We start from the raw sequence: 115,672 nt of genomic DNA, 5'->3' as shown, positions 1-115,672 counted from the left end.
TCTTATTTTAAACTCGACGGTTTCAGAATTTAGAAACTAAAATAGTTTCTTTTATGATGTAATACAGATAGCGCGAAGAGATAAATGATTTCAGATAAGAATAATTATGAAAATACCTTCAGAAATATGGAGGATATTTATAATGAAAGATACGATGATATCTTAGAATTTTTAATATCAGAAGATGATGAAAAATATTGTCCGCAGGGGTTTAGAGTCAGGAACAAGGTATTTGTTAAGGACTTCAGTAGATACTGAATCATTTGGATTCTTTAAATACAGGTTTAGTCTTTGTGATTTGTCCACAGCCTCCTTCATACTTTGCTCAATCTGTTTTTTAGTTCCAAACTTTTTTTTTTGAACTTTGCCAACACACTATTCTTTATCATCAAACTTTTTACTATTAAGATCGTTTACAGTTTTTGCTGCTTCATCAGCATTTTTCAAAATTTCGAGAACTAGTTCGCAGTTTAGGTGTTTTTCAGAAACTTCACATTCGCAGTATGTAAGTCCAGAAGATAGACGTTATATGTACACATTTAACTGTTGGTGTAGACATGCCGTGAGATTTCAAATTACTGATTGCTAATTCCCGATGATTCGTATGGCAATTTGATAATGCTAAAAACGAACATATATTTCATAGCATTATTCCTCAATAAAGACAAGCTTTTAGTTGCAATTTTTCTATTTAAAAGTGATATTCGTTTAAATAATAAAATGTGAAGACAAAAGACAGATTCGACGAATTGAAGACGCAAACGACCAAAAAGCTCAAAAGTACAAAATACAATCAAAGAGGTTCCAATTATTGATAAGAAACGTCTCGAAATTACAAGAGTACAAGATTCAAAACGCAAAGTACAAGATATTAAATTGTACGCAAGGACGTTCGAAAATCCGGAACCGGGACATGAGTCAACTCTCAACGCTCGACGCAACGGACTAAAAATTACAAGTCAACTATGCACATAAATATAATATAATATTTAAATAATTCTTATAATTATTTATATATTATATAATATATTATAAACCGTCGGCAAGAAAGGCTCCAAACTTGTGTGAGCTGTAAAAGCAAACTCCGCGAGTTGCGGAGTTTGCAGTGCAAAAACTACGCGAGTCGCGGAGCCCCTAATTTTGAAACTGCCTATAAAGTTCGCGCATTCTGATCGTAAAAATCATCCAATATATCCATCCATCTATCTAAACGTATATATTTATATTTATATTTTAATTTTAATTTTAATTTTAATTTTAATTTTAATCCTAATAATAAGGGTATGTTAGCGAATGTTGTAAGGGTGTAAGTCGAAATTCTGTCCGTGTAACGCTACGCTATTTTTAATCATTGTAAGTTATGTTCAACCTTTTTAATTTAATGTCTCGTAGCTAAGTTATTATTATGCTTATTTAAAACGAAGTAATCATGATGTTGGGCTAATTACTAAAATTGGGTAATTAGGCTTTGTACCATAATTGGGGTTTGGACAAAAGAACGACACTTGTGGAAATTAGACTATGGGCTATTAATGGGCTTTATATTTGTTTAACTAAATGATAGTTTGTTAATGTTAATATAAAGATTTACAATTGGGCGTCCCTATAAATTACCATATACACTCGATCGGACACGATGGGCGGGGTATTTATATGTACGAATAATCGTTCATTTAACCGGACACGGGAATGGATTAATAGCCACTAGAATAATTAAAACAGGGGTGAAATTATGTACAAGGACACTTGGTATAATTGATAACAAAATATTAAAACCTTGGGTTACACTCAGTCGACATCCTGGTGTAATTATTAAACAAAGTATTAAAATCTTGTTACAGTTTAAGTCCCCAATTAGTTGGAATATTTAACTTCGGGTATAAGGATAATTTGACGAGGACACTCGTACTTTATATTTATGACTGATGGACTGTTATGGACAAAAACCAGACGGACATATTAAATAATCCAGGACAAAGGACAATTAACCCATGGGCATAAAACTAAAATCAACACGTCAAACATCATGATTACGGAAGTTTAAATAAGCATAATTCTTTTATTTCATATTTAATTTCCTTTATTTTATATTTAATTGCACTTCTAATTATCGTATTTTTATTGTTATTGTATTTAATTGCACTTTTAATTATCGTACTTTTTAATTATCGCAAGTTTAGTTTATCGCACTTTTATTATTCGCAATTTCATTATCGTTATTTACTTTACGCTTTAATTTAAGTCTTGTATTTATTTATTATTTTACATTTGGTTTTAACTGCGACTAAAGTTTTAAAATCGACAAACCGGTCATTAAACGGTAAAAACCCCCCCTTTATAATAATAATATTACTTATATATATATATTTGTATTCTTATAAAAGTAAACTAATATAGCGTTAAGCTTTGTTTAAAGATTTTCCCTGTGGAACGAACCGGACTTACTAAAAACTACACTACTGCACGATTAGGTACACTGCCTATAAGTGTTGTAGCAAGGTTTAAGTATATCCATTCTCTAAATAAATAAATATCTTGCGTAAAATTGTATCGTATTTAATAGTATTTCCTGCTGAAATTTAAAGCTATTTTATATACACTCTGCTCAAACATCAAGTATTTTTGGCGCCGCTGCCGGGGAGCTCTTAAACGCCAAGCGCAACGCTAATATAAAGAGAGAAAAAAAAGATTCTTTAGTTTACTTTTATTAAAATTCGTTTTTATAAAAATACGTTTTAAATATTCGAAAATATTAAAAGAAAAACAAAAATATAAATATTTTTAGGAGTTTGATAAATATTTAAGTTTTATAAAGTTTCTTTAGTTTGTAAAAATATAAGTTTTATTTAATTTATTTTATAAATATATTTTATAAATATAAAACCGAAAATATATATATATATATATATATATATATATATATAAATCTAGCTTTAAGATTTTTATTTATAAAATTATAAAGTAGTTCTATTTTTATTCTAGTTTTTAAAATATAAGTTTTTATTATATAAAAATTTTAGATTATAAAACAGAAAATATAAAAAAAAAAAAAAAAAAAACTCGTCAAATTTAAAACTATACCAGAGTTGAATTTTGGAACCCCGCGACTCGCGGGGTTTGCTGCTTGGAATACTGCAACTCGCGGAGCTACCCTGACACCGACAGAAACCCTAATCTGCATTTAATTACGGGTAATTATTAATTATTATTATTATTTAAACCCTAATTAGTTTATTATTAATATAATTTAGTTTTAATTAATTATAATTAGTTTTAATATATATAAAAATTAATACTTTTCATAAAAATAATATTTTTATAAAAATTGTACTTTTTACAACTTTTAGTTTATTTTTATATTTTGTCCCTTTTTATTCGTTTTTAGCGTAATATTTGTATTTTTCGCTCGTAATTAGTTTTAAGTCATAGTTTTTACCATAGTTATTTTTATTTCTAGATTTTTAGGGTTTGCCGTAGAATTTCTTAAGTGCTTTTTCTTTAGACTAAGATTTAGGTACTTTAGAATTTTGCGACGCCTTTTTAAGTTTTAGTTTCTTTTTAAGTTATTTCCATTTGGGATATAGTTTTTCCTGTAAGCTTTAATATTTTTAGATGACTTTTACCTATGTATCAATTATCATTCCAATTAGTAATCTCAATTTGCGATTATAATTTTAAGTTAGTTGTAGTAATAAGGTTAGGTTAGTCAAGTGTTTTTAAGTGTTATAAGTTTCTTTTATTTTTCCGTCACCTTTTATTTTTCAACCATTTTTCTTTTTCGACCTTTTTCAACGAGCTCTTTTTCTTTCTTATTTCTCGCTATTCTAGTTTTAGGACATAGATTTTTATTCTACTTCTTATATAATTTTCTTAAAATTACGAAAATTTATTTTAAGTGGTTAAATTGATAGACATCAAAATTTTCTGGTTCGTAGTAATAGTTGGATTTGTACGTGGACCGGGTTATTGGAGCCAAACAGTCCTCAATTATATTGAGACCAAACGAATCCTGCTCCTCTGCTGCATCTTTTGGCTATTCGAAACGTGGGCAAAATCAGAAAAGTCTATTGATTGGATAACTTATTATAATTTTTCTTTCCTTTTAAAAACTAATAGGATATTCAGTGAATGCACCGAGCAAGACGTTCACCACCTTTTGTACGTTCACCACCTGTAACTAGATCAAGACATTTAGCAAATATTACTGCCGTTGATTTTTCTTTAGAATCGTCATCCAGTCGACCAAGTACTCCAGTTCAAATTTCCGATAATCCATTTTTTGAACCCGACCTCACAATTGAGAATCCGGAGAATATTCAGGAACGATTCGTAGATCCTGAACCATTAAATTTTCCTCCGGAACCACCAATCATTCAAACAGAGATTGTTGAGGAACGAACCATTAAATCAGAATCCTCTAGTGATTCCGATTCAACAAATTCAATTATGGAGAATCTGGAACCTTTAAGTATGGAAGACCGAATGAGAGCTAAACGCACTGGCCAAGGTCACGCAATTACTCATCCAGACATTAATGTGCCAGATTATGAAATCAAAGGACAAATTCTACACATGGTGACTAATCAATGCCAATTTAGTGGTGCGCCGAAGGAAGATCCAAATGAACATTTACGTACCTTTAATAGGATCTGCACACTATTTAAAATCCGAGAAGTGGAGGATGAACAGATATATCTCATGTTATTTCCCTGGACTTTAAAGGGAGAAGCCAAAGATTGGTTGGAATCATTACCTGAAGGGGCGATTGATACATGGGATGTTTTAGTTGAAAAATTTCTTAAACAATTCTTTCCTGCATCTAAAGCCGTAAGACTTCAAGGAGAAATTGTTACGTTCACACAGAAGCCAAATGAAACTCTATATGAGGCGTGGACTAGATTTGGAAAGTTGTTAAGAGGATGTCCGCAACATGGTTTAGACACCTGTCAAATAGTACAAATATTCTACCAAGGATGCGACATCACTACAAGGAAAGACATAGATATAGCAGCTGGTGGTTCTATTATGAAAAAAACCGAAACTGATGCTTACAAAATTATTGATAACACTGCTTCCCACTCACATGAGTGGCACCAAGAAAAAGATATCGTTAGATCATCTAAAGCAGCTAGAGCCGATTCTAGCCATGACTTAGATTCCATTTCCGCAAAGATAGATGCTGTCGAGAGACGAATGGAAAAGATGACTAAGGATATTCACTCAATACGAATTAGTTGTGAGCAGTGTGGAGGACCACATTTGACAAAAGATTGTCTCAGTATTGAATTAACAATAGAACAAAGAGAGAATATTTCATACATAAACCAAAGGCCTGAAAATAATTATCAGAATAATTATCAACCGCCAAGACCTATTTACAATCAAAACCTGAATTATAACCGAAATATTCCATACAACAACCAACAAGGTCCTAGCAATCAACAAGTATCCAATAATAATTACAATCAGCAAAGACCTAATTTTCAAAACAAACCACCACAACAAACCGATGATAAAAAGCCGAATTTAGAAGATATGATGACGAAGCTAGTTGAAACTCAAACGCAGTTTTTCACATCTCAGAAACAAACTAATGAACAAAATGCTCAAGCATTTAGAAATCAACAAGCTTCTATTCAAAATCTGGAACAAGAAGTAAGTAACCTAGCAAGGTTAATAGGTGAAAGAAAACCGGGAAGTCTACCTAGTGATACAAATGCTAACCCCCGAAATGAAACAGCTAAAGCCATTACCACAAGAAGTGGTACAACACTTAAACCACCTGAAATACCTGTAACTTCTGATGAAGCTATTCCTACTCCACAAGAACCACAACCTGATCAAGATAAGGAAAAAGAACCGGTAGTTGAAAAGGTTAATGAAGATAACACAGCTAAGGATAAACTTTATGTTAAACCATACCAACCACCACTTCCTTACCCGAGTAAAATGAAGAAAGAGAAACTTGAAGCCGAGCAATCTAAATTCTTGGATATGTTTAAACAGATAAATGTAAATCTTCCTTTCATTGATGTGATTCAGGAATGCCTAGATATGCTAAATTCTTGAAAGATCTAATCTCAAATAGAAAGAAAATGGAAGAACTCTCGGCTATTACCATGAATGCTAATTGTTCAGCAGTGCTGTTGAATAAGATACCAGAAAAACTATCTGATCCAGGAAGTTTCACAATTCCATGTTTTCTGGGTAGTCTTAGTTCAATAGAAGCATTGGCAGACTTAGGTGCTAGTATAAATCTAATGCCATATTCACTATACGCTAAACTAGACCTTGGAGAATTGAAACCAACCAGAATAAGCATACAACTAGCCGATAGATCAATAAAATATCCTAGAGGGATAATGGAGAACATGCTAGTTAAAGTTGGTACTTTAGTATTTCCAGTAGATTTTGTTGTTTTGGACATGGAAGAAGATTCTCAAGTTCCTCTCATATTAGGAAGACCATTCTTAAACACGGCTAAAGCAATGATAGACGTGTTCGGTAAGAAATTGACCCTAAGTATAGAGGATGAGAGTGTTACCTTTTCAGTTGATAGAGCAATGCAACAACCACAATCTGCAGATGATACATGTTATTATATTCAAACTATAGATGCACATGCAGAATTATTAGAAGAATTTCCAGAATTACAAGGAACAGGAGAATGTTCTTTAGGAGAAGGTAATGAACCAATTGATGAAGCTGAAATGTTAGCTACACTTATAGCTAATGGATATGAACCAACAATAGAAGAAATTCAAATGCTAAAAGAAGAAGACAGATATCGATACAAATCATCGATAGAAGAACCTCCGAAATTAGAGTTAAAGCCACTTCCAAACCATTTGGAATACGCTTATTTACATGGTGAATCTGAATTACCTGTAATAATATCGTCTTCTCTTACTGAAAATGAGAAATCACAACACATTTCTGTGTTGAAAGCTCATAAACCAGCCATTGCATGGAAGATTCATGATATTAAAGGAATAAGTCCTTCGTATTGCACACATAAAATCCTTATGGAAGAAGGTCATAAAACGTATGTGCAACGCCAACGAAGACTAAATCCTAATATGCAAGATGTAGTTAAGAAAGAGATTATTAAACTGCTAGATGCAGGTTTAATTTATCCAATTTCTGATAGTCCATGGGTAAGCCCAGTTCAATGCGTGCCTAAGAAGGGTGGCATGACTGTCATTACAAATGAGAAAAATGAGCTTATTCCTACTAGGACTGTAACAGGATGGCGTGTGTGTATTGATTATAGAAAATTAAATGACGCCACCAGAAAAGATCACTTTCCCTTACCTTTCATAGATCAAATGTTGGAAAGATTAGCCGGAAATAGTTACTATTGTTTTCTAGATGGATTTTCCGGATATTTTCAAATTCCAATAGCACCCGAGGACCAAGAGAAAACCACATTCACGTGCCCTTATGGTACTTTTGCTTACAAACGCCATTTGGACTTTGTAACGCCCCTGCAACCTTTCAAAGGTGTATGATGGCGATTTTTCATGACATGATAGAAGAATGCATGGAAGTTTTCATGGATGACTTTTCAGTCTTCGGTGATACATTTGAAACATGTCTAGCTAATCTTGAACGAATGCTCATTAGATGCAAACAATCCAATCTAGTACTTAATTGGGAGAAATGCCATTTTATGGTTAAAGAAGGCATCGTTCTTGGTCATAAAATTTCAAAAGAAGGAATTGAAGTGGATAGAGCTAAAGTAGATGTAATTGCTAAACTTCCACATCCCACCAATGTTAGAGGAGTTAGGAGTTTTCTAGGGCATGCCGGTTTTTACCGACGTTTCATAAAAGATTTTTCTAAAATTGCCACTCCTATGAATAAACTCCTAGAAAAGGATGCTCCATTCATCTTTTCAGATGAGTGTATCAAATCTTTTAATATTCTTAAAGAGAAACTCACTAATGCACCGATCATGATAACACCAAATTGGAATCTACCATTTGAACTAATGTGCGATGCAAGTGATTTTGCAATGAGAGCCGTTTTAGGACAAAGGATTGAAAAATGATTTCAACCTATATATTATGCTAGTAAGACGTTACAAGGAGCACAAACGAACTATACAACTACTAAAAAAGAACTCCTTGCTATTGTCTTTGCTTTTGACAAATTTCGATCATATCTCGTTCTAGCAAAAACGGTGGTCTATACCGACCATTCTGCTCTTAGATACCTATTTTCAAAACAAGATGCTAAACCAAGATTAATCCGTTGGATCTTACTCTTACAAGAGTTTGATATTGAAATCCGAGATAAAAGAGGAGCAGAAAATCTCGCCGCTGATCATCTTTCTCGTCTTGAAAATCCCGAATTAGAAGTTCTAAATGAATCGGCCATACAAGACAACTTTCCTGATGAATATCTATTGAAGATAGATTATAAAAAAATTCTATGGTTTGCAGACTATGCAAACTACTTAGTTTGTGGATTCCTTGAAAAAGGATTATTGTACCAAAAACGAAAGAAATTCTTCAGTGATATAAAACACTATTTTTGGAAAGATCCACATCTGTTTAAAAGTTGTCCCGATGGAATAATACGCCGATGTGTATTTGGAGATGAAGCTAGTAAAATTTTAAACCATTGTCACACAGGACCAACAGGAGGGCATTATGGGCCTCAACTAACAGTAAGAAAAGTTTATGATGCTGGATTCTATTGGCCTACAATTTACAAAGACGCACACCTTCTTTGCAAATCCTGTGATGCTTGTCAAAGGGCCGGAAAAATAAGTCAACGTGATGAAATGCCACAAAATGTCATACAAGTATGTGAAGTATTTGACATTTGGGGTATTGACTTTATGGGTCCATTTCCAAAATCTCATAATAATCTATATATACTCGTAGCCATTGATTATGTATCTAAATGGGCGGAAGCACAAGCTCTCCCAACTAACAATGCACGAGTTGTAGTCAACTTTTTAAAACGTCTTTTTGCAAGATTTGGAACACCGAAAGCTTTAATAAGTGATCGGGGTACTCATTTCTGTAATAATCAACTTAAGAAAGTTCTTAAAAGATATGGAGTAACTCATAAAATCTCCACCGCATATCATCCACAAAGAAGTGGACAAGTTGAAAATACCAACCGAGCTTTAAAACGTATTTTAGAGAAAACCGTAGGATCAAATCCGAAGGAATGGTCCATTAAATTGGAGGATGCACTCTGGGCTTTTAGAACAGCCTACAAAACTCCAATTGGAACCACACCTTTTAGACTTGTTTATGGAAAAGCATGTCATCTTCCAGTAGAAATTGAACACAAAGCATTTTGGGCTTTGAAGACATGTAATCTTGATTTACATGAAGCCAGACGTCTACGATTAAGTCAACTAAACGAATTAGAAGAATTAAGACATGAAGCATACGAAAATTCGTTAATCTATAAGGAAAGAACAAAGAAATGGCATGATAAAAAAATCAGAAGTTCAAAAGAATTTAAAGAAGGAGACAGAGTTCTTCTTTTCAATTCACGATTCAAGCTATTTCCTGGAAAATTGAAATCAAGATGGTCTGGACCATTCATAGTTAAAAGAGTTTTTCCATACGGAACGATAGAATTAATAAATTCAAATGGGATTGAATTTAAAGTTAATGGTCACAGAGTTAAACACTACATAGATAGTCCGATGGAAGTCGACAACGAAGTTAATCACAATTTCGACACCACAGCTAACTAAGTGTGGGGAGAATCAAGTCTTTAAAGGATAATATGTATTTCTGTTAGAGTTAGATTGTCTGTTTTCGTGTAGTTCTCGAAAATGGAACCCGAATGGTCTTTCCCTAGCAGACCCTAAAGAACTAGTCTTCTCCCCCCATTCTGAATTTTTATTTTTTTAGGAAATGAAGACTGCCTGTGAACTAAACCATGATCTAATGCTACACACTTTGATCACTAAACGTAATAATGACACACTTCCGAGTGAAATAGTATCAGTAATCAGAGAAAGATTAGACGGAGTTAGAAAAGAATCCAGATGCGAAGATAATAAGTTACAATTTGGTAAAGGAAAATCAAAATCCGCAGCGAAAAGAAGAGCAAGACACCTAGAAAGATGTCACAAATGCAGAAAATGGTCACATGGAGGTAAATGTTCAAATAATCAAACCTATTCAAATACCGAATTTGTTACTTTATGCAGAGACGGACCGTTCGTATGTTTAGAAGAAAAGACACTGAATGCTCGAGGTTACGCCTAAGCTATGGAAAACCAATTAAACCGACTATCTTATGAATGGGATAGATCATATAACTAAGAAATCTATTTCACAGGTATGTTTGTACAGTTTTTATTTTTTTTTTTTTTTTTTAACCTTTTGATAATAAACGCTAATTTGTTCACTATAAAGTATTAAATTGGTATTGAATAAAATTAGGTTTGGCGACCGAAATTATTGATATCATTCAAAAATTTATTACATCACTGCGAAATTTAACGTTTATTCTTAAGGTATACATATCTTTAATCAATCAAGCCAAAATATTTCAAAAATTCGTCATGAGTTAAATTAGGTCTTGGAAGACGAAATTACTTTACCGAAAAGAGGGGCGCATATTTTTGACAATATTTGATTAATTAAAGTGGGATAAAAAGCCAAAAAGATTTTTATTTTTACCATATTTTTAAAATTAATATTTAAATCTTAAATTAATATTGTAAACTTTGTAAAAACAATATATTTAAAATTGTAAATATTTGAAAATTTTATATAAGTATGGTGTGAAGAATTGTTGTGTAGTATAGAATTAAATGATCGGGTAGCTAGTTTAACCTATCTATCTTTTATTAGATTTTTGTTAGGAGGTTCGATGCGCCACATGTCTTTACTAGACATGGCTCAGGCTTTACGTATATATACGCCTGAGGAGTTAGCATCTGCCGATTGTAGAGGGTTGATACTAAATGGTAGAAAGATAGGTGAAAATTTTGATACACATGGTGTATGGAGTCAAATGACAAGCCATCACCGATTCAAAGGGGGAAATTACTCTTATTTGGATATAGATAGAGCTAAATTAAGAGTGATTCATAGGTTTTTAGCTAATTCGATTACACAAAGAGGTAAGAACAAGGAAAAGGTAAATGAACAGGATTTATTTTACCATATGTGTATTCAAGACCCACAAAGCGCTGTAAGTATACCTTATTGTGTGGGTTATTATTTATCAGCTATGGTTAGGGGGATGAGACCGCATAGCATAATAGGAGGTGGTATTTTTATTACTTTGATTGCTGAATATCTCGGTGTGGATATAAGTCGGGGGGGATTATTAGTCGAAGAACCAGAACCCCACGATACAATAGGTTTAAATGTATACCATGGTGCGAAAGTTTTGAAGAGGCGAAATAACGTCGCAGTACAATACCATGGTAGACATCCACAGGTTGAGAGAAACCAACAGCAAGGTAATGTAGGAGGGGGAAATGAAATGCAAGAAATGCAAAGGTTTATAGCTTCACAGGAGTACGAAAATGCTAGACAGAGAGCATTTGAAGATTTGCAAGTTCATCAAAACCAAATCATAGCTCATTGTCAAAATAGAGGTAGAAACTATATTCCTACTCCAAAACCCATATTCCCTCCCTGGTCTATAGAGATGCAACCACCGTATCCTACGTATAACCCTGCCGAAGCATTTTATAGCACCTATGGTTATGCATGGAACCCCTATTGGTATCAGTATCATCCCTAGTCTACTTAGTTTTATTTATTTTATAATTTGTAATGTTGATACGTTTAATACTTATGTTAATATTGTAATAGTTTTTATAATTTTCTAACTTTTATTCTTAGATTTTAATAATTTTTGAATGTGGGGTAATATACTAAACTTCAAAAATATGTATATATGTTTGCAGTTTATCTTATGTACACAACAGGGTAAAACAACGCATTTTCAAAGACTGGCATTAAGTTCAGCAAAAGTAACTAATTTTGACGACAAGATGCAAAATAGATGTGAAATAACAACAAGACGGAATGAACAAATGATGTGCACCATTTATCATTCAGCAAACAAACGCCAATATATTTGGAAACTTTGGTAAAATTTAATCATTTTCACACAAATCACCCTCAATAATTTAAATTGTTACTGATTTCTTGCAAATGAGGGCATTGCAAGATCTTAAGTGTGGGAAGGGGTTAAATTCTTTCGGATTTTAAAATTTTTATCTTAAACACTGGGTTACCATTAAAAATACTAGTAAAGCAGTAGTTGTATTAGAATCTAGTGCTCTCTGATAATAAAGAACAGCCCTAGTCTTATATACTGACTACCCAATTCTAGTAAAAATTTTCAAAATTTTCAATTAAATGAACTCAAAATCATGTTTATACATATTTATGAACGATAAAACTAGGTTTTAACACCGAAATTATTGTAACCTCGGAAAGGACATAAATTGAGAAACAAACCAAAATATTAAAATTCATTTAAAATGGAATAGAGGACAATAAAAAGGAAAATAAAAGCCAAGTGTGAGAAAATTCTCCAAGTTATTCAAAACATATATCACATATTTTTGTACAAATAACTGAAAATACTTTTGCTTTGGACTAAACTAAAAAGTTTTACCTGATTTACTGTAAGAAAGATGGATCTACACGATGAATCAATTCCATCATTAAAAGGAAGTAAAGTCTTCCGAAAAAGACACGCGCTTCTTGATTTAGGTCAAGAAGTTGTCGTCCAGACCAGCTGTAGGTTGACGAAAAATCTAGAAAAGTCATCACTAAAATCAGCAGGAAATCCACGGACCTCAGCATTAAACAGGGTCGCCAAGTGGTCAGATTTATCCTAACCATGAGAAGGATTTATTTCGTAAAATGGGGGACACCATGCAAATTAGCTGGATAAGACTAATGAATCAGATCCCCAGAAAGGATAATCTCCTTAAAAGATCAAAAAATCAGCTTTTAAGCCTAATATTACTCAATCCTAGAGATTGACCTTAAAGATTGAGAATTCAAACTCATGGAATTCGATGATATCTAAACTCGAGCTTGAACGAGAAAATATTTTGATCAAAATTACAAACCGATTTGTTTTCTAAAAACCCATTTTCAATGCGTTCATTACCATTGAACGTAAAATCCTAGGAATTCACCTGGAATTCATTAGGTCACCTGAACCAAATCGGGTGTCAACCGTAAGAACGGTGGTTGCATAGCATGGTCAAGGACAGGACCTTGTGCCAGACTGAAAAATTATAAGGGTGAGCTTTACTATTGCTCCTACCAAGGATAGTAATTGCGTCCGACACGTTATAGACCATAATTAAAAGCATGTCAGGGGACATTGCCTTAACAGTTGCTTGTTCAACGCTTTCCTTTACAACCGGACGGTAGTTTACCGAAAGGTAATATACGGGACAAGTAAACTGGACGTGTTGCTTTTCAAATACAAGGTTAGCAAGTGGGTGACACAAAACCATAAGTTTTGAGCTAAAATTTTCAAATCTGAAACCCACCAAACCCACAAAAATATTTTGCAAACACCGGTGAAGGGTTATTCCGAAAAACTTATCTAGAGTAAAAACTAGATTTAATTTTCAAAAGATCAAATGTTTTCATAAAGATCCAATTTCCTTAATGGATCTAAATTTTTATAGTCATGTGGAACTGTAAACCATATCGTTACTACCATTGTTTATACCGCCGTATAGAAATCACTGATGTACAAAGTGTGAAGAATAAAGAAGTGATTCTAGTATTTCAAGACGATATTGCTTGAGGACAAGCAACGCTCAAGTGTGGGAATATTTGATAATGCTAAAAACGAACATATATTTCATAGCATTATTCCTCAAGAAAGACAAGCTTTTAGTTGCAATTGTTCTATTTAAAAGTGATATTCATTTAAATAATAAAAGGTGAAGACAAAAGACAGATTCGACGAATTGAAGACGCAAACGACTAAAAAGCTCAAAAGTACAAAATACAATCAAAGAGGTTCCAATTATTGATAAGAAACGTCTCGAAATTACAAGAGTACAAGATTCAAAAAGCAAAGTACAAGATATTAAATTGTACGCAAGGACGTTCAAAAATCCGGAACCGGGACATGAGTCAACTCTCAACGCTCGACGCAACGGACTAAAAATTACAAGTCAACTATGCACATAAATATAATATAATATTTAAATAATTCTTATAATTATTTATATATTATATAATATATTATAAACCGTCGGCAAGAAAGGCTCCAAACTTGTGTGAGCTGTAAAAGCAAACTCCGCGAGTTGCGGAGTTTGCAGTGCAAAAACTACGCGAGTCGCGGAGCCCCTAATTTTGAAACTGCCTATAAAGCTCGCGCATTCTGATCGTAAAAATCATCCAATATATCCATCCATCTATCTAAACGTATATATTTATATTTATATTTTAATTTTAATTTTAATTTTAATTTTAATCCTAATAATAAGGGTATGTTAGTGAATGTTGTAAGGGTGTAAGTCGAAATTCTGTTCGTGTAACGCTACGCTATTTTTAATCATTGTAAGTTATGTTCAACCTTTTTAATTTAATGTCTCGTAGCTAAGTTATTATTATGCTTATTTAAAACGAAGTAATCATGATGTTGGGCTTTGTACTATAATTGGGTAATTGGGCTTTGTACTATAATTGGGGTTTGGACAAAAGAACGACACTTGTGGAAATTAGACTATGGGCTATTAATGGGCTTTATATTTGTTTAACTAAATGATAGTTTATTAATGTTAATATAAAGATTTACAATTGGGCGTCCCTATAAATTACCATATACACTCGATCGAACACGATGGGCGGGGTATTTATATCTACGAATAATCGTTCATTTAACCGAACACGGGAATGGATTAATAGCCACTAGAATAATTAAAACAGGGGTGAAATTATGTACAAGGACACTTGGTATAATTGATAACAAAATATTAAAACCTTGGGTTACACTCAGTCGACATCCTGGTGTAATTATTAAACAAAGTATTAAAATCTTGTTACAGTTTAAGTCCCCAATTAGTTGGAATATTTAACTTCGGGTATAAGGATAATTTGACGAGGACACTCGCACTTTATATTTATGACTGATGGACTGTTATGGACAAAAACCAGACGGACATATTAAATAATCCAGGACAAAGGACAATTAACCCATGGGCATAAAACTAAAATCAACACGTCAAACATCATGATTACGGAAGTTTAAATAAGCATAATTCTTTTATTTCATATTTAATTTCCTTTATTTTATATTTAATTGCACTTCTAATTATCGTATTTTTATTGTTATTGTATTTAATTGCACTTTTAATTATCGTACTTTTTAATTATCGCAAGTTTAGTTTATCGCACTTTTATTATTCGCAATTTCATTATCGTTATTTACTTTACGCTTTAAATTAAGTCTTGTATTTATTTATTATTTTACATTTGGTTTTAACTGCGACTAAAGTTTTAAAATCGACAAACCGGTCATTAAACGGTAAAAACCCCCCTTTATAATAATAATATTACTTATATATATATTTGTATTCTTATAAAAGTAAACTAATATAGCGTTAAGCTTTGTTTAAAGATTTTCCCTGTGAAACGAACCGGACTTACTAAAAACTACACTACTGTACGATTAGGTACACTGCCTATAAGTGTTGTAGCAAGGTTTAAGTATATCCATTCTCTAAATAAATAAATATCTTGTGTAAAATTGTATCGTATTTAATAGTATTTCCTGCTGAAATTTAAAGCTATTTTATATACACTCTGCTCAAACATCACAATTCTTGTTACAAGATGCAGATGAGTAAATGATGGGGTTTTGATAAATATAAGGATTTTTCTGAAAATCCTAGATCATTACAGTTACTGATAAGTTTACTGCTAATGTGGTGGAATATAAACGGTTCCCCGGTAACGTTGGCGAAAGGGCGACGCACATATCAAGATTATAATAAGGCTGTTTCGACTGAAAAGTCGAAGTTGGCTTGCTGGAGCTGTGACAAAAATGTCTATTTTGAAACAGGATTGAAAAATTATTTTAGATAATAAATGCCAAAGGGTCTGACACGGGTATGTGTTAAACTATGACTTTGGTTTTGAGGGTTTTTCAGGTACATAACTGTGGGTAACATGTGGTTGGATCATCATCTCGAGTGTCTTCAGGAATTTCGAAGGGTTTGAACACAGATTGTAATCGTTAATATACATATGATGTTCTAACACAGTTTTGAAGTCAAAGTATAGCTTTGAAAGATGTAAGGATCTAAGAGTGATGATTTTGGTTACATCTTGAGTTGAATTCTGAGATTTCAAAATCAGAATATGTAATTAGATTTTTGAATGAGTATGGTTGTTTTAATTTCTATAAAAGAATGTATATTATTGTGAAAGTAGTGAGTATAATGGATGATCTGCTGAATCAGATTCGGAGAATGTAACATATTAATTGTGAATTTATATATCTCTCGGGTATTACCTACCCGTTAAAAAAAAATTCACAATTAATATTTTGTATAAAAGAATTTTATTACAGTCTTTATGGAAATATACATGTGTATATTTCTTCAGATGTAACATAGATTTAATGAGTTAATATTAAATTAAACTTATTTGATTTACAGTTGAAACTAGAATTGAGTAATCCCTAAAACTTTAGAAATTACATAAGTATTTCTTCAATGATATTGAAATTATGAATGAATACTTCGTTATTTGTTGATGCATGATGTTAGTTTTCGTGAAATTCTTGTGAACTTCGCAAGGTACGAATGATGTTATTTGAAAAGTTTCGAGTATATCGATGATGAAAGTGTAAAATCAAACATATATTTGAATAATACACTTGATTTATTATGAATTGGAATTTATTGAATTGAGACAGAGATTGTAGTTATCGATGGTTAAGTTGCGGACGAAGTACGTACATTATTGCATATTAGTAATATGAATTAACCGAGTAGTTAGGATTCACACATAATAGCTTAGTACGGAAAAATTTATTATGGTTTAAAAATTTATATATATAAGATATACATATAAATCCTTCAGTGGAAATGAGTTAATACTTCATAACTCGTTGTACCAACTCTTTCCCTCTGAAGAAATTATGTCATATCAACGAGTTACGAAGTATTAACTCATTCCCTCTGAAGAAATGAGTTAATACTTCATAACTCGTTGTATTAACTCATTCCCTCTGAAGAAATTGTCTCCAATTAACAACAAGTATGTCATATCAACGAGTTACGAAGTATTAACTCATTCCCTCTGAAGAATTTATGTGTATATTTTATATATACGAAATTTTCCCTGAGCTCTCACTTACTACTCGGTTAATTCATATTACTAATATGCTATGATGTACATCCTTCAATAACGATTCGACAATCGTTAACTATAATCTCTGTTTCAACTCAATAAATTCCCTTTCATAATAAACCAAGTGTATTATTCAAATATATGTTTGATTTTACACTTTCATTTGCGATGTACTCGAAACTTTCTAGAAAATATCATTCGTGTCTTGCGAAGTTCACAAGAATTCCATGAACACCAATATCATTCATCAAAGAAATATCAATAGATGAATAACGAAGTAGTAATTCATAATTTCATCCAAGTGAAAGAAATACTCCGCGAAGCTTATGTAATCTCTAATGTTTTAGTGATCATTTCTAGTTCCAGCTGAAAATCAAATGAGCTTAATATGATATTAACTCATTAAATCTATATTACATCTGAAGAAAATATACATACATATATATTTTCATAAAAACTGTAATAAAATTCTTTTGTACAAAATATTATTTGTGAAATTTTTTTTAACTGGTAGGTAATACCCAAGAGATATATAAATTCACAATTAATATGTTACATTATTTGAATCTGATTCCGCAATCATCAACTATACTCACTACTTTCACAACAATATACATTCTTCATAGAAATCAAAACAACTATTCTCATCCAAATTTGATTACATATTCTGATTTTGACAAATCAAAATCCAAGTCAAGATTTAACAGAAGACATCACTCTTAGATTTCTACATCTTTCAAAGACATACTTTGACTTCAAAACTGTGCTAGAACATCATTTCTATTCATAGAACTCAGAAAAATATTTGTATCATTCAAAATCCTAGAACATCATATACAAATTGTGTTCAAACCCTTCGAAATTCCTGAAGACACTTCAAATAATGAACAATTGAGATGATGATCCAACCACATATTACCCACAGTCTTGTACCTGAAAAACCCTCGAAACCAAAGTCATAGTTTAACACGTATCCATGTCAGACCCTTTGGCATTTATTAGCTAAAATAACTTTTCAATCCATTTTCAAAGTAGTCAGTTTTGTCACAGCTCCATCAAGTTAACCTCAACTTTTCAGTTGAAACAGTCTTATTATAACCTCGATATATACGTTGCCCTTTCGCCATCATTACCGGGGAGCCGTTTATGTTCCACACATTAGCAATAAACTTACCAACAACTTCACTGATCTTTGACTTTCTAAAAAATCATTATATTTATCGAAACCCCATCATTTACTCATCCGCATCTTGTAACAAGAATTGTCATGCCAATTACTGGGAATCAGCAATCAGTATTTTGAAATCTCGCAGCATGTCTACGCCAACAATTATATGTGTACATACAACGTCTATCTCCTAGACTTACATACTTCGAATGTGAAGTTTCTGAAAAACATCACAATCTACCATTTAGGTCTTCGAATTTTTGGAAAAGCTGAATGAAGCAGCAGAAACTGCAGACAACCGTAACAGTCAAAAGTTTGATGATAAAGAATAGTGTGATGGCAAAGCTCAGAAAAAGAGAAGGTTTGGAACTAGAAAACAGATTGAGCAAATCATGAACGAAGCTGTGGACAAATCACAATGACTAAACCTGCCTTCAAAGAATCCAAATGATTCAGTATCTGCTGAAGTCATTAACGAATACCTTGCTACTGACTCTAAACCTTTGCGGACAATATTTTTCCTCATCCTCTGATATTAGAAATTCTAATATATCATCGTATCTTTCATTATAAATATCCTCGATATTTTGAAGATATTTTCATAATTATTCTTATCTGAAATAATTTATCTTTTCACGCTATCAGTGTTACGTCATAAAAGAAACTGTTTTAGTTTATAAATTCTAAAAAATTCAAATTTAAAATATGAATGCTTTTGAAGTAGTGTTGGGAACTGAAGCATGAGTTAGTATAATATAATGGCACTTAATCAACATGATTATATTACAGTAAGTCATGTTGAGTTTCTAAATGGAACGTGATGATTCACAGATCATAACGTCATTATGTGCCATGTTACACGACTCTTGTATTCTACTTAACCTCTAAACATATCAAGAAAATATTTTTCTTGATGATTCGGTCTTTTCTGAGGTATTCTAGTAATTTGACAGATCAAGATCATGCCACTACAATTTCCTTCTTAGAACATTAACTAGGTTCATTCCGAAATTCATATCTACAAATTCTGGACCATTACATATGGTGCTTAATCGCAAGAAGAGAAAACAAAAAAATGAAGCTTCGAAATAGAAATGGGAGTATAAATCGCAGCAAATAGAAGGGAGCATTAACTGTGGATGATAATGATTATAGAAGACAGAAGTAGAGACTTCGAAATATAAAGGAGGGTATAAAGCCCAATGATAACTCAGAAATTATAAACCATATATATCGATGCATATAGCAATATAAAGACACGGGAGAACTAAAAACACTATAAACCAAGAGTATAATAGAAGTAAATAGATTCTTCTGGTGGCAGATGAAAGAGAAGAATGACAGATATAAAAGTTAGGAGTATATCAAGAATCATAACTGGATGGAGCATATTGACGAATGCTTTAATACTTTACAAAAACGTATTTGTTTCAATATGTGTTTAATATATTTATCGACGGAATTAAAAGGATTATATCAAATGATTGAATTATCAGATACATTGTAATATGATTATGGGTCTCTGTTGAGAGGTCCACTTTGATTTAGGAAACATTTTTTTTTAACGGTATTCGGAATAATTGGTAAAGTGATCTACGAGTAGGCAAAAAGTGTCAAGTAACGAAAGCTAGACAAACGTTAGTGGAGAATTGAATTTCATAATATTCGATTGATCTATTTTCAAACGTGCGAAAACATTTTTCGATACAATAGGAATTGATTATTAAAATGTTTTTTTTTGAATAACTTAATTTGAATATATACAATAAGTTATGATATTAACTATTGGAATTAGATATTTAAATAACTCACAACGAGTATTATATTGAATATATATGATTTTAAATTAGTTAAGTAAACGATAGTAACACTGTTTATTGATTCGACTGATAATTAAATATATTAATTAGAACATTTGAGAAATTAAAATAAACATTGGCGCATAAAGGAGTTTTATCAATTTAAGCTTTACAGTGTAAACGTGATGTGTTATAATAATTTCTATTATTTATGATTTTAAAATAAACTTTGAAATATAATTGATTTTGAAAAACTAAATATTATTAAATAAATATATGTACAAATTTATTTTAAAATGAAAATATATTTATTTTTTACAAAGTGATAAAATATAATATTAACTTAGTCATAAAACGTTTGATTTAAAATAATATATTTTGATAAACAATGAGATATTGATTTATAAAAGCAAATGACCACAACACTCAAATGTAAGGGTTATACCTTGAGTGATATAGTTTAATTATGTTTAAATCTAATTTATTAATAAAGGTACACGTCGCGAAACGTAAAGTGTTAGTTTTCTAAGCGTACGAAATAGCGTTCGAGAAACCGGAACTGAAACATAAGTCGAACGTCAACGTACAAGTCATCGGAACTAATTTTACAAGTCAACTATGCACGTGAATATAATATAATATATAATTAATTATATAATTTAAATATATTATATATATATATATATTATATAAACCGTCGGCAGCCTTGAAATCATTGGGAATGAGCTGGACAGAGAAGCTCCGCGATCGCGAAGCATATAGGCACAAAAACTCCGCGATCGTGGAGGTGTCAGTTTCAGGATTTGTATATAAAGCTCGATCGATTTCTGGTTCTGTGAAACACTTCGTCCATCTATCTTTCGCATATATCTCTCTATATATATTATAACTATTATTATTATTATTATTATTATTATTATTATTATTATTATTATTATTATTATTATTATTATTATTATTATTATTAAGATTAATATTATTATTAAGATTAATATTATTATTAATCTTATGGTTAGGAGTATTATTTTTAGTAGTATTATACATAAAATATTACGACGGAGTGCTGTCCGAGTGATTTCAAAATTGTTCTTCGAGCGGGGTAAAGCTAAGGAATTTATAGGTTATAGCTATGGAAGTTATGGGTATTGTTTGGGGGTATTACTCGTGAGTCAAACCTAGTGTTTATCATCTCCGTTGCGTCTACGTACCTTTCCTACAATATTGAATCTCAATATTGATACGTGAGCACTCATAACTTATCTTTTATATATTAATAGTGTATCCCTGATTAGTGCTCGAGTATATATGATTATGCATGCTTGTATGTTTAGTTTCGTCGTTAAATAGTTTATGATAAATCATGAATTTGATACATATGCGATTGAGATAAGGTATATGATATGCATGTCGTTGGAAAGCTGGCGAAAAATTAAGAACTTTTCATTTAGAACTCGTGTGATTTCGATTAACGGATTAAAAGATATGGTCAACTGAATTTTAGTATTAATATTAAAAATGATTATTATTACTATCGTCGTTATTATCATCGTTATAATTATTACCTAATAATAATAATAATAATAATAATAATAATAATAATAATAATAATAATAATAATAATAATAATAATAATAATTATTATTATTATTATTATTATTATTATTATTATTATTATTATTAATATTATTATTATTATTATTATTATTATTATTATTATAATATGTAGTACTATCATTAATATTATTATTATATTTATTATTATTATTATTATATTAGTATTATATAATTATTATGATTACTATCATTATTATGAATGCGATATAAAAGAGGACTAAAAGCTATTAAACAAATCGATTAAGGAATAAAGAGTATATATATCATGATGAAATAAAAATATTGTAATATATATTGGATTAGATAAAAATATCGTTTCCATTATTATTATTATTAAAAGTATCATTAATATTAAAACTATCATTTTTATCAAAATTATCATTTTTGAATAGAAATATCATTGCTATTATAAAATATCATTATTATTATTATCTTTTTAGTATTATTATCATTAAAAATTATTATTTTGAATAGAATTATTATTATTATTATTATTATTAAGGTTATTAATAAAAAGTATCGTTATTATTAAAATTATCATGTTTAGAATTATCATCATTAGTAAATATAAATATTATTATTATTATAAAATAATACAACTTTACTCATTATTATTAATATCAATGTTATTTTATTAAATAAATATGTGATACAAAGATATTTTTACCACACGTGATGTAATTACATTAATAATACATACCACTAGATTTTTATGATATTAAGTGAACTTTATAAATTTTATTATTTGAGATATATAAAAGTATATTTTTATAATATATAAATTTTAATATAAATTTTTATTTATTAATAAATGACTTGTATTATTTACTCTAATAAAGTCTAATAAATATATTTAAATATATAAAACAACTATGTTTAAATTATATAATAAACAAGTGTAGATTTTTGGATGTCGTTTTGGGTCAAGTTGACTTTTGCATATTGATCTCGAGCATTAGGATTGTGATACACTATGACTTGACCTAAATTGTTAGACAGTTATTGACCATTATATAAATAAATAAATAAATAAATATATATATATATATATATATACACACTTAATATAGGTTCGTAAATCCGAGGCTAACCTTGCACTTGTTCAGTGCCGCCATATGCATTATTGCTAAGAAATACAGTTTTGTGAGTTTCATTTGCTCCCTTTTTAAATGCTTTAGTAATATATATTTTTGAGACTGAGAATACATGCGCTGCTTTTATAAATGTTTTATGAAATAGACACAAGTAATCGAAACTACATTCTATGGTTGGATTATCGAATCGAATATCACCCTTTCTAGTCTGGTAATCTAAGAATTAGGGAATAGAAACCCTAATTGACGTGAATCCTAAAGATAGATCTATTTGGCCAAACAAACCCCATCCGGGTTACGGATCCTTTAGTACTTCGATTTTATCATATCCGATGAGAGTCCCGGAATGATGGGGATATTCTAGACGCGTTTTGTTAATGTCGATTACCAGGTGTTCACCATATGAATGATTTTTATCTCTATACAGTTTGTGCGAAATGCCTGATGATGTGCGTAGAGGTGTATACGAAATAGTTATATTTTTATTGCGAAATACTATTAAATACGATACAATTTTACGCAAGTTATTTATTTATTTATAGAGTAGATATACCTAAACCTTACTACAATACTTATAGGCAGTGTACCTAATCATACAGTAGTGTAGTTTTTAGTAAGTCCGGTTCGTTCCACAGGGATCTAGCCAAGTTTAACGCTATATTTTTAAAACTATATTTGTAAATATATATATATATATATAAGTAGTATTATTATTATAAAAGGAGGTTTTTACCATTTAATGACCGGTTTGTCGATTTTAAAACTTTAGTCGCAGTTAAAACCTAATATAAAATATTAAAAATAAAAATAACTTAATTTAAAGCGTAAAGTAAATAACGATAAATGAAATTGCGATAAATTAAAATGCGATAAATAAAATGACAATAAATAAAATTGCGATAATTAAAAAGTACGATAATTAAAAGTGCAATTAAATAAAATGACAGTAAATAAAAGTGCGATAAAATATGAAATAAAGGAATTATGCTTATTTAAACTTCCATAATCATGATGTTCGACGTGTTGATTTTAGTTTATTACCATGGGTTAATTGTCCTTTGTCCTGGATTATTCAATATGTCCATACGGTTTTGTCCATAATAGTCCATCAGTCATAAATATAAAGCGTGAGAGTCTTCGTCAAATTATCCTTATACCCGAAGTCAAATATTCCAACTAATTGGGGATTCGAACTGTAACAAGGTCTTAATACTTTGTTTAATGAATACACCAGGTTATCGAATGCATGTAATCCAAGGTTTTATTACTTTGTTAACAATTACACCAATTACCCTTGTATGTAATTCACCCCTGTTTCAACAAGTCTATTGATTATTAATCCATCCACGTGTCCGGTCAAATGAATAATTATTGGTATTTATAGATATCCCGCCCACCATACCCAGTCAAGCGTATGTGGTTATATATAAATACGTCAAATTATAAGTCTATATAATAAATTAACGAGGTATCATTTAGTTAATATAAAGCCCATTAATAGCCCATAGTCTAATTTCCACAAGTGTCGTTCTTTTGTCCAAACCCCAATTATGGTACAAAGCCCAATTATCCCGTATTTAATATTTTAGCCCAACATCACGATTACTTCGGCATTAAATAAGCATAATAATAACTTAGCTACGAGACATTAATTTAAAAAGGTTGAACATAACTTACAATGATTAATAATAGCGTAGCATTACACGGACAGAATTTCGACTTACACACTTACAACATTCGCTAACATACCCTTATTATTATTAATCTTAATCTTAAATTAAAATTAAAATTAAAATAATATATATATATATATATATACATACATATATATATATATATATATATATATATATATATATATATATATATATATATATATATATATATATATATATATATATATATATATATATATATATATATATGTGAGAGAGAGATTGAAAATATGTGTATACATTCGACTGAATTCGTTGCTTTTTATAGGATGTGGCCTGATACTGTTCACCATGCGATCGCATGGCATTTGTGCCTTCTAGCCATGCGATCGCATGTCCTTCTTTTACAGCTTACATGCTTTTGTTTGTTTATTTGCCGACAGTTTATATATATAATATAATATGTATATAATTTTAAGAATTATTTATATATTATATTATATTTATGTGCATAGTTGACTTGTAATTTTTAGTCCGTTGCGTCGAGCGTTGAGAGTTGACTCTGGTCTCGGTTCCGGATTTTCGAACGTCCTTGAGTACAATTTAATATCTTGTACTTTGCGTTTTGCGGCTCGTACTCTTATATCTTTTAGACGTTTCTCATCAATAATTTGAACCACTTTGATTGTACTTTGTACTTTTGAGCTTTTTGGTCGTTTGCGTCTTCAATTCATCGAATCTATCTTTTGTCTTCACCTTTTGTTATTTAAACGAATATCACATGTAAATAGAACAATTGCAACTAAAAGCTTGTCTTTCTTGAGGGATAATGTTATGAAATATATGTTCGTTTTTAGCATTATCAAATATTCCCACACTTGAGCGTTGATTGTCCTCAAGCAATATAGTCTTGAAATAAAAATACTAGAATCACTTCTTTATTCTTCACACTTTGTACATTAGTGATTTTGATTTGGCGGTATAAACAATGATAGTAACGTTGTGGTTTAAAGTCCCACATGACTATGAAAATTTAGATCCTTAAGGAAATTGGATCATTATGAAAACATTTGATCTTTTGAAAATTAAATCTAGCTTTTACCCTAGATAAGTTTTTCGGAATAAACCTTCACCGGTGTTTGCAAATTGTTTTTGTGGGTTTTAGATTTGAAAATTTTAGCTCAAAACTTGCGGTTTTGTGTCACCCACTTGCTAACCTTGTATTGGAAAAGCAACACGTCCAGTATACTTGTTCCGTATATTACCTTACGGTAAACTACCGTCCGGTTGTAAAGGAAAGCGTTGAACAAGCAACTGTTAAGGCAATGTCCCGTGACATGCTTTTAATTATGGTCTATATCGTGTCGGATGCAATTACTATCCTTTGTAGGAGCAATAGTAAAGATCACCCTATAGTTTTTCGGTCTGGCACAAGGTCCTGTCTTTGACCATGCTATGCAACCACCGTTCTTACGGTTGACACCCGATTTGGTTCAGGTGACCTAATGAATTTCAGGTGAATTCCTAGGATTTTACGTTCAATGGTAATGAACGCATTGAAAATGGGGTTTTCAGAAAACAAATCGGTTTGTAATTTGATCAAAATATTTTCTCGTTCAAGCTCGAGTTTAGATATCATCGAATTCCATGAGTTTGTAATTCTCAATCTTTAAGGTCAATCTCAAGGATTGAGTAATATCAGGCTTAAAAGCTGATTTTTTGATCTTTAAGGAGATTATCCTTTCTGGAGATCTGATTCATTAGTATTATAAGCTAATTTGCACGGTGCCCCCCATTGTACGAGATAGATCCTCTCATGGTTAGGATAAGTCTGACCACTTGGCGACCCTGTTTGATGCTGAGGTCCGTGAATTTCCAGCTGATTTTCGAGAAAACTTTTCAAGGTTTTTCGTAGACTCTACAACTGGTCTGGATGACAACTTCCTGACCTAAATCAAGAAGCACGTGTCTTTTACGGAAGACTTTACTTCTTTTTAAATTATAATAAACTGGGTAAAACTGATTAATATCGTCCAAAACAAAAGTATTTTCAATTATTTGTACAAAAATATGTGACATATGTTCCAAATAACTTGGTAAATTTTTCCCACACTTGGCCTTTATTTTATTTTCTTTGCCTTTTTATTTTCCTCTATTCTATTTTAAATGAATTCTAACATTTTGGGTTGTTTCTCAATTTATGTCCTTTACGAGGTAACAATAATTTCGGTGTTAACACCTAGTTTTATCGTTCATAAATTTGTATAAACATGATTTTGAGTTCATTTAATTGAAAATTTTGAAATTTTTTACTAGAATTGGGTAGTCAGTATATAAGACTAGGGTTGTTCTTTATTATCAGAGAGCACTAGATTCTAATACAACTACTGCGTTACTAGTATTTTTTAAGGTAACCAAGTGTATAAGTCAAAATTTTTTTTTAAAAATCCGAAAGAATTTAACCCCTTCCCACACTTAAGATCTTGCAATGCCCTCATTTGCAAGAAATCAGTAACAATTTAAATTATTTGCGGGTGATTAGCGTAGAAAAATGATTAAATTTTACCAAAGTTTCCAAACATATTGGTGTTTGTTTGCTGAATGATAAATGGTGCATATCATTTGTTCATTCCGTCTTGTTGTTACATCACATTTGTTTTTCGTTTTGTCGTCAAAATTAGTAGCTTTTGCTGAACTTAATGTCAGTCTTTGAAAATGCGCTTGTTTTACCCTGTTGTGTACATGAAATAAAATACATACAATACAAATATAAACATGCATGGTAATTTGAAATGGGACTTAAAATCCCACTTTTAAATCAAATATGAAATATTAGTACAACATAATAAAAATGTTAAAACTTACATAAAAGTATTACAATATTATATGTTTAAACATAAATAAATAAAAATAATAAAAGATAAAAATCACCAACGAGAACTATATCAATCTGGATAGGGGTTCCAGTTCATGTCGTCGGGTGGATTCCATGGTTGGTTATAGGTGTACTGATAGGCCTGGTTAGGGTCGTAGAGAGTAAATGGTAGTCGCATATCGGGCTGGTGTGGAGGATAGTAAGCAGGCCGGGTAGGTACGTAGTTATTTGGTACCTGAGGTGATAGCTGGCTCATGATCTGATGCTGATGATAGTGCCATCTATCATGCTGTCATTGCCTGAAATGCTCGTATACATTCTCGGCTTGCCACTGCTCGTACCGACTATGTCTATCCTGGTTTGTCATTTCTACCTCATCTATACGCTGGTAGACGTCAGTCATAGCCTCCCTAATGACATCCCTAATGTCATCCGGTTCCTCCATTTCCTCATCTGAACCTCTCTCTACCTGTGGATGATGACCATCATATGGTATTGCCTGATTGCGTCTACTTTTTAATACCTTAGCACCTTGATAGACCTTCAATCCTAAAGTATAAACCTGTTCCCTACACACCATCAGTGGACCCCCTTGGTCCCTATCTACACCCAAATACTCTCCAATGAGAATAAAAAAAATACCTCCTCCTATTATTCCCCCGTCCTGTATTCCTGCTACCATTTTGGACAGATAAAAACCAACACAGTAGGGGATATTAACAAAGCTTCTAGAGTTTCGAATATACTTAAGGTAAAATAAGTCGTGTAAGGTCATATTCTCCTTATTTTTACCTCTTTGTGTAATCGAATTAGCTAAAAATCTATGTATAATACGTAGCTCTGCTTTGTTAATATCTAAATAGGAGTGTCTTCCTCCCAGCGTAAAAACATTATAATCTGACATACGCCTGCAGACGGCGTCCGCGTCAAAATTCCTATCTACCCGCTCCCCATGATAAATCAAATTTGTACAATCGGGTAGTAGTAATTCACCAGGAGTGTAAATCTGTGAAGCCCTGGCCATGTCCAGCATGGACATCCTGTACATCCTACGACCAAGTAAAAATCTAAGAAAACTTCTATCATCTAACCTAACTACATCCGCATTAAGTGATATAGTACTCATAAGCTTAATACACCATTCCTTATATACAGGCTTACGAATGGTGAATAAACGTTCCCAATCGGGAAAAGAAGAGCTGTCATACCTTTGGATCAGATGCTGTCTAACTGAGTTAACTAGTTGGACCCTTTCCAAAGGCTCCCAATCGATTACCCTCGGCACTTCTACATTTTTCATTACCAGTTTGAATTTGTTACTTTGATACGTCGGATAATCTCTCCAGCTTCGATCAAATCTCAAATTAGGATGCAACTGTTCTTCATGAATCGTTGGGTGTTCTACTATCGGATGAATCGGAAAAATTACGTGATAATTAACATATTCTTGTTGCGGATCATAATATGGTACGTGTTGATCAGGTTGTTATTGTTGTTGTTCCTGTTGTTGTTCCTGTTGTTGCTCCTGTTCAGGTTCTGGTTCATATTGTGCCTCATATTGCATTTCTGGTTCAGGTTCTGGAGCAGGTTGCCTAGATGATGATGATGCACCATCAGTATCGGTATTTTTCTGCAAAACACATTAAACACAAAATTTGTGCATTTAAATATGCATTAGTGTTAGCAAAATAACAACTTGAAACAATTACAATAACATGTTTAATCAAAATTAAACTTATACAGATTTTTACAATTTTAACAATTCTACACTTTTTCAAATAAGCATTTATGAAAATGTTTACAAAGTTCATAAGCATTTAACTCAAATAACATGTTAAAATAACCATTACTAGCAATTAAACAAGTTTCAAATGGCATTTACATCAATTTAATCAAGTTCATGAATTTTAGACCTAAAAAGTCTACTTTAATTCTCAAAAATCATGTTTAGGATCAAAATTTGGATCATTTAGCTACCTAAACATGTTACAATACTTAATTTAGCAATAATTCATGACAAAAATCGGCCATAACCTGTTTATATCAAAAAGCCCCAAATTGCTCAAGAACACAAACCTAGATTTCTAAAAATTTTGAAGTTTTTGGCTTCAAATCATGTTAAATAGCATCAATCTAGGTTATACATGCATAATATACTAACAATTTAACTCTAATTACACTAGAAATTAATAAAATTAAATTAGATAAATTATTGGTAATTATCACAAAAACTAAGAAATTTAAGAGTTTAGGGGTGTAATTTTTACCTTCTTGCTAAAAAATCCGAACCTAGGCATGATTAGAGCGGATTTTTGTGAGAAATTTGGAGTAATTTGGTAGAAAAATGAGAATTTTTGGGTGATTTTTGAGAGGTATTTGCGTATTTGTGTGTGTGTTTGTGAGGATACAGAGCCAGCTCGCTGGACTTTATCATTCTGTCCAGCTTTTTACCTCCATGAACCCGCATGGATTTAGTGAAGGAACCCTATGCGATCGCATGGGGTCTGTTATATTTTTTTTTATATAAGAACCTTATACTTTTAAAACATAAATCAATATATTTTAAAAATTTGTTTCTTTTTAGGAGTGAGGGCGTTTCAGATCGTTGTCCTAGTTCGCCTCTCGACAAAATTTTAAAATTTGTCACTTTTTTAGCGTCGTTTTAAAAGCAAAGATTTTTGGTTTTTTTTTATTTTTTTTTTTTATGTTTTTGGCATACTTTAATTCAATAAGATTAAAAATAATGATAATAAAAGTTCTCGTCCCTCCCTTGGGTAGAGCAATTTCGGTTCAACGACCTAGTTTTCAACTCACAACGAATTTTAGAAATCATATTTTTAACTTAATGAAATAAAGTACATTTTTTTTTAAATTCACACCAAACTTAAATTTAAAATGCATAAAATTAAAAATTCATATTATTAAAATTAAAAATTCACACCAAATTTTTATTATATTTTTGTTTTTATACATACAAACTTTTATTAAAAATATTAATTTTTCAAATATTTACAAACTTAAATATATTGATTTTAAAAAAATTTACAATATTAATTTAATATTTACATATTAATTTTAAAAACATGGTAAAAATTAAAATTAAAAATCTTTTTGGTCTTTTATCCCACTTTAATCAATCAAATATTATCAAAAATATACGCCCCTCTTTTCGGTAAAGTAATTTCGGTTCCATAACCTAGTTTTACTCCTGACGAATTTCTGAAATATTTTGGGTTGATTGATTAAAGATATTTATACCTTAAGAATAAACGGTAAATTTCGCAGTGATGTAATAAATTTTTGTATGATATTAATAATTTCGGTTACGCATACCTAATTTTATTGAATACCAATTTAATACTTTATAGCGAACGATTCAGCGTTTATTATCAAAAGGTTAAAAGCAATAAAAATAAAAATAAAAACTGTACATACTTACCTGTGAGAAAGAATTCTCAGAGACCTGCTTTAGCCGACTCATAGGAGAGTCGTGTGATTTGATTTTCCATAGCTACATAAGCGTAACCTCAATTCTTCAATATCTTTTCTTCTAAACATATGAACGGTCCTTCTCTGCATAGAGTAACAAATTCGGTATTTGAATATGTTTGATTGTTTGAACATTTACCTTCGTGTGACCATTTTCCGCATTTATAACATCTTTCAAGGTGTCGTGCTCTTCTTTTTGTTGCGGATTTTGATTTTCCTTTACCAAAATGTATCTTATGATGATCTTTTCTGAGTTCTTTTCTTACTCCGTCCATTTTTTCTCTTATGAATGATACCAGTTCACTCAGAAGTGTGTCATTATTACGTTTAGTAATAATAGCGTGTAGCATTAGACCATGGTTCAGATCAAAGGAATTCTTCATCTCGTAAAACCTAAAAAAAATAAAAATTCAGAATGGAGGGAGAAGACTAGTTCTTTAGGGTCTGCTAGGGAAAGACCATTCGGATTCCATTCTCGGAAACTACACGAAAACAGAATATCTAACTCTAACAGAAATATATATTATCCTTAAAAGACTTGATTCTCCCCACACTTAGTTAGCCGTGGTGTTGAAATTGTGATTAACTTCATTTTCAATTGGACTATCAACAACTTGTATATCTCTGACTTTTACTTCAAGCCAATTGTTGATTTCCTCTGTAACTTTCACAAATTCAACTAACATTGCCTTTTCTTTAGGCGACAAATTGGATACTAATCGGTTACATAACTTAAAGTTCCCCTTAATCCTAGCATCTTGAATTCGTTTATAAAGTTTCTTCGTTGAACTGTTAAAAACGGGTTCATCTAATTTCGTATCAATAACGGGGTTCTTTGTTATCAGGTCATCATTGGTTGTTGCTTCATCTTCCCCACACTTAGGCGTTTTTATTGGTTCAACAGTTTTGGTTGGTGGAGATCTAAACTTTCGATTCACAAAGGTGATCGATTTGTCACCATCCCTAAGTGTCATTCTACCTTCTCTTACATCAATGAACGCTTCGGTGGTTGCTAAAAATGGGCTACCTAAAATTAGAGGAATATTAAGGTCTTCCTCCATATTAATAACTATGAAATTTGCAACAAAGGTTAAACTTCTCACTTTAACAAGTAAATTGTTTGCTATTCCAACCGGGTGTTTAATGGTTTGATCAAATAATTGAACACCTATTCTGGTAGGTCTTAATTTACCCACATCTAATCTTTTATATAAGGAAAGAGGCATAACATTTGCACTTGCTCCTAAATCTGCGAGTCCATTATACATAGCACCATCGTTAAGCAAGCAAGAAATGATAAATTCACCTAGGTCTCCTACTTTAGTAAGTAGAGTTGGTTTGTTACCCTTTTCCAAGTGATATTTTCTTGGTTCTTTCACTTCTACTTGAACTTCTTGTTCACATTTTTCTTCGTTTCTTGGAATGGGAGGTTTGTATAAGAATTCTTCTTCATCACTCCAATTTGAAGCTTCCCTGTCTTCTAATTTTAGTTTTTCATATGTTGTTGATAGCATATTTATGTTTTTATTCTGAGGGTTTTCTTGGGTGGTGAAATTATGATTGACTTCATTGTCAACTTCCATCGGACCATGTATGTAATGCTTAACTCTGTGACCATTAACTTTAAATTCAATCCCATTTGAATTTATTAACTCTATTGTTCCGTATGGGAAAACTCTTTTAACTATGAACGGTCCAGACCATCTTGATTTCAATTTTCCAGGAAATAGCTTGAATCGTGAATTGAAAAGAAGAACTCTGTCTCCTTCTTTAAATTCTTTTGAACTTCTGATTCTTTTATCATGCCATTTCTTCGTTCTTTCTTTATAGATTAACGAATTTTCGTATGCTTCATGTCTTAATTCTTCTAATTCGTTTAATTGACTTAATCGTAGATGTCCAGCTTCATGTAAATCAAGATTACATGTCTTCAAAGCCCAAAATGCTTTGTGTTCAATTTCTACTGGAAGATGACATGCTTTTCCGTAAACGAGTTTAAAAGGTGTGGTTCCAATTGGAGTTTTGTAGGCTGTTCTAAAAGCCCAGAGTGCATCCTCCAATTTCATGGACCATTCCTTCAAATTTGATCCTACGGTTTTCTCTAGAATACGTTTTAAAGCTCGGTTGGTATTTTCAACTTGTCCACTTGTTTGTGGATGATAAGCGGTTGAAATTTTATGAGTTACTCCATATCTTTTGAGAACTTTCTCAAGTTGATTATTACAAAAATGAGTACACCGATCACTTATTAAAGCTTTCGGTGTTCCAAACCTTGCAAAAAGACGTTTTAAGAAGTTGACTACAACTCGTGCATCGTTAGTTGGGAGAGCTTGTGCTTCTGCCCATTTAGATACATAATCAATAGCAACAAGAATGTAGAGATTATTATGAGATTTTGGAAATGGACCCATAAAGTCAATACCCCAAATGTCAAATACTTCACATACTTGAATGACATTTTGTGGCATTTCATCATGTTGACTTATTTTTCCGGCCCTTTGACAAGCATCGCAGGATTCGCAAAGAAGGTGTACGTCTTTGAAAATTGTAGGCCAATAGAATCCAGCGTCGTAGACTTTCCTTGCTGTAAGTTGAGGCCCATAATGCCCTCCTGTTGGTCCTGTGTGACAATGATTTAAGATTTGACTGGCTTCATCCTCGAATACACATCGGCGTATTATTCCATCGGGACAACTTTTAAACAAATGTGGATCTTCCCAGAAATATTGTTTTGTATCACTAAAGAATTTCTTTCGTTTTTGGTACAACAACCCTTTTTCAAGGAATCCACATACTAAGTAGTTTGCATAGTCTGCAAACCATGGAATTTCATTATAATCGATCTTCAAAAGATATTCATCAGGAAAGTTATCTTGTATGGCCGATTCATTTAGAACTTCTAATTTAGGATTTTCAAGACGAGAAAGATGATCAGCGGCGAGATTTTATGCTCCCTTTTTATCTCGAATTTCAATATCGAACTCTTGTAAGAGTAAGATCCAACGGATTAATCTTGGTTTGGCATCTTGTTTCGAAAATAGGTATCTAAGAGCAGAATGGTCGGTATAGACCACCGTTTTAGCTAGAACGAGATATGAACGAAATTTGTCAAAAGCAAAGACAATAGCAAGGAGTTATTTTTCAGTAGTTGTGTAATTTGTTTGTGCTCCTTGTAACGTCTTACTAGCATAATAAATAGGTTGAAATTGTTTTTCAATCCTTTGTCCTAAAACGGATCCCATTGCAAAATCACTTGCATTGCTCATGAGTTCAAATGGTAGATTCCAATTTGGAGTTATCATGACCGGCGCATTAGTGATTTTTTCTTTAAGAATATTAAAAGATTTGATGCATTCATCCGAAAAGATGAATGGAGCATCTTTTTCTAGGAGTCTATTCATAGGAGTGACAATTTTAGAAAAATCTTTTATGAAACGTCGGTAAAAACCGGCATGCCCTAAAAAACTCCTAACTCCTCTAACATTGGTGGGATGTGGAAGTTTAGCAATTACATCTACTTTAGCTCTATCCACTTCAATTCCTTTCTTTGAAATTTTATGACCAAGAACGATGCCTTCTTTAACCATGAAATGGCATTTCTCCCAATTAAGTACTAGATTTGATTGTTCGCATCTAATAAGCATTCGTTCAAGATTAACTAGACATGTTTCAAATGTATCACCGAAGACTGAAAAGTCATCCATGAAAACTTCCATGCATTCTTCTATCATGTCATGAAAAATCGCCATCATACACCTTTGAAAGGTTGCAAGGGCGTTGTAAAGTTCAAATGGCATGCGTTTGTAAGCAAAAGTACCATAAGGGCACGTGAACGTGATTTTCTCTTGATCCTCGGGTGCTATTGGAATTTGAAAATATTCGAAAAAACCGTCAAGAAAACAATAGTAACTATTTCCGGCTAATTTTTCCAACATTTGATCAATGAAAGGTAAGGGAAAGTGATCTTTTATGGTGGCGTCATTTAATTTTCTATAATCAATACAAACACGCCATCCTGTTACAGTCCTAGTAGGAATAAGCTCATTTTTTTTCATTTGTGATGACAGTCATGCCACCCTTCTTAGGTACGCATTGAACTGGGCTTACCCATGGACTATCAGAGATTGGATAAATTAAACCTACATCGAGCAGTTTAATAATTTCTTTCTTAACAACATCTTGCATATTAGGATTTAGTCTTCGTTGGCGTTTCACATACGTTTTATGACCTTCTTCCATAAGGATTTTATGTGTGCAATACGAAGGACTTATTCCTTTAATATCATGAATCTTCCATGCAATAGCTGGTTTATGAGATTTTAGCACAGAAATGAGTTGAGATTTTTCATTTTCAGTAAGAGAAGACGATATTATTACAGGTAATTCAGATTCACCATGTAAATAAGCATATTCCAAATGGTTTGGAAGTAGCTTTAACTCTAATGTCGGTGGTTCTTCTATCGATGATTTGTATCGATATCTGTCTTCCTCTTTTAGCATTTGAATTTCTTCTGTTGTTGGTTCGTAATCATTAGCCATAAGTGTAGCTAATATTTCAGCTTCATTAATTGGTTCAGTTCCTTCTCCTAAAGAACATTCTCCTGTTCCTTGTAATTCTGGAAATTTTTCTAACAATTCTGCATGTGAATCTATAGTTTGAATGTAATAACATGTATCATCTGAAGATTGCGGTTGTTGCATGGCTCTATCAACAGAAAAGGTAACACTCTCGTCCTCTATACTTAGGGTCAGTTTCTTACCGAACACGTCTATTATTGCTTTAGCCGTGTTTAAGAATGGTCTTCCTAATATGAGAGGAACTCGAGAATCTTCTTCCATGTCCAGAATAACAAAATCTACTGGAAATACTAAAGTACCAACTTTAACTAGCATGTTCTCCATTATCCCTCTAGGATATTTTACTGATCGATCGGCTAGTTGTATGCTTATTCGTGTTGGTTTCAATTCTCCAAGGTGTAGTTTAGCGTATAGTGAATACGGCATTAGATTTATACTAGCACCTAAATCTTCCAATGCTTCTATTGAACTAAGACTATCCAGAAAACATGGAATTATGAAACTTCCTGGATCAGATAATTTTTCTGGTATCTTATTCAACAGTACTGCAGAACAATTTGCATTCATAGTAAAAGCCGAGAGTTCTTCCATTTTCTTTCTATTTGTGGTTAGATCTTTCAAGAATTTAGCATATCTAGGCATTCCTGAAATCACATCAATGAAAGGAAGATTGACATTTATCTGTTTAAACATATCCAAGAATTTGGATTGCTCGGCTTCAAGTTTTTCTTTTCTCATTTTACTCGGGTAAGGAAGTGGTGGTTGGTATGGTTTAACATAAGGTTTAGCCTTAACTGTGTTATCTTCATTAACCTTTTCAACTATCGATTATGTTTCCTTATCTTGCTCAGATTGTGGTTCTTGTGGAGTAGGAATAGAGTCATCAGAAATTACAGGTATTTCAGGTGGTTTAAGTGTAATACCACTTCTTGTGGTAATGGCTTTAGCTGTTTCATTCCGGGGGTTAGCATTTGTATCACTAGGTAGACTTCTCGGTTTTTTTTCACCTATCAACCTTGCTAGGTTGCTCACTTATTGTTCCAAATTTTGAATAGAAGCTTGTTGATTTCTAAATGCTTGAGCATTTTGTTCATTCGTTTGTTTCTGAGATGTGAAAAATTGAGTTTGAGATTCAACTAGCTTCGACATCATATCTTCAAAATTTGGCTTTTTATCATCGGTTTGTGGTGGTTTGTTTTGAAAAATAGGTCCTTGCTGATTGTAGGTATTGTTGGATACTTGTTGATTGCTAGGGCCTTGTTGATTGTTGTATGGAATATTTCGGTTATAATTCTGATAACAAAAACTAGTTGAAAATTCTAACTTATGTGTTTATACAATCGTCTTATACGGAGTACTATATAGTATTGTTAGCTTCAAGACAAAAATAAAATAAAAACAAGTTTGTACGTTTAGCTTATGTGTTTACACAGTTGTCTTAGTTTAAAACATTTTCCAACAACTTCCTATCATTATTAGTTATTAGACCCACTTGAAGATTGAAGAAATCAATTATTAACTTAGGGTGCGTTTGATAAAACTGAATGATTTAGTAATGAATGGTTCAGAATCTGAATGATTCAAAGCCTCTGAATCTGAATGAAAATAAGCTGTTTGATAATCATTTAGAATGAACGATATAAACTGAGTAAAATTACCTTATCAAAGTGTAACATGAATAAAATATTCAATATAGTTGTTAGTTAAGTGTTCAAGATAGGATTTGAGGAGAGAATTACAGAAAATTTAGGCTCTTAATGGTTAAGAGAGTGTTTCATCTCTGAATGGTTCAGCACTGAATTCTGAACCATTCAGCACCATATGTCATTCAGAGGTCAGAAACAAAAGCACTGAATGCTGAATGGTTCAGCATTCAGCACTGAACCATTCCATTAAGAGGCAAACAAACGCACCCTTAGTGCCACGTTGACGCTTCATTAAAATGATTGAATAAAGACCGAGCATTATCATTCATTGATCGGAGAATTAAGAAGGGAATATACTAAATCCAACGTACATATCGATAAAATTATACGAAGTCCGACATTTTAAAACATATACACGTATTTATAAAAATACAAAACGAAAAGAGAATACCAACAATATCCCAATTAACTATTGTAAAACGCCCAAACAAAATAAAAAGAGAAACCCGAATGAAGAACATAACCATAATTTTACCACTGAAATCCGAGGAATTAATTCACAGCGAACCAATTAACTATCATTCAAAGCATTCTAAGACTCTCAATGGTTACTCTTCTTCACTTTTGACATCTTATTAGTTATATTTCATTTATGAGAGAATAGTTGAGAATTTCAATCTATGTTTCGAAGTAATGTACTAATCTTGTATAGATTAATCTAGTATATCTTTATGAATTGATTCTTTATGTACCTTAAAAGATGATAGTATAATTGTATTGCCTATGTCTTATTATATGTATAATGTAATAATGTAATATGTAATACGTACTCCCTAATATGTATATTAACCTCTATACTATATATTTAGAGTACATACAAACTTACAAAGTTTACTTTTTTTTTTTTTTTTTAATAGTGGTGATAAGGTGATAATTTAAAAATAAAAAACACCTTAACAAGAAGCTAGAATCCAATTACAAACGATTTTTAAAAACATGTGTCCTAGCATGAAACCACGTGACCTATGTATTTAAGGAAAGAAATAAACAAAAAAAAAAAATATAATAAAAAAAAATTCACTCTTTCAACAAGGAAGATCGTAGAACACAACTTCATTTCTATAACGCCATATAGTTCAAACACAGGCCACATGCAGTCGTTTATAACTTTAACATACATTTTCACTACCACATCAGCGCCATATCAGCACAAATACTTTAATATTCATTTCACATTCCTCTCACTAAACACTCACAATCATACACTCTATTTCAAACTTTAACCTATTTAAAAATATTACTTAAATACAATAAATAAATACAAATAATATTTTACTTAATAAAATCAAAAACATTACATAAATAAAAATTTAAAACATTACATAGTTAAAAAAAAAGACAATACATAAAAAAAAACACAATAAATAACGCTAATTGTTTCGAACAATATAATTATCCGGAAGTGTCCAAATGTGTTCGATCAAATTGTTGCGAAGGACATGATGCGCTCTTCGATCTCGCATCTCTCGATCCACCCGAACTTGGGCTCAACTCTTTCCGCCCAAGTACGTCGCGACATGTTTTCTTGATTTCGAAGATAATCCTCTTCGAGGTCGCATATGTTGCGCGCGTTGTCTTCAGTGATCATGTTGTGAAGTATAACACAAGTGTACATGATTCGACGTATTTTATTGATACTAAAAGGTCTTGCTGGATGTTTTATTATTGTCCAACGACCTTGAAGAACACCGAAAGCTCGCTCCACGTCTTTTCTCGCGGCTTCTTGAAAATGTTTAAACTTAAATTTTTTTGGCTCAATTGGACATTTAAACGACTTGACAAGTGTTGCCCATTCTGGGTATATGCCATCTACCAAGTAATACCCTTTAGTAAATTCGTGCCCGTTGACTGTAACGGACCTCCGGAGCTCGACCATCCAATAAATCTTCGAACAAATCTGATTCATTAAGAACATTAATATCATTGTTCGAACCCGCTGGACCAAAGAAACCGTGCCAAATCCACATATCGTAGGACGCAACCGCTTCGAGCATTATTGTTGGCCCTTCATGATCACCCTGTGGTAATGCCCTTGCCACGCAACTGGACAATTTTTTCAAGCCCAGTACATGCAATCGAGACTACCTAACATACCCGAAAAACCGTGCATCTCCAAATTTTTTACATGCAATCGACGAACACCATTTTTAGTTGGTTTCCTTAAATATTCTCTCGAAAACATATGACTAATATATTTACAAAAATTTTGTAAACATTCACGAGACGTTGATGCGCCCATGTGTAAATACTCATCGAATGCATCAGGTGCAATACCATACGCCAATTGACGTATGGCCGATGTACACTTTTGATAAATATTAAAACTGAGTTGACCCGCTGCATCGTAACGTTGATCAAAATATTTAAAATAATCGGGTCTCGGTTGAGAATCATATGATAGAATAGCATGACCAATACGAAGAAACAATGACTTACTCATTCGGAATCAATTTCGAAAATAATCACCCGGAAATGTTGGATTATCCGAGACATAGTCGTTGTACAAACGATTACCGGACTCAATCCGATCTCTTTGTAACCGACGTCTTTTAAGAATTGTACGAGAGTTTTGAGCTTCATCTTCTTCGTCCATTGCATCAAGCGAATCGAGTAAGTTAAGCGTGTTGTAACCCTCTTGAATTAAATCTTCATCGGAATCGGACTCAGCGCTATCACTATCCGTCTCGCTTTCGCTATCAGAAAGTAATAAATCTTTCAAAGCCATTTGAATTATTTATTTAATTTTTTTTTTTTTTTTTTTTTTGTGGAAATATGAATTGAAGGTTGAGATGTTTGATATTGAATAAAAATTGAAATTGTAGTATGAGTGTGTGATAATGTTTGTATAGTATGTGTTTGTATATATAGAGTAAAAGTGTAAAAGAAAAAGAAAATTAAATAGAATTAGCCGTTGGAAAAAGAAAAAGAAAAAAAAATTCAAATGAGCCCCCAGTGTTCCGTTAGACCCGTTGCAGGACCCACTGGCGGTCCCTGTCACGGATTACTGGTAATGGTTGTTAAAGGGTGGCGGCGGTGGCGAGAGGGTGGTAACATACCACTGCAAGTCACCTTAGCATACGCAAGTAGAATTAATCGATAGATTTGATACTAGAGTTTCACATTGGATATACAATAGAATTAGTCTCAATGTCACATAATGATAGGGTTAATCTATCAGGTGACATGTCCATTGTCCAACATTGGTATCGATACTTACCATCATTATTTTCATGTAATTAAGTATTTGTTTACATGGTATCTATACTTGCACTTTTAGTAGGAAAGTGAACTTACGTGTGTCCTAAAATTAAATTCCACATCACTTTTTACGTTTTCAAAAATAATATTCCATTATTAATTAGTACTACCTCCGTCTCATTTTAATAGGGCAGTATTCCATTTTGAGCTTTTCTATTCTGATAGTCCACTTCCATAAATAGAAAGGAAAGAAGATATTTCATTGGTGGATCTGGAGAGAGAAAATATTTCATTGGTGTAGAAATGAAGTTAGTGAAATTTCTTAAAACTGTGTGTTTTTTGTCTGTAGACTATTGGAATGAGACGGACGGAATAATTTAGTACTCCGTATGTTAGTAATAAATATAAATAATAATAATAATAATAATAATAATAATAATAATTAAACCCAAATTATCCACATTACATATTACATCCAGCCTAATCCTCAATAACTTTCCTACTTTACACCACACAACTATCCTTATCTACACCATCTCCCCCTAAACTCCGATTCCCATCCTCTACACCCCCTTTAACTATTCCATATTTACGTAACACCCCCTCACCCCAATCCCACAAATTCAGTACCATGTACGTCCCAATCCCTCCGATCAAACCATACGCTATCGAGTATGTTAACGGCATTAATATCAACGTCATAAAAGCAGGTATCGCTTGTTTCATATCTTCCCAATCAATCTCCACCACTGATCTCATCATCAAAACCCCTACCAAAATCAACGGTGGTCCCACTGCCCACGCTGGAATAGACGCCAATAACGGCGTGAAAAAGAACGCCATCATAAAATACCCACCCACAGTTAACGCCGTTAACCCCGTCCTCCCACCTTCCCTAATCCCAGTTGACGACTCGATATACGCCGTTACCGACGACGTCCCAAGTAACGACCCGACCACAATTGCAGAAGCATCCGACATGAATGCAAAATATTGTCCCTCGAAATCGCCTTTTTCGTCGGTAAAACCTGCGAATCGCGCCATCGAATACAAAGTCCCTGTTGTATCTAAAATGTCTACATACAAAAACGTCACTAATGCCTCCCAGAAATGTATTTTGTTAATACTCGAAAAACTTAACGCGCCAGCTGTTGATTTTATTTTATGAACATCAACGATGTTTTTGAAATACTCGTACGCTCTGTCGCCAGCCGGAGTGTTTGGAAACGCGGTTACTTGCGTGTTACGAAACCATGAAACCGCTGTAACAAACACAATTCCGTAAACAATCGCGCCCTTAATGTTCTTAATCAAACAGTAGGCGATAATAACGAACCCAACTGCACCTAGCCAGAACGTGGGGCTCAACATTCGGTTATCAACGCACATAATATTTCCGGATACAGAACCACCAGGAATTAACGATACGGTGCCGTTTGGGAAAGTAATTACTGGAGCGAGAGCCGCACGTGACGATTGTGGACACGCGCCTAATGTAACTAATGTGGATGAGCTGTAACCAACTAAACCGACTCCTTGATTATTTTGTAACCCGATAAAAGCTAAGAATAATCCGATACCGGCGGACGAGGAGATCCGAACCGGTTTTGGAACTAACTTTGCCAGTTTTGCCCGAAATCCAAGGGCTGAGATTAAAAAAAATATAACCCCTTCAACGAATACAGCTGCAAGCGCGTTTTGATATGATATTTTACCTGTTACAACAAGAATTAGTTACATCAATCAATTTAGATATATTTATTAGTAGATATCGTGTAGTTATATATGGTTATATTCAGTATTTCAGTTTTAGTTTTTTTCGAAAAAAGGAAAAAAGATATCGTGTAGTTGATGTATTGACGGTGATTAAATTGTATTAATTTATGTGTATTAACGATTATTACCTGAGCCGTGAAATCCAACAACGGTGTACGTGAAATATGCATTGGTTCCCATTCCAGGAGCTAAAGCTAACGGTAAGTTAGCAAACGTTCCCATGATGACGCAAGCAATGAGAGAGGATGCCACGGTGGCGACTATCAAGTCTTTCCGGACTTTTTCTAGACATTTTGTGTAGCCCGGGTTAACCGGTGTGAACTTACAAGAATTACTGGGCTGGATGAGGGTTAGACCAGGGCCGTTGCAATTGGAATGATCGAATTTAGGGTCGGAACAAAGTGGGATGCAGTCGGAGACTGAACAAGTGGCACCCGATTCAGATAAAATTGAGGCGTTGACTGCGAGGATGTAAGCCATGGTTAAAAATGTGGCCGTACCAGCACGAAGCTCGGTTGTGAAAGTGGTTTTACGTTCGGTGAGTTTGAAGCGTTTACCGACTCGTGATGTAGCTATTAAAGTGTTGAGCCGGGTTAGCCGTGAGGCGTGTGATGGTGAAACAGAGGTGTTCATTTGAATGTGGTTCAAATAGAAAATGAACTATGAATGTGTATTTAGAGGTGGTTAAGGTGTCATGATTTGAGTGTGTTTAGTGTTTGTGTTTTAAAGTTGTTTTGTTTAGTGAGTTTGGGATGAGAATCCATTAGATGAATCTTGCTTTAACAATCATGTATATATAAGGTTTCATGATGAAAACGTTGAAGGACAGTTTAAAATACTAGTACTCCGTCTTACTACTTTTATCAAGTGTTTAATTTAGTTTATTATATTAATATTAATATATTAATAATATTATATAATTAAATTAAATTAAATGGAGTATTGAATTAATTTGGATAGGAAAAGTGTGAGTAACTGTTTGAAAAACTAATTTTGAGAAATTCGTGACTTAATTAAAGATCGACCAGTAACACATAGATTTGACCATTCTACATCATGATCCGAAAAATACTCCAATTACCATAAAATGCAAAAGTATACGACTTTTAATGCATGTCTTCCAAAAACTATATTCTGTATATTTATTTTATTTTATTTTTTATAATACATGCGAAGTTATTAAATGTTTTATCATGTCATTGGGTATATGGCTAGCTAGTTAAATTTGTTATATGTTTTTATCAAAAGAAGAATTTCTTTTGGGGAACGAAAGTAAATATTGTGTGTCGCACACACCAATTTTATATTTGGGATATCAAAACTTGGCTACTAGTTCGGGTTTTTGTTTATCCACATGGTGTTGGTTCACTGTAACATTCTATATGGGCCTTATTTGTTTCTTGATTTGTATTTCTAGTAAGGCTCATGTTTTGATGGTCGTGTCCTTATTTATTTAATTCTTATTTTTTTGCCAAAAAAACCTAGTTGAATTTGTGGAACATTACTTATTGAAAATGATAATTTTATAGGAAAAATTAAAACGGCGCAAATTTGTGGAACATTACTTATCAGTAATAAATAACAAATACTCCGTAACAAATAATAATAATAATAAATAAAGATTATAAGATAACGGAATATGAATCTTAGAAAAATGAAATGTGATTAGTACATTTTTTTTTTTTGGCGAAAAAGGAGAAATATATTAAATAAATCTTCATCAAAAAGATGAAAATAATCAAACATGATACATTGTGAGAGGCTTTTGAGCCCGAAAAAAATACGAAAACCAAATTGAAATTACAACGAATGACATATTGAAGAACCTAGCGTCTTAACAAGCCCGTGAGACCTGGATACACCAAGCCCACCAAGCCCACTTGAAAATAAAAGTTGAGCAGACCCAAGAGACAAATAGAGCAGACCCATCGAAGATTGGGCTTAAAAGCCCAAACATTTGCTGAAGATGGCGTGTAACTAGGGATGGCAAAAAAGCCCGAACCCGACGGGGAAAACCGAAACCCTACATAATTGGTCCGGGTCTGGTCCGGGTCTACGGGTCTCGTGCCGGATATGTGATTGATTTTCAAAAAATATTCGGGTTCGGATTCGGGTATGGGTTTAAATAAAGACCCGTCTACCCGGCCCGTTTACCCGGCCCGTATACCCGCATAATAATAATAATAATAATAACAATAATAATTAAAAATGAATAATAATAAAAATTAAATTAAAAAATATGTTGATTACAAGATCAATATGAATTTATATATTTATTTATCATCTATCAACTTCACATTTTCATCTGCATTCAAATCAAAAATCTGATTTATAAAAATATTTAAAAATTGATAGTGAAGATAATTGGAAATAGGAAATAATATATACTGTACAAATATACACATATAAATAAAGCATATAATTTACAGAGTTATAGATTGTATATGTTTTTGGTAATGTATTTATTTGCTAAAAAAAATAAAAAAAATAAAAAAAGTAAACGGGTACCCGTTTACCCGCTAGTTAGTAAACCCGTTTACCCGCTAGTTAGTAAACCCGTTTACCCGTCAGGTATTTGGTCCGGGTTTGGGACTAGTTTTCCTTATCGGGTCCGGGTTCGGGATTACTCAAACCCGGCCCAAACACGACCTGATGCCATCCCTACGTGTAACTGCACGAGGAAAGAACCATCCTCCCTAAAAAACTTGAAATTGTCATAACAAAACACCTTAACCCTAAAAACGGCAAAAGCTTGAAAGATATCTAATACCTCAATAAAATTGACGGATCGGTGGAATAAGCGAAACATACAACAAAATAAGGATGTGGGGATGTCGAGATTCGAGAAACCATGGCGAATTGAATTGACAAAGAGAGGATGATAATTGACAGAGATTAGAAAAACGTTGGAGAATTGAAATGCTTTGAAGACTTGAAGTAAATTAATACCCGTGAATGCTATTGTGATTGCTTCAAATTGCCATAGAAAAGTCTTTGACTCTACAACTACACTTAAATTGCCAAACTACAACTCTTTATTGGGTACGATTAGGCCTGAATTGAGAAGTGATTAAGCGATTAAGGGTTATTTTGTATGTGATTAGTACATATACAAAATATAATTGTATATCATCAAACATGTTTTAAAATATTATACAATACATTATAATATTATGAGATAACTAAGAAGTGGAGACTTAGAAATCTCTAGTGAAGACCCGAATTCAATCTATATAAACTTCATTTTAAGGCTTTCTCTTACAAAATAAATATTTAGACTACATTTTGAAGTTTTCTCTTACGAAATAAATATTTATAAAACATCTCGAATTACAGTTACAATTTTGTGATATACGAAATCATTTTTTTAACTACACAAGTGCAATATGCCTTTTAGGTAAAGATTATTCCTCTAAACTATTTTTTTTAGCGTAAAAAGCAAAAACTTTCATATAACAAAAAAAGATTTATCTAAAGAATGAGATCTCCTTACAACTTACAAACTAAGAACCACTAAACAAGACATAACCAAAGCTCGCAAAGCCAAAAACAAAGTCAAAAGTCCTATGAAACTAAACAAGAATAAACAGAAAAGATGAATTCCAATCTACACGATAATCGAAAGATTAAGATTCATCTAAATATTATTGTTAAAAAAACATGAGAGAGAGTGTGAGAAGAGAGAAATTTTCAGGCAATGGTGGTGGCACGAGTGGTTTGCGAGAGCGGTACAACGGCGGGCTGCAAGATCGGTTAACAAGGCTATTCAGAATTCGATTAACATCCTTCATGTTCTTCAACTTCCCTGAAAGTTGGGTGACTACGGATCTGTGGCGTGTCTTCAAACCATATGGTGATATTAGAGATACATATGTAGCTGGTAAAAGGTTGAGAGGTGGAAATCGTTTCGCATTTGCAAGATTCGCGAATGTAAGAAGCACAGATTTACTGCTATCTGAATTGGAAAAAATCAGATTCAATGGTGTTCCAATTAAAATCTTCAAGGCTATAGAGAGAGAAAATCCAAACATGGACAAGCAGTATGGATACAAGAATATTCAGGAGCAAACACATCATCATTCCAACGCGTTCAGAGATGGTCGGAATTTTCGGGACGTAGCTAAGGAGTCAGAAAATGATTTGAGAAGCAAACTCAATAGGATCAATAAAGAAAAAGAAGACTTAAGGGCCAAATTAAATAAGATAAGAGATGATAAGTTAAGGGAGGAGAACTACTCGCGTAAAGCTGGTAAGGAAGAGGAGATGACCTACAAGGACGGGAGAACCATCAACATCAAAGGGCATAAAAAAAACTTTGACCTCATGAGTAGGTCGTTCATCTGCGAACTTAAAAGCACTGATCTATTCTATCAGTTGGAAGACTTATCCAAAGCTGAAGGCATGATTAACTTCTCCCTTAAGTACATAGGGGGATTAAGTGTCCTTATAGTATGCGAATCTTTGTCGGAAGCATCTGCCATCACAAACAACCAAGATCATTCCATTTTTAAATGGAGCAATAGCATTCGTAAACTTGGGAGCAATCACTGGTCACCTGGCATATTAGCAAGGGTCAAAATCCGAGGTGTTCCCATCACGCAATGGAATGAAGATACATTTAGTTCTATTGCGAGTTAGTGGGGGAAAATATTGAAGATGGAGAATTGTAGTATTGAAAATGGTAACCAAAATCTCATCTATGGAAGTGTTCTGTTACATATTCGCAGCAATACCAATTTCATAGAGGGTTGGGTAAATCTGAAAGATGATGACGAAGTGGTTATTGTAAGCTTTAAAGAAGATAGCAATAGAAGAATCAATGTTTTATTTGGTCATAAGGAGGAAGCTGAAGAAGATAACTCTTCCAAGTCCGATGAAGAGCTTAATGACGAGGTGGATTTTGTTAATGATACATTTGACGATTCGGATGACGATAATAGTGTTGTTAACCTGGATCCAGATGATGCAGGTACAGGCTTTAATATGGAGGCAAATCATATGTGTAAAGACCTGTCCTAATCCATAAGAACGAATACAATAACATATGATTACATTGCAAGGTATTTGACTTCTATATGATACATTTTACAAACATTGCATTCGTTTTAAAAGACAAACTTTCATTACATCGAAAGTTGACAGGCATGCATACCATTTCATAATATCCAACTATAATGTAACACCCCGTTTTTCTAAACATGACGCTCGGGGCATCATTTGAAGTCCAAGAATGATTATTTAATAGTTTGGATGTAATGCATTGACCACATTTGACTTTGGGATGTTTTAAAAGTGAAATTGGAGTACATCAGGTAATCTTTCGAGTTTGAGTGCAGTTTGTCGCGTTCTGGTGTGTCGCGTTCCGTGACAAACACGCTTGAAATGAGACAACTTCTGATGGTGATTTCTGACCACTTTGTCGCGTTTGAGTGCTGTTTATCGCGTCCTGGTGTCGCGAAACGCGACGAAGTGTCGCAAAACGCGACAAATGTCGCTGAAATGACTTTTTAGCCATTTTAAATGGCATCTTTTGGGGGTATAATAGTCCTTTCACTTGTGGCCGATTTTGGGGAGTTTAAAGCTGATTCAACCATACCCAATCCTCATTTATCACATCTTCACCTTCACCAATTAAATCCTAGAGAGAGAGTTGAGGTTTTTAGTGAGAGAGAGCTCACTTGGAGAAGAAGGAGACCAAATCTCGCCCGAGCCCGAGTTTTAAAGTTGTTCCTTACACCTCTAACTACGTCGTGATAGTGTTGGTAAGTCTTAACTCCGTGTTTTGAGTTTTAATTGATTTATAGCTAGGGTTTGTTCATTTGAGACTTGTAAGACCCATTTGGGGGTTAAATGGGTGAATTTGGGTTAAATTGGTGTATGAAAACCCTAAGGCTTGTAATCTAGGGTTTGGTCATGGACTTGGTGTTTGTAAGTGTTAAATTGATGTTAAAAACACTAGTACACTTGTGAATTTGTGAAAGATTGTTAATGGGTGCAAGTTTGACCAAAATATAAGTCTAAGTGTTGAAATGGGCCAAATGGGTAATGGTTGACCTAGTTGGGTAAGATGGGTATGAAATGCCCATAGTTTGTGTTAGTTGGCGTTAGTAGACTTTAATCACTAGCTTTTAGTGATTAATGATGAGTCTTGGCCTTTAATGGGCGGTTTTGGTGTAAATGGGTCATGTAATGCAATTGGGTCATTAAATGCTCGAGAGTTAAGTGTTGGTGGTTAGACCCACTAGTTTGTATGTTGATTTGGGTACTTAATGTATTAGGTACTTCGCTTGAAGCTCACGGAAGTGTTTTAATCACCACCGGCGTGATAAGGTGAGTGGAATAATTATATATGTATATATATGATTTATTTATTCGTGTCGTAGGCAATAAGGGTTTAAATCGATTTGTCATTGTCATGTATGTATGATATGGTCTTAAGTTCGATTTGTCGATACCATATCAATGATTTATATTGGAGGGTAATGAGGGTTAAAGTTCGATTTGGCGATACCTCATATGTGGGTTTTAAGTTAGATTAGACGATACCACATTAGACGGGTGATATGGGTTAAAGTTCGATTTGATGATACCATATCACTATTGTATAAAGGCGTGCGATGAGGGTTTAAAGTTCGATATGGCGATACCTCATATGTGGGTTTAAAGTTCGATGAGACGATACCACATTAGACGTGACGGGTGGTCTTAAGTTCAATTTGGCGATACCACTCATGGGGTTTATTTGGTAACCCGAGGGATGTTGTGAACATCGGTGACTTGTACGCGGGGATCTTATCCCTTATTATATTTCGGTTAGTTTTGTTGTACGTCATTGGTGTTTATATTTCGCATTATTACATTGTTGTGTTTATTATGCTAATATTGTGCTAGTTGTATATTGTTACTAGCTTGTTATGCATGCGTAGTTCGTGTTCGTGGATACGAGTAGGTAAATTGTATATGTATGCGTATAATTGTTTTACTCACTAAGCATTAGCTTACCCTCTCGTTGTTTACATTTTTATAGGTTGCAAGTGGCGGCTTGGGTTTGCTTGAGGACTAGTGCTTTACAGATTGCTTTATACTTTTGATTAGGATTGGGTAGCGTTCCCAATCACCATGCTCGGTTTTGGTTGTGAAGTGAACTAGTCGGATCATGAATTATATTTTGGATACGTCAAATGGGTCCCGAGTTGCATTCCCGTTTTGTAAACTTAATTTATATATTGTATGTTTTAAAGGTGTTTAAACTTATCATTGTAATGATGATGTTTTCGGAAACGTACATGGACCAATGTTGCATATATTATTATGATAAAAAAAAAAATTACTCGGGTTGAATACGGGTTGGGTTGTTTCAAGTGGTATCAGAGCATGGTCTAAGAGATTTAGGTGACTTGAGATAGGCGCCTAGACTTAGACTTTTGTGTGTGCTATTATGCGGGACTTGTAGGATTATGGGTCGGTTCGGGTTTTAGTTATATGTTGATTTTGTGTTACTAATCATGTTGTTTGTGTTGGACATCTAGCAAGATGGTTGTTGTATTTATGAGCTCGGCATGGCGTGTAAGCGTAATAATGCTTCGCGACCATTATTACGGTTGCAAGCCAAGTCAAGTGAGTAATGTACCACAAGTATTGAACTAGATGGGGTGTACGAACGGTAATGTATTTATATGATTGCGAATATAGATCGTGGCGGTGTATGTAATTTATTTATGTTGCGTTCCTAACCGAGTTCATTTCTTAGAATGACGACAGGGAACAAACAAGTTAAAGAGGAACAAGGCGACGACTCTGAGCTCACGGCTAAGGTTGAGGCCATCTTTAAACGGCAAAAAGCGGAGTTTTTCAAGGATGTTAGAAAGGTTTTCCAGGAATCGGTTGATGGGCAAGTAACCAAGTTAATCAACGAACGAATGAATGTCACGATCGAAGAGGCATTCGAAGCTAGAAACATTTATCCTCGCGGTGAAGGAGGTGATGGTAACGGTGGACATGGAAGGCGAGACTTCCATTACAAGAACTTCAAGGATGCTCAACCTCCTATGTTTAATGGGGTGAGGGATCCGTTGAAGAGTACATGTTGGGTTTCCGACATCGAGGGGGCTTTCCGTACTAGTGAATGTCCTCCCGAGAAGAAAACGAGATAAGATTCTAGTATGTTGCGTGAAGAAGCCAAGTTGTGGTGGGATGACAAGATTCAATTGTATGGTGAAGAACAATGTACGAGCTTGTCATGGGAAGAGTTTAGAAAGGAGTTCTTTGATGAATACCGAACTCAGTCCGACCTTAATAAAATCCGGGACGAGTTGCGTGATTTGCGACAAGGTTCGATGGACTTGGTTACTCTCAAGTCTACTTTCTTGTCAAAAACTCGTTTTTGTCCGGAGTATGTCGGTGATGACCGAATGTTGATGCTAGATTTCTATCGTACTTTAAGCGATGAATTGAAACGTAAGATTAGTCGGGGGATGGCTAAGTCTTTCGAAGAGTTGTTTGAGTTAGCTCGGGGTTTCGAACTGGAGGTTTCGAAGGCAAGCGGTTCCGATGTTAGTAAGGGAAAGTTCGAAACTACGATATATTCGAACAAGAAGAGTAAAAGTGTGACCGAAGTTGTCGGTAGTGTGAAGAAGGATGGCTCCGGAAATTACCTCCCTGCTTGCTACAACTATGGGTTACGGGGTCATTTGTCTTGCGATTGTACAGAGCCAACTTCCAACCAGGTTACGTGTTTTAATTGTCAGAAAAAGGGACACTGAAAGTCGGAGTGTCCTGAGTGGGTTGGTGATGCGCGGAGGAACTAGCCATAACGTTTGAAGTACTTTTCGATTATGTTAATGGAATGTACTTATGAATTTTTGGTTGATTTATTGTGGTAAGTGCGTATTGAAAGGAAGGGTAGCATTCCTTTCGAAATTACCCCATGATGATGTTTGGGATGATGGTCGAAGGGCGTAAGACTTGGTGCTTCCAAGCATTCCTTAGTGTGGGGTAAAATATTTTACCAAGCCATTGGAGTAGGCTTTGGAGTTACTTGTTAGTGCGTGGTCACTTTTGTGTTGTGAGATTATGAACCATAAGGTTCGACGAGCACGTATGACTTAAGGTCATTCTAATTAGGATATGGGTATCCGCGAGCGGATGGAACCCTAGGTAAGAAGTCTTTTGACGTTGATAATGTTAGTAGTGGAGTCTAAATGACGCGATGTCAGGTGCCTTTTTCATACCTGCAAGCGTAATGTTCGACTCCGACGGTGTTGTTGTTACGTTGTACTTAGGGTACCGGAGAGAAACCTTTAGGTACATGAGTGACTAGGTGGAACCTTGACAAATTATGGCATTCGAAGAATTGCAAGAACAAGGTTTGTGTAAATTGTGATGAACTCTTCGTTGAGGTGATTAAGGATAGGTTAAGATCCTTCGTATGCCCAATATTGGAGCAAGTGTTGTGACGGGTTGGGTGAACCCATTTGTTAGAAAATTCTACCTTTCGGTAGCATTGTACGGTTGTACAAGGTGCGTGTTGTGTTTTGGCTTTGTGTCATTGTTTAATTAACGCCAACGGGTGACGGTGAACGTTAATCTCTAGTGTGCTAAATGAATTCTTGAGAATTCGAGGACTATGACCGATGGAGTGATTGGTCACGAATTTCGAGAAATGATAATTATCGTCGGATGATATTATCTTGACAATGTGATTATGGGACGAGATCCTAAGTGGGGGAGTGTTACTCCCGCACAAAGGGATTTTAATGTGAGATTTCGAACGGTGTTTGTGATAGATTTGGAATTCGTGTCGAGACCTTGAATGGTCGAATGATGGAAAAGTACAATTTAGGTTGAAATTGTATTTATTGATTTAGATTTAAATTACTACTCGAGGTAGTAACGTTGATAACTCATCGAGAGTTAAGTGAGCGGGTTTGACGAGCAATATGAGGCCTCGTGGACAAAGAATGACGTGTCGAAATCTCTTTTAGAGAATCGTTGTTTTGTGCATATTAGTGATGCAAGTGACTTTTACTAGGTCATGATGTCGATGCATGTAACTAGTGAACGGAAATTCCAAGTCGAGTAGAATTATACTAAGTATGTGTACATACTTAACGTACGTGCAATGAGGGTTAAGTCCGATTTGACGATACCTCATTTGCAAAAGCGGTGGAATGAGATATGGGTTTAAGTTCGATTTGCCGATACCATATCAAGGCGTGAGTTGGCATGAGATATGGGTTTAAGTTCGATTTGACGATACCATATCGATAGGTGCGTTAGTATGTGATGTGGGTTTAAGTTCGATTTGACGATACCATATCACTTGGTGTGTTTGCTTTCTTGCAAATATTATGTCGAGCGTTATCCAATCGTGAGGATACGCCTTTTTGTTAGCTCCGTTGAGTCGTTTGTGACCATGTTGAGTGGTAAGTGTTATCCGTAAGGATTTGCTTTGATTCGGTCTTCATCGGCTAGATGGTTGACTTTATTTTGGTATGTAGTTGTTACTAGCGATGTACTTGGTATGGTATGCTAGGAAGATTAGTTGAGTTTTCCCGATGTGAGGGATTGAGCAAGTTTTGTGCACGGATTTGTGGATTCGATAAATCGCGGGTGACGATTTAGTTGTTAAAGGTGACTCTTTGAGAAGAATCGCCTAGAGGAGTGGAAGAATACATGGCGATTCCGCGTATTCTAAGTGATCGTTATAGACTTCGGATGTTTTGCACGGCTCGAAATGCGTGCAAGTGTGTATTTAGTTAATGGATTAGTCTTCGGGTTAATGAGTAATGTGGTGGAAGTCAGATTGGAACGATTGTTTGAGAACTATAGCGTGTAGGTTCGGATTGGTTAAGTGACTAGGATCACGAGGACGTGATCGAATTTAAGTGGGGGAGAGTTGTAACACCCTGTTTTTCTAAAAATGACGCTCGGGGCATCATTTGAAGTCCAAGAATGATTATTTAATAGTTTGGATGTAATGCATTGACCACGTTTGACTTTGGGATGTATTAAAAGTGAAATTGGAGTACATCAGGTAATCTGTCGAGTTTGAGTGCAGTTTGTCGTGTTCTGGTGTGTCGCGTTCCGTGACAAACATGCTTGAAACGAGACAACTTCTGATGGTGATTTCTGACCACTTTGTCGCGTTTGAGTGCTGTTTATCGCGTCCTGGTGTCGCGAAACGCGACAAATGTCGCTGAAATGACTTTTTAGCCATTTTAAATGGCATCTTTTGGGGGTATAATAGTCCTTTCACTTGTGGCCAGTTTTGGGGAGTTTAAAGCTGATTCAACCTTACCCAATCCTCATTTATCACATCTTCACCTTCACCAATTAAATCCTAGAGAGAGAGTTGAGGTTTTTAGTGAGAGAGAGCTCACTTGGAGAAGAAGGAGACCAAATCTCGTCCGAGCCCGAGTTTTAAAGTTGTTCCGTACACCTCTAGCTACGTCGTGATAGTGTTGGTAAGTCTTAACTCCGTGTTTTGAGTTTTAATTGATTTATAGCTAGGGTTTGTTCATTTGAGACTTGTAAGACCCATTTGGGGGTTAAATGGGTGAATTTGGGTTAAATTGGTGTATGAAAACCCTAAGGCTTGTAATCTAGGGTTTGGTCATGGACTTGGTGTTTGTAAGTGTTAAATTGATGTTAAAAACACTAGTACACTTGTGAATTTGTGAAAGATTGTTAATGGGTGCAAGTTTGACCAAAATATAAGTCCAAGTGTTGAAATGGGCCAAATGGGTAATGGTTGACCTAGTTGGGTAGGATGGATATGAAATACCCATAGTTTATGTTAGTTGGCGTTAGTAGACTTTAATCACTAGCTTTTAGTGATTAATGATGAGTCTTGGCCTTTAATGGGCGGTTTTGATGTAAATGGGTCATGTAATGCAATTGGGTCATTAAATGCTCGAGAGTTAAGTATTGGTGGTTAGTCCCACTAGTTTGTATGTTGATTTGGGTACTTAATGTATTAGGTACTTCGCTTGAAGCTCACGGAAGTGTTTTAATCACCACCGGCGTGATAAGGTGAGTGGAATAATTATATATGTATATATATGATTTATTTATTCGTGTCGTAGGCAATAAGGGTTTAAATCGATTTGACGATACCTCATTGTCATGTATGTATGATATGGTCTTAAGTTCGATTTGTCGATACCATATCAATGATTTGTATTGGAGGGTAATGTGGGTTAAAGTTCGATTTGGCGATACCTCATATGTGGGTTTTAAGTTCGATTAGACGATACCACATTAGACGGGTGATATGGGTTAAAGTTCGATTTGAAGATACCATATCACTATTGTATAAAGGCGTGCGATGAGGGTTTAAAGTTCGATATGGCGATACCTCATATGTGGGTTTAAAGTTCGATGAGACGATACCACATTAGACGTGACGGGTGGTCTTAAGTTCGATTTGGCGATACCACTCATGGGGTTTATTTGTTAACCAGAGGGATGTTGTGAACATCGGTGACTTGTACGCGGGGATCTTATCCCTTATTGTATTTCGGTTAGTTTTGTTGTACGTCATTGGTGTTTATATTTCGCATTATTACATTGTTGTGTTTATTATGCTAATATTGTGCTAGTTGTATGTTGTTACTAGCTTGTTATGCATGCGTAGTTCGTGTTCGTGGATACGAGTAGGTAAATTGTATATGTATGTGTATAATTGTTTTACTCACTAAGCATTAGCTTACCCTCTCGTTGTTTACATTTTTATAGGTTGCAAGTGGCGGCTTGGGTTTGCTTGGGGACTAGTGCTTTACAGATTGCTTTATACTTTTGATTAGGATTGGGTAGCGTTCCCAATCACCATGCTCGGTTTTGGTTGTGAAGTGAACTAGTCGGATCATGAATTATATTTTGGATACGTCAAATGGGTCCCGGGTTGCATTCCCGTTTTGTAAACTTAATTTATATATTGTATGTTTTAAAGGTGTTTAAACTTATCATTGTAATGATGATGTTTTCGGAAACGTACATGGACCAATGTTGCATATATTATTATGATAAAAAAAAAATTACTCGGGTTGAATACGGGTTGGGTTGTTTCATATAAATGATCTAATCTGTCATTTACTTAATCATAATCTTTACTGAACTCAACGACTTGAATGCAACGTCTTTTAAAATATACCATGAATGATTCCAAGTAATATCTTTAAAATGAGCAAATGCACAGCGGAATATTTCTTTCAATTCCTGAGAATAAACATGCTTTAAAGTGTCAACCAAAAGGTTGGTGAGTTCATTAGTTTATCATAATCGATCATTTTCATCATTTTAATAGACTACAAGATTTTCATTTCCATTTCTCATAAATATACGTCTCATGCATAGAGACAAAAATCATTCATATGGATTGAACACCTGATAATCGACATTCACAAGATGCATATAGAATATCCTCATCATTCCGGGACATCCATCGGACATGATATAAATTTCGAAGTACTAAAGCATCCGCAACCATGGATGGGGCTTGTTGGGCCCGATAGATCTATCTTTAGGATTCGCGTCAATTAGGGGCTCGGTTCCCTAATTCCTAGATTATCAGACTAAAAGGGGCATATTCGGCTTCAATCCATTCAACCATATAATGTAATTTCGATTACTTGTGTCTATTTCATAAAATATTTATAAAAGCGCATGTATTCTCAGTCCCAAAAATATATATTGCAAAAGCATTTAAAAGGGGAGTAATGAAACTTACAATACTGTATTTCGTAGTAAAAATACATATGACGTCATTGAACAAGTGCAAGGTTGGCCTCGGATTCACGAACCTATATTAATTAATTATATATATATATATATATATATATATATATATATATATATATATATATATATATATATATATATATTTGGTCAATAACTGTCTAACAATTTAGGTCAAGTCGTAGTGTATCACAATCCTAATGCTCGAGACTAATATACAAAAGTCAACAAAAATCATTTTGTCCAAAATGACTTCCCAAAATTGTATAACATAAATATAGTCGTTTTATATATTTAAATATATTTATCAGATTTTATTATAGTAAATAATACAAACCATTTATTAATAAATAAAAAGTTATATTAAAGTTTATTTATGATAAAAATATACTTTTATATTACTCAAATAATAAAATTTATACAATTTACTCAAAATCATAAATATATAGTAGTTTGTACTATTAATATAATTATATTACGTATGGTGAAAATGTCTTTGTATCACATATTTGATAAAATAATATTGATAATAATAATAATAATAATAATAAGTAAAGTTGCACTATTTTATACTAATAATATTAATTATTTTTAATAATAATAATAAAAAAATAATAATAATAATAATAATAATAATAATAATAATAATAATAATAACAATATTTATATTTAATAATGATGATATTAATTATGATAAAATGGTAATTCTAATCAGGATAATCTTAATAATAACGGTACTTTTTAATATTAACTGTAAAATAATAATATTTTATAAAAGTAATAATTCTATTCAAAATGATAAATTTTTAATAATGATAATACTAAAATGATAATAATAATGATATTTTATAATAACAATGATATTTCTATTAAAAATGATAGTTTTAATATTAATGATACTTTTAATAATAATAATGATGATAAAAATAATAAAATGATAGTTTTGATAAAAATATTAATTATTTTAAAAATATTAAAAATAATAATAATAATAATAATAATAATAATAATAATAATAATAATAATAATAATAATAATAATATTGATTATTAGATAATAAAAATAATAACTATAATAACGACGATAACGATAATGATAATGATAACGATAACGATAACGATAACGATAGCAATAATCATTTTAACAATAATACTTTTTAAATTATAGATAATTCAATTGACGATATCTTTTAATCCGTTCATCAAAACCATATGATATCTAAATGAAAAGTTTATAGTTTTTCGCCAGCTTTTCAACGACATGCATATCTTATACCTTATCTCAGTAGCATATATATCAAACTTATGTTTTATCAAAACTATCTAACGACTAAATTAAACATACATGCATGCATAATCATATTTACTCGAGCACTAGTCAGGGATACATTAATAATATATAAAAGTTAAGTTATGAGTGCTCACGTATCAATATTGTGATTCAATATTGCAGGAAAGTACGTAGACACAACAGAGATGATAAACACTAGATCGACCTCACGAGCATACCCCCGAACATTACCCATCACCTCCATAGTTATAACCCATAATTTCCTTAGTCCTATCCTACTCGAAAACTAGTTTTGAAAACTCGTTTCAGATCACTCGAGCAGCACTCCGTCGTAGTATTTTATGTATAATACTAATAATATTAATAATAATATTATTCTTAATAATAATAATAATAATAATAATAATAATAATAATAATAATAATAATAATAATAATAATAATAATAATAATAATAATAATAATATTACATATATATATATATGTTGAGAGAGATTGATATCGAGCGAATGATGAATAAACTGAACCATAATTCGTGAATTTTATAGAACCTCACACCCAACCACACCCCATGCGATCGCATGGGGTTTGTGGATCAATATCATGCGATCGCATGATTGATGTTGGCAGCTGGAATCCATCAAATTCTCTTGCCGACACACGTTAATTTAATTAATATATATAATATATTTAATCTTTATAATTATTTAAATATCATATTATATTTACGTGCATAGTTAATTTGTAAATTTAGTTCCAATGACTCGTACGTTGTCACTCGAGTTATGTCTCGCTTTCGGTTTCTCGAATGCATTTTACGTTTAGAAAACTGGCACTTTTTGTTTAGTGACTCGTACCCTTATCAAAATATATACTCAAATCATTAGTAAACTATATTACGTGAAGTGTAACTTATGCATTTGAATGTTTTGGTCATTTGCTTCTATAAATCAATAGCTCGATGTTTACCAAAACATATTATTTTAAATCAATCATTTTACGACTAAATAATATTATATTTTATCACTTTGTAAAATATATATATATATATATATATATATATATATATTTATTTATTTATTTATTTGGAAATATAAATTTATATATATTAGAAATATCTATATAATATTTAGTTTTTCAAAATTAACTATATTTCAAAGTTCGTTTTAAATTGGTTTAGAAAATATTATAACACGTAACGTTTATACATTAAACTCATTTTAATAATAGAAGTTATTATTTCAAATAATGTTCTTAATATTATGAAAACTAAATAATTAAGTTGCCAAGGGACACGAGTCAATCACTGAAAAGTATGTTTTTTTTGAAAATTAAATAAGAATCTCCACTAACATTTTGACTAACACTCGTTAATGGACACATTGTCCTTTCTTGAAAATCACTTTATCATTATTTTCCGAATATCGTTAAAATGGAAAGGTTTTCTAAATCAAAGTGGACTTCTCAATAGGGACTCGTAATCACCATTCAATATATCTGAAAATTCAATCATTTGATCTTATCATCTAATTCCATCGATAAACATGTTGAAACAAATACGTTCATGAAAAGTATTATACGTTTAATACTTTGTTAATATTCTCAAGTTTTCATATATACATATACGTACATATACATATTCATATCCAATTAAATAATGGTTTGTGAATCGTCGGAATTTGGTCGGGGTTAAATGAATGTATGAACACAGTTTAAAATTTTGAGATTTTAACTTAACAAATTTTGCTTATCGTGTCGAAATAATATAAAGATTAAAGTTTAAATTTGGTCAGAAATTTCCGGGTTGTCATAGTACCTACCCGTTAAAGAAATTTCGTCCCCAAAATTTGATCGAGGTCGTCATGACTAACAGTAAGAATGTTATTATGACGAACGTAAGCCGATACATAGAGTTTTATCATGATTAAGAAATACAGATAAAATAATTCTATTTCTTGAAGCGTATGAGTGATGCTATCATATAAGAGTGAAATGAGAAAATAGAGATTTGCCTTATCTTTTGATGTCATCACAGTTGATCTTCGGATTAAAGAAAATCTTTGTAATCTATATAAGATTTGATTCTTCGGTGATTAAGGAAATTATGATCCTCTTTGATTTAATGGGATAATCCATCTTGATTCCTCCGCCGGATATTTCACTATAAATTCACCCCCCTTCATTTCCTTTCAACTCACACCTTCTATCCTTTCTCCTTCAACTCATACTTTTAAAGCATTCATCAATATGCTTCATCCCGTTCTGATCCTTAATATACTCCTAACTTTCATATCTGTTGTTTTTCTTTTTCATTTGCCGCCGGAAGAATCTATTTACTTCTACTATACTCTTGGTTTCATAGTGTTTTTAGTTCTCCCGTGTCTTTATGTTTCTATATGCATCGATATATATGGGTTGTAATTTCCAGGTTGTTGTTGAGCTTTATATCTTCCCTTATATTTCAAAGTCCCTGTTTCTGTTTTCTATAATCATTGTCATTCACAGTTAATGCTCTCTCCTATTTGCTGTGATTTATACTCTCATTCTTATTTCGGAGCTTCATGCTATGTTTTCTCTTCTATCCATTAAGCACAACAGGTAATGGCCCAGAATTTGAAGGTATAGATTCTGGAATGAACAAGGTTAATGTTCTAAGAAGGAAATTGTAATGGCGCGATCTTGATTTGTCAAATTACCAGAATACCTCGGAAAAGACCGAATCATCAAGAAAAATATTTTCTTGATATGTTTAGAGGTTAAGTAGAATACAAGAGTTGTGTAACATGGCACATGATGACGTTATGATCTGTGAATCATCACGTTCCATTTAGAAACTCAGCATGACTTACTGTAATATAATCACGTTGATCAAGTGTCATTATATTATACTAACTCATGCTTCAGTTCCCAACACTACTTCAAAAGCATTCATATTTTTAAACTTGAAGATTTCAAAATTTAGAAACTAAAATAGTTTCTTTTATGATGTAACACAGATAGTGTAAAGAAATAAATGATTTCGAATAACAATAGTTATTAAGATATCTTCAGAAATATCGAGGATATTTATAATGAGAGATATGATGATATCTTAGAATCTCTAATATCAGAGGATGATGAAGAATATTGTTCGCGATGGTTTTAGAGTAAGGAGCAAGGTATTCATTAATGACTTCAGCAGACCCTGAATCATTTGAATTCTTTGAAGGTAGATTTCGTCTTTGTGATTTGTCCACAGCCTCCTTCATGGTTTGCTCAATCCATTTTTTCAGTTCCAAACCTTCTCTTTTTCTGTGCTTTTCTAACACACTATTCTTTATTATTAAACTTTTTACTGTTAAGGTAGTTTATAGTTTTTGCTACTTCATCAGCATTTCGAGAACTATTCCGCAGTTCGGGGTGTTTTCAGAAACTTCACATTCGAAATATGTTAGTCCGTTATATGTACACATATAATTATTGGCGTAGACATGCTGCGAGATTTCAAAATACTGATTGCTAATTCCCGATTATTCGTATGACAATTCTCGTTACAAGATGCAGATGAATAAATGATGGGGTTTTAATGAGTAAATATAATGACTTTTCAGAGAGGCTAAAGTCAAAGGGTAATGAAGTTGCTGGTACATCTGCTGATAATGTGGTGGAATATAAAAGGTTCCCCGGTAACAAAAGGGTAATTGTATATGTCAGGGTTATAATAAGACTACTACTCCGGATGAAAATTGAAGTTGACTTGCTGGAGCTGTGACAAAACTGACTAATTTGAAAAGGAATCGCAAACTTATTTTTGCTAATAAATGCCAAAGGGTCTGACACGGATACGTGTTAAATTATGACTTTGGTTTCGAGAGTTTTTCAGGTACATAACTGTGGGTTACATGTGGTTGGATCATCATCTCGATTGTTCATTGTTTGAAGTGTCTTCAGAAATTTCGGAGGGTTTGAACACAGATTGTAATCGTTAATATGCATATGATGTTCTAGCACAGTTTTGAAGTCAAAGTATAGCTTTGAAAGATGTAGGAATCTAAGAGTGATGATATCGGTTATATCTTGAATTGAATTCTGCGTCTTCAAAATCAGAATATATAATTGAATTTGAATGAGTATGGTTGTTTTGATTTCTATAAAAGAATGTATTTTGTTATGAAAGTAGTGAGTATAGTCGATGATTGCTGAATCAAATTCGAAGAATGTAACATATTAATTGTGTATTTATATATTTCTCGGGTATTACCTACCCGTTAAAAAAATTCACAATTAATATTTTGTACAAAAGAATTTTATTACAGTCTTTATGAAAATATATATGTGTATATTTTCTTCAGATGTAACATAGATTTAATGAGTTAATATTAAATTAAACTCATTTGATTTACGGTTGAAACTAGAATTACATAATCTCTAAAAACTTTAGAAATTACATAACTTTTACGGAATATTTCTTTAATGAAATTGAAATTATGAATCAATACTTCATTATTTGTTGATGCATGATGTTGGTATTCGTGGAATTCTTGTGAACTTCGCAAGGTACGAATGATGTTATATGAAAAGTTTCAAGTACATCGATAATGAAAGTGTAAAATCAAACATATAATTGAATAATACACTTGATTTATTATGAAATGAAATTCATTGAATTAAAACAGAGATTGTAGTTAACGATGATTAAGTCGCTAACGAAGACTGTACATCATAGCATATTAGTAATATGAATTAACCGAGTAGTTAAGATTCACACATAATAGCTTAGTACGGAAAGATTCATTATGGTTAAAAAAAATTTATATATATAAGATATACATATAAATCCTTCAGTGGAACTGAGTTAATACTTCATAACTCGTTATTTCGATATACCTATTGGTGATTGTGTTGTCGATATCGTTGGTGGTTATGTAATTGATGGAGCTTGTAGTGTTACAGTGTTACAGTGTTGCTGGTGTTGGGAATACTGACGGTGATACTGGCGGTACTGGCGATGCTAGTGATGCTGACGGTACTGCTGATGCTGTTGGTAAACAAGTCTAGCTTGTAAATCACGCACCATTCTTGTCAGCATTTCTATTCTTCCTTCTAACATTTTGGTTCATTCATCTGATTTAAGGTTAGGGCTAGAATAGATAATCTCTAAGACTTTAGAGATTATATAATCGTCGCAGAATGCTTCTTCAATGAAGTTTTGAATCAATACTTCATCAGATAATGTTGTTGGTACTCCTTGGTATCTATGGTGCGTATGACGTTGATGCTCGGGGTACAGATTATAAAGTTGAGGTTTGCGACGCGGTTGTGATTGGGAGTGGTAATGGTACTGTTGGTGTTGATGATGGTACTGGTTATGCTGCTGGTGCTGCTGCTGGTGTTTGTAACCTTTGCACCATATTCTCCATAGCTACTCCCCGAGCGCGAAGCTCGTTGACTTCTTCTATTACACCGGGGTGATTGTCGGTTAGGACTAGCGGATAAATAAAATCTAGAATTTGATGTAGTATATAATCGTGACGAGATACTCTCGAAATGAGAGAGAAAATGGTGTTTCGAATAGGTTCGCCTGTAAGTGCTTCAAGTTCTTCACCAAGAGGGCAATGTGGTGGATGGAAGGGATCACCTTCTTCTTGTCTCCAATGATTGAGAAGGCTACGAACCCATCCCCAATTCATCCAGAATAGATGATGGCTAATTGGTTGATCCATTCCAGTCACACTGCTTTCAGAGCTTGAGTGGGATTCCATTTTAGAATCCGAGGGACTTGAACTAATGACGAATTCCATTTTGTACGATTGAATAAAGGATTTTTCAATATGAAATGATTTTCCGGCTATCGGGTGGTATTCTAATTACATAGAATATCTATATATATAGATCAAAAGATTTTGTAGATTACGGAGGAATTTCCGAAATATGTCAGGCAAAGTTTATAGTAACAGATACGCTAAGTTATGAATTAGCAGATACGCTAAGATATGAATTTTGTCTATACACTATTCATGCAATCAATGTAATAAGACGTGTCTAGACTAAGAATGATAAGTAGGTAATTTCCGACAAAAATGATAAGCAAAACTTCTGACATGCAGACACGGTCAAAGTTCAGACTCACTAATGCATCCTAACGACTATCAGTTAGACACACTAATGCAGACCTGGTTCGCTAAGACCACAGCTCTGATACCACATGTAAAGACCCATCCTAATCCATAAGAACGAATACAATAACATATGATTACATTGCGAGGTATTTGACCTCTATATGATACATTTTACAAACATTGCATTCGTTTTAAAAGACAAACTTTCATTACATCGAAAGTTGACAGGCATGCTGATAATGCTAAAAACGAACATATATTTCATAGCATTATTCCTCAAGAAAGACAAGCTTTTAGTTGCAATTGTTCTATTTACAAGTGATATTCGTTTAAATAATAAAAGGTGAAGACAAAAGACAGATTCGACGATTTGAAGACGCAAACGACCAAAAAGCTCAAAAGAACAAAAGACAATCAAAAAGGTTCCAATTATTGATAAGAAACGTCTCAAAATCACAAGAGTACAAGATTCAAAACGCAAAGTACAAGATATTAAATTGTACGCGAGGACGTTCGAAAATCCGGAACCGGGACTAGAGTCAACTCTTAACGCTCGACGCAACGGACTAAAAATTACAAGTTAACTATGTATATAAATATAATATAATATATAATTAATTATATTAATTATATATATATTATATATATATATTTAAAACCGTCGGCAGCCAGAAACTCCAAGGGTGTAAAATGAAAATACCTCTCCGCGACTCGCGGAGTTTGAAGGCCTTTTTGCCGCGAGTCGCGGAGCCACAAAAATCATTCCTGGCTATAAATCAACCCGAATTCTGATCAAAATCATCTTATTTTTTTTCTTCTCATTCATACGAAGTAATATATTTATATTTATAATTTATATTTTAATTTTAATTATAATTCTAATAATAAGGGTATGTTAGCGAATGTTGTAAGGGTGTAAGTCGAAATTCTGTCCGTGTAACGCTACGCTATTTTTAATCATTGTAAGTTATGTTCAACCTTTTTATATTAATGTCTCGTAGCTAAGTTATTATTATGCTTATTTAAAACGAAGTAATCATGATGTTGGGCTAATTACTAAAATTGGGTAATTGGGCTTTGTACCATAATTGGGGTTTGGACAAAAGAACGACACTTGTGGAAACTAGGCTATGGGCTATTAATGGGCTTTATATTTGTTTAACTAAATGAAAGTTTGTTAATGTTAATATAAAGATTTACAATTGGGCGTCCCTATAAATTACCATATACACTCGATCGGACACGATGGGCGGGGTATTTATATGTACGAATAATCGTTCATTTAACCGGACACGGGAATGAATTAATAGCCACTAGAATAATTAAAACAGGGGTGAAATTACATTCAAGGGTAATTGGTGTAATTGTTAACAAAGTAGTAAAACCTTGGTTTACACGCAGTCGATAACCTGGTGTATTCATTAAACAAAGTATTAAAACCTTGTTACAATTCGAATCCCCAATTAGTTGGAATATTTATCTTCGGGTATAATAATAATTTGACAAGGACACTTGCAATTTATATTTATGACTGATGAACTGTTATGGACAAAAACCAGACGGACATATTGAATAATCCAGGACAAAGGACAATTAACCCATGGGCATAAAACTAAAATCAACACGTCAAACATCATGATTACGGAAGTTTAAATAAGCATAATTCTTTTATATCATATTTTATTTCCTTTATTTTATATTTAATTGCACTTCTAATTATCGCACTTTTATTTATTGTTATTTCATTTTATCGCACTTTTAATTAGCGTACTTTTTAATTATCGCAATTTAATTTTTATCGCATTTTTATTATTCGCAATTTCATTATCGTTATTTACTTTACGCTTTAATTTAAAGTCTTGTATTTATTTTATATTTTACATTAGGTTTTAACTGCGACTAAAGTTTTAAATCGACAAACCGGTCATTAAACGGTAAAAACCCCTCTTTATAATAATAATATTACTTATATATATATTTGTATTTTTATAAAAGTAAACTAATATAGCGTTGAGCTTTGCTTAAAGATCTCCCTGTGGAACGAACCGGACTTACTAAAAACTACACTACTGTACGATTAGGTACACTGCCTATAAGTGTTGTAGCAAGGTTTAAGTATATCCATTCTATAAATAAATAAATATCTTGTGTAAAATTGTATCGTATTTAATAGTATTTTCTGCTAAAATTTAATAGTATTTTATACCCCTCTGCTTTGACGTCAAGTATTTTTGGCGCCGCTGCCGGGGAGCAACTCTTAAAAGCCGGAAGCGCAACGCTAATAAAAAAAAAAAAATTTTATTTACTTTTATTAAAAGTCGTTTTTGTAAAAATTACGTTTTAATCATTCAAAAATAGAAAAAGAAAAACAAAAATATTAGTATTTTTAAGATTTTGTTAAATATCTAAGTTTTATAAGTTTCTTTATTTTTATTTTAATTTATAAAAATATAAATTTTATTAAAAATCGTTTATTTAAATTAAAAACAGAAAACAGAAAAATAAATAAAAAAAAAAAAAAAGAAAAACGCGTAAAAAGTACTACCTGTCAACAGAATTCCTGAACCCCGCGACTTGCGGGGTTTTACTCTTTATTTGCCGCGACTCGCGGAGGTATTCTGACACACGGACAAAACCCTAATCACGGGTTTTAATTTATTATTATTATTATTAATTACTTAATTATTATTATTATTATTAATTTTAGTTTTATTTTTACTTTTTACTTTATATTTATGTATTTTGTTTAATTAGTTTAATTAAATTATAAAATTAGTAGTTTTATTAAATAAATAATATAAAAATAATATTTTTTATAAAAATTGTACTTTTTACAACTTTTTGTATATTTTTATATTTTGTACCTTTTTAATCGTTGTAGCGTAAAATTTGTATTTTTTAGCTCATAATTAATTTTAAACTTAGTTTTAGCTATAGTTATTTTTACTCCTAGATTTTTAGGATTTACCGTAGAATTCCTTAAGTGCTTTTTCTTTAAACTAAGATTTAGGTGCTTTAGAATTTTGCGACGCCTTTTTAAGTTTTAGTTTCTTTTTAAGTTATTTCCATTTGGGATTTAGTTTTTCCTTGTAAGCTTTAATATTTTTAGACCTTTTACTATGTATCAATTATCATTCCAATTAGTAATTTCAATTTGCGATTATAATTTTAAGTTAGTTGTAGTAATAAGGTTAAATTAGTTAAGTATTTTTAAGTTTTGATAAGTTTCTTTTATTTCCGTCACCTTTTATTTTTCAACCATTTTTTTCTTTTTCGACATTTTTCGACGCGCAATCTTTTTCTCTCTTATTTCTCGCTATTCTAGTTTTTAGGACTTAGAATTTTATTCTACTTCTTATCTAAAATTTCTTAAAAATTACGAAAATTTATTTTGAGTGGTTAAATTGATAGACATCAAAATTTTCTGGTTCGTAGTAATAGTTGGATTTGTACGTGGACCGGGTTATTGGAGCCAAACAGTCCTCAATTATATTGAGACCAAACGAATCCTGCCCCTCTGCTGCATCTTTTGGCTATTCGAAACGTGGGCAAAATCAGAAAAGTCTATTGATTGGATAACTTATTATAATTTTTCTTTCCTTTTAAAAACTAATAGGATATTCTGTGAATGCACCGAGCAAGACGTTCATCACCTTTTGTACGTTCACCACCTGTAACTCGATCAAGACATCGTTTAACAAATATAACCGCCGTTGATTTTTCTTTAGAATCGTCATCCAGTCGACCAAGTACTTCAGTTCAAAATACCGATAATCCAGTTTTTGAAACAAACCTCACAATTGAGAATCCAGAAAATATTCAGGAACGGTTCATAGATCCTGAACCATTAAACTTTCCTCCGGAACCACCAATCATTCAAACAGAGATTGTTGAGGAACGAACTATTAAATCAGAATCATTCAGTGATACCGAGTCAACAAATTCAATTATGGAGAATCTGGAACCTTTAAGTATGGAAGACCGAATGAGAGCTAAACGCACTGGCCAAGGTCACGCAATTACTCATCCAGACATTAATGCGCCAGATTATGAAATCAAAGGACAAATTTTACACATGGTGACTAATCAATGCCAATTTAGTGGTGCGCCGAAGGAAGATCCAAATGAACATCTACGTACCTTTAATAGGATCTGCACACTATTTAAAATCCGAGAAGTGGAGGATGAACAGATATATCTCATGTTATTTCCCTGGACTTTAAAGGGAGAAGCCAAAGATTGGTTGGAATCGTTACCTGAAGGGGCGATCGATACATGGGATGTTTTAGTTGACAAATTTCTTAAACAATTCTTTCCTGCATCTAAAGCAGTAAGACTTCAAGCAGAAATTGTTACATTCACACAGAAGCCAAATGAAACTCTATATGAGGCGTGGACAAGATATGGAAAGTTATTAAGAGGATGTCCGCAACATGGTTTAGACACTTGTCAAATAGTACAAATATTCTACCAAGGATGCGACATCACTACAAGAAAAGACATAGATATAGCAGCTGGTGGTTCTATTATGAAGAAAACCGAAACTGATGCTTACAAAATTATTGATAACACTGCTTCCCACTCACATGAGTGGCACCAAGAAAAAGATATCATTAGATCATCTAAAGCAGCTAGAGCCGATTCTAGCCATGACTTAGATTCCATTTCCGCAAAGATAGATGCTTTCGAGAGACGAATGGAAAAGATGACTAAGGATATTCATGCTATACGAATTAGTTGTGAGCAGTGTGGAGGACCACATTTGACAAAAGATTGTCTAAATATTGAATTAACAATGGAACAAAGAGAGAATATTTCATACATAAACCAAAGGCCTGGAAATAATTATCAGAATAATTATCAACCGCCAAGACCGATTTACAATCAAAACCAGAATTATAACCGAAATATTCCATACAACAACCAACAAGGTCCTAGCAATCAACAAGTATCCAATAATACTTACAATCAGCAAAGACCGAATTTTCAAAACAAACCACCACAACAAACCGATGATAAAAAGCCAAATTTAGAAGATATGATGACGAAGCTAGTTGAAACTCAAACGCAGTTTTTCACATCTCAAAAACAAACCAATGAACAAAATGCTCAAGCATTTAGAAATCAACAAGCTTCTATTCAAAATCTGGAACAAGAAGTAAGTAACCTAGCAAGGTTAATAGGTGAAAGAAAACCGGGAAGTCTACCAAGCGATACAAATGCTAACCCCCGGAATGAAACAGCTAAAGCTATTACCACAAGAAGTGGTACAACACTTAAACCACCTGAAATACCAGTAACTTCTGATGAAACTATTCCTACTCCACAAGAACCACAACCTGATCAGGATAAGGAAAAAGAACCGGTAGTTGAAAAGGTTAATGAAGATAACACAGTTAAGGATAAACCTTATGTTAAACCATACCAACCACCACTTCCTTACCCGAGTAAAATGAAGAAAGAAAAACTTGAAGCCGAGCAATCCAAATTCTTGGATATGTTTAAACAGATAAATGTAAATCTTCCTTTCATTGATGTGATTTCAGGAATGCCAAGATATGCTAAATTCTTGAAAGATCTAATCACGAATAGAAAGAAAATGGAAGAACTCTCGGCTGTCACTATGAATGCTAATTGTTCAGCAGTGCTGTTGAATAAGATACCAGAAAAATTATCTGATCCAGGAAGTTTCACAATTCCATGTTTTCTGGGTAGTCTTAGTTCAATAGAAGCATTGGCTGATTTAGGTGCTAGTATAAATTTAATGCCGTATTCACTATACGCTAAACTAGACCTTGGAGAATTGAAACCAACCAGAATAAGCATACAACTAGCCGATAGATCAATAAAATATCCTAGAGGGATAATGGAGAACATGCTAGTTAAAGTTGGTACTTTAGTATTTCCAGTAGACTTTGTTGTTTTGGACATGGAAGAAGATTCTCAAGTTCCTCTCATATTAGGAAGACCATTCTTAAACACGGCTAAAGCAATGATAGACGTGTTCGGTAAAAAACTGACCCTAAGTATAGAGGATGAGAGTGTTACCTTTTCAGTTGATAGAGCAATGCAACAACCACAATCTGCAGATGATACATGTTATCATATTCAAACTATAGATGCACATGCAGAATTATTAAAAGAATTTCCAGAATTACAAGGAACAGGAGAATGTTCTTTAGGAGAAGGTAATGAACCAATTGATGAAGCTGAAATGTTAGCTACACTTATAGCTAATGGATATGAACCAACAACAGAAGAAATTCAAATGCTAAAAGAAGAAGACAGATATCGATATAAATCATCGATAGAAGAACCTCCGAAATTAGAGTTAAAGCCACTTCCAAACCATTTGGAATACGCTTATTTACATGGTGAATCTGAATTACCTGTAATAATATCGTCTTCTCTTACTGAAAATGAGAAATCACAACTCATTTCTGTGTTGAAAGCTCATAAACCAGCCATTGCATGGAAGATTCATGATATTAAAGGAATAAGTCCTTCGTATTGCACACATAAAATCCTTATGGAAGAAGGTCATAAAACGTATGTGCAACGTCAACGAAGACTAAATCCTAATATGCAAGATGTAGTTAAGAAAGAGATTATTAAACTGTTAGATGCAGGTTTAATTTATCCAATCTCTGATAGTCCATGGGTAAGCCCAGTTCAATGCGTGCCTAAGAAGGGTGGCATGACTGTCATTACAAATGAAAAAAATGAGCTTATTCCTACTAGGACTGTAACAGGATGGCGTGTATGTATTGATTATAGAAAATTAAATGACGCCACCAGAAAAGATCACTTTCCCTTACCTTTCATAGATCAAATGTTGGAAAGATTAGCCGGAAATAGTTACTATTGTTTTCTAGATGGATTTTCCGGATATTTTCAAATTCCAATAGCACCCGAAGATCAAGAGAAAACCACATTCACGTGCCCTTATGGTACTTTTGCTTACAAACGCATGCCATTTGGACTTTGTAACGCCCCTGCAACCTTTCAAAGGTGTATGATGGCGATTTTTCACGACATGATAGAAGAATGCATGGAAGTATTCATGGATGACTTTTCAGTCTTCGGTGATACATTTAAATCATGTCTAGTAAATCTGGAACGAATGCTAATTAGATGCGAAAAATCAAATCTAGTACTTAATTGGGAGAAATGCCATTTCATGGTTAAAGAAGGCATCGTTCTTGGACATAAAATTTCAAAAGAAGGAATTGAAGTGGATAGAGCTAAAGTAGATGTAATTGCTAAACTTCCACATCCCACCAATGTTAGAGGAGTTAGGAGTTTTCTAGGGCATGCCGGTTTTTACCGACGTTTCATAAAAGATTTTTCTAAAATTGCCACTCCTATGAATAAACTCCTAGAAAAGGATGCGCCATTCATCTTTTCAGATGAATGTATCAAATCTTTTAATATTCTTAAAGAGAAACTCACTAATGCACCGATCATGATAACACCAAATTGGAATCTACCATTTGAACTAATGTGCGATGCAAGTGATTTTGCAATGGGAGCCGTTTTAGGACAAAGGATTGAAAAAAGATTTCAACCTATATATTATGCTAGTAAGACATTACAAGGAGCACAAACGAACTATACAACTACTGAAAAAGAACTCCTTGCTATTGTCTTTGCATTTGACAAATTTCGATCATATCTCGTTCTAGCAAAAACGGTGGTCTATACCGACCATTCTGCTCTTAGATACCTATTTTCAAAACAAGATGCTAAACCAAGATTAATCCGTTGGATTTTACTCTTACAAGAGTTTGATATTGAAATCCGAGATAAAAAAGGAGCAGAAAATCTCGCCGCTGATCATCTTTCTCGTCTTGAAAATCCCGAATTAGAAGTTCTAAATGAATCGGCCATACAAGACAACTTTCCTGATGAATATCTATTGAAGATAGATTATAAAGAAATCCCATGGTTTGCAGACTATGCAAACTACTTAGTTTGTGGATTCCTTGAAAAAGGATTATCATACCAAAGACGAAAGAAATTCTTCAGTGATATAAAACACTATTTCTGGGAAGATCCACATCTGTTTAAAAGTTGTCCCGATGGAATAATACGCCGATGTGTATTTGGAGATGAAGCTAGTAAAATTTTAAACCATTGTCACACAGGACCAACAGGAGGGCATTATGGGCCTCAACTAACAGCAAGAAAAGTTTATGAAGCTGGATTCTATTGGCCTACAATTTACAAAGACGCACACCTTCTTTGCAAATCCTGTGATGCATGTCAAAGGGCCGGAAGAATAAGTCAACGTGATGAAATGCCACAAAATGTCATCCAAGTATGTGAAGTATTTGACATTTGGGGTATTGACTTTATGGGTCCATTTCCAAAATCTCATAATAATTTATATATACTCGTAGCCATTGATTATGTATCTAAATGGGCGGAAGCACAAGCTCTCCCAACTAACGATGCACGAGTTGTAGTAAACTTTTTAAAACGTCTTTTTGCAAGGTTTGGAACACCGAAAGCTTTAATAAGTGATCGGGGTACTCATTTCTGTAATAATCAACTTGAGAAAGTTCTTAAAAGATATGGAGTAACTCATAAAATCTCCACCGCATATCATCCACAAACAAGTGGACAAGTTGAAAATACCAACCGAGCTTTAAAACGTATTCTAGAGAAAACCGTAGGATCAAATCCGAAGGAATGGTCCATTAAATTGGAGGATGCACTCTGGGCTTTTAGAACAGCCTACAAAACTCCAATTGGAACCACACCTTTTAGACTTGTTTATGGAAAAGCATGTCATCTTCCAGTAGAAATTGAACACAAAGCATTTTGGGCTTTGAAGACATGTAATCTTGATTTACATGAAGCCGGACGTCTACGATTAAGTCAACTAAACGAATTAGAAGAATTAAGACATGAAGCATACGATAATTCGTTAATCTATAAAGAAAGAACAAAGAAATGGCATGATAAAAGAATCAGAAGTTCAAAAGAATTTAAAGAAGGAGACAGAGTTCTTCTTTTCAATTCACGATTCAAGCTATTTCCTGGAAAATTGAAATCAAGATGGTCTGGACCATTCATAGTCAAAAGAGTTTTCCCATACGGAACGATAGAATTAATAAATTCAAATGGGATTGAATTTAAAGTTAATGGTCACAGAGTTAAACATTACATACATGGTCCGATGGAAGTCGACAACGAAGTTAATCACAATTTCGACACCACAGCTAACTAATTGTGGGGAGAATCAAGTCTTTAAAGGATAATATGTATTTCTGTTAGAGTTAGATTGTCTGTTTTCGTGTAGTTCTCGAAAATGGAACACGTATGGTCTTTCCCTAGCAGACCCTAAAGAACTAGTCTTCTCCCCCCATTCTGAATTTTTATTTTTTTTAGGTTTTTACAAAATGAAGACTGCCTGTGAATTAAACCATGGTCTAATGCTACACGCTTTGATCACTAAAAGAAATAATGACATACTACCGAGTGAATTAGTATCAGTAATCAGAGAAAGAATGGACGGAGTTAGAAAAGGATCCAGATGCGAAGATAATAAGTTACAATTTGGTAAAGGAAAATCAAAATCCGCAGCAAAAAGAAGAGCACGACACCTAGAAAAATGTCACAAATGCGGAAAATGGTCACATGGAGGTAAATGTTCAAATAATCAAACCTATTCAAATACCGAATTTGTTACTTTATGCAGAGACGGACCGTTCATATGTTTAGAAGAAAAGACAATGAATGCTCGAGGTTACGCCTATGCAGCCATGGAAGACCAATTAAACCGACTATCTTATGAATATAATAGATCATATAACTAAGAAATCTATTTCACAGGTATGTCTGTACAGTTTTTATTTTTATTTTTATTTTTAACCTTTTGATAATAAACGCTAATTTGTTCGCTAAAAAGTATTAAATTGGTATTAAATAAAATTAGGTTTGGCGACCGAAATTATTGATATTGTTCAAAAATTTATTACATCACTGCGAAATTTAACGTTTATTCTTAAGGTATAAATATCTTTAATCAATCAACCCAAAATATTTTAAAAATTCGTCATGAGTTAAATTAGGTCTTGGAACCGAAATTACTTTACCGAAACGAGGGGCGCATATTTTTGATAATATTTGATTAATTAAAGTGGGATAAAAAGACAAAAAGATTTTTAATTTTATTATATTTTTAAAATTAATATTTAAATCTTAAATTAATATTGTAAACTTTGTAAAAACAATATATTTAAAATTGTAAATATTTGAAAAATTAATATAAGTTTGGTATGAATTTATAATATGAATTTTTAAATTAAGTTTGGTGTGAAGTTTTAATTTTTAAAGTATGAATTTTAATTTTATGCATTTCAAATTTTAAGTTTGGTGTGAATTTTTAATTTTTAATTTTTTAATTTTGAATTTATTATTTAAGTTGTGTGAATTTAAAAACAAAAATTTTCTTTATCTCATTAAGTTAAAAATATGATTTTTAAAATTCGTCGTAAGTTGAAGACTAGGTCTTTGAACCGAAATTGCTTTACCCGAGGGAGGGACGAGAACTTTTATTATCATTATTTTTAACCTTATTGATTTAAAGTATGCAAAAACATTAAAAAACCCAAAAATCTTAGCTTTTAAAACAATCGCTACAAAAAGACAAATTTTAAAATTTTGTCGAGGAACGGACTAGGACATCGATCCGAAACGACCTCGTCCTAAATAACAAGGGAAACAAAATTTTAAAATTAATTTCTTAATTGTTTTATAAGTTAAAGATTATATAAAAAAAAAAAAAAAAAAAAAAAAAAAAAAAAAAAAAAAAAAAAAAAAAAAAAAAAATAACTCCGCGACTCGCGGAGTTTTAAGTGAAAACCTCCGCGACTCGCGGAGGGACAAAATTACAGAAAAAAAATATAACCAGCTGCACGATCTGTACACACAACACACACAAACATACTGCATAAACACTCGAAAAAACCCGAAAAAACCCACAAAAATCATCCCAAAAACTCGATTTTTCACCGTTAATCTTCAAATTTTTCACTACAATCATGTTGAGAAGGATGATATCTAGGAACTACTCAAGAAAACAGGTACAATTACACCCCAAATCACCTTTAAATCCGAATTTTAGTGTGTTCTTGAGCATATTTTCATAATTTGAATTTTGTTAATTTTTAGTGTAATTAGTGTTAAATTGTTAGTATATTATGCATGTATAACCTAGATTGATGCTTGTTAACATGATTTGAAGCCAAAAACTTCAAAATCTTTAGAATCTAGGGTTTGTGTTCTTGAGCAATTTGGGGCTTTTTGATATAAACAGGTTATGGCCGATTTTTGTCATGAATTGTTGCTAAATTGAGTAGTGTAACATGTCTAGGTAGTTAAATGATCCAAACTTTGAGCCTAAACATGATTTTGAGAATTAAAGTGGACTTTTTCAAGTCCAAAATTCATGAACTTGATTTTTGAAAGATAATGCCATTTGAGACTTGTTTATTTGCTAGTAATGATTATTTTGACATGTTATTTGAGTTGAATGCTTATGAACTTGGCGAAAATTTTCGTATATGCTTATTTGAAAAAGTGTAGATTTGATAAAAATGTGAAAATAAGCTTAAGTTTGATATAAATTGATAATGTCATTGTAATTATTTTGATTGATGATTTTGCTGACACTAATGCATATTTGGATGCACAAAATTTGTGTTTGATGTGTTTTGCAGACTGAAAGGGGTGAATCTTCATCCCAAGCCCGCCATGCTCCTGCTGAGAACTTGGAACAACAGGAGGTAGATAACTACTACAAGCAGGATGTACCTCATCCAGTCATGACCTTTTCAGATATGCACTTGGAACAGTTGCACCCGAACCTGCGATTTGACAGACTTTGGATAGATTATCCAAAATATCAACGGGGTTTGCATACTCTTCACTCTAAGGTTGTTGAGGTACCGAGGGTCATAGAATGGGGACCCTTGGAAGCTGTAGAATTGGCCGGGCCAATTAGGGAATTACTGGTGCAGAGGTATGGTAATTCTTCTTTTAATGACTGGATATGTTTATTCACCATACGCAGACCTGTATATAAAGTATGGTGTGAAGAGTTGTTATGTAGTATAGAGTTGAATGATCGGGTAGCTAGTTTAACCGATCGTTCTTTTATTAGATTTTTGTTAGGCGGTTCGATGCGCCACATGTCTTTACTGGACATGGCTCAGGCTTTACGTATATATACGCCTGAGGAGTTAGCGTCTGCCGATTGTAGAGGATTGATACTAAACGGTAGGAAAATAGATGAGAATTTTGATACACACGGTGTGTGGAGTCAAATGACAAGCCATCACCGTTTCAAAGGAGGAAACTACTCTTATTTGGATATAGATAGAGCCGAATTAAGAGTAATACATAGATTTTTAGCTAATTCGATTACACAAAGGGGTAAAAACAAAGAAAAGGTAAATGAACAAGATTTGTTTTACCATATGTGTATTCGAGACCCACACAGCGCTGTAAGTATACCATATTGTGTGGGTTATTATTTATCAGCTATGGTTCGAGGGATGCGTCCACATAGCATAATAGGAGGTGGTATTTTTATTACTTTGATTGGTGAATATCTCGGTGTGGATATAAGTCGGGGGGGATTATTAGTAGAAGAGCCGGAACCCCGCGACACTATAGGTTTAAATGTATACCATGGTGCGAAAGTGTTGAAGCGGCGAAATAACGCCGCAGTACGATACAATGGTAGACATCCACAGGTAGAGAGAAACCAGGAACAAGGTAATGTAGGAGGGGGGAACCAGATGCAAGAAATGCAAAGGTTTATAGCTTCTCAGGAATACGAAAATGCTAGACAGAGAGCATTTGAAGATTGGCAAGTTCATCAGAACCAGATCATAGCGCATTGCCAACATATAGGTAGAAACTATATTCCTACACCGAAACCCGTCTTCCCTCCTTGGTCGATAGAGATGCAGCCACCATATCCTACGTATGACCCTGCCGAGGCATTCTATAGCACTTATGGTTATGCGTGGAACCCCTATTGGTACCAATATCATCCTTAGTTTACTTATTTTTATTTTTATTTTGTAATTTGTAAGTATTGATATGTTTAATATTTTTTGTTAATATTTTTTATAATTATCTAACTTTTATTCTTAGATTTTAATAATTTTTGAATGTGGGGTAATAAACCAAACTTCAAAAATATGTATATATGTTTGCAGTTTATCTTATGTACACAACAGGGTAAAACAACGCATTTTCAAAGACTGGCATTAAGTTCAGCAAAAGCAAGTAATTTTGACGACAAAGATGCAAAATGTATGTGAAATAACAACAAGACGGAATGAACAAATGACGTGCACCATTTATCATTCAGCAAACAAACGCCAATATATTTGGAAACTTTGGTAAAAATTTAATCATTTTCACACAAATCACCCTCAATAATTTAAATTGTTACTGATTTCTTGCAAATGAGGGCATTGCAAGATCTTAAGTGTGGGAAGGGGTTAAATTCTTTCGGATTTTAAAACTTTTACTTTATACACTTGGTTACCATTAAAAATACTAGTAAAGCAGTAGTTGTATTAGAATCTAGTGCTCTCTGATAATAAAGAACAGCCCTGGTCTTATATACTGACTACCCAATTCTAGTAAATTTTTCAAAATTTTCAAATAAATGAATTCAAAATCATGTTTATACATATTTATGAACGATAAAACTAGGTTTTAACACCGAAATTATTGTTACCTCGGAAAGGACATAAATTGAGAAACAAACTAAAATGTCAAAATTCATTTAAAATGGAATAGAGGACGATAAAAAGAAAAATAAAAAGCCAAGTGTGGGAAAATTTACCAAGTTATTTTAAACATATGTCACATATATTTGTAACAAATAACTGAAAATACTTTTGCTTTGAACTAAACTAAACTGTTTTACCCGATGAAAGAAAAGAAGAGATGGATCTACACGATGAATCAATTCCATCATTAAAAGGAAGTAAAGTCTTCCGAAAAAGACACGCGCTTCTTGATTTAGGTCATGAAGTTGTCGTTCAGACCAGCTGTAGGTTGACGAAAAATCTAGAAAAGTCATCACTAAAATCAGCAGGAAATCCACGGACCTCAGCATTAAACAGGGTCGCCAAGTGGTCAGATTTATCCTAACCATGAGAAGGATTTATCTCGTACAATGGGGAGGCACCGTGCAAATTAGCTTGATAAGACTAATGAATCAGATCCCCAGAAAGGATAATCTCCTTAAAGATTAAAAATCAGCTTTTAAGACTGATATTACTCAATCCTTGAGATTGACCTTAAAGATTGAGAATTCAAACTCATGGAATTCAATGATATCTAAACTCGAGCTTGAACGAGAAAATATTTTGATCAAAAATACAAACCGATTTGTTTTCTGAAAACCCATTTTCAATGCGTTCATTACCATTGAACGTAAAATCCTAGGAATTCACCTGGAATTCATTAGGTCACCTGAACCAAATCGGGTGTCAACCGTAAGAACGGTGGTTGCATAACATGGTCAAAGACAGAACCTTGTGCCAGACCGAAAAATCATAGGATGATCTTTACTATCGCTCCTACCAAGGATAGTTCTAGCATCGACACGTTAAAAGACCATAATCATCTGCATGTCACGGGACATTGCCTTAAACAGTTGCTTGTTCAACGCTTTCCTTTACAACCGGACGGTAGTTTGCCGAAAGGTAATATACGGAACAAGTAAACTGGACGTGTTGCTTTCCAAATACAAGGTTAGCAAGTGGGTGACACAAAACCGCAAGTTTTGAGCTAAAATTTTCAAATCTGAAACCCACCAAACCCACAAAAATATTTTGCAAACACCGGTAAAGGGTTATTCCGGAAAACTTATCTAGGGTAAAAACTAGATTTAATTTTCAAAAGATCAAATGTTTTCATAAAGATCCAATTTCCTTAATGGATCTAAATTTTTATAGTCATGTGGGACTGTAAACCATATCGTTACTACCATTGTTTATACCGCCGTATAGAAATCACTGATGTACAAAGTGTGAAGAATAAAGAAGTGATTCTAGTATTTCAAGACAATATTGCTTGAGGACAAGCAACGCTCAAGTGTGGGAATATTTGATAATGCTAAAAACGAACATATATTTCATAGCATTATTCCTCAAGAAAGACAAGCTTTTAGTTGCAATTGTTCTATTTACAAGTGATATTCGTTTAAATAATAAAAGGTGAAGACAAAAGACAGATTCGACGATTTGAAGACGCAAACGACCAAAAAGCTCAAAAGAACAAAAGACAATCAAAAAGGTTCCAATTATTGATAAGAAACGTCTCAAAATCACAAGAGTACAAGATTCAAAACGCAAAGTACAAGATATTAAATTGTACGCGAGGACGTTCGAAAATCCGGAACCGGGACTAGAGTCAACTCTTAACGCTCGACGCAACGGACTAAAAATTACAAGTTAACTATGTATATAAATATAATATAATATATAATTAATTATATTAATTATATATATATTATATATATATATTTAAAACCGTCGGCAGCCAGAAACTCCAAGGGTGTAAAATGAAAATACCTCTCCGCGACTCGCGGAGTTTGAAGGCCTTTTTGCCGCGAGTCGCGGAGCCACAAAAATCATTCCTGGCTATAAATCAACCCGAATTCTGATCAAAATCATCTTATTTTTTTTCTTCTCATTCATACGAAGTAATATATTTATATTTATAATTTATATTTTAATTTTAATTATAATTCTAATAATAAGGGTATGTTAGCGAATGTTGTAAGGGTGTAAGTCGAAATTCTGTCCGTGTAACGCTACGCTATTTTTAATCATTGTAAGTTATGTTCAACCTTTTTATATTAATGTCTCGTAGCTAAGTTATTATTATGCTTATTTAAAACGAAGTAATCATGATGTTGGGCTAATTACTAAAATTGGGTAATTGGGCTTTGTACCATAATTGGGGTTTGGACAAAAGAACGACACTTGTGGAAACTAGGCTATGGGCTATTAATGGGCTTTATATTTGTTTAACTAAATGAAAGTTTGTTAATGTTAATATAAAGATTTACAATTGGGCGTCCCTATAAATTACCATATACACTCGATCGGACACGATGGGCGGGGTATTTATATGTACGAATAATCGTTCATTTAACCGGACACGGGAATGAATTAATAGCCACTAGAATAATTAAAACAGGGGTGAAATTACATTCAAGGGTAATTGGTGTAATTGTTAACAAAGTAGTAAAACCTTGGTTTACACGCAGTCGATAACCTGGTGTATTCATTAAACAAAGTATTAAAACCTTGTTACAATTCGAATCCCCAATTAGTTGGAATATTTATCTTCGGGTATAATAATAATTTGACAAGGACACTTGCAATTTATATTTATGACTGATGAACTGTTATGGACAAAAACCAGACGGACATATTGAATAATCCAGGACAAAGGACAATTAACCCATGGGCATAAAACTAAAATCAACACGTCAAACATCATGATTACGGAAGTTTAAATAAGCATAATTCTTTTATATCATATTTTATTTCCTTTATTTTATATTTAATTGCACTTCTAATTATCGCACTTTTATTTATTGTTATTTCATTTTATCGCACTTTTAATTAGCGTACTTTTTAATTATCGCAATTTAATTTTTATCGCATTTTTATTATTCGCAATTTCATTATCGTTATTTACTTTACGCTTTAATTTAAAGTCTTGTATTTATTTTATATTTTACATTAGGTTTTAACTGCGACTAAAGTTTTAAATCGACAAACCGGTCATTAAACGGTAAAAACCCCTCTTTATAATAATAATATTACTTATATATATATTTGTATTTTTATAAAAGTAAACTAATATAGCGTTGAGCTTTGCTTAAAGATCTCCCTGTGGAACGAACCGGACTTACTAAAAACTACACTACTGTACGATTAGGTACACTGCCTATAAGTGTTGTAGCAAGGTTTAAGTATATCCATTCTATAAATAAATAAATATCTTGTGTAAAATTGTATCGTATTTAATAGTATTTTCTGCTAAAATTTAATAGTATTTTATACCCCTCTGCTTTGACATCACATGCATACCATTTCATAATATCCAACTATAAATGATCTAATCTATCATTTACTTAATCATAATCTTTACTGAACTCAACGACTTGAATGCAACGTCTTTTGAAATATACCATGAATGATTCCAAGTAATATCTTTAAAATGAGCAAATGCACAGCGGAAAATTTCTTTCAATTCCTGAGAATAAACATGCTTTAAAGTGTCAACTAAAAGGTTGGTGAGTTCATTAGTTTATCATAATCGATCATTTTCATCATTTTAATAGACCACAAGATTTTCATTTCCATTTCTCATAAATATACGTCCCATGCATAGAGACAAAAATCATTCATATGGATTGAACACCTGATAATCGACATTCACAAGATGCATATAGAATATCCCCATCATTTCAGGACATCCATCGGACATGATATAAATTTTGAAGTACTAAAGCATCTGCAACCATGGATGGGGCTTGTTAGGCCCGATAGATCTATCTTTAGGATTCGCGTCAATTAGGGGCTCGGTTCCCTAATTCTTAGATTACCAGGCTAAAAGGGGCATATTCTGCTTCGATCCATTCAACCATATAATGTAGTTTCGATTACTTGTGTCTATTTCGTAAAACATTTATAAAAGTGCATGTCTTCTCAGTCCCAAAAATATATATTGCAAAAGCATTTAAAAAGGGAGTAATGAAACTCACAATACTGTATTTCGTAGTAAAAATACATATGACGTCATTGAACAAGTGCAAGGTTGGCCTCGGATTCACGAACCTATATATATATATATATATATATATATATATATATATATATATATATATATATATATATATATATATATATATATATATATATATATATATATTTGGTCAATAACTGTCTAACAATTTAGGTCAAGTCGTAGTGTATCACAATCCTTGTGATGACCCGGAAATTTCCGACCAAATTTAAACTTAATCTTAATATAATCTCGACACGATAAGCAAAAATCTGTAAAGTTGAGTCTCAAAATTTTTGAACTGTTTTATTTAAATCATTTGACCTCGACTATTTTCCGACGATTCACGAACAACTATTTGTAAATAGATATGTAAATATATATATATATATATATATATATATATATATATATATATATATATATATATATATATATATATATATATATATATATATATATAATCTCTATATATAGTTATTCATGTGAATATGGTAATATAATTAATTCATAAATATTATATGTAGAAAATTTATTTCATTTATGTAAAATAATTATGTATTAAAATTAATCTGTTATATTAATATTGTTATTATTAATAACACTATTACTAATAATTATTATCATTAATAATTATTGTACTGTTATTATTATTATAACACAACTTATTAAAATTGTCATTAATATTATTATTATTATTTTTAGTATTAATATTAATATTAATATTAATATTAATATTAATATTAATATTAATATTAATATTAATATTAATATTAATATTATTAATATATTTATATTTGTTAATATTAAATATAAGTACATAAAATCAATCAAATAAATTACGCATATAATCTGTTATAGACCCTATCAAACTTTAATTTTTGTTCTTTTCCCACTATCACAATTCGTGAAACAAACACATCTATATATCTTCTATATCTATATATGTATTATTACTCCGTAAATTTTGCTCAATCTCATCACCTTTCTGTTGATTTATAATTGAGTCAAGAGACATATTACTGTAATTAGAAAGTGATATGCAACTGCTTTCATTTCTTTAATCTCTATGTGTTATACATATGCATAAACACCTAAACAACCATCACTTTTATTTTTATTTTTTATTTGTGTTGCTATTCCTTTAAACAAAACACGAGCAACCATCTAAACTTTTGAGGTTTGTGAGTTCACGGATCATCACCAAACCATAACCACCGGCCACCTTCAACCTAAAACGCCACTTACAACTTCCTCTAACACCATCCAGCCGAATACACCCAATACTACAACCATCACGATTCCACCACCAAAACTACACCATATCACCAACACCACCATGGAACCATGCTACTACTGTGTTCTCTTTTCGATTCAAACAGATCCAAAGCCATCGCTCTATTTAAAGGTGATTACTAATACAATTCATTGCTACTTATATTTTCCAACTTCTATCACTAGCAACGACATATGGACTAGCTTGAAACCCACCCAAAAACATTCATAAAACTGTAATTACTCTTGATTTGTTCATAGTACACTACTGCTATTGTTATATTTTTGTTGTTGTTGAAACCCTCTGTGAACCCCGCCACTCTTGTTCTGTTTCTACTAAAACCATCACCATCTTCATAGACACCCTACGTTTTTACTACATAATATTACAGGCTGCTTGTTTTGAGTCGGTAACAACCACCATGACTACCACCATCCACATAGCCATCTCCTAATTCCATTGTGAACCATCACCCAAATAATTATTGCTGCTACGCTGTTGTACATGCTTCTGTTTTCGACCCAATCACAGACCAACGTACACATTCTGTTTTTGCTCTATTCCCTGTTCGAAGAAGAGAATGGTAACTAATATATTAAGATGATTGGTCACAGTTTTAATATATTGCAAATTGCTTTGCAAAGTGGGATTAGTTACAACGCTTCATGGCCTACAAGCATTTCTTTTATATTACTGAATCCTGTTACTCGATTGTCTCCTTGTTTCTTTCTGTTAAATAATAATGGGAACGTGATATATGATGATGATTGGGTGAGGTGATGATAAAGTCCATGATAATACAAAAGTTGATCACGCTAGTAACTTGGGAACTGTTGTGTCAGAAATTGGTGGACAAGATGATAAATTATATAATGAAATATGTTGATAGTGACAAGATGAGTTGTAAAGGAAATCGAACCCCACTAATGATCCTAACTTTCCAGCCATTAATATCCACGTTATATAATAAATCCAACTAGAAGAAACTCATTGAAAACGTGTAGTAGGCCTTTAATGGGATTAATACTCTTGGGCCGTTTTACTCTTCTTGGGCTGTTATGATATTGATTCAGTTGGGCCGGGATTTGAAGGGTATTCAGTTGGGCCAAAAACTATCATCTTCTGTTGGGCCAAGAATCGACTGAAGTATTGACGTTTAAATAATTTTGATGTATGGTACATGATGATGATGGATGTTTGTTGATATCGGTATGATAATGATTAAGATGTGATGAAGAAGTAGAACTGTCAGGTTATCGTTTTAAATATACATGGAAATCGAGTTATAACAGAAAAACATACGCAGTGTAATGGATAAGGGGTGTTGCGGGTGAGCGGGAAGTCGCGGGTTCGAGCCCGGGTTCGGGCATTATTTTTAAGCCATTTTCGTTTTGAGGTAGTAATTTCATTATTATTATTATTATTATTATTATTATTATTATTATTATTATTATTATTATTATTATTATTATTATTATTATTATTATTATTATTACTAGTATTGATATTATTATTGTTGTGGTTATAATTATGATATAAAGAGATATATAAATGATGAAATATTAAGATAAAAGTAATTATTGTTATATTTAATGATTATGAATATTATAAGTATGAATAATTTTAGGTTAAGATTATAAATACATATAATATTTTCATTAGTAGTAAGATCATTATTATTATTATTAAGTATTATTATCAAAACTATTATTTTCATTATCATTATTATTAACCCTATCATTTTTTTTATTAAAAATACTATTGTTATTAAAAGTATCATTTTAATTAAAATTATCATTTTATTATTATTATTATTAATAGTACCATTGTCATTATTATTATTATTATAAGTATTATTTTATTAGTATTATTAATATATTAAATGAAGATTTTCTATATAAAAATATATTTGTGACATAAAACCTAACCATATTAATACCTTTGTAATAAATATTAATTATCTATATAGGGATAAATATATCTAATTAAGTTATTAATAAAACACATAATATAAAATAACAAATAAAATCACTAATAATATATATAATTGTTCGATTTCCATTACATGTATTAATATACATGATTGAATATAGGTTCGTGAATCCGAGGTCAACCCTACACTTGTTAAATGACGTCATATTTATTTTTACTACAAAATACAGTATGGTGAGTTTCATTTGCCTTTTTACCCTTTATATTTTTGGGCTGAGAATACATGCGCAATTTTTATAAATGTTTTACGAAATAGACACAAGTAATCGAAACTACGTTATATGGTTAAATGATCGAAGCCGAATATGCCCCTTTTTGCTTGGTAGCCTAAGAATTAGGGAACATCACTAATTTTGAGAATTAGTGCACGCCTAATTGACGCGAATCCTAAAGATAGATCTATTGGGCCTAACGAACCTCATCCAAAGTACCAGATGCTTTAGTACTTCGAATTTATTTTTATCATGTCCGAAGGATTTCCAGGAATGATAGGGGATATTCTTATATGCATCTTGTTAATGTCGGTTATCAGCTGTTCACCATATGAATGATTTTTGTCTCTATGCATGGGACGTATATTTATGAGAACTGGATATAAAATTCTTGTGGTCTATTAAAATGATGAAAATGAATGATTATGATAAACTAATGAACTCACCAATCTTTTGGTTGACACTTTAAAGCATGTTTATTCTCAGGTATGAAAGAAATCTTCCGCTCTGCATTTGCTCAATTTAGAGATATTACTTGAAGTCATTCATGACATATTTCAAAAGACGTTGCATTCGAGTCATTGAGTTCAACAAGATTATTATTAAGTCATTGATAGTTTGATATATTATGAAATGGTATGCATATCTGTCAACTTTCGATGTAATGAAAGTTTGTCTTTTAAAAACGAATGCAATGTTTGTAAAATGTATCATATAGAGGTCAAATACCTCGCGATGTAATCATATGTTATTGTATTCGTCCTTATGGATTAGGACGGGTCGTCTCAATCCTAATGCTCGAGACTAATATGCAAAAGTCAACAAAAATCATTTTGACGAAAATGACTTCCCAAAATTGTATAACATAAATGTAGTCGTTTTATATATTTAAATATATTTATCGGATTTTATTATAGTAAATAATACAAACCATTTATTAATAAATAAAAAGTTATATTAAAGTTTATTTATGATAAAAATATACTTTTATATTACTCAAATAATAAAATTTATACAATTTACTCAAAATCATAAATATATAGTAGTTTGTACTATTAATATAATTATATTACGTATGGTGAAAATGTCTTTGTATCACATATTTGATAAAATAATATTGATAATAATAATAATAAGTAAAGTTGCACTATTTTATAATAATAATATTAATTATTTTTAATAATAATAATAATAATAAAATAATAATAATAATAATAATAATAATAATAATAATAATAATAATAATTATAATATTTATATTTACTAATGATGATATTAATTATGATAAAATGGTAATTCTAATCATGATAATCTTAATAATAACGATACTTTTTAATATTAACTGTAAAAATAATAATATTTTATAAAAGTAATAATTCTATTCAAAATGATAAATTTTTAATAATGATAATACTAAAATGATAATAATAATGATATTTTATAATAACAATGATATTTCTATTAAAAATGATAATTTTAATAAAAATGATAGTTTTAATATTAATGATACTTTTACTAATAATAATGATGATAAAAATAAGAAAATGATAGTTTTGATAAAAATATTAATTATTTTAAAAATAATAATAATAATAATAATAATAATAATAATAATAATAATAATAATAATAATTATAGTATTGATTATTAGATAATAAAAATAATAACTATAATAACGACGATAACGATAATGATAATGATAATGATAACGATAACGATAACGATAACGATAGCAATAATCATTTTAACAATAATACTTTTAAGATTATAGATAATTCAATTGACGATATCTTTTAATCCGTTCATCAAAACCATACGATATCTAAATGAAAAGTTTATAATTTTTCGCCAGCTTTCCAACGACATGCATATCTTATACCTTATCTCAGTAGCATATATATCAAACTTATGTTTTATCAAAACTATCTAATGACTAAATTAAACATACATGCATGCATAATTATATTTACTCGAGCACTAGTCAGGGATACATTAATAATATATAAAAGTGAAGTTATAAGTGCTCACGTATCAATATTGTGATTCAATATTGCAGGAAAGTACGTAGACACAACGGAGATGATAAACACTAGATCGACCTCACGAGCATACCCCCGAACATTACCCATCACCTCCATAGCTATAACCCATAATTTCCTTAGTCCTATCCTACTCGAAAACTAGTTTTGAAAACTCTTTTCAGATCACTCGAGCAGCACTCCGTCGTAGTATTTTATGTATAATACTAATAATAATAATAATATTAATAATAATATTATTCTTAATATTAATAATAATAATAATTATTATTATTATTATATTATATATATATATATATATATATATATATATATATATATATATATATATATATATATATATATATGTTGAGAGAGATTGATATCGAGCGAATGATGAATAAACTGAACCATAATTCGTGCATTTTATAGAACCTCACACCCAACCACACCCCATGCGATCGCATGGGGTTTGTGGATAAATATCATGCGATCGCATGTTGGCAGCTGAAATCCATCAAATTCTCCTGCCGACACACGTTAATTTAATTAATACATATAATATGTTTAATCTTTATAATTATTTAAATATCATATTATATTTATGTGCATAGTTAATTTGTAAATTTAGTTCCAATGACTCGTACGTTGTCACTCGACTTATGTCTCGCTTTCGGTTTCTCGAATGCATTTTCATACGTTTAGAAAACTGACACTTTTTGTTTAGTGACTCGTACCCTTATCAAAATATATACTCAAATCATTAGTAAACTATATTACGTGAAGTGTAACTTATGCATTTGAATGTTTTGGTCATTTGCTTCTATAAATCAATAGCTCGATGTTTATCAAAACATATTATTTTAAATCAATCGTTTTACGACTAAATAATATTATATTTTATCACTTTGTAAATATATATATATATATATATATATATATATATATATATATATATATATATATATATATATATATATATATATATATATATATATATATATATATTAGGTTTTTCAATAAATTTATATATATTAGAAATATCTATATAATATTAAGTTTTTCAAAATTAACTATATTTCAAAGTTCGTTTTAAATTGGTTTAGAAAATATTATAACACGTAACGTTTATACATTAAACTCGTTTTAATAATAGAAGTTATTATATCAAATAATGTTCTTAATATTATGAAAACTAAATAATTAAGTTGCCAAGGGACACGAGTCAATCACTGAAAAGTATGCTTTTTTTGAAAATTAAATAAGAATCTCCACTAACCTTTTGACTAACACTCGTTAATGGACACATTGTCCTTTCTTGAAAATCACTTTATCATTATTTTCCGAATATCGTTAAAATGGAAAGGTTTCCTAAATCAAAGTGGACCTCTCAATAGGGACTCGTAATCATCATTTAATGTATCTGAAAATTCAATCATTTGATCTTATCATCTAATTCCATCGATAAACATATTGAAACAAATACGTTCATGAAAAGTATTATACGTTTAATACTTTGTTAATATTCTCAAGTTATCATATATACATATACGTACATATACATATTCATATCCAATTAAATAATGGTTCGTGAATCGTCGAAATTTGGTCGGGGTTAAATGAATGTATGAACACAGTTTAAAATTCTTGAGATTTTAACTTTACAAATTTTTCTTATCGTGTCGAAATAATATAAAGATTAAAGTTTAAATTTGATCAAAAATTTCCGGGTTGTCATGGAGAAGGAAGCTAATTCGGTTGAAGACCAAAATTTCGGTTAATATTCCGGTGGTAAGTCAGTTAACGGTGATCGGAACCCTAAGCATTGGAACGATGGAGACGAAGAGTCAGGATGTTAGAATTTAGGTGGACTTTTCCAAGATGATTGTAATCATGAGGTGGGCTCTGCAAAAAGGTGGTTGCACTGTACCCGAAACACCATTTAATGGGGAGAATCTCTTTCCAATGGTTCTGTCATAAGATAATACGGAAGAAAACCTAAACCAGTTGAAGAATGTGGACCCAGGGAGGCCCAACCCAAGTGAGGTGGAGTTGACGTGGGCCAAAGGTAATAAAGCCCAAGATGCATCAGGCTCCAATCCAAAGTCCAACCATAGAAACTCTGGGAACAAAGATAATTATATTGGGTCTACACAGGCCCAATCCTCAAATAAAACCAACAAACCCAAGGAGACCCAATTAAAGAGACTGGTGGACAAGATTTAAGATCAGATAACATCGACAGAGTTAGCAAGAGGTTAAACAAAGGGGTGAAGTCGACAGATAAGGGGTTAAATTAAATGGGTGTAGATAGGAGAAATTGTTGCTGGTCGAGCATCAGGAAGTGGAAAACTTCATCTAGGATGATGAATTTGAAGAATGTTGCAAGGAAAGAAAGAAGTGACAATCAATTACTTCGGTCTAGATGTTCTAATTGTGTAGATACGAGTCACTCTACAAAATCAAATTCCCATAATCAAAATTCGATTGGTGAAGATCTTCGCAAAAGCACATCCAATTTGTTCAATTCCATAAATACGGAGGGGGTGCACGAGTTTGGAAGTTATGACAACCCGAAAATTTTCGACTAAATTTAAACCTAATCCTTATGTGATTCTGACACGATAATCAAAGTCAGTTAAACTGAATCTCAAAAATTTTGAACTGTGTTCATAATTTCATTTAACCTCGACAAATTTCCGACGATTTACGAACAATTATTTGTAAATAATTACGCAATTATTTAACATATTAATATTATTATTATTAATATCCTTTTTAACAATATATCAATAATTAATATCATTATTATTAATTATAATTAAACTTATCATTTTTATTGTCATATTAATATTATAGTCATTATTCTTATTTATCATTAATAATATTATTATTATGAATATAATTATTTTTAATTAGTATTATTAATACGATTATTAATTATTTATATCAATTAAAAATATAAATAAAATAAAAAGTCAAATAAAGAGTTCTATAATGATTATTATTATTAGTACTTTATTAAAAGTATTATTATTTATAAATATATTTATATTTAATTATTAATATATATATATATATATTAAATATTAATTAAAATTAAAAATAAATTAAGAAGTCAACAACATTGTACTGGAAATCAAATATATATAAAACTGCTTTTAAATTTTTTCTAAAATGGTGAACTACATTTGATTTTTTTTATTAACAATGATCTGATTTTTAATTTTTTTTATCTGAATCATGATCTCTAAATCTGCTTTTAATTATTTTAATTTGATCGTATCTGTTTACAATATGCTTTCCATTTTTTTTTTAATTCATCTGTTATTTAATCCTGCTGTGATCTAGTCAAACTTCCATTACTACTAGCAAAACAAATCAATTGGATTAGGTGTTGTTGATTAAAATAAACGTTTACAAATCCTAAAAAAAAAATACTACTTATAATTGCTGTCAATCTAAATCAAACAGAAAACTCAAAATAACAAGTTCGCTACCTCTGTTCTTGAACTCCATATTCAAAAGCTCGAAATTTAAATCCATTTCAAAATATGTAATTGCAGTTTTGTTAGGAATAATTTATTTAAACTACCTTCAAAAGCTCAGTTTCCAATTCCTAATATCGAGCTTTAATTCGCGAGTCAAACTTTTAAAATCAAAAGTCAACTGTCGTGTTCATCATAAAATTCGAACTCGATTTGATGTTTCAAGGTCAATTGAGGATTCACAAAGTTTCTAGGAGTGATTTCAAACATATTTCATATAGAAATCATGAGCTAAAACCCTTTAAATTTCGAAATCAATGTTTGAGTTCAAAGTGTGTTCATCGTGTTGTTACCTGCTGCTGCCATATTTTTTTTCTCGATTTCTGAACACCAAATTCTAGTTCTTCTGTTGTTTACAAGTCTTAAACAAAAGCACGAATTCGTTGTAATAGATGTTGATTGTAACATCCCGCCTTTTTCCGTTTACTTTCCGTTTGTTCATTTTAAAGTCCGTTATATGTTTAAAACATCTCCTGTTGATACGCGTTTTAAATTATCTCGTTTAGGTAATTCACGCACCCGAATGAAAGTTGAGGGACTAAACTTGACAAGGGATCAAACCCTTGACTAGGTCAAAGGGTCAAACCCCTTTCATCCATTCATTTTCATCCTCATCTTTTACTACTTCCTTTTTCTCTCAAAGAACACCAACAAGAATCAACATCCAAATCCGAGCTAGCGGGTGTTTTGCAAAACAAATTACATTTTTGGAATCCTTGCAACTTCCTCTTCGATTCCATACTAATTTCATTACATTTGGGTAACTTTCTAAAATCACTAGATTTTGTGTTCTTGATGTTTTTAACTTATAAAGTTGTTAGTTAGTGTCTATGGCTCAAGTCTAACATGAATATATGATTTATATGCTCGATCTCGTTGTTATTGTGTAACTAGCATGAACATGAATAGTGTGTGTTTGATTTTGAGTTTTGGATGATTTAATGTTGTTGTTATGATAAAGTGCAAGTATTAAATGTGTTCCTAGTATCACTAGCTTCAATTTGATGCGTAGGTTGCTTTAGAAAACTTCATGAACTTGATTAGTGATTTTGGTGAAATTGGGTTAGGGTTTGATGAACGTGAAATGGACTTTTGATGCTTGGAATGACATGAAATGTTATTAGTAAGTATTAGGTTGTATTGTATGCTTGATTACCTTCGAGACGGCATATCATTCATGTAAATTGGTTGCCGAATCATTGATTTGCATTTATGAACTTGAATGCATTAAATGATTGAGCATTCAATGTGATTTTGGTTGTTGTAAAGGTAAATGTGATTGATGAAATGTGTTTAGATGTTTTCCTCGTCAAAATACCTTTCCGATGATATAAGATACATGTTTTGGTTGTTTGCGGATCATAAAATGTGTTAGTTTGGTTTTTGGTTCGTGCACTTAGAAGTTTTCTACATCAGACTTGAATACCAATCTGGACACCGTCCAGATCCTTGGATGCTGTCTCAGATTTCAAAGCTGGACGCCGTCCAGATATTTGGACGCCGTCCCAGCCTTCAAAGCTGGACGCCGTCCAGACAATTTGGACGCCGTCCAGATACACTGGCAGGCTTCTGTTTTCGTTGGTCATTTTACGGAAAATGTTTGCTATGCTATGGACCTCCGATTCACATGTAACTTGTTCTAACATGCTCATATATGATTAAAAACCTCAGAAAAATAGTTCGGGACCCGACCCGAATGTGTTGACTTTTTCGTTGACTTTGACCCGACCTAAGTTGACTTTTAATCAAACTTAACCAAATGTTTGTGCAATCGTTCTAACATGCTTTTATACTTGTACCTTGCATGAAACATGACAATTTGATTCACATGCTATTATGATCGAGTCTTAACGAGCCATAGGAGTAATTGAACATCTTTGACCAATCGTGACTATCGTTATTGATACAACCTATTTGTTTAGGTAAAGACTAGCATTGTTCTTTGCACACGTTACTCGTCGAAGTACTCATTTGCTCTTGCGCTCAAGGCGAGATCATAGTCCCACATTTACTCTTTTACACTTACATTTGGGATGAGAAAACATAAACGTTTCTTTTTACTAAGTGAACACAAGTACAGGAAAACAAACATTCTACATACGAGTTTGAACAAAAATCCTCAATTTGATTATCATTAGTTACACTTGCCGGGTGTAAGCGAGAACTTATGTTATATGGCCATATGGGTTTGACAAACCCTCATTCAAAAGGTTCGCTACCGTTTACGAATGAAATATATTTTCGAGAAACAGTGTATGTTCTAACACTATTGTGATGGGGTTCTATGGAAGGAATGTTAAGCATTGATAATTGGGTGCTCGTGAAACAAACTTTTAGAATGTATTACTATTATATCATTGTTGTAAATCTTGTGGTTCACTTGTACTTACTTCCTCAAACCTATGATTTCACCAACATTTTCGTTGACAGATTTCTATGTTTTTCTCAGGTCCTTGAACATTTGTGTGATACATGCTTCCGCTCATTACTTTTGATACTTGCTTGGATGTCGAGTAAACATGCATACATGGAGCATCTTTTGGCTACTTTCATTTGCGTCGCATATGTTTAAATTGTACTTTAAACTTTGTTATGTAGCTAGTTGTCGAACTACCTTGTAAACCTTAAAACATCTTTACTTTTGAAATGAATGCGACATACTTTTGGTCAAACGTCGTTTTAAAGACTTATGACCACGTAACGGGACCTAAGTAGACGGCGCCGTCAATGACGATTTTGTCGGGTCGCTACAGATGGTATCAGAGCGTTGGTTGTAGGGATTTAGAGTTCATTGGTGTCAACCCCGAGTCATAGGGTACATTAGTGAGTCTAGACTACAACCGGCATATAGACTTGAAGTAGGAATTACTTGACTACTTGTGCATTATACTCGAACGTTTCTACTCATATCTACTCTTGTTTCATCTTAACCTCACGTTGTTTAATTTGATTGACGCGCCACCTTGACTATATGAAATGATGTCGAATGCACATATGAATCAAGGTAATATAATTTCCGGGATTATATTACGGTGACTCATATGAACGTTCCGACATTGTGGCATAAAGAATTTAAGGCGAGTCAAGGAAAATTTTTCTCTCTATTCTTATTCCATATCATGATTAGTATTATTGAAAATACTAATCAACGGTATTCTTGTGTTTTGAAGGAACAATGCCTCCTCATCGTGTGCCACGCCATGAGACTCCCGAACAAGCTCTACAACGAATGATAGCCACCGCCGTGGAAGCGGCCATGGCCGATCACTCCTCCAACAATAACAACAACCACAACAACAACAATCAAGGGGCCGGTAACTCAAGCAAAGGGTGCTCCTACAAAGCCTTCATGGGGTGCAAACCTCACACTTTTGATGGAACCGGGGGACCGGTTGTACTCACTCGATGGTTCGAACAAACGGAAGCCGTTTTTAGCATAAGCGGTTGTCGAGACCAAGATAAAGTCAAATATTCCACCCACACCTTTGCCGGTATCGCCCTCATGTGGTGGAACACCTATGTACAATCGGTGGGTACTGATGAAGCTCACGCCCTCTCTTGGGCCGACTTGAGGGAAAAGATGATTGTCGAATATTTCCCTCGTGAAGAAACCCGAAGGCTCGAACAAGAGCTAAGAACTTTAAAGGCGATCGGAAATGATCTCAAGGCTTATAATCAACGATTTTTCGAACTAGCCTTGATGTGCCCAAATCTTGTGAACCCCGAAGCTTTAAGGGTTGAACTTTACATGGATGGTCTTCCAAAGAGCATCAAACACAGAGTAATGTCATCCAAACCCACTAATCATCAAGAAGCTTTGAACATGGCCCGCAAATTGATAGAAACGGTGGACGAAATTGTAGTGCCGGCACCTAAAGCCGAGGATAAGTCGGGTAACAATAAAAGAAAGTGGGAAGCCCCCCAATCAAGCAACAACAACTTTGCTAAGAAGCCTTACACCTCCGACGGCAAGAAGGGTTATGCCGGGAACCTACCTCTTTGCAACAAATGCAACAAACATCACTTTGGTGAATGTGGCAAGTTAATTTGCCACCGGTGCCAAGGAGTTGGTCATAAGGCCAATGAGTGTAAAAGTGTTGCCCCCATCGCTCGAAAGGGGCCCAATGCACCAAAAACGGGCACTTTTTATGAATGTGGCCAAACGGGCCATTATAGAAATGCATGCCCGAAGAATAAAGATAACCCCAATACGCGCGGCCGAGCTTTCAACATCAACATCGAGGAAGCCCGAGATGACAATGAATTAGTCACAGGTACGTTTCTTCTCAACAACACTTATGTTACTTGTTTATTCGATTCGGGTGCCGATAAATGCTTTGTATCCAAGACTTTGATTCATTCTTTTAGCACTCCACCACTCCCACTAGATACCACTTATACCATTGAAGTGGCTAACGGGAAACTATTGAGTGCCGACACATATTACCGGGGGTGTACGTTAAACATTTTGGGTAAAGAGTTTGAAATTGACTTGATACCCATGGAACTAGGAAGCTTCGATGTAATAATCGGTATGAATTGGTTAGCCAAAACGAAATCTCACATCCTTTGTGATCTTAACGCAATACGGATTCCTATTGAATGGTGAACCCTTGATTGTTTATGGCAATAAGAGTTGCACCGGACTCAACCTCGTTTCATGCATTAAAGTTAGAAAACTACTCCGTAAGGGTTGTTTTGCGATCCTTGCTCACATTAAGAAAGTCAAGTCCGATGAGAAGCACATCGATGATGTGCCAATTGTTAGTGACTATTCCGATGTATTTCCCGACGAATTGCCGGGTCTTCCACCTCATCGACCGGTTGAATTCCAAATCGATCTAATTCCGGGAGCCGCACCCGTAGCACGTGCACCATATAGACTTGCTCCATCCGAAATGCAAGAATTGCAAAGTCAAATCCAAGAACTACTTGATCGTGGTTTTATCCAACCTAGCCATTCACCTTGGGGCGCTCCGATTTTGTTTGTTAAAAAGAAAGACGGATCCCTACGAATGTGCATTGATTATCGTGAACTAAACAAATTGACGGTTAAGAACCGATATCCTCTTCCTCGCATCGATGACCTCTTTGATCAACTACAAGGGTCTTGTGTATATTCAAAAATCGATCTCCGCTCGGGTTATCATCAATTAAGGGTTAAGGGGGAAGATGTCTCCAAAACCGCTTTCCGAACTCGTTATGGTAGTTATGAATTCCTTGTCATGCCATTTGGTCTCACTAATGCACCGGCAGTGTTCATGGATCTTATGAACCGCGTGTGCAAACCGTACCTTGACAAATTCGTTATCGTGTTAATCGATGATATTTTGGTCTATTCTAAAAACGAAGAAGAACACGAGGAACATCTCCGACTTGTGCTTGAACTTTTAAGACAAGAACGACTCTATGCCAAATTCTCCAAGTGTGAATTTTGGTTGAAGGAAGTTCAGTTTCTTGGTCATGTTGTAAGTGATCAAGGTATTAAAGTCGATCCATCAAAAATCGAAGCCATTAGTAAATGGGAGACTCCTACTACTCCTACTCACATTCGTCAATTTTTGGGTCTCGCCGGATACTATCGTAGATTCATCAAGGATTTCTCTTTGGTTGCTCGTCCTCTAACCGCGTTAACTCACAAGGGAAAGAAATTCATTTGGGCAACCGAACAAGAATCCGCATTTCAAATCTTGAAAATGAAGCTAACCACCGCTCCTATCTTGTCACTTCCCGAAGGCAACGATGATTTTGTTGTGTATTGCGACACCTCGAAACATGGTTTTGGGTGTGTGTTGATGCAACAAACGAAAGTCATTGCTTACGCTTCTCGACAACTCAAAATTCATGAACGAAACTATACGACACATGATCTCGAACTCGGAGCCGTTGTCTTCGCACTTAAAATATGGAGACACTATCTTTATGGAACCAAAAGTACCATCTTCACCGATCACAAAAGCCTTCAACACATCTTCGATCAAAAACAACTAAACATGAGACAATGACGGTGGATTGAAACTTTAAACGATTATGATTGTGTGCTTCGTTACCATCCCGGAAAGGCAAATGTAATAGCCGATGCCTTAAGTCGAAAAGAAAGAGCGGTGCCTCTTCGTGTCCGAGCTTTAAACATCACCATCCACACCAACCTTAATAACCAAATTCGAGTAGCCCAAGACGAGGCTCTCAAGGATGAAAACATCTCTTTCGAACACTTGAACGTCCACACCTCTCGATTTGAAGTTAAAGAAACCGGACTTCGATATTTCGCCGGGAGGATTTGGGTGCCTAGTTATGGGGACCTACGAAGCCTTATTTTTGATGAAGCACATAAGTCACGATACTCGATTCACCCCGGTGCCAATAAGATGTACCACGACCTTAAACAATAATATTGGTGGCCGAACATCAAAAGGGATGTAGCTACTTATGTTTCCAAGTGTTTGACATGTTCCAAGGTCAAAGCCGAACACCAAAGACTGTCCGAACTACTTAAACAACCCGAGATCCTGCAATGGAAGTGGAAAAGGATAACGATGGATTTTATCACCAAACTACCAAAAACGACGGGCTGTTATGATACCATTTGGGTTATTATTGACCGTCTCACCAAATCCGCACATTTCCTCACCATGAAAGAAACGGACAAAATGGAGAAACTTGCACAACTTTACATCAAGGAGATCGTAGCCCGACACGGTGTACCTTTATCGATTATCTCCGACCGAGATGGCCGCTTTGTTTCTAGATTTTGGCATACCTTGCAAGAAGCGTTGGGAACGCGTTTAGACATGAGCACCGCAAATCATCCTCAAACCGATGGACAAAGCGAACGCACAATTCAAACCTTGGAGGACATGTTTCGAGCTTGCGTGGTTGATTTTGGAAAAGCTTGGGACAAGCATTTACCTCTCGCCGAGTTCTCTTACAACAATAGTTATCACGCGAGTATTAACACCGCACCATTCGAAGCTTTATATGGCCAAAAATGTCGTTCACCTCTTTATTGGGCCGAAGTAGGCGACACACAAATCACCGAACCCGAACTCATTCATGAAACAACCGAGAAAATTGTTCAAATCAGAGATAGGCTTAGGACGGCCCGAAGTCATCAAAAGAGCTATACCGACAAACGGCGCAACGATCTTGAATTTCAAGTCGGTGATCGCGTAATGTTAAAAGTCGCACCTTGGAAAGGTGTAATCCGTTTCGGGAAATGCGGGAAGCTAAATCCGTGGTATATCGGTTCTTTCAAAATCTTGGAGCGTGTTGGAACCGTTGCTTATCGTTTAGATCTTCCGCCTCAATTGAGGTCCGTTCATCCTACTTTCCATGTATCCAACTTGAAAAAGTGCCTTGCCGAACCCGATATCGTCATTCCTCTCGAGGAGCTTACCATTGATGACAAACTTCATTTCATGGAGGAACCGGTTGAAATTGTGGACACCTCCGTCAAAACGTTAAAACAAAGCCGAATTCCAATTGTCAAATTCCGTTGGAACGCCAAAAGGGGACCCGAGTTTACTTGGGAAAGACAAGATCAAATGCAAAGGAAATATCCTCATCTATTCGCAAACTCGGAAATACAAGGTCCAGAGGAAGAAACAACGACTGCTACGCCTACTTAAATTTCGGGACGAAATTTCTTTTAAGGAGTAGGTAATGTAACATCCCGCCTTTTTCCGTTTACTTTCCATTTGTTCATTTTAAAGTCCGTTATATGTTTAAAACATCTCCCGTTGATACGCGTTTTAAATTATCTCGTTTGGTAATTCACGCACCCGAACGAAAGTTGAGGGACTAAACTTGACAAGGGATCAAACTCTTGACTAGGTCAAAGGGTCAAACCCCTTTCATCCATTCATTTTCATCCTCATCTTTTACTACTTCCTTTTTCTCTCAAAGAACACCAACAAGAATCATCATCCAAATCCGAGCTTGCGGGTGTTTTGCAAAACAAATTACATTTTTGGAATCCTTGCAACTTCCTCTTCGATTCCATACTAATTTCATTACATTTGTGTAACTTTCTAAAATCACTAAATTTTGTGTTCTTGATGTTTTTAACTTATAAAGTTGTTAGTTAGTGTCTATGGCTCAAGTCTAACATGAATATATGATTTATATGCTCGATCTCGTTGTTTTTGTGTAACTAGCATGAACATGAATAGTGTGTGTTTGATTTTGAGTTTTGGATGATTTAATGTTGTTGTTATGATAAAGTGCAAGTATTAAATGTGTTCCTAGTATCACTAGCTTCAATTTGATGCGTAGGTTGCTTTACAAAACTTCATGAACTTGATTAGTGATTTTGGTGAAATTGGGTTAGGGTTTGATGAACGTGAAATGGACTTTTGATGCTTGGAATGACATGAAATGTTATTAGTAAGTATTAGGTTGTATTGTATGCTTGATTACCTTCGAGACGGCATATCATTCATGTAAATTGGTTGCCGAATCATTGATTTGCATTTATGAACTTGAATGCATTAAATGATTGAGCATTCAATGTGATTTTGGTTGTTGTAAAGGTAAATGTGATTGATGAAATGTGTTTAGATGTTTTCCTCGTCAAAATACCTTTCCGATGATATAAGATACATGTTTTGGTTGTTTGCGGATCATAAAATGTGTTAGTTTGGTTTTTGGTTCGTGCACTTAGAAGTTTTCTGCATTAGACTTGAATACCAATCTGGACGCCGTCCAGATCCTTGGACGCCGTCCCAGATTTCAAAGCTGGACGCCGTCCAGATATTTGCACGCCGTCCCAGCCTTCAAAGCTGGACGCCGTCCAGACAATTTGGACGCCGTCCAGATACACTGGCAGGCTTCTGTTTTCGTTGGTCATTTTACGAAAAATGTTTGCTATGCTATGGACCTCCGATTCACATGTAACTTGTTCTAACATGCTCATATATGATTAAAAACCTCAGAAAAATAGTTCGAGACCCGACCCGAACGTGTTGACTTTTTCGTTGACTTTGACCCGACCTAAGTTGACTTTTAATCAAACTTAACCAAATGTTTGTGCAATCGTTCTAACATGCTTTAATACTTGTACCTTGCATGAAACATGACAATTTGATTCACATGCTAATATGATCGAGTCTTAACGAGCCATAGGACTAATTGAACATCTTTGACCAATCGTGACTATCGTTATTGATACAACCTATTTGTTTAGGTCAAGAATAGCATTGTTCTTTGCACACGTTACTCGTCGAAGTACTTATTTGCTCTTGCGCTCAAGGTGAGATCATAGTCCCACTTTTACTCTTTTACACTTACATTTGGGATGAGAAAACATAAACGTTTCTTTTTACTAAGTGAACACAAGTACAGGAAAACAAACATTCTACATACGAGTTTGAACAAAAATCCTCAATTCTATTATCATTAGTTACACTTGCTGGGTGTAAGCGAGAACTTATGTTATATGGCCATATGGGTTTGACAAACCCTCATTCAAACGGTTCACTACCGTTTACGAATGAAATATATTTTCGAGAAACAGTGTATGTTCTAACACTATTGTGATGGGGTTCTATGGAAGGAATGTTAAGCATTGATAATTGGGTGCTCGTGAAACAAACTTTTGGAATGTATTACTATTATATCATTGTTGCAAATCTTGTGGTTCACTTGTACTTACTTACTCAAACCTATGATTTCACCAACGTTTTCGTTGACAGATTTCTATGTTTTTCTCAGGTCCTTGAACATTTGTGTGATACATGCTTCCGCTCATTACTTTTGATATTTGCTTGGATGTCGAGTAAACATGCATACATGGAGCGTCTTTTGGCTACTTTCATTTGTGTCGCATATGTTTAAATTGTACTTTAAACTTTGTTATGTAACTAGTTGTCGAACTACCTTGTAAACCTTGAAACATCTTTACTTTTGAAATGAATGCGACATACTTTTGGTCAAACGTCGTTTTAAAGACTTATGACCACGTAACGGGACCTAAGTAGACGGCGCCGTCAATGACGATTTTGTCGGGTCGCTACATTGATGTCCTCTGGTCGATCGACTTGATTGATGAAGAAGAAGAATAGGAAACATAAACGTTAAGGGTTAAATGTAAATAGTTTGGGAATTTATCAAAAAAAGTAAGCAGCAGAGCAGTGGTTAGAGTGGATGTTGGGTTAACGAGAGGTCGGGGGTTCGAGTCCCGTCTTGGGCATTTTTTTTAGAAAGGGCTCCTAAGGTAGTTTTCATCTTTTATTATTATTATTATTATTATTATTATTATTATTATTATTATTATTATTATTATTATTATTATTATTATTATTATTATTATTATTATTATTATTATTAATTATTGTTATTATTACAAGTATCATAATCATTATTATTATTATTATCATTATAAGTATTATTATTTATATTATAATGAGTATTATTATGTAATTACTAAAATCATTACCATAACTAACATTAACAGTAAAATTGATATTTTTATAATTATTATTATTAATATCATTATTCTTATCACTAATACAATTATTAACATTATTATCATTAATATTAAGAATTATCATTATCATTTTTGTAATTAGTATTATCACCATTGATAAAGTATAATTATTATTATTAGTATTGTTATTACTAAAATTATTATCGTTATTATCATTTTTACAAACAATAACATTTTTGCTATCATCGAAACTATATTATTATTATCATTATTATTTTTAAAACCTTATTATGATTATTATCATTTTTACTACTAGTATTATTATTGTTATTACAAAATAATACAACTCATTATTCATTATTAATATTATTTTATCAAACAAATACTTATATATAGAATATATATATATAGAATATATATATATATATATATATATATATATATATATATATATATATATATATATATATATATATATATATATACAGAAATATATAACAATTGAAATAATATATATAAACTACGAGTATATGTGTTAATATATATACTTGATATAGGTTCGTGAATCCGAGGACAACTCCACACTTGTTCAAGTGCCATCATACTCGTAATTACTACGAAATATCTTACAGTATCGTGAGTTTTCATAGTTTCCTTTCTATCTATATTTTTGGGCTGAGAATACATGCGCTACTTTTATAACTGTTTTTATGAAATGAATACAAATACTAAAACTGATTTATCGTGAGTATATAGATCCCTTTTACTCTTTACATTTTTGTGCTGAGAATACATGCACAACTTTTATAACTGTTTTACACGCTAGACACAAGTACCAACGTTAAACTACGCTATAACCGGCTATGTCCGACTAAGTCCCTAACCGACAAGTATAAACACAACTTGTCTTTGGGGCAAACTTTGAACAAATTTTGGATCTGCTTGATCTACTAATTGGTCCATGTGAGACCAAGCTTATGAACAACTTTTGGATCTGCGTGATCTACTAATTGGTCCCTGCGAGACCAAGCTTATGAATTACTTTTGGATCTACGTGATCTACTAATTGGTCCATGTGAGACCAAGCTTATGAACAACTTTTGGATCTGCGTGATCTACTTTTTGGTCCCTGCGAGACCAACTTTATGAATAACTTTTGGATCTGCGAGATCTACTAATTGGTCCCTGCAAGACCAAGCTTATGAATTACTTTTGGATCTACGTGATCTACTAATTGGTCCGTGTGAGACCAAGCTTATGAACAACTTTTGGATCTGCGTGATCTACTTTTTGGTCCCTGCGAGACCAACTTTATGAACAACTTTTGGATCTGCGTGATCTACTAATTGGTCCCTGCGAGACCAAGCTTATGAACAAAAATCTTGTGGTCTAACACTATTATTGAAATTATTATTTATGACAAACCTATGAACTCACTCAACCTAGTGTTGACTTTTTAAGCATGTTTATTCTCAGGTACTTAAATATTGCTTCCGCTGTATATCTGCTGTTTTGATGATGATTGCTTGCCATGCTTGGAGTCTTCATTACATATCATACCAATTAAAGACATTTAATGCATTGTTCATTAAGTATAATGTAATCTATTTATCTTCCGCTGCAAAACTCAATAAAACGTCTCATATAGAGTCGTTCTCGTTTATACAACTGTGATTTGATATATTTAGTGACGTTATTCGTCCAGGCCCTATCTGGAGGACGTCACAGAAGTCGAATGGGGTTGACGTGGAAGAAGGTTGCAACTCCTTCTGTTCTGTAAGTTTTGTTGTTGTTTTTTCGTTTATTTATTTCACTTATGAAGATCATTGCCTACAATATAAGATGTTTTGGATCGGGAAGCAAAGTAAATTCGGATAAATCAAAACTTTAATCTTGAAGGAGAAACCGCCATTCCTTGTACTACAGGAGACTAAATTACACCCCGTTAATGACTCATGGATTCATTCTTTATGGGGTTCACCGGAGTGTAATTTTATCCAACAAGAAATGATCGGTAAGTCGGGGGGGGGGGGGGGGACTTTTGATTTAGGACTCCAATGTATTTGAGGCCTCTGATTGCATTAGAGTTGATAGTGTAAGTAACTAGAGGGGGTGAATAGTTACTTAACGGTTTCTTAAAACTTTTTTGAAATCTTTAGCTATTAAAAGATAAGTTTTAAGTGTGGAAGCGTACGTGTTTGTTAGTGCAAGTATGTAAAGAATGTAAGTGCACAAACACGAGGATTTATAGTGGTTCGGAATTAATCCACTCTCCAATTCTAAGAATTGAGACTTTTCTTCACTATGATACCCCAAACCTGGTGGAGTGTCCGGATACAACACTAGCTCCTCGATAAGCCGCTACTTATGAACCCTTACGTCCCTTTGAAGAATTCACAAACACCAAATGCTCTTACCACAAGATCCTAATGCTCTAGCCTAGTGAAATCACAACTACCTTCTAGATCCCTTTAAGAAGATAGCTCACAAGTAAACTTATAGCTAAGCTTACAATCACTCATAGTTTTTCAATAGACCACACCAACTTAATTCCCAATGGAATTGATCAACTTCCTAGATCCCTTTAAGGAAGTTGAATCATTAAGCAAGATGGTGTTTCCTATCATAACAACTATCTAACTTCCTTGACCCCCTAAGGAAGTGTCTTACAAAGTAAACTTGAAGATACAAATGATAAGTACAAAGTTTACATTTCAATTCTACTTAGTGTAAGTAAAATCTCTCTTTCTCTCTTATAATCTCTCCATAGATATGTGCTTGAGGCTTGGGAGATCAGTAGATATGACTTTGAAAGAATGTTGGAAAGAGGTGGTCTTCTAGTTTGGCAAAGAGGTGTATTTATATTCCAAGAAAAACTTAACAGACAAAACTGTGGTCGGTCACACGGTCGACCGTACTGGCAGCCGTACAACTTCTGTCAGCATTTTAACATATCCGTTGGAGCTCCTCTTTCTTTAAATTTTTGGCTTCTTTACCCAATATAGAGCCTTCAAAATACGCTTAATACACCTAGGAGTTAACTCCATTACCCCTTTGATCTTGGACATATACATGGAGGTTGACATGTGCTAGTTAAAGAGGAAAGTCCAATGTCCTTGACCATTGTCATTGATTTTCTAAAAAGGTAAATGCAGATTTTTATCTCTTGACAAACCACTAGCATCCAAACTTCATTCCTCAAATCTTCAAACCTTTGTCTTCATCTTTGATGGAAGTATCTTGCCCATTGAAACCTTGTTACAACTCCATTGAACTAGTTTGAGAACACTTTGACTAGTTGCACTAATCACAAAGATACATCACTAAATTTCAAACCTCATACCCATGTCTTCACCAACTTGTCTTTTCTTTGATGGAAGTGTCTTGCTCTTTGGAACATTGTTACATCTCAAATGAACTAGTTTGAATCTAGTTGGAACTTAATGATCCTTGTTACAACCTTGACTAGCTTGAACTAATTACATTTACATACATACAATGGTACTTAAAACTAATGGGAGAGCACCTCTTTAATTGGGACTTTAATGACCATTATTAGTATGTTTAAATGACATTATATAATAGTATAAAAAGATATAACACTTGTATGTTTAATCTTATTTCAAATTAAATTGTAGGTGTTATTAGGTGTGATTAATCAAGATTAACATCTTTTGGTTCAAAACTCTTTTGAAAACAAAAAAGGCAACTATTATAAGTGTGTTTAAAAGGTTTTGTAAATTATAGATGTCTCAAAGTGGTCTATCTTAAAGTGGATGAATTTGGTTACAGAGAAAACTGCGGTCGATCCACGGTCGACCGTGAGGTTGACCGTAGATCAACAGTTTTGAAAAATGGTGCAGCCGTTGGTACAGGACATCTACGGTCAGACCCGCAGTCGATCGTGGTGCAGCCGTATAGCAGTTTTACCAAGTTAATTATTTATGTATTGGTCTTTTGCTAGAGATAGTGTAGGCTTATGAACTCATGTCGTCTTACATGTGATTAATCACTTATCTCTTTTGTGTCATCATCAAAACAAAGTGATTAACTTTTGAATATTATAATTGGATTCTTAACCAACAGATAGAATTATTGAGGTTCGGGGTAAATGGAAGGCTAACGGGTGTATACTTAATATATTAAACGTCTATGGCCCTCACGAGGACTGTAAAAAGCAAACGTTATGGGAGAATCTCACAGGTATTCTCTCTAATTCGGATGAAGCATGGGCTTTATGTGGCGACTTTAATGAATTCAGGGGTCCTTCTGAGCGACTCAACTGTGAATTCGTGGCTTGTAGAGCAAAAAGATTCGATGATTTCATTGTTAATAATAATCTATTTGACATTCCGTTAGGAGGTAGAATGTTTACGCGTGTAAGTGACGACGGTCTAAAATTTAGTAAGTTGGATCGTTTCCTGGTTTTCGAAAATTTTGTTTCATTATGGGTTAATCTCTTAGCCATGGTAATGGAAAGGAAAGATTCAGATCACTGTCCCATCAGGCTAATGGATGAAGAAAAAAAATTTGGTCCGAAACCTTGGAAAATTTTAGATTGCTGGTTTGATACGGATGAAGCGAATCATATTGTCAAAAATGTTTGGATATCTGATACAGATACAGCAGGTCATAGGGATAACCAGTTCCTGAATAAATTAAAAAAAATTCAAAGCTGCACTAAAGTCGTGGAGTACTAATCATTTTGGTCAGCTGGACGGGGAAATTAAGGCGCATAAAAATACGGTCCAGGCCCTTGAAATTAAAGCAGAATCAGCCCCTTTAAATCATCAGGAACTTGATCTTTGGAAGAACTCGAGAAAATGTTGGCTGGAAAAGGAGAAAATTAAAGCGGATATGTTAAAACAAAAGGCGCGGATCCGTTGGACTTTGGAAGGTGATGAGAACTTAAAGTTCTTTCACTCGATTATCCGTAATAGGTACAACATGAGTAACATTCGAGGTGTTTTAATCGACGGGGTATGGAACGACAGTCCGGAGGCAATTAAAGCCGAAGCCTTTAAGCATTTCAGTCAAATTTTCGAGGAAACAAACAACACGAGACCCTCAATGGAAGACCTGATTTATCCATCTATTACTTCCGAGGAAGCTGCTGAGTTAGAAAATAAGTTTCTTGAATCCGAAATTCTAGATGCCATTAATGACTGTGGTAGTACAAAAGCACCGGGCCCCGATGGGTTTAATATGCGATTCTTTAAGAAATTTTGAGATCTAATTAAAGGTGATTTAGTAGAAGCTATTTCTTGGTTTTGGGAACATGAGGAAATTTCTAGAGGTTGCAACGCTTCATTCGTTACTCTAATTCTGAAGAAAACTGATCCATTGGGATTCGGGGACTTTCGGCCAATTAGCCTAATAGGAAGCTATTATAAGATCCTCTCCAAGATGCTCTCAAACCGGTTACGCAAAGTTTTACCTTCTCTTATCGGAACCGAACAAAGTGCGTTTCTACAAGATCGGTTTATTCTTGATGGTGTCTTAATTGCTAACGAAACAGTGGAGTTTCTCAAGGCCAACCGCCAGAAAGGTGTCATTTTTAAGGTAGACTTCGAAAAGGCGTTTGATAGTCTTAACTGGAGTTTTCTTCTAGAGGTTATGAAAAGCATGGGGTTCGGGACTAAATGGAGAAAGTGGGTTTTGAATTGTCTCAAGTCGGCCTCTATTTCAATTCTTGTTAACGGATCGCCTACTTGTAAATTTTCATTGGGAAGAGGTGTGAGGCAAGGGGATCTACTCTCGCCTTTTCTCTTCATTTTAGCGGCAGAAGGTTTGAACATACTTGCTAAAGCGGCGGTAGATAAAGGCCTATTTAAAGGTGTCGAGGTCGGAAGGGATTTAGTGTCGCATCTCCAATATGCGGATGACACTATCTTCTTTGGTGAGTGGAGTCGTTTAAATATGTGTAACCTCGTGAATCTTTTGAAGTGTTTCGAGTTAACTTCGGGGTTAAAATTCAATTTCCAAAAGAGTCGCATATACGGGATAGGGATTGAATCTAGTGAACTTAATTCTCTAGTTCTTCATATGGGGTGTCAAATCGGTAACTTTCCTTTCACTTATCTTGATTTGCCCATCGGTGCGAAGATGAAAAAATTGAACGATTGGAATTCGGTCATTGAAAAATTTAATAGTAGGCTTTCGAGTTGGAAAATGAGATCGATGTATTTCGGAGGAAGATTAGTTCTTATTAAATCGGTTCTTACAAGCCTTCCGTTGTAATTCTTTTCGCTCTTTCGTGCTCCATCTTGTGTGCTAAAATTACTCGAGAGTTTGAGGCTAAGTTCTTTTGGGGCGGGTCGGGTTCGGGTTCAAACATGTCTTGGGTCAAATGGGATGTTGTCATTAATTCTTTCGGGGTTGGGGGGGGGGGGGGGGGGGGGGGTTAAATATTGGATCTTTAAATAGTAAAAATCTCGCTCTATTGGAAAAGTGGTGGTGGAGGTTTAAAACCGAAACCGACGCTTTTAGGGTCAAAATTATTCGTAGCATCCATGGTGTTAATGGTGGTCTTTTGTTGGGGAATGAGTCCTCTCATTCTTCAACGAAAGGCGTATGTAAAAATATTATTGTCGCAGGAAAAACAATAGAAGACTTGCAGGTACAATTCAACAATTCTTTTACAAAGACGATCGGTGATGGTGGTTCTACTTTCTTTTGGCACGAGCATTGGTTGGGGGAAAACAAACTCTCCACACTCTTTCCGAGGCTATTCAGACTAGAGCAATCAAGCAATGTTTCGATTAAGGACCGTATTACTGAAAATGGTTTCGTTTGGCAGTGGCGGCACACACCAACAGGACGGGCTGCTGGTGAATTCGTGGAGTTAAACAGGCCGATGTCCGAATGCAGCTTTGATCGCAGTCGCAAGGATAAATGGAGATGGTCCATGTCTACTGATGGCTCTTTTAAGGTGAAGATATTAGCTTCGAAAATTGACCAACTAACCCTTGCTTCCGTCTCTCCTCAACAGTGCACCCTTCGTAACAATCTCGTTCCTAAAAAAAGTCGAGATTTTTGTATGGCGTGCCCTTCTAAAGAGACTACCGGTAAGGGTTGAGTTGGATAGAAGAGGTGTTGATCTTCATAGCGTTCTTTGCCCGGTTTGTGATGATGTCGTAGAATCCGTGGATCACTCAATCATCTTTTGTAACCAAAACTTAGAAATATGGGATCGTGTCTTTAAATGGTGGGATAAAGGGAGTTTCTCTAATTTCACTGCTCGGGAACTCTTCGAATGTAGTGACTCAAATCATATGTCGTGTCTTGGTAGAAAAGTGTGGCAAGCGGTATTATGGATAAGAGCATATCTCATTTGGAAGAACTGCAACAACAAGGTTTTTAAAGATAACGATTGGAGTATTCCGGTTGCTCTTAACGAGATTCAAGTCATCTCCTTTGATTGGATCTCCAATAGATCGAGGGGGGAAAAATTCGAGTGGCATACTTGGTTACACAATCCAAGTACTTATCTCTTAGTCGTATAAGATGAGATGCAACCTTTGCATCTCCCACATAGAAGTTTAGCTAGATAATTTCGTGCTGTATGCTTGTAGTGTAGTCGTTTCTGTCGTGGCCTGCTAAGGCATGTAATATGTTTTGTATCCCTTATTTGATTTAATATAAGCTTGCTTTTTTTTAAAAGAAAAAAGATTCATCTAAAGACAATAAAGATAACAAAGGTGTTGGCCAATACAAGTAAAACTATACTCCGTATAATACTTCACTATGGACAATCCATTAAGTAATGCTAATAGAGTAATAGTGATGTTACAAAGAAAATAGCAGAGACTTTAATTAGAAAGAAAACAAAGTAGCTCACTAATTTGAGACAACAATATACGTGCCATGTAAATATGTGATTGCCTTATTTGGTAATAAAAACATATTACTGTCCTTTCCAACGTGACTCGTAATCGAATTGAACTAATCAGCCCTCATCCAACTTTTAAATTTAATTTATATATTTTTATGTTAAACATGATAATATAATAATAAATAAATAAAATTAGGAATAGAAACCATTCAGGTTTGACTGAGTGGCCACTGAGTTGACCAATGAAGTACACTACCGGGTTCAATTCTTGGCTATGTCAAATTGTTCAAAAAGGGAGTGTGATTAGAGGGTACGCATAATACGCAATTCACCCGGTACCAGGTCTCGCGCTCAGGGGGCTTGATTACCCGGGGTTTTACCTTCTATGGGAGAGCCAATGTACTCGTTCATAGGAGAGTTTTCCTCGCTTACCCAAAAAATAAAATTAGGAGTAGAAGAACATACGGGTGTGCATCAAATGATTTCACTCACTAAACCGACTAAATCAAAATGATTTAGTTGAAATGATTTGGGTAATTTGGTTTTGGTTTCACCAAAAAATATTAATGTTTTCGGTTTGGAGTTGTTTGTAAAATAAATATTTGGTTTCAACATGAAAAATCGAAATATGCTACTACATTCGTTCCATTACAAGTTTATACTTACTATGCACACAGTTTTTGAAAATTTCACTAACTTTATTCTCCATCAATAAGAAATCTTCAACTCATGCGCTCTCTAATTCAGCAGACAACATAGAGCTAACTTTTGTCAATGAAAATTGCCCATTTGAACCATATTTGTAAATGGATTTCATTTTCTCCCCAAAAATAATTTTTTTCATTTGGCGATTGATAGGGAATGTAATTCTAATACGTATAAATCTGTGCAACCGAGGGCTAGTTATCAAGTCCAACATGTGACCTTTTGTGAAGCTTGCGAGGAAGATATAGATCATGTTTTTACCACATGCAGATTTGTTACACCACTTTGGAGAGGCATTATAAATTGGTGGAATGCCTTATATGCTCGATACCAAATGGCATAGTCAATGCAGTGAGCTCGGCTAGCTTCCTGGTCGGTTCGATTAAGGTAAAAATGGTGTGCTTAGCTACTACGTATGTCCTACTTTGGCTTGTATGGCACTGGTGAAATAAAATTGTTCACAACCCAAGAGGTACGAGATCAATAATCCTAAATGACGATATTCTTGCAAAAGCTCGTGTCCTACCATACATATGGATTGCAAGTAGAAATCTGAGTATCAAGCTTTATGAGGTCTGTTAGAAAGTAATCCCAGGCAATGGCGGAGCCAATAGGGGTGCTTTGGGATGCTGAGCATCCCCTATTGAGCTCATATACTTCTAGTCCATTACCATATTTCTAATGCTATTTGTTTTGAGCATCCCCTATTGACAATGACCATCCTGGATTTCTGAGTTAGTAATGTAATTTTTATGGGCAGATGATATTTTGGATATATATAAACCAAGTTATATCGCTAATTTCAGTTTAACGAAGTTACTATGGATAGTTTAAGAATTAGTGTTTATGTTTGAGGAAGATATTTCAATCGACAGTATGGTTACTGGAAGAAGAAGAAGAAAAGATATTTCAAAATGTTTCATTAATTACCCCTGATTATTATAGTTTAGTTAAGTTAAAATTCTCAAGTTTGTTACTTTAGCACATTAGTCCCTATTCCCTATATGTGTGATCCTATAAGGCTGTAAGTTATGGATGAGATGGTTTTAGTTGTTTTAAAATAGTTAGGCATGAGAATTGTTTTGAGGTGAGTTCTAAATAATCAATATTTGCCTTTTCAATTATGATATACTTTTTATTTATTTAATGTTGTTCGATATAATATTTATATTTCTATTTAAAAGTAAATGAAGTCTCCATAGTCTCGTGTTGTAGCTCATGTAATAGTGGTCTCCCTCTTTTAACGAGAGGTTAGGAGTTCGACTCCCGTGGGGTTCAGCATTGCACCCAAGAGTGTCTTTCGCACATCGCGCTGCGGGGGCAGTGGGGTTATACCGCTCATGCCCTCAGATTGGTCCACAACAGTTGGGGGCGGGTTATGCAGATGAACACATTGGTGGTTTAGTCTCATGGGTGATCCCGAACTGGTGTGAAAAAAAAATTGAAGCATCCCCCAATGAAAATTCCTGGCTCCGCCTCTGATCCCAGGTGAAGCTGAAAAGATCTAGTAACTCGTGCGATGAAGGTTACTTTTCATTGGTGTACTATTGTATTGTAATTTTTTGGTGTTAATTTAAGTTATCTTGGTGTTCTTATTCTAGCTCAAAATAGTAATATGGACATTATAGAGAGACAGAGGAAGTATTATATATATATATATATATATATATATATATATATATATATATATATATATATATTGTAGATGTTTTTTTTTTGTAAAAAACATGAATTGGAATACAAAGGTATTTCACCCAATAGTGAAACTATGTTGTTATCATTATCATATCTGAAACTATGTTGTTATCATGTATCATATCTTTGCATATATTCTTCTCAATCAACTCTTTTAGGGCAAAATTATCTTCATCTTTACCAATCAATCTAATTGCTAACGATTTGCTCAATAATTTTCTCTCAGAATCTTCTCTCTCTTTTTTTTTTTTTTTTTTTTTTTTTGAATTTAAGTACGGATTATTTTTTTGTTTGATTTGTTCTTATTCGAGTTTGATATTTTATTAGTTTGATTACATCTGAACAGTTGACTTTATTTATCAATTATTATGAATTTTCTTATACTTAGTAGATGATATGTATGTCAATTTAACAAAAATACTCTACATTATTTCATCCATATTTGATTCAACCAAAACTAATTCATGCAAACTGATTTCTTATTTGTTGCGTTACTTTGATTTTGTCAAATTTGATTCGGTTATTGGTTCTTAATTATATTCTTGAAAACTAAATAAACCGAACCGAATATACCCATAAATTGTATACCACGGGACGAACACCCCTAAACATAAGGATCGACAGATCATGACTATATCACAAACAAATTAGACAACGTTGAAAACATTGCAGGTTTTACTAAAAGGAATGATATGTTCCTCATGTGAATTAATGGAGAATATTACTAATGTTTATACTTATACTTATTAAACTTGAGATTTTATGTTAGTTTGAACTAATTATTACAATCACTACAAGGAAAAAGCATAATGATGATGAACAGACAATGTGTTGTCTGGGAATGTTGTCACTACAACAAGTGCTTGGGTTATGGGGATTACATCAAGTCGGTTTTGAGTTGGGTATATGTAATCTCATATCCGAACCCGATTACGAAACCTTTTTTCAAAGTCGGACACATAATCAACGGGTCTCCGTATACTTACTAAGTGTTGTGTTTCGGACTTTCCAAGGGTAAAAGGGGAACCACATTTACTTACTAACTCTTAGGTTAACGGGTTTCCCTGTAAGTATCGAATATTTTTATTGTTAATGATTTTCATTCACCATAATTATTTCTGTTTTTGTTTTAATAATGCTATTAAAAATGAGTATCAAATCTAAATGAATAAATCTAGATATCGAACCATAGTATAATATATCAAAGTCTATAGGTCAGGTATACGGGTTTGCATCTAAACCCATCCTTGAACCCGAACCCGCAAAAAAATTTAAAACCATCTCGTACGACTGTACACCCGTTTACCCGAACCCATCCTAAAAATGTCAGGTTTCAGATTTTCCCATCGGGTACATGTCGTTTTACTATCCCTCTGTTGGAATCACATTGTAAGAGAAAAAGGATCCGAGAAACCTTTTATTGACGACATTTTTTATTTATTTGGACGTTGTGGAACTTTCCGTTCATTTATTTTGGTATCCCAATTGGTGCCAAAATGAGTAAGGCTAATTTTTGGCGTCCGGTAATTGATAATATAAAGGATAGACTCTCGGAATGGAGAATGAGATCGATGTCATTTGGCGGAAGATTAGTCCTTATAAAATCAGTTTTATCGATTATCCCGTTGTACTATTTCTCGTTTTTTCGTGCTCCGCCGAATGTTATTAAAAATCTTGAGAGAGTATGATGGGGGTGGGGTGGGGTGGGGGGCGGGGGTGTTCATCCAAAATGTCATAGGTAAAATGGAACATATTATTTCTTCATATGGAGTTGGGGGTTTAAATTTTGGGTCACTTAAAAGTAAAAATTTGGCTTTACTCAAAAATGGTGGTGGAAGTTTTTAACCGAAACCAACACTTTGTGGACTAAAGTGATTCACTGGTTGTATGCATCAAGTGGTGTTTTATTTCTAGGGAACGTTACTACTAATTTGTGTTGTACAGGTATTTGTCATAATATAATTTTAGTAGGTGACGCCTTTCAAAAAAAAAAAAAATAATAATAATAATAATTTTAGTAGGTGAAGCAATTAAAGGTTTACAGCTACCTATTAAGAGTTCATTCGTTAAAAAAATTGGAAACGGATTAATGGTTCGGGCCGGATAAATTTTGCAATCTATTTCCTCGGTTGTGTAGATTAGAGAATTCGAAGTCAGCATCTATCAGAGATCGGTAGGTACGTTAATCGACAACGTTGAGCTGGAGTAGAGATCCTTCAGGCCGGACGTTATCAGAGCTTAACCACATGTCTGAATTAATTGCTTGGATTAATCTGGATCCAAGCAGTTTCGAATCATGGCGCTGGAGCTTATCCACTGATGGTAGGTTCACCATGAAAAATCTTTCATATCGGATTGATGAATTGCTAGTAGTGTCATATAATTCTATACAAGAAACAATGCGTAATAAATTGTTTAAAAAAAAATTTACATTTGGAGAGCGCAAAAGAATAAAATCCTGGTGAGAATTAAGTTAGATAAAAGAGGGGTTGATTTGCATAGTGTTTGTTGTCCTATTTGTAATGATGATTTGGAGTCAGTCGATCACTCTTTCTTTTTGTGTAAATGCGTCTTTGATGTGTGGATTCATGTCTATAAATGGTGGAATCTTGGTACTTTTACTACGCGGAGCCTAAATGAGCTATTCAAAGAGGTTGATGTTCATCGTTGTACTAGTCAAGGAAAATTGGTTTGACAAGCGACTAGTTGGATTTGTGCATATTTTATTTGAAAAAACCGAAATAATATGGTGTTTCATAAAAAATGTTAGAACGCCCGGTTGCTCTAAATGAAATACAACTCAAATTCTTCGTATGAATTTTCAAAGATTGATTGGAAGAAAGTTAGAGTGACAAGTTTAGCTTACTAATCCCGGTTATTACCTCACGCAATCGTAGGGTTTTTTTTTTTTTTTTTTTTTTTTTTTTGTAGCTTCTCAGGTTGGATGCTCTGCATCCCTTGTTTCTATTCGTGTAGCGTAAAGGTTCGTGTGTGTTCGTGTGTCGCGGAGCATTCCCAAAATGTTAGTTGCTATCGTGTTTGTGTGTATGTTTATCGTTTATAGTAATAAAATAAATTGCTTTTCAAAAAGAAAAAGAAAAATTAAGTGAAATATGATAACCATAACTATATTATATTTGGTTGATTCATTTGGCTAATATGTAAGAAAAATAAGTTATTATATTATATATGAGGAAACATATATCGTTATCTGACGACTAATAATCTATTATCTATCTATTTAATTTTATAAAATTCTTCTTCTAAGGTGTCATTTTCGAAAGTATATTATTGTTATCATCATGACACATTCCAAAAATATATAAAAGAGATCACGAACAACAAATCCCAAAAATGTATGATAAACACGAATGGTTGGCAGTTGGCTAAATTTTAACTTTTATTTGTAGTATTTAATTTCTTATCAACTTTACTAATATATTAAATATTGTTATTTAGATTTTGAAGCACATAATGTGTGTTTATAAAATGATTATATTCAACTATTTTTTTTGAGACTTTCATATGCTAAAACCTACGTCAACACGTATTAATAAGATAGTGTTACTAGCTGTTAATTTGTTTGAGAAGTTGGGTTAAAAATAAAAAACAATATATATAAAAGTCCGCGTTTAACCCACTTTGTAATTATAGTGAAGTGATATTGCTTTAATAATGAAATACTTTGAACTCATAACTTGTGATTAGTTTAATTGGTTCTTTCTTATCCTAATCAAACAATTGTCTCTCTAAACATGGACACAAAAGGTAAAGGAAATGACTTTCGAACATTGGGTATTTGGGTGGGTCGGTTCAATGGTGGGGGTGGGTATCAATGGTTCTCAAGCACTCAAAATATAAATACACTGTCTTTTTCTTGCCTTTTATCAAAAATTTGTGTAGCTAGTCTTGGTGAAAGGTGATGTGAGATTTAAGTACAAGTTGTTACAATATTTGTTGCGTTTGCCTCTTTATTTAAATGTCGTTTTGTTGGTTTATATATATATATATATATATATATATATATATATATATATATATATATATATATATATATATATATATATATATATATATAGCGGCAGGATCAATGGGTAAGTAACCAATCGGGAGGAAACGAGGGGAGGCAAAAAAATTTTATTTTTTTTTTCGTTTTTTTGGATTTTTTTTTTTCAGGCATCAAGATCACACGAAAATATGAACATTTAGAAAAGACACTTCGTGATGAATGTTATTATTTAGGCGGGAAAACGATCGACAAAAATAACATTCAAGATAATATTGTTCGTGAAGAATGTTAACGTTTTTTTCTTCATGTTTTGTGAAGTAAAATTTAGCCCGATTTAGAGTTTAGGGTTTAGGGTTTAGAGTTTGGTGTTTTGGGTTTATTCCATAAACCCAAAACACCAAACCCTAAACCCTAAACTCTAAACCGTTCGTGTTAAAAACTCAATCTAAATCCTAAATCTAAACCCTAAACCCTAAATTTCTAAACCCTAATATCTAAACCCTATAAACCCTAATATCTAAACCCTATAAACCCTAATATCTAAACCCTAATATCTAAAACCTCAACATACGCTCGAAAAACACGATAATTGTTATATATTAGTTCTTCGAGCATTTTCCCGCCAAAATAAAAACATTTATCACAAAGTGTCTTTATTAAATGTTCATATTTTTATCCAATCTATAATG

At 33.2% G+C, this 115,672-nt stretch overlaps 2 protein-coding genes across 2 annotated transcripts; one reads left to right on the top strand and one right to left on the bottom strand.

The window, feature by feature from the left end:
• Positions 1-40,986: 40,986 nt before the first annotated feature.
• LOC139895747 (adenine/guanine permease AZG1-like) lies at positions 40,987-43,029 on the bottom strand. The gene is made up of 2 exons (XM_071878283.1): positions 42,429-43,029; positions 40,987-42,239 (listed from the first exon to the last, which is right to left on the bottom strand). Exons 1-2 carry the CDS (start codon positions 42,931-42,933, stop codon positions 41,029-41,031), a joined length of 1,716 nt encoding a protein of 571 aa, XP_071734384.1. The 5' UTR covers positions 42,934-43,029; the 3' UTR covers positions 40,987-41,028.
• A 7,022-nt stretch (positions 43,030-50,051) lies between these two features.
• On the top strand, positions 50,052-105,969 carry LOC139899676 (uncharacterized). Its single transcript, XM_071882524.1, has 4 exons — positions 50,052-50,195; positions 62,259-62,331; positions 104,827-105,369; positions 105,416-105,969. The coding sequence occupies exons 1-4, from the start codon at positions 50,052-50,054 to the stop codon at positions 105,967-105,969; spliced, it is 1,314 nt and encodes a 437-aa protein (XP_071738625.1).
• Positions 105,970-115,672: the final 9,703 nt, after the last annotated feature.

The sequence above is a fragment of the Rutidosis leptorrhynchoides genome, chromosome 3, assembly GCF_046630445.1.
Source record: "Rutidosis leptorrhynchoides isolate AG116_Rl617_1_P2 chromosome 3, CSIRO_AGI_Rlap_v1, whole genome shotgun sequence".
NCBI classification, from domain to species: domain Eukaryota; kingdom Viridiplantae; phylum Streptophyta; class Magnoliopsida; order Asterales; family Asteraceae; genus Rutidosis; species Rutidosis leptorrhynchoides.
The sequence above is the reverse complement of the archived record's forward strand: the minus strand, read 5'-3'. Positions and strand labels throughout refer to the sequence as shown.

Bases quoted from the DNA above. Each gene is read 5' to 3' on its own strand.
- LOC139895747 (XM_071878283.1), bottom strand. From the start codon at position 42,933: ATGAACACCTCTGTTTCACCATCACACGCCTCACGGCTAACCCGGCTC. The intron at 42,240-42,428 runs GTAATAATCGTT...TTGTTGTAACAG, and splicing joins TGTTGGATTTCACGGCTCAG to GTAAAATATCATATCAAAAC.
- LOC139899676 (XM_071882524.1), top strand. From the start codon at position 50,052: ATGACGACAGGGAACAAACAAGTTAAAGAGGAACAAGGCGACGACTCT. The intron at 50,196-62,258 runs GTAACCAAGTTA...GTAGTGTTACAG, and splicing joins AGGAATCGGTTGATGGGCAA to TGTTACAGTGTTGCTGGTGT. The intron at 62,332-104,826 runs GTACTGCTGATG...CTTAACCAACAG, and splicing joins CGATGCTAGTGATGCTGACG to ATAGAATTATTGAGGTTCGG.